We start from the raw sequence: 139475 nt of genomic DNA on the forward strand, positions 1-139475 counted from the left end.
CCTTATGGAACAAACCACTATGGGGAGCGGGGGGGGCAGCAGTTTTATTCCCATCAGCATCAAAATGGGGGGGGATTAAATAAGATCATGGGGACATATAAAATAATATACACAATTGGGGGGGGGATGATTTGGGGGGGCCCAATGGGGGGGTCACAGTGAGGCCCCTCCCCCCCCCCGTGGAGAAAATGGGTAGAAAAAGGCAAGATTTGGGGTTGGAAAGGCGCCATTTATACAAATATAGTGATTTATAAAGGGGGGGGGGTTAAACCCATTGGTTTCCACTAGGAAATAATTTAGGGGGGGGGAGGAGAAAGTGCTGGAAGAGCCTAATTATTAATTAGCATATTATTAATTATTCATTATTATTATTAAGGATTTGGCCCCTAAATGAGGGGCTGGGGGGGGCTCCTGCACCCCCTTATTGCCTTGAATGGTATCGTCCATCCCCCCCCAGGGATATGAGGGGGGGCAAAAGGGATGTATGGGGGTAGGGGTGAGCCCTATAGGGAAGGCTCAGCCCTATGGGGAAAGCTTGAAGCCCATAGGGAAGGCTCAGCCCCATAGGGGAAGCCTGAAGCCCATAGGGAAGGCTCAGCCCTATGGGGAAGGCTCAGCCCCATAAGAAAGCCTCAACCCTATAGGGAGGCCTCAGCCCCATAGGGATAGCCTGAACCCCATAGAGATGGATGTCCTCAGTCCCCTATGGAGGTTTCTGGCCCCATAAGGGCTGGTCCTCAGCCCCACAGGGAGGCTCCCAGCCCCATAGAGATGCTCTCAGCCCCATAGGGATGCCCTCTGCCCTAGAGGGAAGGGCCTCAGTGCCATATGGGTCCCATAGAGTTGCATTTGGTCCCATAGAGGCCCCTGGTTATATACGGAAGCCCATGGCCCCATATGGAGGCCCTTGGTCCTATATGGAGGTCCTCAGTCTCGTATAGAGGCCCATAGCTACATAGGGAGGCCCTCAGCCCTAGAGGGATGCTTGTGGTCCTGTATGGAGGTCCCATGTTGTATATGGATGCTCCTAGCCCCATATGGATGGCCTCAATCCCATATGGATGCCCTTGGTCCCATATTGTATAGGGATGCTGCTCATAGGCCCATATAGAGCCCCTCAACCCTAGATGGATGCTGGTGGTCCCGTATGGAAGCCCCATGGCCTATATGGATACTCCCAACTCCATAAGGGTGCTCCAAACCCCATAAGGATGCTCCTAACCCCATATAGATACCCTTGGTCCCATATAGACGCCCTCAGCCCCATATGGTGCTCCATAGGACACAGCATCCCCCATAGGAATCCCATGAGGCATCTCCCATGGCTCCATCCACGGATGCCAAGTGTCCCTTATGGAATCCCAGTGTTTCCCTATGGAATCCCAGTGCTCCCTATGGAATCCCAGTGTCCAAGGGGGGTCCCCAGTGTCCTATGGGGGGGGCACAGCTCCTCTTTGTCCACAGTACCGGAGTAGATCCAAGATCCTCAGAGTTCCCATATGGAATCCCAGCATTCCCTATGGAATCACGGCATTCCCTATGGAATCCCGGCATCCCAATGGTGGTCACAGCTCTTTGTCCATGGTGCCGGAGAAGACGCAAGATCCTCAGTGTCCCATATGGAATCGCAGTGTCTCCCTATGGAATGGCAGCATTCCCTATGGAATGGCAGCATTCCCTATGGAATCCCGGCATTCCAATGGTGGTCACAGCTCTTTGTCCATGGTGCCGGAGAAGACACAAGATCCTCAGTGTCCCATATGGAACTGCGGCGTCTCCCTATGGAATCCCAGTGTCTCTCCCTATGGAATCCCAGCATTCCAATGGGGGTCACAGCCCCTCCTCGTGCATGGCACTGGAGAAGATGTGAGATCCTCAGTGTCCCTTATGGAAGTGCAGCATTTCCCTATGGAATGGCAGCATTCCCTATGGAATGGCAGTGTTCCCTATGGAATAACACTGTTCCCTATGGAATGATGCTGTTTCCTACGGAATGACGCTGTTCCTTATGGAATGATGCTGTTCCCTATGGAACGCCGCTGTTCTTTATGGAATGATGCTGTTCCCTATGGAATGATGCTGTTCCCTATGGAATGCCGCTGTTCCCTATGGAACACCGCTGTTCTTTATGGAATGCCGCTGTTCCCTATGGAATGATGCTGTTCTCTATGGAACGCCGCTGTTCCTTATGAAACGCTGTTGTTCCCTATGGAACGCTGCTGTTCCCTATGGAATGCCGCTGTTCCCTATGGAATGATGCTGTTCTCTATGGAATGCCGCTGTTCCCTATGGAATGATGCTGTTCCCTATGGAATGCCGCTGTTCTTTATGGAACACCGTTGTTCCCTATGGAATGCTGCTGTTCCCTATGGAATGCCGCTGTTCTTTATGGAATGCCGCTGTTCCCTATGGAACACCATTGTTCCCTATGGAATGCCGCTCTTCTCTATGGAATGCCGCTGTTCCCTATGGAATGCCGCTGTTCCCTACGGAATGCCGCAGTTCCCTATGGAACACCATTGTTCCCTATGGAATGCCATAGTCCCAAGGGGGTCACAGCTCCTCCTTGTCCACGGTGCCGGAGAAGATGCGGGCAAAGCGCCGGAGCTGCCGCGCGGCCGAGTGTGATTCCTGCTGCAGGCGCCGGTTGTTGTGCCGCAGGTTGGCCACTTCCGCCTGGAGAACCACCTTGTCCTGCTTCTCCTATGGGATATAGGGACAGAGCATCAAAACAGACACAAAATGGGCCAAAACGGGTAAAAATACCCCAAAAACCACCCCAAAACCACCTTGTCCTGCTTCTCCTATGGGATATAGGGACAGAGCATCAAAACGGGCCCAAAATGGGCCAAAACGGGTAAAAATACCCCAAAAACCACCCCAAAACCATCTTGTCCTGCTTCTCCTACGGGATAAAGGGTCAGAGCATCAAAACGGGGCCAAAATGGGACAAAACGGGTCAAAAATACCCCAAAAACCACCCCAAAACCACCTTGTCCTGCTTCTCCTATGGGATGCGGCATCAGAGCATCAAAATGGGCCCAAAATGGGCCAAAACAGGCCAAAAATACCCCAAAAACCACCCCAAAAACACCTTGTCCTGCTTCTCCAATGGGATACAGGGACAGAGCATCAAAATGGGACAAAACTAGGCCAAAACAGGCCGAAAATACCCCAAAAACCACCCCAAAACCACCTTGTCCTGCTTCTCCAATGGGATACAGGGACAGAGCATCAAAATGGGACAAAACTAGGCCAAAACAGGCCGAAAATACCCCAAAAACCACCCCAAAACCACCTTGTCCTGCTTCTCCTATGGGATACAGGGACAGAGCATCAAAACGGGCACAAAATGGGCCAAAACAGGCCAAAAATACCCCAAAACCACCTTGTCCTGCTTCTCCTATGGGATATAGGGTCAGAGCATCAAAACGGGGCCAAAATGGGCCAAAACAGGCCAAAAATACCCCAAAAACCACCCCAAAACCACCTTGTCCTGCTTCTCCTATGGGATAAAGGGGTAGGGCATCAAAATGGGCCCAAAATGGGCCAAAACGGGCCAAAAATACCCCAAAAACCACCCCAAAACCACCTTGTCCTGCTTCTCCTATAGAATACAGGGTGAGAGCCCCAAAACCCACCCAAAACCACCCCAAATCCCCCTTGTGCTGCTTCTCCTATGGGGGGCACCCAGTGAGGACCCAAACCAGCCCCAATTCACCCCAAACTGGTACCTTCTGGAGGTCGCTGTGGAGCTGCTTTAACATGGCCTCGAGCTGCGACACCTTCTCAGGGAGGTCCAAGGGTGTGGGGGGGCTGTGGGAGGGGTAAAGGGTAATGGGGGGGGGGGTCCCAGCCCCATATATGGGGGTTGCAGACCCACATATGGAGGTCTCAGCCCCACATATGGGGGCTCCAGACTCATATATGGGGGTTCCAGACCCACATATGGAGGTCCCAGCCACATATATGGGGGGTCCAGACCCACATATGGGGGTTCCAGACCCATATATGGGGGTTCCAGACTCATATATGGGGGTTCCAGACCCATATATGAGGGTCCCAGCCCCACATATGGGGGTTCCCCATGTAGGGGGGGTCCCTGTACCTGATGGGGGGGGCACCCCCCCGTGGCCTCTCCGGGGGTTGGGGGGGGTCAGGGCTCAGCACAGGCTCCGTGAGGGAGAACAGGGACACGGCTCTTTGCACTGGGGGGGGGGGATGTGGCACATCAGCACCCCAAAACCAGCCCAAAATAGCCCCAAACCAGCCCAAATACCCCAAAACCAGCCCCAAAATAGCCCAAAATACCCCCAAATCAGCCCAAAATAGGCCAAAACCAGCCCAGAATACATGAAAACCAGCCCAAAATACCCCAAACCCAGCCCAAAATAGCCAAAAACCAGCCCAAAATCATCCTAAAATAGCCCCAAACCAGCCCAAAATACCCCCAAATGAGCCTAAAATAGCCCAAAACCAGCCGAAATCAGCTTAAAATAACCCAAAACAGCCACAAAATACCCTAAAAACAGCCAAAACCCCCAAACCAGCCTCACAACATCCCCAAACCAACCTAAAACACCCCAAAACCAGCCTAAACCAGCCCAAACCAGCTCCAAAACACCCCCAAAACCAGCCCGAAACACCCCAAAACACCCCAAAATACCCCAAAACCAACCTATTTACCCCCAAAACCAGCCCAAAACCAACCTATTTACCCCCAAAACCAGCCCAAAACCAACCCATTTACCCCCAAAACCAGCCCAAACCAGCCCCAAACCAGCCCCAACTGGGGTGGGGGGGGGGGGGGGGGTCTGATACCTTCATAGGCCTTGGCTGCATTGACCAGACTGGCCCATTCCAGCCCCGTGGCCGTGTCCGGCAGTGGCATCATCCCGGGATCCACACGGCGCAGGGAGAGCTCCGAGGCGGAGATGGGGCCTGCAGGGACATGGGGACCATTGGCACCAAAAACCATCCCAAAAACACCCCAAAAACAGGCAAAACCATCCCAAAAACATCCTAAAACCACCCCAAAAACAGCCAAAACCATCCCAAAAACAGCCAAAACCATCCCAAAAACATCCTAAAACCACCCCAAAAAACAGCCAAAACCATCCCAAAAACAGCCAAAACCATCCCAAAACCACAACAAAACCACCCCAAAACACCCTAAAACCACCCCAAAACCATCCCCAAACCACCCCAAAACCATCCCCAAACCACCCCAAACCATCCCAAAACCACACTAAAACCACCCCAAAACACCCTAAAACCACCCAAAACCATCCCAAAACCACCCAAAACCACCCCAAAACCACCCCAAAACCATTCCAAAACCACCCAAAACCACCCCAAACCATCCCAAAACCACCCCAAAACCATCCCAAAACACCCTAAAACCACCCAAAACCATCCCAAAGCCATACCAAAACCACCCAAAACCATCCCAAAACACCCTAAAACCACTCAAAGCCATCCCAAAACACAGTAAAACCACCCAAAACTGCCCCTAAACACCCTAAAACCACCTAAAACCATCCCAAAACCGATCCCAGAACCCTAAATCCACCCAAAATCACCCCAAACCCAACCTCAGCATCCCAAACCCAGCAGTTTCCTGCTTCCATGGGCAGTTTTTGCTCCCAGTTCCCACATTATCCCATTAGGAAAACTGAACCATAGACAAGGTGATAACACTGGGAAAGGGAACAGGACTTAGGGATTCCAGCCCTTTGGATACAGTAAGAGCAACAGGGACCCTTGGGATAATCCTTAGGGATAATGATTGGAATGTGGGGGGTGTGACAGCAACTTTGGGATCACTCTTGGGAAGCTGAGGCCATCCCATAGCACCTGGAGACAAGGAGATTCCGGCTCCAGGAGTGAATCCAAAGCCCAAATTCCAAGGCCAAGGAGAAGGGATGGAGCAGCCCCGAGGAGAGGGATTTGGGATGATGGGTGAGGAGAAGCTCAATGGGAGCCACCAACAGCCCATTGTATCCTATGGGATTTCCCCATTGCATCCTATGGGAGCTCCTTGTTGTGTCCTATGGGAACTTCCCACTGTGTTCTATGGGACCTTCCCATTGTGTCCTATGGGAACCTCCCACTGTGTCCTATGGGATCTCCCCATTGTATCCTAAGGGACCTCCTTGTTGTGTCCTATGGGAGCACCACATTGTGTCCTATGGGAGCTCCTTGTTGTGTCCTATGGGAGCTTCCCATTGTGTCCTATGGGAGATTCCCACTGTGTCCTATGGGAGATTCCCACTGTGTCCTATAGGATCTCCCCATTGAATCCCATGGGAGCTCCTTGATGTGTCCTATGGGATCTCCCCGTTGTATCCTATGGGAGCTCTTTGTGTCCTATGGGAGCTCCACACTGTGTCCTATGGGAGCTCTCCATTGTGTCCTATGGGAGCACTGGAACCAGTTTTGGTCTTCCCAACATCAGGAAACCTGGAGCGGGGCTTTGGCCACTGGATGGATGGGATGGGATGAGGAGATGATGGAAGAGCTGGATGGGATCTTGGGATGAAGCTCTTCCCATGAGGACACTGGGCTGAATGGAGCAGGTTGGGATGCTCCATCCCCAGTGGTACCCAAGGAGCAGCCTGCCCTATGGAAGGTGTCCCTGTGGGTCGGATCCGGATGATCCCATCCCATCCCATCCTATCCCATCCCATAATCCCAGCACTCACCCTTCTTGTCATGGAGCCCCCCATTGGTGGTGGCTGGGTGCTGGCGCCGGTTGGGCAGGGTGCTGGAGGGGTACGTGCTGCCAAAGCTCCCCTCGGCATCCAGTACTGGGCTCCCACTGGGATAACTGGGGTCCCGGCGCCCACCACAGAGGCTCTCATCTGATAGGGTCCTCTGGAGCCCCTTGGGGGGGGTCTGGGGGGGAAAGATGGGGGTGAGCACCTGGTTGTGGGGGAACCCCCATTGGTTGCGGTTGGACCCCATTAGTCGTGGTTGGACCTCCCCATTGGTCATGGCTGGACCCCCCCACTGGTCATGGTTGGATCCCATTGGTCATGGTTGGACCCCACTGGTCACATTTGGACCCCACTGGTCATGGTTGAACCCCATTGGTCATGGTTGGACCCCATTGGTTGTGGTTGAACCATCCCTGGTAATGGTTGGATCCCATTGGTCATGGTCGGACCCCACGGGTCACGGTTGAACCCCATTGGTCACAGTTGAACCCCATTGGTCACGGTTGAACCCCACTGGTCACGGTTGGACCCCACTGGTCATCGTTGGACCCCCATTGGTCATGGTTGGACCCCACTGGTCACGGTTGGACCCCACTGGTCATGGTTGAACCCCATTGATCATGGTTGGTCCCCATTGGTCATAGTTGGCCCCCATTGGTCACGGTTGAACCCCATTGGTCACGGTTGAAACCCATTGATCACAGTTGAACCCCATTGGTCATGGCTGGACCCCACTGGTCATGGTCGGACCCCATTGGTCACGGTTGGCCCCCATTGGTCACGGTTGAACCCCATTGGTCATGGTCAGACCCCACTGGTCACGGTTGAACCCCACTGGTCATGGTTGGACCCCATTGGTCACGGTTGAACCCCATTGGTCACAGTTGAACCCCATTGGCCCCAGTTGAACCCCACTGGTCACAGTCCCCCCCCCGTTGTGTTTGGAGGCCCCTTGGCCGCGGCATTCCCGGCTCACCGGCGCCCGCTCCGGCTCCGGGCTGGTGCTGTCCATGATGATGAGCTTCTTGAGGTCATCCTCTATGGTGGACTTGTAGGTCCGGCGGGGGGAGCGCAGGTCCCGCAGCGATGCCCGGAGCCGGGGCTGCCCAAAGACGTTCTTGGGGGTGGCCTCCACCTGCCTGGGGGGGGATGTGGAGATGGGACCCCCCCTGGACACCATCATCACCCCATCGTCATCATCACCCCATCATCATCACCCCATCATCATCATCCCAACATCATCAACCCATCATCATCATCATCCCAACATCATCACCCCATCATCATCCCAACATCACCTCAACATCAACCCTACATCACCCTATCATCACCCCAATATCATCCCAACATCATCACCCCATCATCACCCCCAAAATCACCCATCATCATCACCCCAACATCATCAACCCAACATCACTGCATCATCATCCCAATATCATCATCATCATCCCAACATCATCATCCCCATCCTCTTCATCATCATCATCCCAACATCACCTCAACATTACTCCTACATCACCCTATCATCACCCCAATATCGTCCCCATCACCCCCAAAATCATACAGCATCATCACCCCATCATCATCCCCATCCCCATCATCATCATCATCCCAACATCACCTCAACATCAACCCTACATCACCCCAATAGCATCCCCAACATCATCATCCCCATCATCACCCCCAAAATCACCCATCACCCCAACATCATCAACCCAACATCACCCCATCATCATCCCAACATCATCATCATCCCCCCCAAAATCACCCATCATCATCATCCCAACATCACCCCAATATCATCTCCATCATCATCATCCCCATCATCACCCCCAAAATCACCCATCACCCCAGCATCATCACCCCAACATCATCAACCCAATATCACCCCATCATCATCCCAATATCATCATCATCATCCCAACATCATCATCCCCCCAAAATCACCCATCATCATCATCCCAACATCACCCCAATATCATCCCCATCACCATCACCCCATCACCTCCTTTTGTGGTCCTACCCCCCCCAGCACCTCCTATTGGATCCTGCTCCCCCCATCACCCCCTTTTATGGGTCCTACCCCCCCCCAGCACCCACTTTTGGGGCTCAGGCTTCTCCTCAGCCCTTTTCCAGCCTGTGGCTTGTTTATTCCTGACCGGCTGCTTGGAAAAGAAGGATTTGGGGATGGAAGCTGAGAGCTGGGGCCCCCCCCGGGGGGCTTCAGTTGTGGGGGTGCCATAACCAGGATACCCCATCCGTGGGTTGGAGCTGTGAGGAAGAGGATGGAAGCTCATGGTTAGGATGGGGATGTGGGTACCCCCCTGCCCCATAGATATGGGGTGGCCCAATATGGGGGGGACACCCCTATTTGGGGGGGGGGCTCACCTGGGTTGTGGGGGGGGTCCCAGCTTTGTGCCTGTAGCTGGTGCTGGGGGGTGATGGATCCCCCTTGGTGGTGGTGGCATCATCCCCTGGAGCCACTATGGCTTTGGGGCCCTTATCCCTTTGGGATAAGGGGCGGGGGGGTTTGGGGGTGTCAATGCCGCTGTCGTTGGAGCTGCCTTTGGGGAAAGGATCTGGGAATTCGGTGCCATCATTGGGATCGGGAATGTCGAACCAGCGCTCGTCACTGGAAGCGGTGCTGGAGAGGGTGGTGGTGCTGGAATGGCTGGAATACGGCGCTTCACCCTATGGGATACCCCCACAGCATCACCTTGGTGTTCCCTAAACACCCCCCCCCCTTTTGGGATGCACTGGGATCACCTTGGAATGCCGCTTGGGAGAATCCATCCCGGCCGGCTCCTGTTTGCTGCTCCTCCTGCCTGTTGGCAAGCGGGGCTGAGCTGGGACGTGCCAAAGGGGCTCTGCAATGGGTCCCCATTGTGTTGGTGTCACCATAGGGCCCACGGTGGCCATGGGGGGGGGCAATGGGGGGGTCACCATACCCGGGTTGTGCCGCTCCATGGTGCTCTCGTGGCTGCTGACCCCCCCTGATGAGGAGTCCCCATCGGGTGGCTCTGATGCTGCCATAAACCTGCAATGGGAATGGGGTGAAATCAACCCAAAACGGTGCCAAACCCCCCCCATGGTGCCCCCCATCCCTATGGGATAAAGGGGGGGTCCCCATGGTGGTACCCACCTCTCTGGGGATGGTTTATAGCGGGTGAAGGTGCTGCCTGGGGCTGAGAAGCTTCCCGATGGCTGCCGGTAGGGCTGCGGCCGCTCCGATGGGGATGAGGAAGAGGAGGGATGTGGTGTCTCTGGGAAGCTCAGCGGCCTGGATCCATGGATCCATGGGGAAAAGGCAGGGAAGCAGGGAATGGGTTGGGGTGGGAAGGACTTGGAGGTGTTCCCAATTCCAAGCCCTCGGCATGGGCATGGGCACATCCTTGTGGGGAGGACACTGGATGCAGCATCCAAGTGGGATCCCAGTAAAGGGGCAGGATGCAGCCCAAGATCTCCATTCGGATGCTGCTTCCAGTGCTGTTGCCATGAGGAGGAGCAGCCATGAGGACCATCACCAACCTAACTGGGAGCCATGGGCTCCATGGAGGACCATCACCAACCTAACTGGGAGCCATGGGCTCCATGGAGGACCATCACCAACCCAACTGGGAGCCATGGGCTCCATTGATGACCATCAACAACCCAACTGGGAGCCATGGGCTCCATTGATGACCATCATCAACCTAACTGGGAGCCATGGGCTCCATTGATGACCATCAACAACCCAACTGGGAGCCATGGGCTCCATGGAGGACCATCAACAACCCAACTGGGGGGCATGGGCTCCATTGATGACCATCACCAACCCAACTGGGAGACATAGGCTCCATTGATGACCATCACCAACCCAACTGGGAGCCATGGGCTCCATTGATGACCATCAACAACCCAACTGGGAGCCATGGGCTCCATTGATGACCATCAACAACCTAACTGGGGGCCATGGGCTCCATTGATGACCATCACCAACCTAACTGGGAGCCATGGGCTCCATGGAGGACCATCATCAACCCAACTGGGAGCCATGGGCTCCATTGATGACCATCAACAACCTAACTGGGGGCCATGGGCTCCATTGATGACCATCACCAACCTAACTGGGAGCCATGGGCTCCATGGAGGACCATCATCAACCCAACTGGGAGCCATGGGCTCCATGGAGGACCATCACCAACACAACTGGGAGCCAATGGGCTCCATGGAGGACCATCACCATCCTAACTGGGAGTGATTGTGCCATAGTGATGGTGCCATGGCGATGGTGACACGGTCATTGTGCCATGGTGATGGTGTCATAGTGATGGTGTCATGGCGATGGTGACACGGTCATTGTGCCATGGTGATGGTGTCATGGTGATGGTGCCATGGCGATGGTGTCATAATGATGGTGCCATGGTGATGGTGTCATGGCAATGGTATCATGGCAATGGTGCCATGGTGATGGTGCCACGGCAATGGTGCCACGGTCATTGTTTCATGGCAATTGTGCCACGGTCATTGTGCCATGGTGATGGTGCCATGGTGATGGTGTCACGGTCACTGTGTCATGGCGATGGTGCCACGGTCATTGTGCCATGGTGATGGTGTCATGGTGATGATGTCATGGTGATGGTGCCATGGTGATGGTGCCATGGTGATGGTGCCATGGTGATGATGTCATGGTGATAGTGCCATGGCGATGGTGTCATAATGATGCTGCCATGGTGACGGTGCCATGGCAGGGGTGCCGCGGTCACTCACCTCTTGCCGTGGGGCGGCAGCACTGCCTGCTTGCCGGGGCGGCCGTGGGGCGCTGTGGGGCCGAGGCTGGTGCTGTGGGAGGCTGAGGAGCTCCATTGCCAGGCGGCACTGCTGCGGTAGGGGGGGCGTGGGGGGCAGCCCCCCCGCTCCGGCTCCTCCCTGGGCTCCGTGCTGCCCAGGGCCACACACTCCGACCAGCCCCTGCCAAGCAAAGGGAGTGGTGCTTATGGGGCACAGAGCCATGGGGATTGGTGCTTATGGGGCACGGAGACATAGGCATTGGTGCTTATGGGGCACAGAGACATAGGGATTGGTGCTTATGGGGCACGGAGACATAGGGATCAGCACTTATGGGGCTCCATGGAGGACCATGCCAACCCAACTGGAAGCTATGTTCTCCATGCTAGACCATCCCCAACCCAACTGGAAGACATGGGTCCAATTGATGACCATCCCTAAACCAACTGGAAGACATGTTCTCCATGAAAGCCCATCCCCAACCCAACTGGGAACCATGTGTTCCATTGATGACCATCCCCAACCCAACTGGAGGCCATGTCCTCCATTGATGACCATCCCCAACCCAACTGGGAGCCATGTCCTCCATGAAAGCCCATCCCCAACCCAACTGGGAGCCATGTTGTCCATGGAGAACCGTCACCAACCCAACTGGAAGCTATGTTCTCCATGAAAGCCCATCCCCAACCCAACTGGGAGCCATGTTCTCCATGCTAGACCATCCCCAACCCAACTGGAAGCCATAGATCCCATTGATGACCATCCCCAACCCAACTGGGAGCCATGTGCTCCATGGAGGCCCATCCCCAACCCAACTGGAAGACATGTTTTCCATTGATGACCATCCCCAACCCAACTGGAAGCCATGGGTCCCATTGATGACCATCCACAAGCCAACTGGGAACCATGTTCTCCATGCTAGACCATCACCAACCCAACTAGAAGACATGGGTTCCAATGATGACCATCCCTAACCCAACTGGGAGCCATGTCCTCCATGGAGGCCCATCCCCAACCCAACTGGAATACACGGGTCCTATTGATGACCATCCCCAACCCGACTGGAAGACATAGGTCCCATTGATGACCATCCCCAACCCAACTGGGAGCTATGTCCTCCATTGATGACCATCCCCAACCCAACTGGGAGCCATGGATCCCATTGATGACCATCCCTAAACCAACTGGGAGCCATGTTCTCCATGCTAGACCATCCCCCAACTGGAAGACATAGGTCCCATTGATGACCATCCCTAAACCAACTGGAAGACATGGGCTCCATTGATGACCATCCCCAACCCAACTGGAAGACATAGATCCCATTGATGACCATCCCCAACCCAACTGGGAGCCATGTGCTCCATGCTAGACCATCCCCAACCCAACTGGAAGACATGGGTCCCACTGATGACCATCCCCAACCCAACTGGGATCCATGGGTCCCATCGATGACCACCCCCAACCCAACTGGGAGCCATGTTCTCCATGCTAGACCATCCCCAACCCAACTGGAAGACATAGGTCCCATTGATGACCATCCCTAAACCAACTGGAAGACATGTCCTCCATTGATGACCATCACCAACCCAACTGGAAGACATAGGTCCCATTGATGACCATCCCCAACCCAACTGGAAGACATGGGTCCCATTGATGACCATCCCTAAACCAACTGGAAGACATGTTCTCCATGAAGAACCATCCCCAACCCAACTGGGAGCCATGTCCTCCATGGAGCCCCATCCCCAACCCAACTGTGATCCACAGTTCCCATCAGTGCCCACCCATGCCCCTACCTCCTCGGAGCACCATCCTCATGGGGCGGCACGATGACCACCTTGACAGTGACCGAGGTCCGGAGCAGGTCGATCATCTGCTCGTGGCTGAGGGTCACCACAGCCACCTTGCAGATCTCCACCAGGCGGCTGCCCTGCCGCAGCCCTGCCTGCCAGGCGAAGCCATAGTCCTCCACCTCGGCCACGGTGCCGTCGTACTTGACGTGGAAGCCCAGCTGGCCCAGGCCGTTCCTCCGTAGGGTCATGTCCACAGTGTCGCATCCGTCTGTCATCACCTTAGGACACAGGGAATGGGGGTGTTGGTGGGGATAGAGCTGGATCCCAGCATCCAGGGTTAGGGGTGTAGATGAGGTACTTCCATAGGGGTATTCCATAGGGATTGGGATTGTAGGGGTTGGGTAGGGGCAGGCATGGAGAAGGGAAATGGGATGTGTTCAAGATGTGCCCAATCCCAACACTCTCACAGGGAAGAGCTTCCTTAGGAGAGGGATGGGAAGTTGAGGTTGGATATAAGGAATTCCTTCTTTATGAGGGTAATGGGAACTTGAGATTGGATATAAGGAAGTTCTTAGCAGAGGGATGGGAAGTTGAGGTTGGAGATAAGGATGTTCTTCCTTATATCCAACCTGATTTTCCCCTCTTCAGGGTCCCACCATGCTCACAAGGAAGAACTTCCTTAATCCAACCTCAGCTTCCCATCACCCTCCTAAGGAAGAACTTCCTTATATCCAACCTCAACTTCCCATCACTCTCCTAAGGAAAACTTCCTTATATCCAACCCCAACTTCCCATCAGTCATAAGGAAGAACTTCCTTATATGCAACCTGAACTTCCCATCACTCTCCTAAGGAAAACTTCCTTATATCCAACCTCAACTTCCCATCACTCTCCTAATGCCAACCTTCCTCATACCCAACCCCAACCTCCTCTCTTCCATCTCCAGCAGCCCTTCCACAGCCTCTTCCCATGGTTTTCCCACCTGGAAACCCACCTTCAACCTCTGCACGATCTCCTTGATGTCCTCAGCACCCCCCTCCCCAGCCCGGATGAAGATGTGGTCCCCTCGGCCATAGAAGATCTTAATGGTGGCAGCCTCTGCAGTCCATCCAATGACATCCCCACAGAAGCAGTTGAAGACCACCTCTTTGGCCCCCAAATCCAAGAGGACCACGAACTCATTGGAGATTCCCAATGCACAAGAGATCTCAGCTCCACGGGCGAAATCCAAGGCGGAAACACGCCAGGAGATGGCCCCAGCACTGTGCTGCTCGGCCCCAATCCGGGCTTTGGTCTTCTCCTTCTTCTTGGAAGCCAAGGAGATGAGGTTGAACTTCCCACTGGAATCAATGGGAGTGTTGGTGACCCAGTTCTCGGCCAGGTCCTTCAGGTATTCCCGGCGTGTCCTGGTGGCCATGGTGTGGAACTTGTCTGATTTGTGGGCTGCGTTCTCTGCATTGATCACCTTGGCCAAGAGGAACTCTCGGAAGACGTCGGATTTGCGGAAGGTGACTCCGTTGGGAATGGGGGGACCGAAGGAAGGGACGTCCTTGGATCTGGTGACGGCCACACTTAGGAAGGAATGGACAAGGGAAGGGGGTTAAGGGGGGTTAAAAGCATGGAATACCGCTCAGGATTGGGATTTAGGTCCCTTCTTGTGCCTGCTCCAAAGGGAGAAGCTCCACAAGGAGGGAATTTGGGATGTGGTGGCCGAATCCAGCTGGAAGCTCACCTGTAAGAGACGTTCTCCGTGCAGGGATTGTGGGCTCGGACAATGATGAAGACGTGCTGGAAGTGGGATCGGATGTTCTGTGGGGTGAAGGGCAATGCTCCCGGCTCTTGGAAGATGATGGTGACGATGTCATTCCCAATGTGCCTCTTCCTGAGCAGCTGGAAGAGAGAAGCCAAAGCCAGAGGAGCAAATCCATATGGATGGCAAGGAGGAAGGGGGAGGCCAATGAAGGTGCTGCTGGGGATGGAAGGGGGTTACCTGCTGCCTGTTGTTGGGAGTGTAGGGAAGCATGGTGGATACATGGAACATGATCTCATAGTCCTGGTACGTGGTGTACAGGGAATGGGTCCCGGTGGAATCGGCTACAAGGGAAGCAAAGGGGGACAAGTGAGGGGTGATGGTGGTGGCAGCATTCCCAGTGTTCCCATAGGACCGAGGCCACATTGACTCACTCTTGGTGTCCAGTTGGGCCGCGTACTTGCTGAAGGCCTTGAGGCAAACCTTCTCTCCCAGGAGCATGAGGAATTCCTCAAAGGCGGATCCGGCCTCCTCGTTGTTGTACATCTCCTCCTCCGAGCTCTGCCCGGCTTTGCAGTAGAGAATTCCCACCTTGTGCCTGCGGCAGAGCTGCGGGAAGCCGGGAATGTCGGATGGTGCCGAGCGCTCCCGGCATTCCCATTCCCACCTCCACTCACCCCTTGCTCATCCAGCTTGAGGAGCTGCTCGGTGACCTTGGGGGTGCTGAGGGCCAAGCGTAGGCAATGGATGTTGAGCTCGGGAATGACGTATTCCAGAGCATCCTTCAATGGGAGGCCCCGCACGGTCCCGTGCTTGGTGGTGGTGGGGGTGGCATCTTCCAGGATGGAGCCACGGAGGGTGATGAGCTGGGAAAGGATGGGAAAAGAATGGGATAAGGAGGGATGGATCCGGCTTCCCAATCCCGGCTTTCCCAGTGGGATGCGCTACCTCACTGGTGCGGAAGATGAGCCTGTACTGGTACTGGGGGCCGTGGTCCTTGTGGTCCTCCAGCTTCTCCCGTTTGATGCTGACGGCCACTGGGCCGAGCTTCTCATCCACCCCAAAGTAATTCGAGTGCTCTACCGGGAATAAAATGGGATAAATGGGGATCAGGAGCATTGGGATGAGACGGGAATTGCCTTGACCCCCCCTTTACACCCCACCTTTGCCATGGAAGTGGTCACGGTAGTAGCGAGCGCCCAGGTCCACGTGCTCCACACTGTAGTGCTTGAGCCGGTTGGGGTTCCTCTGCAGCTCCTTGGGCACCTCCAGCACCGAGATGGCAGCGTTGGTGGGCCGGAGATCCAGGACGGGCTCCGGGAAGCTCCCATCGGATACCGGGATCACGGGAGAAGCTCCGGAAGCTTTGGAGAAGCTGACGTTGCGCTCACCAGCACCACCGATCTCATTGCGGAAATGGGGACAGCTGAGGAGCAGCTCATTGCTGGTGTTGTCCCCCAGGTCGTGCTCCAGGTTTTCCTTGGAATTGGGATCCTCGGCACCGGGAAAAGCCGGATCCGAGCCCATTCCCGACGAGGCGGCCGAGGCGCCCGTGGTGGTGTTGCGGCGCTGGGCTACCAGCACCCGGTTGGTGGCCACTGCATTGAGGTCAAACAAGATGCTTTGGACATCGTAATGGGCAAAGCTCTTCTGGCACCACCAGCTCCGGCCTGGCTCCGGCATCCGCGGCTCTTCCGGCTCCGCATCATTCCTGGTGCTCCGGAGCTTCCGGAAGATGGATTCGGTGCTGGCATCACCTTTAGGGCATCTCCGGCGTGGTTTCTCCTTGCATTGGGGCAATGCTTCCTCACGGGCTCCGTTCCTGTTATCCGCTTTGATCCCGGTGGATGATCCCATAGGAAAAGCAGCCTCTCCGAGGCGTTCCGGGCTGGCCGCTCGTCGTTCCGGCTTCTTGGTGCGGAACTCATTGAGCATCTCAAAGAAGCTTTGCTCCGAGATTCCCTGGATGTCAATGGAGGAGGTGCTGCCGTATTCCCGGAATATCCCACCTCCTGCTCCCAGTTTGGCTCCGCGAGGCTCCGTCGCTTCCTCGGGATCACACTCGCTCAATGTCACCTCACTGCTGCTCCGGTGCCGCAGTGGGGCCCAACCTTTCCCTTTGCTTCCAAACCATCCCTCTTGGAATTCCACATCCTTGGAACGCCGCCGTGCCAGGCGCTGTAGGGCCTTAAAGCCCGTGACACCCACCAAGGGCGGCTGCTGCTGCCCAATGGGAGCCGCATTCCGGACACATGGAGCATCCCTGCATCCCGCTGCTTCCCGAAGAGGCTCCTTGGGGGGGTCCCTCTTGGGGGGGCCACTCGGCAATACGGGCCCGAACCCCCATTTTGGGCATAGGGAGCATCCGGGGGGGATCCCCCCCTGGATGTGGGGGGGCCGGTGCTGGGCCCACGGTGCCATTGGGTACCCAAAAGGGTGCTGGGGAGCCATCGGTGTCCTCATGGCGTGGCGGGCGATGGGAGCTCATGGTCCGGTGATGGGGATGAAGGAGCTCATTGCCAGGCCGGGAATGCCGTTGGGATGGTGCCGTTGGGAATGCTGGCAGGGTTGGGAATGCCGTGGGGCATGGTGGTGGTGCTCAGAGGTGATGGGACATCCTGGGGGGGGGAGAGAGAGAACAAGGGGAAGGGTTGGAAGGGGAAAGGTGGGAATGGTCCCTGTGATCCAGTTGGAATTGGAATCTTGGGATGGGAAGGAGCTGGGATCATCCGGATGCAACCCACAGGGATGCCTTCCATAGGGCAGGATGCTCCTTGGGTACCACTGGGGATGGAGCATCCCAACCTGCTCCATTCATCCCAGTGTCCTCATGGGAAGAGCTTCATCCCAAGATCCCATCCAGCTCTTCCATCATCTCCTCATCCCATCCATCCCATGTCCAAAGCCCCGATCCAGGTCTCCCATAGGCACTGGGAGCTGCTCTGAGGTCCTATGGACCCACGTGGATATGGAATTCCTGGGATGCTCTTCCCAAAACAAAGGATGTGGGAGCAGGAACGTGCAGCTGGGGATGATGGGATCCCCCTTCCCATATGGGATGATCCCAAAGGGAAGGATTCAGGGCAACTTTTTGCTTCCCTATGGAAGAACTTGCCATTCCCCTGCTCTTTTCATGGATTTGGAGCTACTTTTGATGGAAAACCAGGAATGGTTTCGCATTTCCCAGAATCATATCCATGTTTTGGGAATACCACCCCCTTTTCCATCCTGGAATCTCCCCCAGCTTGGCATTTCCAGCCTCCAGTATTAAGTTTGGGAAGACCAAAAGCATTGGAACACCTCAATTATCCAGCAGGAATCCATCCAAGTGGGAATCTCATTCCATTGCCTAGGAAATGTGGGAAGAGCCTTCCCCATTCCAGGCTCTATGTGCCAAAGGGAAGCAGAAGGAGCCATAAGGATTCATTGCAGGGATTTAATGGGAATCCTGGTGGCTCCGACACTGGCACCAATGGATCCCAAAGCATTCCAAGGGATCCCAGTGGAGGGATGAGCTCCACTCCTGCTGCTCCATCATTCCCTTGGGATGTCCTTTGGGATAAGAAACAAGGGAAAAGGCTTCAAACCCCCCCTATCCCGGATGGATCCTGCTCCTGCAGCTGATCCCACTCCTCCAGTTGATCCCAAAGTTGGGAATGTTGAGGCCAATCCTGCTGCATTTGCAAGAGCAGGGCCCAACCCTTTCCCTGCTAATGAATAACCAGATTGGTTTTAATGGTTAACCACAGGCTTTGCTTTGGGATGTGGGATGGGATTTAACCCCTTCCCAGCTTTATCCCGCCCCATTCCCACTAAAACACGGGATTTCACCCCCTTCCGCTGCCAGCTTGATCCCAACTCATTCCCAAATCCTTCTCCTCCCTTCCTCAGTGCTTCCCACAGGGAATATGGCACCATCCCAGGCTCCTTTTGGGATGAAACAGCCCCAGAAAGACTCTTTGGGATGGGGGGGGTGTTTCCCGGTATTCCCAATGCTCATCCAAAGGGAATAGCAAAGGCAATTAGGGAAGCAATTAAAGGAAAAGGTTGGGAATTCTGGGCTTAATTACGGGGTGGTTAAAGCCCAATAATCATTAGTGGGCAATGGGGACACCATTCATTATCCCAAAGGGAAAATGGGAATACAAGAAGGGATCTATCCCAACCTGGACCTTGATCCCGGTATTATCTGATGACGACGGGATAATAAACACTATTCCAATACAAACACAGGTGGGAATAGGAACTGATTCCTCCTTGCCTGGATTCCTGAGGCCGGGATCTCTGGGATAGCAGCTCCTATGGATGAGGTCGGCGAATTCCAAAGGAATTATGATCCCGAAGGAAGGAGAGTGTCACATCCCTCAGTGTATCCTTCTCCTTGGGATAAATCCCTTCCTGTTGATGTCCCAACAAGGCCTGGATATCGGGATGAAGAACAGGGATGGGAAGGAGGAAGAGGAGGCTCCTATGGCATTCCCAGCTCCGAGCTTGGGGAGGAATCCTGGGAGAAGGAAGAGTTGAAAGCGTTGGGATCGCCTTGTTCCCAATGGAATGCCAACAGATCCGAGGCCACCATTGGGATTCGGGATGGGGTCGGGATTGCTGCTCCATGAAATCCAATGGGAAAAGGCCATGGAGGTGGTTGGAAGTTGTTAAAGAGCCCCTCAAATCCCATTGAATAACCCAAGAGCCAAGGAAAACCGGGATAAAAGGGAATGAAAAGGCAAGTCCCAGCGTGCAGGAAGCAGTGGGAAGCGTGGCTGGCTCCATACCTGTCCCATGGATACCCCCCCCCCCCCAAAACAAGCTCTTTCCCATGCCCAAAAAGCCCCATTTTGAGCCCAAAATGAGGCCAAAGAATTCCGACCTTTGGGAATTTGGGTATTCCCACAGCCCTGGGGGTGAAATGGGCTTTTTGGGGGGAAAATGGGGCTTTTTGGGGGGGAAATGAGGGATTTGAGGGGGGGAAAGGGTTTTTTTGGGGTGGAAATAAGGGGTTTTGATGGGGAAATGGGGCTTTTTTGGGGAGAAAATGAGGGATTTGGGGGAAAATGGGTTTTTTTGGAGAAAAATGGGGCTTTTGGGGGAAAATTGGGGTTTTGGGGGAGAAAATGAAGGATTTTTGGGGGAAAAGGGTGTTTTTGGGAAAAAATTAGTTTTTTTGGGAGAAAATGAGGAATTTGGGGGGGAAATGGGTATTTTTGGGGGGAAATGGGATTTTTTGAGGGTAAATTGGAATTTTTGGGAGAGAAATGCAGATTTTAAGTTGGAAATTGGTGTTTTGGGGGGAAAATGAGGTTTTTGGGGGGAGAAAATGAGGGATTTTGGGGGGAAAACAGGTGATTTGGGGGGAAATTGGAGTTTTTTGGTGGGAAAAGGGTTTTTTGGGGGGAAATGGTGGATTTGGGGAGAAATGGGGAGAAATTTGGGGATCCTGGGGGGGTAAAGGGTTTTTTTGGGGGGGTAAATTGGAGTTTGGGGGGGTTCTTTGGGGTCTGAAATGAGGTTTTGGGCCAGTTCCGGGGGTATTTGGGTCAGTTCCGGGTGTTTTCAAGGCCCGAATTCCAGTGGGATGCTTTGGAAAGGGGGATTCGGGATCCACAACCCCAGATTCACCTCAACAAAGGGTTCAATCCATGATTCCCATTGAACCCAAACCCCCCCCCCTCCAACCCCCATATCCCTATGGATTTACCTGCCGCAGCCCCTCCTGGTCCAGTGCTGAGGGTGGAAAACAGGGAATAGATCCATAAACAGCAAAAAAGTTGGGAATCAGCCTCATTTTGGGGGGGGGGAAGGGGCACACACCGAATACCCCCCCATAGGCCCAAACCTTCCCCTCAGCGCAAAGCCTGCTGGGACTTGTAGTCCCCCTCTCCCCACGGCCTAGGCCTCAGGCCGTACCCCGCACTACAACTCCCGGCAGCCCCATCAAGAGGACCCGGAGGTTGATCGGGGGACCCGGAGATTGAACCGGGGACACCTCCCGTTACCCTCGCAGGCCCCCCCGGAACAGAGCCGAGGCCCTGGTGCGAGCCCAGGCCCCGATCGGAGCCCGGCAGCGGCAGAGCCCCGTTCCCCGTCCGTCCCCCCCGAGCCTCAGGGGGGGACTGAGGGGGTAAAGGGGGGGGGGGGGTCTCTTACCCGGCGGCGCGAGCGCACGGACCAATCGGAGGCCTCGCGCGAGGCCAGCGCGCGGCGGCGGCGGCGGCGGCGGCGGAGGAGGGAGGGGCCTGGTGGGCGGGGCTTGTGCCCGCCCCGCGTAGCCAATCAGAGAGGGGAACGGGGAGGGTATTTGCATGCGGGAGGGGAGCGGCGCGGCAGAGGGTGAGGTGGGCGGGGCTCCGCCCACGCCGGGGTCTGATTGGGTGGGTATTTGCATATAGGGCGCGGACCGGAGAGGGTCCCGCGGGTAAAGGGTGTGATGAGTGCGTGGGGGCTCAGCTCTATGGGGGCTCCTTTTAGCCCCATTGGACCCTATGATGGGTTGGGGGGTCTATAGGGGTTACTGGGATGCCCTCTACAACCTTCCCAGGTAGGTACTGGGAACACTGGGAGCTGCTGTGGATCCATTGGGAAAGGCTGGGACCATTTGGCAGCAACTGGGAATTCCTGAAGGGGAACTGGGAATATGCTAGAGCCTTGGTGGGGGGAACTGGGGGCTACTGGGGAGCCCTGAGAGTGGCCCATAACCTTTGGGGGTTAACTGGGAACCCATGGAAAGGCATTGGGAGTCCCTGGGGGCTACTGGGAATAACTGGGAAGCCCTAAAGGACACTGGGACCTCATCGAGAGCCTTTGGGACTCCCTGGGAGCTACTGGGAATAACTGGGAAGCCCTAAAAGCAACTGGGAAGTGCTTGAGGTTCTTATTCCCTTCTTCCCTATTCCTTAACCAGATCCTGATGCTCTTCCAGCTCCAGCAGCGAAGAACAGCGGCGTTGGGAGAGCGTAAATGGTCCAACCCCCCCCGTATCCATAGGGAATGTTGGCGATCCCAATCCAGCCAATCCCAGCCTATCAACAAAGCCCCAAGCCCAGCCCCTCGCCTTGGAATTCGCTGCTCAGCCCTATGGAACGCGCCCAATGGGAGCGCTCGGCCCTGCCCGTTCCTGCCTGTTCCTCGCCAATCCCAAGCGGAGCCTCCTCCCCGGCTCAACCAGTTTGGAACTGGGATGGGAAGGACCCTGGGCTGGGCCGGGCCTTGGGCTGCCCCGTGGCGCCGGTGCCGCTTTGGGCTTCACGGAAGGCAAAAACCGGCCTAAATCGGGCAAATTTGGGTGGTTTTGGGGTGTTTTCTTCCCGTTTTGGTGCAATCCTGGAGCTTATTAAATAGGATTTTCCCTTTTCCAAGGAAATCTGTGTTAAATCAGTGGGAATCCTGGGAATTTGATCTCTGGGTGCCTTAAGCTCGCTGCGGGATAGAAAACGGGGGGAGGGGGGGGGGGGCATTCCTTCCATCCTGGGGTTTATCCCAACTTTATCCCTTTGGTGATCATGGGGAGTCGGGAATTAATGGGAGGAAATGACCCCTTGGTACCTAAAGGATGGATTTGGGGGGGGTGCAGGGACCCTTCAATAGGGATGATGGGGTTCAGGCCTCGGGGGGAGTGGTCAATGCAAATGAGGCGTGGTGTATGCTAATAAAGGCGGTGTGAATGCCGCTCTATTGGTAAGTGGGTGTGGTGTATGCTAATGAGGGGGTGGTGCTAAGCAATTGGCATAGACACAGCCTCTGGCCATATATAGGGAGAGGGCGTGGTTTATGCTAATTAAGCGACATGCTAATATATGATGGAGGCGTGGTCTAAGCTAATAGGGGCGTGGCTTACACAATACATTGCTATGGGGCTGTGTTGTGTGTCAAAATAAACTTAGGGGCGTGGCCAATGTTAATATATGATCAGGTAGGTGTGGCTTATGCTAATATGCAGTCACAGGGTGTGTTTTATGCTAATAGATGCATATAACGGTGTGGTTTATGCCAATACGTTGCTATGGGTTCGTGGTGTGTGCTCAAATGCACTTAGGAGGCGCGGTGTATGCTAATATAGCCGCGGAGAGGCGTGGCTTATGCTAATATAGACACTGAGAGGCTTAGCACATGCTTATAAGGGTCGAGAGGGGTGTGGTGTATGCTAATACAAACGCGGAGGGGCGTGGCTTATGCTAATATCGGCACTGAGGGGCTTGACACATGCTTATAAGGGTAGGGAGGGGCGTGGCGTATGCTAATATAGCCACGGAGGGGCGTGGCTTATGCTAATATCGGCGCTGAGGGGCTTGGCTCACGCTTATAGGGTCGGGGAGGGGCGTGACATATGCTAATGTAGTCGCGTAGGGGCGTGGCTTATGCTAATATCGGCGCTGAGGGGCTTGGCGCGCTTATCAGGGTCGGGAGAGGCGCGGCGTATGCTAATATGGCCACCGAGGGGCGTGGTTTATGCTAATATAGCCGAAGGAGGCGTGGCTTATGCTAATATGACCACGGAGGGCCGTGGCGTAGCCTAACTTAGGCGCGCAGGGGCGTGGCCTTCATTATACGGCCCTTGGGCGTGTCCTTTACCATATATGGCCCGTGGGCGTGGCCTCCTCTAACCCCGCCCACTGCGCGGGGGGGGGCGGTGTTTGTGTGTGTACTCCTCACCCCCCCCCCCCATCCCCATTCCCCCCTCCCCTCCCTTTCCCCATCCCCAGGGCTGCCCTGCCGCTCGCCTGCCTCCCCCTCCCCCGCCTCTCTCAGCGTCGCTGCCATCAGGCACCGCACCGAACCCCTAAGCGCCGCTGCCCGGCGGGGTCCTTGCGTGCGCCGCCCGTGCGGGGATGTCCGGGAGACCCCGCGCCGGGCGCTGCTCAGACACCACGGTGAGTCCCTCACAATGCAGCCCCATTTCGCCTTAAATCGCGTTACCGGCGGCGGACGACACCGGAGCCGCTGCCCCCCGGCCCGGACAACGCCAACGCCGCCGCCGCTCCCCGCTTCCCGGCCCCTCGGAGCCCTCCGAGCCCTCCGTGCCTCAGCGCTTGAGGCCCGGCCCCGCCGCTTCACCACCACCCCCCCCCCCCCCCCCCCCCCCCCGGCCGCTGGTGCTGCTTCATTACCGGTCCTGCTTCATCCCACAACCGGACCGGGGTCTTGCTACCGGGTGTGGGGCCGGTTGGTTGCGAGGCCTGAATTGGCTTGGCCTGGCCTAAAATAGCTCCGTTCTGACCTGAAATAGCGCAATTCCGACCCAAAATATCGCTATTCTGACCCAAAATATCGCTATTCCGACCCAAAATATCGCTATTCCGACCCAAAATATCGCTATTCCGACCCAAAATATCGCAGTTCCGACCCAAAATATCGCTATTCTGACCCAAAATATCGCTATTCTGACCCAAAATATCGCCATTCCGACCCAAAATATCGCTATTCCGACCCGAAATCTTCCTATTCCGGCCCAAAATCTACTTGTCCCAACCCAAAATAGCTCCGTTCCAACCCAAAATATCGCAGTTCCAACCCGAAATCCTCCTATTTCGGCCCAAAATCCGCTTGTCCCAACCCAAAATAACTCCGTTGCGACCCTAAATACCGCAATTCTGACCCAAAATATCGCAGTTCCAGCCCAAAATCCCGCTGTTCCGGCCCAAAATTCACTTATCCCAGCCCAAAATCTTTCTATTCCAACCCAAAATATTGCAATTCCAACCCAAAATATCGCTATTCCAACCAGAATTCTTCCTATTCCAGCCCAAAATCTTCCAATTCCAACCCAAAATATTGCAATTCCAACCCAAACTCCCTCACTCTGAACCCAAAATCCTCCAATTCCAACCCAAAATCCCCCTATTCCAACTTAAACTATCTTAATTCAACCCAAAATATTTCAATTCCAACCTAAAATCCCTCACTCCGAACCCAAAATCCTCCAATTCCAACCCAAAGTATCTCAATTCCAACCCAAAATCCCCTTATTCCAACCCAAAATCCCCCAATTCCAACCCAAACTATTTAAATTCCAACCCAAAATCCCTCAATTCCGACCCAAAATATCTCAATTCTAACCCAAAATCCCATTATTCCAAAATCCCTCAATTCCAACCCAAAATCCCTCAATTCCAACCCAAAATCCCCCAATTCCAACCCAAAATCCCCCAATTCCAACCCCAAAATCCCCCTTATTGCCCTCCACACCCCCTCCCAATTCCCACCTGTATCCCACTGGGAAGCACCTTATACTGGAGGAGCATTAGGATAAGGAAAGGGGGGTGTGAACCATTGGATGCCCCTATCCCATTCCTCCTCTTCCCATGGGATACACACAGGTGGGAAGCGGAAGATCGGGATTAACCCCCCCCCATTCCCATTCCTCCTCCTGCACCCCCCATTACTGGGGTATCCCTGGAAAACCGGGAATGCCGCGATCCAGCCTAATGGACCCATTCCCGATCATAGGAATGGGCTGCTCCTGGGTGGGATTTTGGGATCGATGTGGCTTTTGGGATGCTTAACCCCCCCCGAGCTGAATAAAGGACATTGGCTGCTCCTCAAACCCTTCTTCTAGTTGTCATTTCCCTGCTCCGCTTCCAGGAATTCCACCTTTTCCTATGGAGAATCCCAGTATTCCCCCAGTTATCCCTTTGGAATGTCGCCTGGTTCTCTTGTGCCCCTGACTTAGGGTTTCTTGGATCCCAAGGGAAACTGAGGCAGCTCCAGGCTTTGTGATCCCGCTGGGATAGGGAAAGGATCCGCTTTGGTGCCGGCAGTGGGGTTGGAGCATTGAGGGTTGGGCTGATCTTTGGGTTTATTAGCTATTATTAGCTATTATTTGTTAGTTATTAGCTATTAGGAGTTATTATTAGTGTCCTTATCGTGCTCATCATTGTTATTATTGGTGGTATCTGTATTTGCGTCATTATTAGCAGTATTTGCAGCGTTATTAGCAGTATTTTCATCATTATTAGGAGTATTTACATCACTATTAGCAGTATTTGCACCGTTATTAGCAGTATTTTCGTCCTTATTAGGAGTATTTGCACCGTTATTAGGAGTATTTGCACCGTTATTAGCAGTATTTGCAGCGTTATTAGCAGTATTTTCATCATTATTAGCAGTATTTACATCGTTACTATCAATGTTTTAGCATTATTAGATGCATCTACGTCATTATTAGTATTACTTTCATCATTAGTAGTAGTATATCCATAGTTATTAGCAGCATTTTCATCATTATAACCAGTATTTGCATCATTATCGCCAGTATTTGCATTGCTATTAGCAGTATTTCCATCACTATTAGAAGTATTTCCATCCTTATAACCAGTGTTGTTATCACTATTAGGAGTATTTCCATCATTATTAGCAGTATTTCCATCATTATTAGCTGTATTTCCATCATTATTAGCTGTATTTCCATTGTTATAACCAGTGTTGTTATCACTACTAGCAGTGTTTCCATCACTATTAGCAGTATTAGCATCATTATTAGCAGTATTTCCATCATTATTAGCAGTATTTCCATTATTATTAGCTGTATTTCCATCTTTATAACCAGTGTTGTTATCACTATTAGCAGTATTTCTGTCATTATTAGCAGTATTATCATCAGTATTAGCAGTATTTCCATCGTTATTAGCCATATTTCCATCGTTATTAGCAGTGTTCTCATTGTTATCACCACTATTTCCATCACTATTAGCAGTATTATCATTGTTATTTGCTGTATTTCCATCCTTATAACAGTGTTTCTATAATTATTAGCAGTATTTGCATCACTATTTCCTGTATTAGCATCTTTATTAGCAGTATTTCTGTCATTATTAGCCGTATTTCCATCCTTATAACCAGTGTTTTTATCACTATTAGCAGTATTTCCATTGCTATTAGCTGTATTAGTATCATTATTAGCAGTATTTCTATCATTATTAGCAGTATTTCCACCTTTATTAGCAGTGTTTTCATAATTACCACCATTTGCACTGCTATTACCAGTATTTTCATCATTATTAGTAGTATTTTCATCACTATTAGCAGTATTATCAGCATTATTAGCACTGTTTCCATTGTCATTACTGGTATTTCCATCTCTATTAGATGTATTAGTACCATTAGTAGTAGTATTTCTATCATTATTAGTAGTATTTTCATCATTGTCAGTAGTCTTTTCATCATTACTAATGGTATTTCATTGCTAGTAGCAGTATTAGCGTCATTATTAGTACATTAACACCGTTATTCCCACTATTAGCGCTGTGATTCCCACTATTAGCACTATTATTCTATTAGTACTGTTATTCCCACTGTTATCCTCTGAGTAAGTGAATGGATCCCGTAGGAACCTGTTGTATCCATGGAGTAAGTGAATGGATCCCGTAGGAACATGTTGTATCCTTGAAGTAAGTGGATGGATCCCATAGGAATGTGTTGTATCCATGGAGTAAGTGGATGGATCCCATAGGAATGTGTTGTATCCTTGGAATAAGTGAATGGAGCCCATAGGCCTGTGTTGTATCCTTGGAGTAAGTGGATGGATCCCGTAGGAATGTGTTGTATCCTTGGAGTAAGCGGATGGAGCCCATAGGCCTATGTTGTATCCTTGAAGTAAGTGAATGGATCTCATAGGAATGTGTTGTATCCATGGAGTAAGTGAATGGATCCCGTAGAAATGTGTTGTATCCATGGAGTAAGTGGATGGATCCCATAGGAATGTGTTGTATCCATGGAGTAAGTGAATGGATCCCATAGGAATGTGTTGTATCCATGGAGTAAGTGGATGGAGCCCATAGGAATGTGTTGTATCCTTGGAGTAAGTGAATGGATCCCATAGGAACATGTTGTATCCTTGAAGTAAGTGGATGGATCCCATAGGAATGTGTTGTATCCATGGAGTAAGTGGATGGAGCCCATAGGCCTGTGGTGTATCCATGGAGTAAGTGAATGGATCCCGTAGGAATGTGTTGTATCCATGGAGTAAGTGAATGAATCCCGTAGGAATGTGTTGTATCCTTGGAATAAGTGAATGGAGCCCATAGGCCTACGTTGTATCCATGGAGTAAGTGAATGGATCCCATAGGAATGTGTTGTATCCTTGGAGTAAGTGGATGGATCCCATAGGCCTGTGTTGTATCCTTGGAGTAAGTGAATGGATCCCATAGGAACATGTTGTATCCATGGAATAAGTGGATGGAGCCCATGGGAATGTGTTGTATCCTTGGAGTAAGTGAATGGATCCCATAGGAACATGTCATATCCTTGGAGTAAGTGAATGGATTCCATAAACCTCTGTTGTATCTCATCCATATGGATGCGCTCCTGGCAGAATTCCCATCAGGAGAGTGCTTCCTGCTGGAATTCCATAGCAAAAGGGACGTGATTCCCAACCCTTTCCCAGTGCTGGGGTTTTGGCAATGGGATTGACAGTATCCATCCCCTTTCCCGACTGGATTTGAGCACATTCCTCCTTCCTGCCCTTTGCTTTCCCAATCCCACCCCTCCATCAACCTCCGGTTGTATTCCAAGAACTTGGAATTCCATGGTGGGAAAGAGCCTTTTCCCACCTGGCCCATGCAGGATTTCACACAGACTCCGGTTTTCCCTGCTGGAAAACCACTCTTCCCATCCCAAAACAAGGAATTAGGGCTGGAAAACCACCGGGAGCTGCTCCTTGGTGTCCGGCTGAACCGGGAATGGTGTTTCCAGGCCGGGAATAACATTCCTCCTTGGCATTCCCAAGCGTTTTCCACTTGAAATTCCAGCGCTTTGCTTCCCATTGTCTTCCCCTTCCCAAGGGAATGTGAGTCTGGAAGTGATTTTGTGGGAATTGCTGCATCCAAAAGTGTTTTCCTGCAGCATGGAATTGTTGCTCCAGACACATGGAGGAGGAATTCCTAAAGGGAATGGGGGTGGCTTTTGGGTTCTCCAGGAGCAGGGATATGGGGTGTCCATCTTCCCATCCCTATGGATGGGATCCAATGGGCTGGAAGTGCCTTGGAAGCTTCCCAAACCTCAGCTACTCGCTGCTATGAGGGATAAGAAGCTGGGATGATGGTGATGCCAGGATGTGGGAATGCCAATGGGAATGGAGGAGGAGCAGCTGGAGACAGTGTTTTCCTCTAGGAATCCTCCCTGGAACAAAGTGGGGTCGGAATTCCTATATTGCTTTTGTGTTACCAAGCCAGAATTCCTCAGGGCTGGAATGTTCAAGCTGTCAAATGGGTGTAATATTCCCAACATCCAGAGGATTTGGGATCATATTGTTCTAGGAATGGCCCCAACCATTCCCGGGATGCACAATCGGAGCTGGTTTATAGGGAAGTGCCTCTTTGGGAAGCGATTTCCCCCCTTTAGGGCATCTTGATCCCATGGAATTCCCACCTTAAGCCTGGCTCCTTTCCAGTCCTTATGGTTCCAGTTTGTCCAGGAATAGGGAAAATCCCTGCAGCTGGAATAATTCAGGAATGAGAGTCATTGATGGGGAGGAATATCCCAATGGGAAGTGGGGCCTTAAGGAATTCCAGCCTCTGGGAATGCTGGTTCAGGTGCCAGGTTTGAGTGCGGTGATGGATTTGTGCTTCCCTATGGAGCTCTGTCTGGTATTCCAGTATTTATCCCTCTTGCTATTCCCTGTTTATGGATCTCAGGTGATGGGGATGGTTTTCCATGTGCCAGATCCATTCTCTCACCTCCCAGGCCTGGAAAACCAGGATGCTCCATTGGATACAAGCACTTTCCTCTTATCCCATGTCAATGAGGGTGATTCCAAAGAGGAATTCTGATTCCCACTCTGCTGATGTTGTGATGGTGCTAAGAGGATTGATGGAATTGTCGGGATAGAGACATGGAAGTAAATCCCATTGGGAAAAAAGTGGAATGTGGGAGCCTGGATTTGAGCTTGAATGGTTCAAAATAGCCTGGAATTCCCAAATCTGGACTTCCCAAATCTGGAATTCGCAAATGTGGAATCCCCAAATCTGGGAATCCCAAATCCAGCCGGATCCTTTTGGAAGTTCCTGCTGGAAAACGGATCCCACCACTGTTTACCCTCAAATAGATCCCAGTTTCTGGAATTTGGGGGGTATTGTTTCCATAGGAATTGGATGGGTTTCCAGAGGGATCCTTCCCTTCAATCCCTATGGATGAAGCTGAGGATGCAGCATTCCCGCAGCTCCTCCCGCTCCTCCATTCCCAGTGGGATTCCCAGTGGGATTCCTGCTGACTCTGCACATCCCTCAAGGGGGAAATGGGAATTCCCAGTTCCCCTCTGCAGGGCAATGGGAATTCCCAGCTTTTTTCCTGCTGGAAGATGCTGTTGCTATCAGGAGGGTTTGTCCTCATCCTTCTTTCGCATTATCCATCAGGATGGTGGGGAAAAGACGGGAATACCGGGAATTCCCTATTCCCTTGTCCTTGTCATTCCATGCCTGAGTGATGCTGATGCCCTTTGGTACCACCTGGAGCTGTCAAAAAACAGGGAATTCCCATTTTTCCCCCTTTCTGGAATAGAAGCTGCACATCCTTGGACCTGGAATGAGTCTGGATGTTGGGATAATGGGAATGGGAAGAGAAGTGGAGGCTTCTGCCGATGCTCTTGGTCTTTGGTGGCTTCTTGGGTGGTTTTATCCATGGCCTTGGTAAGCCTGAGGAATCTTGGGATGGGTTGGGATGGGAAGGAGCTGGAATCATCCGGATCCGACCCACAGGGACACCTTCCATAGGGCAGGCTGCTCCTTGGGTACCATTGGGATGGAGCATCCCAACCTGCTCCATTCATCCCAGTGTCCTCATGGGAAGAGCTTCATCCCAAGATCCCATCCAGCTCTTCCATCATCTCCTCATCCCATCCCATCCATCCCATGGCCAAAGCCCCGCTCCAGGTTTCCTGATGTTGGGAAGACCACAACTGGTCCCAGTGCTCCCATAGGACACAATGGGGAGCTCCCATAGGACACAATGGAGAGATTCCATAGGACACAATGGGAAGCTCCCATAGGATGCAGTAGGAGGTTCCCATAGGACACAATGGGAAGCTCCCATAGGACGCAGTGGGAGGTTCCCATAGGACACAATGGGGAGCTCCCATAGGATGCAATGGGGAAATCCCATAGTACACAGTGGGAAGTTCCCATAGGATACAATGGGCTGTTGGTGGCTCCCATTGAGCTTCTCCTCACCCAGCATCCCAAATCCTTCTCCTTGGCCTTGGAATTGCCCCAGGAGCCGGAGCTGCTTGAGCTCCATGAGCTGCTCCAGGTGGGATGCATCCCAATGATGTGCTGTGGGTGTCCTGGTTGGCTCTTCCATGATCATGGAATGCTGGATGTTCCCATTGGGTCTCCATGAGCCACGTCTGGCCTTGGAAGCCCCTTTCCAAAGGGGATTTGGGCTTTGGATTCACTCCTGGAGCCGGGAATCTCCTTGTCTCCAGGTGCTATGGGATGGCCTCAGCTTCCCAAGAGTGATCCCAAAGTTGCTGTCACACCCCCCACATTCCAATCATTATCCCTAAGGATTATCCCAAGGGTCCCTGTTGCTCTTACTGCATCCAAAGGGCTGGAATCCCTAAGTCCTGTTCCCTTTCCCAGTGCCGTCACCTTGTCTATGGTTCGGTTTTCCTAATGGGATAATCTGGGAATTAGGAGCAGAATTCTCCAGCCTTGGAGCTTTCATCATTCCCATTATCCATGGAATTCCATAGCTTATCCTGAACATAATAACAATGGAAGTTGGAGTGTCCAAAGGCAGGAATTCCATCCAAGTGGAGCTTCAATGAGGTTCTCCACTTCCTTGGCTTGCATTGATGGATCCAGCTCTCAGCTTATGGAATTCCACCTCCAATCCCACCTTCCCAAGGGAAAACGCTTCCCAATGCTTTGGCCATAGGGAAAAACTGAGGGATCCAGCTATAGGATAGGCCTGTGGGTGCTGGGATGTGGTTGGATCCAGATCCCACAGGATTCGGGACCAATGGTGTGTATCCATGTGGGTGAAACCAAGCCCCAAGCATTCCAGTTTGGATTCTCTGGCTGCAACTGGGAGAACTGGTGATGGGATCCAAGTGGCAAGGGGTTGAGTGACCATAGAGGAGGCTGAGGCTTGGCTGGACACTGGGATGGGGTGTTTGGAATGGGAGAATCCCATAGGATGTAACATGTGGTGCCTTTGCTCTTTGCAGTTGACATGGATGATGAAGACGGCCGGTGCCTGCTAGATGTAATCTGGTGAGTAGCTCCTTGGCTTCACATATGGAATGGGATGGGAATTCCACCACCCTTGGTCCATAGGCACATCCCCAGATCCCCAAATCCCTCCTGGATTGATGGGATTTGCTTCCTGGGCTGGAAGTTTTCAAGGTGAAGAGGTTCCGCTCATCCCTTGAGCCACTTCCAACATGGATCAATCCCATTTCTCCACTTTTTTGCCCTAAAATGAGGACTTTTGGGGATCTCTGCCCATTAAGATGATGCCAAAGTGTTGCTCAGAGGATGGTCCAATGGGATTTATGGTGATCCAGGAAGTTGTTGGGAATTGGGGCTGGAAGTGTGGTCCTGTATCCATGTGGTGTCTTGTTTTACAGCGATCCTCAGGCCTTGAATGACTTCCTCCATGGATCTGAAAAGGTGAGAGCTGGAATGTCCATTCCCAACCCCTTCCCAATCCATTCCCAAACCTGGAATTGCCCAAATTCATCCCAAACTATTCCCTAAACCCTTCTCAAGCCATTCCCAACCCTTTTCCCAATCCCTTCCGCAAACCCTTCTCAATCCATTCCCAAACCCAGTCTTCTCCAAACCCATTCCCAAACCCATTCCCAAACCTTTCCCCACCAACCTCCCTTTGTAAAGGGAGTTTTCCTTCTTTAAAACAAGGGGATTTTCCTAAAGTCATTCCCAAATCCAGGATCCTTGGAGTTTTTAGGACCTGGGATGGAGCCCAACCAACGTTCTGGCACCTCTTGGTGGGATTTGGGATCACTTGGATCTGATCCGGAACCGGGAAGCGCTTGGTGCTTCCCAGTTAGCCACATGGAGCCATTTTCCCATAGTTTTCCTCATTTTGGGATCCCTCTTTCCTCCCAGGAGAGTAAATCCCATCTTTTCCCATTGCAGATTGACAGCGATGATCTCCTGGACAACACCGGAGATGCAGCCAGCTCCTTCTTTGAAGGTGCTGGGGTATGTACTTCCATGGACATTCCCTTTGGGAATGTTCCCTTTCATGTGGGGGGGTTTGCTCATATCCTATCTTCATTTTGTTGGGAATGGGATTATTCCTTATGGAAATGATGAGCCTCCAAATCCTCTTTTGTGGGGCGTTTTCCCCCCAAATTTGGGTTATTCTGCATGAAATTCCCGAGTTTTTTGGTTCCCCCTGGAATTTCTTCATTCCCAATTATGAGAAATCTTGGCTTAATTAATCATGAATTAATTATTAATGATAAATTATCATATATTAATAATTACTAATTATTAATAATTACTAATTATTAATATATCATTAAATAATAAAATTTATAAATCAGATATAAGTAAATAATTATTTAAATATTATTTAACTGTTAAGTATTAATATTTAATTAAAATAATTAGAATTAACAAAGCTAATTAATAAAATTAATTACATTAATTGGCATTAATGAAAATTAATTAATCATTATTAATTATTAATTACTTCCTAGTGATTCATTAATGGTTAATGTGGCTCTTCCCTGTATTCCGTGCTGCTTCCAATCCCTTCCCCTTTTGCTCATCACTTGGGCCGGATCCCCACCCATGGCATTCCCAACGGGATCCTAATTCTGCTCCTAATGGGAGCTTTCCCATTCCCTTTGGGGGGGGGTTGTCTTCTTCCATCCCCTCCCTAAGGAAGGGGCTGATTCCTCTTGGATGGGACCTTCCCATCCAAGCCTTGACTAGATGCAGCTTGAAGGCATCTCCCTATGCTTGAGCTCAGCATCTTCTCCTCGCAGCTCCACGTCCAGGAGGCCTCTGGCAACCACCTCAACACGGAGCAGCCCCAACCAGCAGCCAGCGTGGACCTGGACTTCCTAGAGGATGACATTTTGGGGTCCCCATCCAGCACCGGAGCCAACCTGGCCAACTCGGAGCAGCCTTGTGACATCCTCCAGCAGAGCCTCCAGGAGGCCAACATCACGGAGCAGACCTTGGAAGCTGAAGCAGAGCTGGACCTGGGCTCCTTCCAGCTCCCCACACTGCAACCAGTGGTGCAGGCCACGTCTGATGGCACCCCACAGATCTTCTCCAGTGGGGCTGACCTCATTGGGCTGCAGCCCCCCACTGTGCTCGCCCACCAAGCACTGGTGCAGCAGTCGGTAGGGGCAGATGTGGTCAACAAAGCCATCAGTGTCCAACCCTTCCTACAGCAGGTGGGATTGGGGAATGTCACCATCCAACCCATCTCCAACCTTCAAGGCTTGCCCAATGGTAGCCCCAGTGGCACCTTGGGCATCGGCCCCATACAAGTGGTGGGGCAACAAGTGATGGCCATCAACCAGCCGGCACAGCAGATCATTGCCAAGCAGGTCCAACCATCCCAAGTGGCCACCATGCCTGTTGGGAGCTACATCACCCAACCAGCCCCCGAGCAGCAGCAGGTCACCCTGGCCTCAACTGGGGTCTCCCCACAAGGCACTGGTCTGGTCATCCAGAAGAACCTCCCCACAGTGGCCACCACGACGTTGAATGGGAATTCCATGTTCGGAAGCGTCGCTGGTCCTCAAGGATCCCAACCTCTCACTGTCACCTCCAACCTGAGCAGCCCTTTGGTGCAAGCCCAGAACGTCATCATCCACCGGACGCCGACCCCGATCCAACCCAAACCTGCTGGGGTCCTACAGCAGAAGCTCTACCAGATCACCCCCAAACCCTTCGCTTCCAACAACACCACCTTGACCATCCAGAACGAAGCTGCCCTCCAGCAGCAGAAGGCCCAGCAGAACCTCACCTTTATGGCCAGCAAACCAGGCCAGAACGTGGTCCTCTCTGGCTTCCCCCAAGGCCTCCCAGCCAATGTCTTCAAGCAGCCCCAACCCCAACAGCAAGCCCTCAACAAGGCCATGAGCGTCCACTTGTTGAACCAGGGCAGCAGCATCGTTATCCCAGCACAACACGTCCCCCAGGCCATGCTCCAGGGCCAAAACCAGTTCCTCCTTCCCAGTCAGCTCACTGGTGCCTCCACCGTGCAGCTCCCGCAGCAGCTCTCGGCTCTTCAAGCCAATATGGGCGGCCAAATCCTGACCACATCCCATGCTGGTGGCCAAGCGCACATCATCACTAGCCAAGGACCCGGTGGGCAGCTCCTGACCAACCCGGCGTTGCCAGCACAGCTCCTCACCAACCAGAACATCACCAGTCCCTTGAACCTGGGCCAGGTGCTGACATCGCAGAGCGCCCATGGCACAGCTCACATCCTGTCGGCTCCCATCCAGCTCCAAGCTGGCCAGGTTGGCCAACCAGCCCTTTTCCAGATGCCCGTGTCCTTGGCCAGCACCTTGAGCAGCCAAAGCCAACCGGTGATCCAAGGGGTGACACTACCCAACCAAGTGGCCATGCTCAATGCCACCGAGGGCATGGGGCAAGCGGTGAGCATCCAACCTCCTGCTGCCAGCACCAGCCAAAGCCCAGGCCTAGGGCAGGGCCAGGCTAACACTGGCACCGGTCTCATGGCCGGCACGGAGCCGGCACCAATCCTGACCGTGCAGACTTCCCAAGCTGCTCCTCTCCAGCTCAATGTCCCAGCGGCAGCACCGAGCCAAGCACCTGGTGCTTCCCAAGCCAGCCCCACACTGGCTTCCAGCCCGGAGAAGATCATCCTCAACCAGGATTCCATGCAGATGTTCCTGCAGCAGGTAAGGAGCTGCTCCCTTAGGTCCTGGTCCTTAAGGATGGGCTTGGAATTGGGGCTTGGAGGATGCTCAGTGATGGGATGCAGCTCCCACCCCACAGCATTGCCTCTTCCTTATGGATTTCCATCTCCATGAGTGTGTTCCAATGGGGGATGGGGTTGGTCCTGTGCTGTTGGGAAGGGCTTTGGGAACGTCTTGGATCCCGGATTCCATCCCTAAACTCTTTTGGAAGCAGTGAGAGGAAGGAATGGGATGTGAGCAGGAGCATCTCAATGGTGGGAAGCTTTGGCTCCTCCTTTGACCTTGTTGGGATTGCAGGAGCTCATGGATCCCTGGAGATGTTGGGAATCCTGGAACTGGGTTGGGAATCTTGGAATTGGGTTGGGAATATTGGAATTGGATTGGGAATCATGGGATTGGGTTGGGAATCATGGAATTGTGTTGGGAATCATGGCATTGGGTTGGGAGGTGGAGATCATCCAGATCCCACCTACAGGGACACCTTGCTCCAAGCTGGCCTTTGATGGTGATGGAGCATCCAAACCTTCTCCATCCAACCCATCCCAGTATCCCAGCACCCTCATGGGGAAGAGCTTCCCCCAAGAGCCCATCCAGTTCCTCCTCATCCCATCCCTCCATCCCCTGTCCAAACATTCCCGGTCTCCTGAAGCTGGAATTGCCCTTGGAGCTGCTTGAGCTCCATGAGGTTCTCCTGGTGCCACCTTTCCATGTTCCTCTGGATCCCCCTTTTCCATGGATCCCATTGAACAGCCCCAATCCCAACCCGGTGCCACTTTCTCCACGTGGCATTCCCAGTGAGCGGAGTGGGAAGAGCACAAAGCCACACTTGGGCTATTCCTCCAATCCCACTTTTCCCTATGTAGCCAATGGAAGCTCCATGGTTTTGCTGGAATTTGATGGGAATTTTCTGCTCCGTGGCTTGGGTTCACCCCAATTCCCAATGGAATTCGGAATTCCCGGGGGGGGGGGGATGGGAATGGGCGAGCTGCAACCGAAGTGGGGCCAAAATCCTCCCCCTTTCCCATTGTCCATCCCTCATCCATCCCTCCTTCCATGCATCCCAAGCTCCGGCTGCTCCCGCTTGCTTGCCAGACTAACCCTAAAGCTGCCGCTTTCCCTTCTCTTCCCATTCCAAAGCTTTGATCCCTCCTTTCCCCCGCCCAAATCCTTCAGTTTTCCATACAAATCCAGGGATGGGAAGGGGGATAAAGGGGGAGGGGGATGTTTGGAGAGCGCAATTCCTGGTGGGAATCCTGCCGCATCCTTCCCTGCTTCCCCCTCCCAGCAGCTGTAACAGCTCCGGGTGATGCCTGCAGCATTCCGGAGGCTTCCCGGCGTATCCCGGGAGCCGCTTCCAGAGTGGGAATGATCCCGATGGAACCGGAATTCCTTCCTTACGCTTGGACTAACGTCTTCCTCTTTTCCTTCTCTGTTGCAGCCGAAGCTCCCTGGAGCATCCCCGTCCCCTTCGCTACCTCATCCTCCCCTTGGGGACACCCCACAGCTCCCAGCTTCCCACCTCTCCCAGATCCCATCCCGACCCCCATCCCAACCCCAACCCCTTTCCCGACCCCCTTCCCAACCCCAATCCCGGCCCCCTTCGGAGCCGCTCGCCCGGCCCTGCACCCCACAAGCCCCTTTGTACCTCATTCCCAACCAGTTATCCTCATCCTCCTCCTCTTCCTCCCCATTGGGAGGGGGGGGGCAGCACCCGCTGCGGCCCCCATCCCAACCGCAGGCGGCATTCCCGGCGGCACAGCCCGATGCCGAGATCCCCCATTCCCATTCCCCCCACTTCCAGCTGCAATTCCCAACCCAAAGCCAGCTCAAGCCAGCTCTGCACCTAAGCACGGAGCAGCAAAGGAGCTTCCCGATGGTCCCGAGCCAATTCCCAACCCTCCCGGCAATTCCCAATCCCGCTCCTCAACAGAAGCCAATCCTGGACAGGTTCCAGCAGGTAAATAAGCACCAATGAGGGGGATGAGGCTGGAATGTGGCCACGGACTTCCCAAAAGTGGGATTCGGAAGGTTAAATGGGAAGCAAACCCCATCCGGGATGGAGAGCGGAGCCCATGTCCCTTCCTCGGCTCATTCCCACTGTTCTTTGGGATGGTTTCCTTTGGGATAATGCCTGGCCCCATTCCCAGCCTCTGGTTGGGGGTGGCATTCCCTTTGGGATTGCTGCAGATTGAGGGGGGCTGAGGTTTGCCTATGGAACACCAGGAATTAACTGAATCCAGGGGGGTTTATTCGGTATTCCCAAGGTTGGGAATGCCAAGGACAGAACCGGAGCTGCTTTTCCCGACTGGAATTTGATCCCACCCCCACCTTGGATGTGGTTTTGGGGGCTCAGTGGCAGCTTTGTGGCTGCTCCCATTGGGAAGAGCATCGGATTCCACAGGCTTGGGCTGGTTTTCCAGTGCCAGGGGTGGATTTGGGAATGGTTTAGGATGGATGAGGGTGTTTATGGTGGATAATGGGGTGGTTTATGGTGGTTTATAGTGGATTTTGGGGTGGTTTATGGTGGATTTAGGGATGGTTTATGGTGTTTATGGTGCAGTTTGGGATGGTTTATGGTGTTTTATGGTGCATTTTGGGGTGGTTTATGGTGGCTTAAGGCATTTTATGGTGGTTTATAGTGTTTCTGGTGTATTTCAGGGTGGTTTATGGTATTTTAAGGTGTTTTATGGTGGTTTATGGTGTTCCTGGTGTATTTTTGGGTGGTTTATGGTGTTTTAAGGTGTTTTATGGTGGTTTATGGTGTTTCTGGTGTGGTTTTGGGTGGTTTATGGTGATTTTTGGGTGGTTTATGGTGTTCTAAGGCATTTTATGATGGCTTCTGGTGTATTTTGGGGTGATTTATGGTAGCTTTGGGGATGATTTATGATGGTTTATGGTGTTTATAGTGGATTTTGGGATGGTTTATGGTGTTTCAGGGTGGGTTTTGATGTCCATGATGGATTTTGTGGTTTATGGTGTTTTGGGGGTGCTTTATTGTGTTTCCATTGGATTTTGGGGTGGTTTATGGTGTTTCTGTTGGATTTTGGGGTGTTTTATGGTGTTTTTGGGGTGCTTTATGGTATTTTGGGGGTGTTTTATAGTGTTTTTGGGGTGCTTTATGGTGTTTTTGGGGTGCTTTATGGTGTTTCTGGCCTCTCCCCACAGGGCATCATCCTGCAGCCGAAGCAGCCCCCGGCCAGCCAGGCCCCCACCGCACTCGCCCCATTTGGCACCTCGGCCCCCTCGGTGCTGGTGAGTGGCCCAGGGCAACCGGTGACGGTGACAACCACGACCACCACGGCCACTGCAGGTATGGGGGGGCACATGGGAGGGGGCCCATTGCATGGGGGTCCTGGACCATGAGCATCCTGGTACATGAGCATCCTGGTGCACAAGGGTCCTGGACTATGAGCATCATGGTACATGATTATCCTGGTACACCAGTATCCTGCACCATGAGCATCCCAGTGCACAAGTGGCCTGGACCACAAGTATTATGGCACACAAGCATCCTGGTGCATGAGCATCCTGATGCACAAGTGTCCTGGACTACAAGCATCATGGTGCACAAGCATCCTGGTACATGAGTATTATGGTACACAAGCATCCTGGTGCATGAGCATCCTGATGCACAAGTATCATGGTGCACAAGCATCCTGGTACATGAGTATTATGGTACACAAGCATCCTGGTACATGAGCATCATGGTACACCAGTATCCTGGACCATGAGCATCCCAGTGCACAAGGGTCCTGGACCACAAGTATCATGGTGCATGATTATCCTGGTACACCAGTATCCTGGACCATGAGCATCCCAGTGCACAAGTGGCCTGGACCACAAGCCCCATGGTGCACAAGCATCCTGGTACATGAGTATTATGGTACACAAGTATCCTGGTGCATGAGCATCCTGATGCACAAGCATCCTGGTACATCAGTATCCTGGACCATGAGCATCCCAGTGCACAAGGGTCCTGGACCACAAGCCCCATGGTACACAAGCATCCTGGTACATGAGTATTATGGTACACAAGCATCCTAGTGCATGAGCATCCTGATGCACAAGTATCATGGTACACCAGTATCCTGGACCATGAGCATCCCAGTGCACAAGGGTCCTGGACCACAAGCATCATGGTGCATGGTTATCCTGGTACACCAGTATCCTGGACCATGAGCATCCCAGTGCACAAGGGTCCTGGACCACAAGCCCCATGGTGCACAAGCATCCTGGTACAGTAGTATTATGGTCCTGGACCATGAGCCTCCTGCACCATCACATCCCCCTTACTTTGGGGCTTGAAGCGATGCAAGCACAGGAGCTGGGCTGGGTCTGTCAGGATGGATCCATCGGGATGGATCCATTGGGATGGGATGCGCTTGGGGATCCAGATCCTTCCTTATCCTGCTGGAATGTGAACCCCTCATCTTGGTTTCCCTGTGGCAGGAATCACGGCCCCGGCTCCTGCTGAGAGCAAAACCTTTGCCAGTGTTTCCACCCCAATTCCTGCTGGGAAAGGGGCTGTGGCCCAGGGAAAGCCGGGAACGCCGCTCGCCATCCAGCAGCCGGTGCAGGTGAGGGATCCATTGCTATGGCTTTTCCCACATTATCCCAAGGTTTTCCCACATTATCCCAGGGGTTTCCCTCATTATTCCAAGGTTTTTCCACATTATCCCAAGGTTATCCCACATTATCATAAGGTTTTCCCATGGGTTTCTCACATTCTCCCAAGGTTTTCCCACATTATTCCAAGGCTTTCCTAAATTATCCCAATGTTTTCCCACATTATCCCAGGGTTTTTCTACATTATCCCAAGGCTTTCCCACATTATCCCAAGGCTTTCCCAGATGATTCCAACGTTTTCCCACATTATCCCAAGGTTTTCCCACATTATCCCAAGGCTTTCCCACATGATTCCAACGTTTTCCCACATTATCCCAAAGTTCTCCCCCATTATCCCAAAGTTTTCCCCCATTATCCCAGGGTTTTCCCCCATTATCCCAAGGTTTTCCCCCATTATCCCAAGCTTTCCCCCTATTTCAATCCCTTCCTCCCTTCCCCGCAGCCAAAGCCTGGAGTCATCAGCTCCGTGTCCGGCCTGAGCCTCGGGAAGGGACCTCTGCAGATCCAGGTGGTTGGAAAGGGAATTCCACAGCTCGTGCCCTCGGTGCCTGCGTCCGGCCAGCAGCTGGTGAGCTCCCAATGGGGATTCCCATCATCCCATCGCGCATCCCATGGGATCCTCCATTGGGATGCTGGGGGGTTGCCAGCCCCTTTGGTCACAGCAAGGCATGGAAGTAGCACAGCATTCCCTATCTCGTGCAGCATTCCTTCATTCCAGACCCTCCTCGAGCTGTATTCTCCATCCCTAAATCCCTTTGCTGCCTCCACAATTCCCCATCCCCCTTCCCCATCCCAATCCCCCTTCCCCATCTCAATCCCTTTTCCCCATCTTTTGGAGCAGTGAACCCCATCCCAGTGCATCCCATCCCGGTGCATCCCATCCCAGTGATTCCCATCCCAGTGAATCCCATCCCAATGAATCCCATCCCAGTGCATCCCATCCCAGTGCATCCCATCCCAGTGCATCCCATCCCAGTGAACCCCATCCCAGTGCACCCCATCCCAGTGCATCCCATCCCAGTGCATCCCATCCCAGTGCATCCCATCCCAGTGCATCCCATCCCAGTGAACCCCATCCCAGTGATCCCATCCCAGTGCATCCCATCCCAGTGAACCCCATCCCGGTGAATCCCATCCCAGTGCATCCCATCCCAGTGAACCCCATCCCAGTGCATCCCATCCCAGTGATTCCCATCCCAGTGCATCTCATCCCAGTGCATCCCATCCCAGTGCATCCCATCCCAGTGATTCCCATCCCAGTGTATCCCATCCCAGTGATCCCATCCCAGTGAATCCCATCCCAGTGCATCCCATCCCAGTGAGCCCCATCCCAGTGAGCCCCATCCCAGTGATTCCCATCCCAGTGCATCCCATCCCAGTGAACCCCATCCCAGTGAACCCCATCCCAGTGAATCCCATCCCAATGAACCCCATTCCAGTGAACCCCATCCCAGTGCATCCCATCCCAGTGAACCCCATCCCAGTGCATCCCATCCCAGTGAACCCCATCCCAGTGATTCCCATCCCAGTGATTCCCATCCCAGTGATTCCCATCCCAGTGCATCCCATCCCAGTGCATCCCATCCCAGTGAATCCCATCCCAGTGAACCCCATCCCAGTGCATCCCATCCCGATGTATCCCATCCGTTCATCCCATCCCAGTGATTCCCATCCCAGTGCATCCCATCCTGATGTATCCCATCCGCTCATCCCATCCCAGTGCATCCCATCCCGATGAATCCCACCCCCTCATCCCATCTTTTCCCCTCCCCACAGTTCGACACCAAACTGGCCCTGAAGAAAACCCCCTCGCTCCAGCCCAGCAAAGAAGCCTGGTGAGTCCATCCTCCTGCCTTCCCAGTGCCCATTCCCACTGGGAACACTGGGAATGGCTCATCTCTTCCCATTCCTCCCAGTTTCCTGGAGCAGCTCCACAAGCACCAGGGCTCTGTGCTGCATCCCGACTACAAGACAGCATTCCGCTCCTTCGATGATGCCCTACAGAGGCTCCTGCCCTACCACGTGTACCAGGGAATGCTGCCCTCGGCCCATGACTACCGCAAGGGTGAGGGGGGAGATCCATGGATAATGGGGTGGAAAAGAGGGATTTGCTCCTCCTCTGCCTTCGGTCATTCCCAATGGGATGTTGGGAAGAGATTCCTGGGGGTTGGGGACCTGGGATGCTTCAAGGGGATGCTTGGAGGGGTGAACCTTGCTCAGGGTGTTCCCTTCTCCTCCTACTCTTCCTCCTTATCCTTATCCTTATCCTTATCCTTATCCTCCTTCCCTTTCCCCTTCCCCTTCCCTTTTCCCTTTCCCTTCTCTTCCTCTTCCTCCTCCTCCTTTTCCTTTCCCTTCCCCTCCTTCCTCTCCTCCTTCTCTTCCTCTTCATCCTCCCCTTTATCCCCCTCTCCTTCCCCCCCATAGCAGCACCATAGGCAGCAGTCGGCAGGCACAGTGCTGAGCACGGTGCTGTGCTCTGTGCTGTGCTTGGTGCTGAGCTCAGTGCTGAGCAGTGCTGAGCTCAGTGCTGAATGGTGCTGTGCTCTGTGCTGTGCTCTATGCTGGATGGTGCTGAGTGTGGTGCTGTGCTCTGTACTGAGTGGTGCTGAGCAGTGCTGAGTGCAGTGCTGTGCTCTATGCTGAATGGTGCTGAGTGTGGTGCTGAGCGGTGCTGTGCTCTGTACTGAATGGTGCTGTGCTCTGTACTGAGCGGTGCTGAGCGGTGCTGTGCTGTGTACTGAATGGTGCTGAGCGGTGCTGAGCGGTGCTGTGCTCTGTCCTGAGCTCAATGCTGTGCGGTGCTGTGCTCTGTGCTGTGTACTGAGCGGTGCTGTGCTGTGTACTGAATGGTGCTGTGCTCAATGCTGTGCTCAGTACTGAATGGTGCTGAGCACGGTGCTGTGCTCTGTGCTGTGCTCTGTACTGAATGGTGCTGAGCACGGTGCTGTGCTCTGTACTGAATGGTGCTGAGCACGGTGCTGTGCTCTGTGCTGTGCTCTGTACTGAATGGTGCTGAGCACGGTGCTGTGCTCTGTACTGAATGGTGCTGAGCACGGTGCTGTGCTGTGTACTGAATGGCGCTGTGCTGTGTACTGAATGGTGCTGAGCGTGGTGCTGAGCTCTGTGCTGTGTATTGAGCTGTGCTGTGTCCTGAGCTCCATGCTGTACGGTGCTGAGCGGTGCTGTGCTGTGTGTTGTGCTGTGTACTGAATGGTGCTGTGCTGTGTGCTGAGCTGTGCTGTGTATTGAGCTGTGCTGTGTTGTGTCCTGAGCTGTGCTGTGTACTGAGCTAAATGCTGTGCGGTGCTGAGCTCTGTGCTGAGCTCTGTGCTGTGTACTGAGCTCTGTGCTGTGTCCCGCAGTGGACGAGGAGTTCGAGGTGGTCTCCACGCAGCTGCTCCGTCGCACCCAGGCCATGCTCAACAAGTACCGGCTGCTGCTGCTGGAGGAGTCCCGGGTGAGTCCAACCCCCCCCGCGGCATTCCCGACCTCGGGAACATCGGGATGAGTGTGAGCACCTGCTCCTCTGCCCCCACCCCCCTCTCCTTTGCCTCCTCTTTATCCTTATCCTCATCCTCATCCATATCCTTATCCTGCTGCTCCATCTCCTCTTTATCCTTATCCACATCCATATCCTTATCCCGCTCCTTATCCTTATCCTGCTTCTCCATCTCCTCTTTCCCCTTATCCTCATCCTTATCCTGCTCCTCCTCTTCCATCTCCTCTTTCTCCTTCTCCTTATCTTATCCTTATCTTTATTGTTCTCCATCTCCTCTTTCTGCTTCTTCTTATCCTCATCCTTATCCTTATCCTTATCCTTATCCTTATCCTTATCCTTATCCTTATCCTCATCCTTATCCTCATCCTTATCCTCATCCTTATCCTCATCCTTATCCTCATCCTTATCCTCATCCTTATCCTCATCCTTATCCTCATCCTTATCCTCATCCTTATCCTCATCCTTATCCTCATCCTTATCCATCTTATCCTAATCTTTATCCTTCTCCTCCTCCATCTCCTCTTTCTCCTTCTTCTCATCCTTATCCTCATCCTTATCCATATCTTTATCCTTATTCTGCTGCTCTACCTCCTCTTTCTCCTTCTTCTCCTTCTCTTTCTCCTTTGCTTCTCCTTATCCTTATCTTTATTGTTTTCCATGTCCTCTTTCTGCTTCTTCTTATCCTCATCCTTATCCTGATCCTTATCCTTATCCTTATCCTTATCCTTATCCTTATCCTTATCCTTATCCTTATCCTTATCCTTATCCTTATCCTTATCCTTATCCATCTTATCCTAATCTTTATCCTTCTCCTCCTCTGTCTCCTTTCTCCTTCTCCTTATCTTCTCCTTATCTTTATTCTTCTCCTTCATCTCTTTCTGCTTATCCTCATCCTTATCCTCATCCTTATCCTCATCCTTATCCTCATCCTTATCCTCATCCTTATCCTCATCCTTATCCTCATCCTTATCCTCATCCTTATCCTTATCCTTATCCATCTTATCCTAATCTTTATCCTTCTCCTTCATCTCCTCTTTCTCCTTCTTCTCCTTCTCTTCTCCTCCTCCATTTCCTACTTCTCCTTCTCCTTATCCCTATCCTTACCTTTATCCTCATCCTTCTCCTTATCCCTATCCCTATCCCTATCCTTATCCCTGTCCTCCTCCACGCAGAGGGTCAGCCCCTCAGCCGAGATGGTGATGATCGACCGCATGTTCATCCAGGAGGAGAAGACCACGTTGGCCCTGGACAAGCAGCTGGCCAAGGAGAAGCCAGGTGGGATACCCGCAATTCCCAATCCTTTCCTTGGGAATGGGGGCTGGGAACACCACGGAGAGCCCCCCATCATTCCCAATGGGAACACTGCTCCTGACTCCCCCTTTTCCCTTGCAGATGAATACGTCTCCTCCTCCTCCCGCGCTCCCGGCATTCCCACATCCTCCTCCTCCTCTTCCTCCTCTTCCTCCTCGGTCTCCAGCACCACTCCAACCCCGGAGAGCCTGAAGGCCCCCCCAGCACCCCCCCCACTGGTGCACCCCACCAAACTGGTCATCAAACACAGCGGGGGGTCCCCATCCGTCACCTGGGCCAAAGCCAGCCCGATCCCATTGGATGGGGACGAGGATGCGCTTCCATCCCGGAGCAAACCCCCCATTAAGACCTATGAGGCCCGGAGCAGGATTGGGCTCAAGCTGAAGATCAAGCAGGAAGCCGGCTTAAGCAAAGTGGTCCATAACACGGCGCTGGATCCCGTGCACCAGCCCCAGAGCGCGTGCCGGGTGATCCGGAGCGCCGGAGCCACCATGAACGGCTCCGTGGATCATGGAATGTCGGGAATGAGCGACCGGAAGCCCATGGTCACCTATTGCCGTTTGCCCCTAAGGAAAACCTATCGGGAGAACGTGGATGCTTTCCCAGGGGATAAAGGCCCCGATCCCGGCACCAAAGGTACCAAAGCGGAGGTGATCCCGACGGGAAGCAGCGGGAAGCAGGAAGAGGGATCCCGGAGCGTCATCACATCCCATAGGAGCCGGGACAAGCCCACGGAGAAGAGCTCCAAGCTGATCCCTCCCAAGCCCCAAGACTCCAGCAGTGGCCTTATGAAGGAGCTGGCGGAGGTGGAAGAGGAATTCTACCATGGAATGATCAAAGCGGAGCCTCCGGATGAGGGCTCCGGGCCGGAACTCCGTTGGGAAGCGGCATTCCCGGCGGCCAAGCGCCGCAAGTCGGAATCCTTGGAAGTGGATAACGCCAGTTTCTCCAGCGACAGCCCCCAGGACGATGCCCTCCATGAGCATCTCCAAAGCGCCATCGACAGCATCCTGAACCTCCAGCAGCATCCCGGCGCTTCCCAAAGCATCCGGACGCCTTCCTCATCCTACAATTCCTCCTCTTCCCCCTTTTCCTCCCCCGTCCATCGCACGGACACCTTGGTGCCGGCTCCCAACCACAACGGAGGCCTTGGAGCCAGGACGTTGACCAGATAACAGAGGGAATTCCCGCTTGGAATTCCATGGGAAAAGGGGGTTGGGAAGGTGGGAATGGGGGTGGGGAATGGGGGGGAGAGGGGGGGAGGGGTGTTGGCAAAACTCCGGGATGGAAACCATGGAAACAAGGGGGGGGAGGGGGGGGTTGGGGGAGTGGAATTCCCGGCGCCGCGTGCTTTGGGTTGAAGCCCCCGATTGGATTCCGCATTCCCAAAAGTGGGAATATTCCCACTTTAATATGGTGTCGTCCCCCCCCCCCCCCCCTTTCCTTCCCCCCCTATAGGAATGAGCCTGGAGTGGGGTTATTCCAAGGTTTGGGATCGTGCGGAAAGGAGGAAGAGCAACAGTTGGATGCTGAGGGGGGGGAGGCAAATCCCGACGGAAAAGGGGTGGGAATAGGGATCCGCTTATCCCTTTGGAAAAGCCAAAGGTTGGAAGTGGGGGAAGCACCAAAACAATGAGGAATTCTCCACCCCTTCCCTAAAAACACCCAATCCGGAAGGATTCGTCATTCCCGGTGCAGGCCTGGCCCTTTTCCCACTGGTTTTCCAAAGGCTTTTCCTCACTTTCCCATACAAAGCACTAAGTTCAGCCTCCCCCATCCTTTATCCATAGATTCCCGATGGGAAACACTGGGAAAACGGGATTTGGGGGGGTTCAAACAGTGCAGATCCCGCTCTGGAATGGGTGGAAAAGTGGCGTTTTCCCAGTGTTTCCTTCCCATTTTCCAGGAGTTTTCCCATTATCCCAAAGCCTCCAAATCCCGGGAATGGGAAAATCGATCCCAAACTTCACGTTTCCAAAGGAAAAGTGGGAATTCTCTGGCTTGAAGAGGCAGTTGAGGCCAAGCAGGAGCCATAAACCCCCTTTTCCGGAGCTTGGGAACGCCGCATTCCGGCATTCCTCACCCATTGCTCACCGCCAGCGCCCAATTCCTCCTCTTTAACCCCCCCATTCCCACTGCCTCCTGCATCCCAATGCTTGGGAATGCCGGGAGCTTCCCAATGCTTCCATCCTGACTTCTTCCCTTCCAAAGGCTTTGGGATGGGGACTTCGGGAATCCCTTTTCCATATGGAAAACGCTCCCAAGCTCCTGGTCTCTCCCCAGCCCCATTCCCGGATCCGGGCAGCAATAAGGGGCAATTCCCGTTTTCCCACTGGCGCTTCCCGGTTGGATCTCTCCCTTATCCCTATATATCCACATGTATTAAATCCTGGTTTCCAGGGGGGCTCCTTAGCTTGGGAATTCTGCTTTATTCCAGCCATCGGGATCCTGAAATCCACCTTTTCCCTCGGAAAATGGGAAAACCGGGAATTTTTCCCTATTCCCCCCCAAAATAGGGGTGCAGGATGGGGCTTCCCCTTTAATTTACATAGGGACCCCCCCTTTATCCCATGGGATGCGGCGCCGATGGGGGGGGGAGGTTCAGCCTTATCCCAATCCATGGAATTGCGGGGGGGGGGGGGGAGGGGTTTGGTGCCGGGACTGGGGTTAATCCTGGTTTTAATGGGATTTTGGGATGGGGGAAGGTCAGAATCATTCCAAACCCCCCCCCCCCCTCCCCCCCCCCCATTCCCGGTATCCCGAATGATCCATCCTATAAATAGTTTTGTACTTGTATTTATTGTGGATAACGGCGTTTTTTTATCGGGAATTCTGTACATTTAGGACTTTGTAAATTAAAATGGTTTTTGCTTTCTATAAACTCGGCCCCTCCCCCCCCTCCGGATCCATTGGGAATGGGGGAAATCCAAGGAAAATGGGTTTAAATCCATGGAAAATGGGTTCAAATCACCTGGAAATGATGGAATGTGGTTGAAATGCAGGGAAAATGGTGAAAATCCAGGGAAAATGGTGAAATTTCATGGAAAATGGTGAAAATGGGGTTGAAATTACATGGAAATGGTGAAAATTGGTTGAAATGCAGGGAAAATTGGTGAAAATCCATGGAAAATGGTGAAAATCCAGGGAAAATGGTAAAAAAACATGGAAAATGGTGAAAATGGGGTTTAAATCACCTGGAAATGGTGAAAATTGGTTGAAATCCAGGGGGAAATGGTGAAAATCCAAGGAAAATGGTGAAAATCCATGGAAAATGGTGAAAATGGGGTAGAAATCACCTGGAAATGGTGAAAATTGGTTGAAATGCAGGGAAAATGGTGAAAATCCATGGAAAATGGTAAAAGTTGGGTTGAAATCACCTGGAAATGGTGAAAAATGGTTGAAATGCAGGGAAAATGGTGAAAATCCATGGAAAATGATGAAAATGGGGTTAAAATTGCCTGGAAATGATGCAAATCTGTTGCAATGCAGGGAAAATGGTGAAAATCCAGGGAAAATGGTGAAAATGGGGTTAAAATCACCTGGAAATGATGCAGTTTGGTTGAAATGCAGGGAAAATGGTGAAAATCCAGGAAAAAGGTTGGAAATGGGGGTAAAATCCATGGAAAATGGTGAAAATCCAGGGAAAATGGTGAAAATTGGGTTAAAATCCATGGAAAATGGTGAGAATGGGGTTAAAATCACCAGGAAATGGTGAAAACTGGTTGAAATCCAGGGGAAAATGGTGAAAATCCAGGAAAAGGCTGGAAAATGGGGGAAAATCCAGGGAAAATGGTAAAACTCAGGTAAAGTTGTGGAAATTGGGTTAAAATCGAGGGGAAATGGTGAAAACTGGGTTAAAATCCAAGGAAATTTGTTCACATTCAGGGAAATGGTGAAAAGTGGTTGAAATCCTGGGAAAATGGTGAAAATTGGGGGGAAATGGTGAAAATTGGGGGAAAATCCAGGTAAACCGGTAAAAATCAGGTAAAATGGTGAAAATTGGGTTGAGAACTCGGGAAAATGGTGAAAAATGGGGAAAAAAAGCAGGAAAAAGGGAGAAAATCGGGTAAAAAAAGGTTAAAATCCCATCCAAACCAAGAGGGAAATGGTGAAAATGGGGTTAAAAGCAGCAGGATCCTGGTGAAAATTGGGGTAAAATGATGCAAAAAGGGTTAAAATCCATGGAAAATGGCTAAAATCCAGGGAAAATTGCGGAAATCCAGGGAAAAGGGTGACGATCCTGTTAAAATCAAGGGGAAACGGCAAAAAATCGGGTTAAAAACACCGGAAAACGGTTAAAATCCCATCAAAATCCTGAGGGATGGGTGAAAATGGGGTGAAATCCAAGGAAAACGGTAAAAATCCAAGGAAAAGCCTTAAAATCGGGATTAAAAGGGTTAAAATGAAGCCCCAATGGGGGGGGGGGGCAGGGAGGGGCCTTGCTCCCATGGGGCAGCTCCCACCCACAAGTGGGGGGGGGGGGGGGGGGTGGTCAGGAGCCAATCAGAGCCTCGCATCGTGCCCCAAAGTGAGGCTGGGGGGGGGGTCAGGAGCCAATCAGAGCCTCGCATCGTGCCCCCAAAGTGAGGCTGGGGGGGGTCAGGAGCCAATCAGAGCCTGCCCCACACTGGGGCCGTGGCCAGGAAATTCCAAGGGGGGGGAATTCGGGCGGATCCCACAATCCCAGGAAATCCCATTGGGGGGGGGGGGGGGGGAAGGACCTGATCCCATTGGGATGAGCCCCACATAGGGACCCCCCCCCCACCCCCATTCCCATAGGGATCCCTCGGGATTCCCAGGAATCCCGGAGCCGTTATCCCTGGATCGTGTTCCGTTGGGATGACTCCGCCCCCGATGATTAATACATGCTAATTTGGTCTAATTTATGCTAATTAAGCCCAATTTATGCCCCCCCCCATCCGACAGCCCCATCCCTTTCCTGCGGCCGCTTCCCTGTTCCCACTCAGAACTTGGGAACGCCACAACAGGCTCGTCCCTTCCTTAACATCCCTCAATCCAAGCTCCCAAATCCCACTTTTCCCAGCGCTAAACCCCCCAAATCCCATTTCCCAACCCCAAAACCTTGGGAATAACTTGGAATCCCGCAGGAAAACCCCATTGGATCACACAGGAGGGGGTCCCCCCCCCATCGCCCCAATGTTAAGCCGTTGAGCCACCATCCGCAGCATTCCCAACACGATCCCATCATTCCCAAAGGCCGGAATGTTCAGCTGGATGAAGAAGCAGGCCAAGAAGGGCCCGGAGGCAGCGGGGACGGTTCGGGCCGGGCTGAAGAAGCTCTACAAGAAGAAGTTATTCCCATTGGAAGAAGCAAGTCGATTCCATGATTTCCATTCCCCGGCCTTGGAAGAGGCGGATTTCGACACCAAGCCCATGGTCCTGGTCATGGGCCAGTATTCCACAGGGAAAACCACCTTCATCCGGTACCTGTTGGAGCAGGATATCCCCGGGAGCCGCATCGGACCCGAGCCCACCACCGACTCCTTCGTGGCCATCATGCACGGGGACACCGAGGGCATCATTCCCGGGAATGCGCTGGTCGTGGATCCCAACAAACCCTTCCGGAAGCTGCATCCGTTCGGGAATGCTTTCCTCAACCGGTGAGAGGCAATGGGGGGGTCACATTCCCCCTCCCCCCCCTCCCTTCCCACCCAATCCAATGGGAATGGGGGGAATTGACTGACCCCTACCTGAAGTCCTGAGGGTGATTCCAGGTTTTCCCATGGGAATGGGAATTCTGACCCCACCCCCCCCAAAGCCTCAAATTGAGACCCAAAATAAGCTCAAAGAAGCCCAAAAATGGCCCAAATTTGACCAAAGTCACCCCAAAAGTGCTCTAATTCCCATCTATGTGCCCACAACCCCCCCATTATCCCATAACCCCCCTATAGCTGCCCCAAACCCCCCTATAACGGCCCCAACCCCCCCCATATTACCCCATATCTCCCCCATAACCCTCTATATCTCCCCATAACCCCCCTATATCTGCCCCAACCCCCCCATATTACCCCATATCTCCCCCATAACCCTCTATATCTCCCCATAACCCCCCATATCTGCCCCAAAACCCCCATAGAACCTCATATCCCCCATAAACCCCTCTATATTGCCCCATAGCCCCCCTAAACCCCTCTGTATCTCCCCATAAGATCCCTATATCAACCCCAACCCCCCCTATATCCCCCCTATACCCCTTTATATCACCCCATACCCCCCTAAACCCCCCTATATTGCCCCATAACCCCCCATATCCCCCCTAAACCCCTGTATATTTCCCCATAACCCCCATATATCCTCCCCAAACCCCTCTATATCACCCCATATTCCCTCTATGCCCTCTATATTGCCCCATAACCCCCCTATACGGCCCCCAAACCCCCCTGTATCCCCCCCTAAACCCCTCTATATCGCCCCATTACCCCCTATATTGCTCCCAAACTTCTCTATATCCCCCCTAAACCTCTCTGTACCTCCCCATAACCCCCCTATATTATCCCATAACCCCCCCATATCACCCCATATGCCCCATAACCCCACTATATCACCCCATAACCCCCCAAACCCCTTCATATCACCCCATTACCCCCCATATCCTCCCCAAACCCCCCCATATATAACCTCATATCCCCCATAGCCCCCCTATATCTCTCCATAACCCCCTATATCACCCCATAACCCCTCATATATCACCCCATAACCCCCCAAGCTCCCCCATATCACCCCATAACCCCCCTATATGACCCCATAACCTCCCTATATCCTCCCCAAACTCCTCTATATCACCCCATAACCCCCAAACCCCCCCCATATCACCCCATAGCCCCGCTATCTCACCCCATACCCCCCCATATCACCCCATAATCTCCCATATCTTCCCCAAACTCCCCATATATAACCTCATATCCCCCCTTATATCACCCCATAACCCCCCAAACTCTACCTATATCACCCCATAACCCCCATCTCACCCCATAACCCCCCAAACCCCCCCATATATCACCCCATAACCCCCCTATCTCACCCCATATCCCCTCTCTACCCCCCCCACCGACCCCCCCCGGTGATGTTGGGGGTGGGGAGGGGTCTGTAACCTCCCCCCCCCCATTTCCCAGGTTCCATTGCGCGCAGCTCCCGAACCAGGTCCTGGAGAGCATCAGTATCATTGACACCCCCGGGATCCTCTCGGGGGCCAAACAACGCGTGAGCAGAGGTGAGGGGGGGCGGGGCCAAGGCCGAGGGGGCGGGGCTAATGCAAATGAGACGGGCCAATAGAGAGAGGGCGGGGGCCAAGCCAGAGGGGGGCGGGGCTAAGACAGAGGGGGCGGGGCCAAGGGGAATGGGGCGTGGTCAAGAGGGAGGGGGCGGGGTCAGAGGCGCTGAGAGGGGAATAGGGAGGGGAGGGGGTTATGGGGAGGGGGCGTGGCTATGGAGGGGGCGGGGTTGAGGAGGGGGGTGGGCAAGGGGAGGGGGTGGGGAATGGGGTTTAAGGGGGGTGAGGGGATGGGGGGTTAAAGGGGGCAGGGAATAGGGGAAAAATGGGGGGAAATGGGGGAAATTGGGGGTAATGGGGTGAAAATGGCGATAAATGGGGGGAATGGGGATAAATAGGGGGAAATGGGGTGAAAATGGGGATAAATGGGGTGGAAATGGGGGGAAATGGGGAAATGAGGTAAAAATGGGGGAATGGAATGAAAATGGGGGGAATGGGGGGAAAATGGGGGAAATGAGGATAAATGAGGTGAAAATGGAGATAAATAGGGTGAACAAGGGGCAAAAATGGGGATAAATGGGGTGAAAATGGTAAAAATGGGGTGAAAATTGAGATAAATGGGGGTAAATGGGGTGAAAATGGAGATAAATGGGGGAAGATGGAGATAAATGGGGAAAATGGGGGTAAATGGGGGAAAATTAGGATAAATGGGGTGAACAAGGGGCAAAAATGGGGATAAATGGGGTAAAAATGGGGGTGAATGGGGTGCAATTGGGTGTAAATGGGGTGCAGAAGGGGTTAAAGGGCGTTGGGGGGGGGTCAGGATGGGGGTGGGGCCAGGGCACCTTTGCCAAGGGTGGGGAGCAGCGGGGGGGGGGGGGGGGGGGGCCCGGTGCCAAGGGTGACTCAATGGGCGCTGCCAGCGGGGGGGGAAATGAGCCAAAACACCCGGAAATAGCCCCAAAACTGATCCAAAACAGGCCTAAAACACCCCAAAAGAGCCCCCAAAAACCACTAAAACACCCTAAAACAGCTCTAAAACACCCCAAAACAGCCCTCAAAACACTAAAACAGCTCCAAAACAGCCCAAAACAACCCCAAAACCACCCCAAAACAGCCCTAAACCACCCTAAAACAGATGCAAAACAGCCCTAACCCCTTCAAAAGCCTAAAACCAGCCCTAAAACACCATAAAACAGCTCCAAAACCACTAAAACAGGCTTTAAAAGGCCCTAAAACACCCTAAACCACCCCAAAACAGCCCTAAAACCACTAACCCACCCCAAAACAGCCCCAAAACCACTAAAACAGTCCTAAAATGGCCCTAAACCACCCCAAAACAGCCCTAAACCACCCTAAAACAGATGCAAAACAGCCCTAACCCCTTCAAAAGCCTAAAACCAGCCCTAAAACACCCTGAAACAGCCCTAAAACAGCCCAAAATACCCCAAAATAGCCCTAAACCATCCTAAAACACCTAAAACACCTAAAACTAGCCCAAAATACCCTAAACCCAGCCCAACCCAGCCCCAACCCCCCATTCCAGGCTGGAAGTCCGTGGGAAAGGGGGGGGATCATTGGGTCAGGGCTCGGGAATCACAGCATTCCCTATTTTGGTGCTTTTCCCAGGCTCTCTGGCTGCGGGGGGGGGGGGATGGGATGGGAATGGGGAGGGAGGGAATGGGGTGGGAATAAGGGAGAGGGGAGGGAATGAGGGCACAATGGGCTGGGAATGGGGAGGGAAAGAGGTGGGAATAGGGAGGGAATGGGATGGGAATGGGGGGGGAATAGGGAAGGAACTGAAGGGAATGGGAAAGGGAATGGGGAGGGAATGGGGGGGGAATTGGGATGGATTAAAAAGGGAATGGGAATGGGAAGGGAAAGAGGCAGGAATAGGAAGGGAATGGGGAGGGAATGGAGAAGGAATAAGGGAGAGGGGAGGGAATGAGGACAGAATGGGCTGGGAATGGGGACGGAATAGGGAGGGAATGGAGAGGGAAGGAGGGAAAATGGGGCAGGAATAGGGGGAAATGTGGGGGGAATGGGGCTGGAATGGGGAGGGAATGAGGGGGGAATGGGGAGAGAATGTCCCATGCTCATCCCTTTCCTTCCCACCTGCACACATCCCATTTCCCTTCCCATTCCTCTTCCCATCCCTTTCCCCTTCACCTTCCTATTCCCCTTCCCTTTCTTTTCCCTTTCTTTTCCCTTCCCATTCTCCATCCCCATCCCATCCCCATCCCCATTCCCACCCCATTCCTACCCCATTCCTATCCCCATCCCATCCCATCCCCATCCCCATCCCCATCCCCATCCTGTCCCATCCCCATCCCCTCCCCTCCCCATCCCACCCCCATCCCATCCCTATCCCCTTTCCTTCCCCTTCCCTTTCTTTTCCCCTTCCCTTCCCATCCCCATCCCCATCCCCTCCCCATTCCCACCCCATCCCATCCCCATCCCCATCCCATCCCCATCCCCTCCCCATTGCCATTCCCATCCCATCCCCATCCCCATCCCCATCCCATCCCCATTCCCATCCCATCCCCATCCCATCCCATCCCCATCCCCTTCCCTTCCCCTTCCCTTTCCTTCCCCTTCCCTTTCTTTTCCCCTTCCCTTCCCATTCCCATCCCCATCCCCATCCCCATCCCCATCCCATCCCATCCCATCCCCATCCCATCCCATCCCCATCCCCATCCCCATCCCCTCCCCATCCCCATCCCCATCCCCTCCCCCTCCCCATCCCCATCCCATCCCCATCCCATCCCCATCCCATCCCCATCCCATCCCCATCCCATCCCCATCCCCATCCCATCCCCATCCCACCCCATTCCCCATCCCATCCCCATCCCATCCCCATCCCATCCCCATCCCCATCCCCATCCCCTCCCCATCCCATCCCCATCCCATCCCATCCCCATCCCATCCCCATCCCATTCCCATCCCATCCCATCCCCATCCCATCCCCATCCCATCCCCATCCCATCCCATCCCCATCCCATCCCCATCCCATCCCATCCCCATCCCATCCCCATCCCATTCCCATCCCATCCCATCCCCATCCCATCCCCATCCCATCCCCATCCCATCCCATTCCCACCCCATTCCCACCCCATTCCCACCCCAGGCTATGACTTCCCAGCCGTCCTTCAGTGGTTCGCGGAACGCGTTGACCTCATCATCCTCCTCTTCGATTCCCACAAGCTGGAAATCTCGGATGAGTTCTCGGAAGCCATCAGGGCCCTCAAGGGCCACGAGGACAAGATCCGGGTGCTCCTCAACAAGGCCGACGCTGTGGAGACCCAGCAGCTCATGCGGGTCTATGGGGCCCTGCTCTGGTCCTTAGGGAAGGTGTTTGACACCCCGGAAGTGCTGCGGGTGTTCCTGGGGTCCTTCTGGTCGGAGCCGCTGGTGATTCCCGACAACCGGAGCCTGTTTGAGCTGGAGGAGCAGGATCTGTTCCAGGAGATCCAGAGCCTGCCCCGGCACGCGGCTCTGCGCAAGCTCAATGACCTGGTCAAGAGAGCGAGGCTGCTGAGGGTCAGGGGACATGGGGTGATGGGGGGAGATGGGGGGCAATGGGGGTAATGGGGGCAATGGGGTAATGGGGGGTAATGGGGTAATGGGGGTAATGGGGTAATGGGGGTAATGGGGTAATGGGGGCAATGGGATGGGGGTGGATATGAGGCAAGGGGGGCAATGGGGTAATGGGGGTAATGGGGTAATGGGGGTAATGGGGATAATGGGGCAATGGGATCAATGGGATGGGGTAATGGGGGCAGTGGGATGGGGATGGAGATGGGGCAATGGAGGCAATGGGGATGGGGTAATGGGTATGGATATGGAGCAATGGGATGAGGATGGAGATGGGGCAATGGGATGGGGATGGATATGGGGTAATGGGGGCAGTGTGAGGGGGAATAGGGGGCAATAGCATGGGGATGGCGCAGTGGGGGCAATGGGATGGGGATGGGTATGGGCAATAGGATGGGTTGGGTATGGATGTGGGTCAGTGGGGTCAATGGGATGGGGTAATGGGATGGGGAAATGGGGTCAATGGGATGGGGATGGAGATGGGGCAATGGGGTCAATGGGATGGGATGAATATATGGCAATGGGGGGCAATGGGATGGAATGGATATGGGGCAATGGGGGCAAAAGGATGGGGATGGGTATGAGACAATAGGATGGGTTGGGTATGGATATGGCTCAGTGGGGTCAATGGGATGGATATGGGGCAATGGGGTCAGTGGGACCCCTCGGCCATGGCCGTGAGTGGAATGGGCTCAACGCTATCTCTTGTATATGGACCTGTATCCAACGGCATCAAGGAGTCATTGGGATGCAGACAGGACGGGAACAGAAACAGGGCTGGGAATGGGACGAGCCCAAGGACAGGATGGATCCTGACCCCCCCCCCTTTGCTCCCACCCATCCCATGGGATGCTCCTGCCATTCCCAGGTCCATGTCCATATCCTGGCTCGGCTGCGCAAGGAGATGCCCTCAGTGTTCGGGAAGGAGGCCAAGAAGAAGCAGCTCATTTCCCAGCTCCCAATGCTCTTCAGCCGCATCCAACTGGAGCAGCACATCCCGGCCGGAGACTTCCCTGACTGCGCCCGCATGCAGGTGTGGGACCGGGATTGGGATTGGGGTATCCATTGGGATGCTCATCCCTCTGCTGGGGGTATCCATTGGGATGCTGAGCCTGTACGGGCCAGGGTGTTGTGCTTTCAAGCACGGTTCCCTGCTCTCCATTGGGATCCTGACCCCAATTCCTTGCTCTATCGCAATATTCCCTGCTCTCTATTGCGATATTTCCTGCTCTATCATGATATTCCCACTCTCCACCAGGATCCCGACCCCAATTTCCCACTCTCTATTGTGATATTCCTCTCTCCCCATTGTGACCTCGACCCCAATTCCCTGCTCTATCGCAATATTCCCTGCTCTCTATCACAATATTCCCTGCTCTCTATCAAGATATTCCCAGTCTCCATCGGGATCCTGACCCCAATTCCCTGCTCTATCGTGATATCCCCCGCTCTCTATCACGATATTCCCTGCTCTATCGCGGTATTCCCACTCTCCATCGGAATCCCAACCCCAACTCCCCACTCTATCGCCCTATCCCTGATCTGTCACAATATTCCCTCCCCTATCACAATATCTCCTCCCCTATCGCTCTCTCCCCTCCCTTATCGCGATATTCCCTCCCCTATCATGATATTCCCTTCCTATCGCAATATTCCCTTCCCTATCCCGATATCCCCTTCCCTATCGCAATATCTCCTTCCCTATCACGATATCCCCTCCCCTATCACAATATTCCCTTCCCTATCGTGATATCCCCTCCCCTATCACGATATCCTCTCCCCTATCACAATATCCCCTCCCATATCCTGATACCCCCTCCCCATCACCCTCCTGCCCCTGTTCCCCCTCAGGAGCTGCTCCTGGTCCAGGACTTCTCCCGCCTGCCTGTGTTGAAGCCTCGGGTGCTGGAGGCCCTGGACGAGCTCCTGACCTCGGACATCGCGGCCCTGATGCCTCTGCTCCGTCGGGAAGAGCTGGAGGCTCCGGAAGGTTCCGTGCAGGGGGGGGCGTTCGAAGGCACCCGGCAGGGCCCATTCCACGCGGAGGAGGAGGAGGAGGAAGAGGAAGGCGAATGGGCAGTGATGAAGGACAAAGCCAAGTACGATGAGATCTTCTATGGGTTGGCCCCAATGGGGGGCAAGCTGAGCGGGCGACGCGCGAAGGGATGGATGGTGAGCAGCAACCTGCCCAGTTCCGTACTGGGGCGGATCTGGAAGCTGAGTGATGTGGATCGGGATGGGATGTTGGATGCTGAGGAGTTCGCGTTGGCCGGACACCTGATCGGGGCCAAGCTGGAGGGCAGGGGGCTCCCCACGGATCTGCCCCCCCGCCTGGTGCCGCCGTCCAAGAGGAGGCAGAAGGGGTCGGCGGAGTGAAGGGGGAAATAGTGAGAAAATAGAGGAAATGGAACCAAAAATAGCGTGAAATGGAACCAAAAGCAGCGCAAAATAAGCACAGAATAGCCCGAAAAGCAGCACTGAAAATAGCACGAAAATAGCGCAAAATGGACCCAAAAGCAGTGTGAAAAATGCACAAAAATAGCGTGAAATTGAACCAAAAATAGTGCAAAAATTGCCTGAAATGGACCCCAAAGGAACGCTAAAGTAACCCCAAAAGCAGCATGAAAATAGCACGAAAATAGCGCAAAATGGACCCAAAAGCAGCGTGAAAATAGCATGAAAGTAGCAGGAAATGGAACCAAAACCAGCACAAAAATAGCGCAAAATGGACCCCAAAGCAGTGCTAAACTAACCCCCAAAGCAGCGTGAATATAGTGCGAAAATAGCATGAAATGAACCAAAAATAGCGCAAAAATAGTGCGAAATGGACCCAAAAGCAGCGCAAAATAAGCACAGAATAGCCTGAAAAGCAGCACTGAAAATAGCACGAAAATAGCGTGAAATGGAACCAAAAGTAGCAGAAAATTGCATGAAATGGATCCCAAAGCAGCGCTAAACTAACCCCAAAAGCAGCGTGAAAATAGCACAAAAATAGTGGAAAATGGAACCAAAAATAGCACAAAAATAGCATGAAATGAACCAAAAATAGCGCAAAAATAAAGGATAGCACGAAAATAGCACGAAATGGACCCAAAAGCAGCGCAAAATAAGCACAGAATAGGCCGAAAAGCAGCACTGAAAATAGCACAAAAATAGCTTGAAATGGAACCAAAAATAGCATGAAAATTGCGTGAAATGGACCAAAAATAGCGTGAAAATTGCATGAAATGGACCCCAAAGCAGCGCTAAACTAACCCCAAAAGCAGCATGAAAATAGCAGGAAATGGACCAAAAATAGCACGAAAATAGCGCAAAATGGACCCAAAACCAGCTGAAAATAGCAGGAAAATAGCGGTAAATGGAGCCAAAACCAGCGGTAAAATAACCCCCAAAGCAGCATGAAAATAGCGCAAAAATAGCAAGAAATGGCCCCAAAACCAGCATGAAAATAGCGCGAAACGGACCCAAAAGCAGCGCGAGAAGACCACGAAAATAGCGCAAAATAGCCCTAAAACCAGCAGGAAATGGACCTGAAATAGCGCAAAATAGCCCCAAAAGAACACAGAATAGCCCCAAAAGCAGCGTGAGAATAGCCCCGAAAGAGGCCAAAATAGCCCCAAAAGGAGCATGAAAATAGCACTAAACCAGCCCAGAACAGCCCCAAAACAGCCCGAAAACCGGCAAAAAATAGCCCCTAAAATACCCCAAAATAGCCCAAAACGATCTCTACACCCCCCCCAAACCCAGCCCCAAACCCAGCCCAAAACCACCCCAAAAACACCCAAATCACCCCAAAATATCCCCCCCGCAATAAAGGATGATGATGATGATGGTGACTGGAGGCTGTGCTCTGGGGGGGACCAATGGGGGTAAAGGAGGGGGGCATCGGTGGGGGGGGGGGGCACATCTGGAGGCCCCCCCAAAAGTCAACATGGTCCTTCCCAAGATGGCGGCCCCCTTCGCCTCACCCTTCCCAAGATGGCGGCCCCCTACACGGCAACCGGAAGTGTCCCCTCATCCCTTCCGTGATGATCCTTCCCAAGATGGCTCTCCCTTACACACAGCAACCGGAAGTTCCCTCATCACTTCCGGCGCACTCTCTTTACCCAGCTGAATCCTTCCCAAGATGGCGGCCTCCATCTCCTCACCCTTTCCAAGATGGCAGCCCCCAGCACACATGAACCGGAAGTGCCCCCTCTTCTCTTCCGTGATGATTCCTTCCCAAGATGGCGGCCCTCTACACACAGGAACCGGAAGTTCCCCCTCATCTCTTCCGGCGCCCACCGTGCTGAATCCTTCCCAAGATGGCGGCCCCCTTCTCCTCACCCTTTCCAAGATGGCAGCCCCCTTGTCGTCACCCTTCCCAAGATGGCGGCCCCCACCACATATGAACCGGAAGTGTCTCTCTTCTCTTCCGGCGCGCTCCTCACGCGCTTCTCCCTTTCCAAGATGGCGGCGGCCGAGGCCTCCGCTTCGTTCCTGGGCCTGGGCCCCGGTTCCCGTGACCCCAGTTCCGGTTCCCGGCGCCGGTCCCGGGGGCCCCGGAACCGGAAGAAGGGTTGGAAGCGGCTGTCGGGCCCCGAGGCCCAACTGGGCCGCGAGGTCAGCGACTTCCTGGAGGAGGTGGCCTCGGAGCAGCGGATCACGGGGTGAGGGGGCAAAAACGGGGTTTTGGGGTGAAAAACGGGGTTTTTGGGATCAAAAAGAGGCTTCGGGGTCAAGAACGGGATTTTTGGGTCAAAAAGGGGATTTTTGGGGTCAAAACCGGGATTTTTGGGATCAAAAAGGGGATTTTTTTGTGTCAAAACCGGGATTTTGGCGGTCAAAACTGGGATTTTTGGGGTTAAAAAGGGGATTTGTGAGGTAAAAATCGGGATTTTTGGGGTCAAACCCGGGATTTTGGGGTCAAAACCAGTATTTTTGGGTAAAAAAGGGGATTTTTGGGGTCTAAAAGGGGGTTTTGGGGTGATTTTGGGTACATTTGGGTCCCGTCTCCCCTTTAGAGGCCTCATCTCAGAGCAACCGGACGAAGGCCTCTTCTTCCTGGACACTGGGAACGCCACCAAGGACAAGGGTGAGGGTTTGGGGGGGGACCCCCATTTTGGGTTCAATCCCCCCCATTTTGGGTTCCCCCCCTCCCATTTTGGACCCCAACCCCCCCAATTTGGGTTCAATCCCCCCCATTTTGGGTCCCCCCCCTATTTTGGGCTCTCCCCCTCCCATTTTGGGCCAAATCCTCCACATTTTGGGCCCCATCCCTTATATTTTGGGCTCAATCCCCCCCATTTTGGGCCCCGTTTCCCCTATTTTGGGCTCCCTCCCCCCCCCCCCCATTTTGGGCCCCGTTTCCCCTATTTTGGGCTCCCTCCCCCCCCCCCCCCCATTTTGGGGTCAATCCCCCCCATTTCGGTTGCCCCTCCCCCATCTTGACTCCCCTCCCCCCTCATTTTAGGCCCCATCCCCCCCCTTTTGGGCTCTATCCCCCCCATTTTGACCCCCCCATTTTGCCCCCCCCCATCCCCCCCTTCACCTTCCCCCTCCCCCCCAGGCCGCCCCTCCCCCCCCCAGAAGCCTCTCCACGTGGATCTGGTTCTGCAGCCGCTTTCCAAGGTGCCGGCACCCAAAGAGTAAGGAGGGGGGAGGGGAAGGGGGAGGGGTGGGGATGGGGGGGGGAGGGGAGGGGAGGGGGGGGAGGGGTGATCCCTGTTCCCTGCCCCCATCCTTGTTCCTTTATCCCCATCCCTGCTTCCTGTTCTTTTCCCTTTATCCCTATTCCCTATCCCTATTTCCTGTCCCCATCCTGGTTTCCTCTCCCTTATTCCCATCCCTGTTCCCCTTTCCTCTCTCTTTATCCCTGTTTTTCCTATCCCCATTTCCTGTTCTTTTCCCTTTATCCCTATTCCCATCCCTCTTCCCTGTGCTTTTCCCTCTATCCCCATTCCCCATTTCCATCCCTGCTTCCCATTCCCTGCCTGTGTCCATTTCCTCTTCCCTTCCTTTATCCCTGTTCCCTATTCCCTATCCCTGTTTCCTGCCCCCATCCCTGTTTCCCATTCCCTATCTCTATCCTTGTTTTCCCCACTTCCATCCATTTCCTATTCCCTATCTCGATCCCTGTTTTCCTCTTCCCTACCTTTATCCCTGTTCCCTTTCCCCTATCTCCACCCCTGTTTTTTGCTCTTTTCCTTCTATTCCTATTCCCTATTTCTATCTCTATTCCCTATCCCAATGCTTGTTTCCTCATCCCTATTCCCATTTGTTTCCTATTCCCTATCTTTATCCCTGTTCCCTTTTCCCTATCCCTGTTTCCCGTGTTTTCACCTTTATCCCTATTCTTTATTCCTCTTTCCTGCCCCTATCCCTGTTTTCCCTATTCCCATCCCTATATCCTGGTCTTTTATCTCTATTCTTCTTCTTTCTATTCCTGTTCCCTTTTCCCTGTTCCCATCCCTGTTTATCCCTATTCCCTGTTTCTATTTGCTGTTCCCATCCTGGTTTATCCTTATTCCGTGTTCCTATTCCCTGTTTCTGTCCCTATTTCCTTTTCCCTATTCCCATCCCTGTTTATTTGTATTCCCTGTTTCTATTCCCTGTTCCCTGTTTCTATCCCTGTTTCCTTTTTCCTATTCCCATCCGTGTTTATCCCTATTCCATCTTTCTATTCCTATTCCCTGTTTTTATTCATATTCCTTGTTTCTATTCCCTGTTTTTATCCCTATTCCCATCCCTATTTATCCCTATTTTTTGTTTCTATCCCTGTTCCCTATTCCCTATATCCCTTTTCCCTCTCTCCCCCCTTCCTCTTCCCTACTTCCATCCCCATTCCTTATCCCCATTCTCTATCCCCATTCCCTATCTCCATCCCCATCCCCTCTCCCCATCCCCCCCTTTAACCCCCCATCTCTCCCCATTCCCTACCTCCATCCCTATTCCCCATCCCCATTCCCTCTCCCCATCCCTCCCCTTTAACCCCCATTCCCTATCCCCATTCCCTCCCCCCATCCCCTCTCCCCATCCCCCCCTTTACCCCCCCCTCTCTCCCCATTCCCTATCCCCATCCCCTCTCCCCCTCCCCCATTTAACCCCCATCTCTCCCCATTCCCTACCTCCATCCCTATTCCCTATCCCCATCCCCATTCCCTATCCCCATCCCCTCTCCCCATCCCCCCCTTAACCCCCCATCTCTCCCCATTCCCTACCTCCATCCCTATTCCCTATCTCCATCCCCATTCCCTATCCCCATTCCCATTCCCTCTCCCCATTCCCTCTCCCCATTCCCTCTCCCCATTCCCTCTCCCCATTCCCTCTCCCCATTCCCTATCCCCATTCCCTCTCCCCATTCCCTATCCCCATTCCCTCTCCCCATCCCCTCCCCCCATCCCCTCTCCCCCCCCTTCTAACCCCCCCTCCCCATTCCCAGCATCCTCGCCCACCAGATTCCCAACGCCCGGAAGCTTCGGCACCATCGGGAATTCTGGGCCAAGCAGGCGGCAAAGGGACGATTCCCACGGGAAGAGCGGCGCCTCCGGAGCCGCCTCCGGAGGGATAAACCCCCCCCCGCCCCCCCCCACCGGGAAAAGGGGCGCTCGGACCCACAGAGGGACTTCTATGACCTGTGGGGGGCCCATAGTAAGTGATGGGGGGTAATGGGGGGGGCAATGGGGGGGGGCAATGGGGGGGGTTGGGGGCAATAAGGGGGGTTGGGGGGCAATGGGGGGGGAAATAGGGGGGTTGTGGGGCAATAAGGGGGGTTCGGGGGGGCAATAGGGGGGTGGGGGGGCAATAGGGGGGTTGGGGGGGCAATAAGGTGGGGTTGGGGGGGCAATAAGGGGGGTTTGGGGGGCAATAAGGGGGGTTTGGGGGGCAATAAGGGGGGGTTGTGGGGGGGCAATAGGGGGGTTGTGGGGCAATAAGGGGGGTTGGGGGGGCAATAAGGGGGGTTTGGGGGGGCAACAGGGGGGTTTGGGGTGGGCAATAAGGGGGGGTTGTGGGGGGCAATAAGGGGGGGTTGGGGGGGGAAATAAGGGGGGTTGTGGGGGGCAATAAGGGGGTTGGGGGGCAATAAGGGGGGTTTGGAGGGCAATGGGGGGGGTTGGGGGGCAATAAGGGGGGTTTGGGGGGGGCAGTAAGGGGGGGTTGTGGGGGGCAATAGGGGGGTTGTGGGGCAATAAGGGGGGTGTTGTGGGGGGCAATAGGGGAGGGCTGGAGGGGCAATAAGGGGGGTTGTGGGGGGCAATAAGGGGGGGATGGGGGGTCAAACCATGCTGTGCCCCCCACCCAGACCCTCTGGACCAGGCACTGGTGGGGCAGGACCCATGGTTCCTGCAGCAGACCAAGAAGGCCAAGATCAAGGTAAGGGGGGGTCAATGGGGGTTAAAGGGGGGGTGCAAGGGGGGGTTTGGGGGTTTAATGGGGTTTAAATGGAGGTTCAATGGAGGTTAAAGTGTGGGTTCGGGGGGGGGTTAAGGGGGTTCAATGGGGTTTAAAGGGGGGAGTCCAAGGGGGGGTTGGGGGGTTTAAGGGGTTCCAAGAGGGGGTTCAATGGGAGTTAAAGGGGGGGGTTCAGGGGGTTTTAAAGGGGTCTCAGTGGGGTTTAAGGGGGGTTAAAGGAGGGGTTCAAGGGGGTTGGAGGGGGTTTGGGGGTGTTAAAGGGGGTTTTGGGGCGGCTCAAGGGGGCTTTTAAGGGAATCCAATGGGGCTTTTAAGGTGTTAAAGGGGGGGTTTTAAAAGGGGTTCAATGGGGGTTAAAGGGGTTTAAAAGGGGGTTCAGGGGTGTTTAAGGGGGTTTAATGGGGGTTAAATGGGTTCAAGGGGGGTTGGGACCTTGACCCCCCCCCTAACCCCCCCCCCCCCCAAAATCCCAGCGTCCCACGCGGCTGCAGCCGCTTCCGGAGGTGCCGGCTCTGGAGGTCATCGATGGCGGCGGCTCCTATAACCCTGCCTTTGGGGAGCACCAGGTGGGGGCACCGGGAACACCCCATAGGGGTGAATGGGAACCCCCCTGTAGGGGTGAATGGGAGCTCCCTCCCACAGGGGTGAATGGGAGCTCCCTCCCACAGGGGTGAATGGGAGCTCCCTCCCCATAGGGGTGAATGGGAACCCCCATTGGGGTGAATGGGAACACCCCCATTGGGGTGAATGGGAACCCTTCACATTGGGATGAATGGGAGCTCCCCCCCATAGGGGTGAATGGGAGCTTCCCCCCATTGCGATGAATGGGACCTCCTCCCCCCAGTGGGGTGAATGGGAACCCCTCACATTGGGGTGAATGGACCTCCCTCCCCATAGGGGTGAATTGGAAACCCCATAAGGGTGAATGGGACCCCCCCCCAATAGGGGTGAATGGGACCTCCCTCTCCATTGGGGTGAATGGGATCCCCTCCATTGGGGTGAATGGGACCTCCCAACCCATAGGGGTGAATGGGACCTCCCTCCCCATTGGCGTGAATGGGAGCTCCCCCCTATTGGGGTGAATGGGAGCTCCGCCCCATGGGGTGAATAGAAATCCCCATTGGGGTGAAAGGGAACTCCCCCCCCACTGGGGTGAATGGGAGCCCCCCACATGGGGGTGAAGGGGACCAACCCTGTTGGGGTGAATGGGACCTTCCCTCCCCATAGGGATGAATGGGAACCTCCCCCATTGTGGCGAATGGGAGCCTCTATAGGGGTGAATGGAACCTCCCCATAGGGGTGAATTGGACCACCCCCATCGGGTGAATGGGACCAAACCCCATTGGTGTGAATGGGAACCCCCATATGGGTGAATGGGACCAAACCCCATAGGGGTGAATGGGACCAAACCCCATATGGGTGAATGGGATCCCCCATAGAGATGAATGGGACCCCCCATTGGATTAAATGCCCCCCCCCCCAGGCACTGCTGTTACGGGCACACGAGGAGGAGCTGAAGAAGCAACGGGAAGAGCAGAAACTGGAGCGGAGGCTGAAGATCCCGGACGGAATTCCGCTTCCCACCCCTGTGAGACCCCCCCCCCCCCCCCCCATCCCATCCCACTTCCATCCCCATCCCATTTCCAGCCCCATCCCATAGCCATGATCTGATCCCACTTCCCATGGGATTTCCTGCAGGAGACAGTGCTCCAGGAGCAGTGCGAGGGGCTCCTGGAGGAGGAGGAGGAGGAGGAGGAGGAAGAGCAGGATAAGGAAGTGGAGCCTCGGGAAGCTCCAAAGGGATCCAAGGGGAAGAAGACGGAGCAGCAGAGGCGCAGGGAGAAGGAAGCGCGAGCGCTGGTGAGGAGGGGTTGGGATGGGGGGATGGTGGGAATAGGGGTGGGGGTGGGAGATATGGGGTCAATGGGATATGGGGATGGCAATGGGACACATGGATGTCAATGGGACATATGGATGTCAATGGGATACAGGGATGTCAATGGGATACGGGGATGTCAATGGGATACGGGGATGTCAATGGGATACAGCGGTGTCAATGGGATACGGCTGGATGTCAATGGGATATGGGGGATCCCAGTGGGACACATAGATGTCAGTGGGATACGGGGACGTCAATGGGACGCCAATAGGATATGGGGATGTCAATGGGACACGGGGATGCCAATAGGATATGGGGATGTCAATGGGACACGGGGATGTTAATGGGAGACGGGGATGCCAGTGGGATACATGGGTGCCAGTGGGACACAGGGATGTCAATGGGATACATGGATATCAATGGGATACAGGGATATCAATGGCACACATGGATGTTAATGGGACACATAGATATCAATGGGATACATGGATATCAATGGGATACATTGATGTCAATGGGACACATGGATGCCAATGGGATACATGGATATCAATGGGATACAGGGATGGCAATGGGATACATGGATATCAATGGGATACAGGGATATCAATGGGATACATGGATGTCAATGGGATACATGGATATCAATGGGATACATGGATATCAGTGGGACACATGGATGTCAATGGGACACATGGATGTCAATGGGATACATGGATATCAATGGGATACATGGATGCCAATGGGATACATGGATATCAATGGGATACATGGATGCCAATGGGATACATGGATATCAATGGGATACATGGATGTCAATGGCACACATGGATATCAATGGGACACAGGGATATCAATGGGACACAGGGATATCAATGGCACACATGGATGTCAATGGCACACATGGATATCAATGGGATACATGGATATCAATGGGATACAGGGATATCAATAGGACACATGGATGCCAATGGGATACATGGATATCAATGGGATACATGGATGTCAATGGGACACATGGATGTCAATGGGACACATGGATGTCAATGGGATACATGGATATCAATGGGACACATGGATATCAATGGGACACATGGATGTCAATGGCACACATGGATGTCAATGGGATACATGGATGCCAATGGGATACATGGATATTGATGGGATACATGGATATCAATGGGATACAGGGATATCAATGGGACACATGGGTATCAATGTTATACAGGGATGTCAGTGGGACACATGGATGTCAATGGGATACATGGATATCAATAGGATACATGGATATCAATGGGATACAGTGATATCAATGGCACACATGGATATCAATGGCACACATGGATATCAATGGGATACAGGGATGTCAATGGGATACATGGATGTCAATGGCACACATGGATATCAATGGGATACATGGATGTCAATGGCACACATGGATATCAATGGGATGCAGGGATGTCAATGGGATACATGGATGTCAATGGCACACATGGATATCAATGGGATACAGGGTTATCAATGGGACACATGGATGTCAATGGGATACATGGATATCAATGGGACACATGGATGTCAATGGGATACATGGATATCAATGGGACACATGGATGTCAATGGGATACATGGATATCAATGGGACACATGGATGTCAATGGCACACATGGATGTCAATGGGACACATGGATGTCAATGGGACACTAACGGCTGTTCCTCCCTCCCCCCCCCGCGCAGGCGCAGCAGCAGCGGAGGGAGGCGGCCGCGCGGCGCGCGCGCCAGGAGCTGTTCCGGTTGCGCGCCCTCCGCCGTCACGTGACGCGCGCGGAGGCGGAGCTCCGGCGGCGGCGCGCGCTCAGGGCGGCCGCGCGCGCCGCCGAGAGGTCACGACCCCGACGCGTGGGGAGGCTGCGGTGAGAGAGGGGGCGGGGCCAGAGGGGGAGGGGGCGTGGTCAAAGAGGGAGGGGGTGGAGTCAAAGCCGACGGGGGGGTAATGGGGGTTTAAGGAGGGGGGGATTTGGGGTACTCTGGGGGGCATTGGGGTACATTGGGGTACATGGGTTCATTAGGGGTGCATTGGGATGCACTGAGGATACATTGGGGTGCATTGGGATGTATTGGGGTGCATTAGGGTTTCATTGGGGTGGATGTGGGGTGCATTGGGATGCACTGGGGTGTATTAGGGGTGCATTGGGATGCACTGGGAGTCCATTGGTATACATGGGGGTGCATTGGGATGTGCTGGGGTACATTGGGGTTCGTTGCAGTACATTGGGGTTCATTAGTGGTACATTGGGGTGCATTGGGATGCACTGGGGGTACATTGGGATGCATTGGGATGTATTTAGGGTACATTGAGATACACTGGGATCCATTGGGATGCAGTGGGATGCATTGTGACACACTGGGGTACATTGGGATGCACTGGGGGTACATTAGGATACATTGGGATGTATTGAGACGTATTGGGACACACTGGGGGTTCATTGGGATACATTGGGATGCATTGGGATGTATTTAGGGTACATTGGGATGCACTGAGATGCATTGGGATGTATTTAGGGTACATTGAGATACACTGGGATCCATTGGGATGCAGTGGGATGCATTGTGACACACTGGGGTACATTGGGATGCACTGGGGGTACATTGGGATGTATTGAGACGCATTGGGACACTCTGGGGGTTCAGTGGGATACATTGGGATGCATTGGGATGTATTTAGGGTCCATTGGGATGCACTGAGATGCATTGGGATGCACTGGGATCTATTGGGATGCATTGGGATCCATTGGGCTCCATTGTTGCTCCACAGGTACCAGGCGCCAGCTCTGGACGTGCAGCTGAGCCACGAGATCCCCGAGTGCCTGCGGGGGCTGAAGGTGGGGGAGGGGATGGGATGGGGGGGGGGGGTGGGGGAGGGGGCACCCGGGGTGGGGGAGGGGCAGCACCCAGTGATGAGCCCCATCCTTGCGCTGTGAGGATTCCCGATGGGAGCATCGTGTTCCCATGGGAATGTGAAGGCTTCCGGGGGCCCAAGGCCTTGCCGAGGGGGTGAGGCCTTGGGTGCTGAGGGTGCAGAGGGGGGGCCCGGGGGGGGGTTCCCACATTCCCATCTCTTTTCCTTCCCATTCCCACCCTGTTCCCAACTCTTTCCCCCCCATTCCAACCCTATTCCCATCTCTTCCTCTCCTCCCATTCCCATCTCTCCCCCCCACCCATTCTCATCTCTTCCCCCCCCCATTCCCATCCTATTCCCATCTCTCCCCCCATTCCCATCTCTTTTCCCCCCCACGTTCCCACCCTATTCCCATCTCTCCTCTCCCCCATTCCCATCTCTTTCCCACCCCCATTCCCATTTAATTTCCTTCCCCATTCCCATCTCTTTTCCCCCCCATTCCAACCCCATTCCCATCTCTTTTCCCCCCTATTCCCATCTTTCCCCACCCCATTCCCATCTCTTTCCTATCGCCATTCCCACCCCATTCCCATCTCTTTCCCCCCCATTCCTATTTCTTTTCCCCCCCATTCCCATCTCTTTCCCCCCCATTCCCATTTCTTTTCCCCCCCATTCCCATCTCTTTCCCCCCCATTCCCATCTCTTTTCCCCCTCATTCCCATCTCTTTCCCCACCCCATTCCCATCTCTTTCCTATCGCCATTCCCACCCTATTCCCATCTCTTCCCCCCCATTCCTATCTCTTTCCCACCCAATTCCCATCTCTCTTTCCCATTCCCAGCCGGAAGGCAGCATCCTCCGGGATCGCTTCAAGAGCTTCCAGAAGCGGAACATGATTGAGCCAAGGGAAAGAGCCAAGTAAGGGGTCGGGGTCTGGGGGGGGGGATATGTGGGTCCTGCCCCACACATGGGGGGCAATGGGGCTGATGCTGGACCCCCCCCTGTGGCCAGGTTCAAGCGCAGGTATCGCCTCAAGTATGTGGAGAAGAGGGCGTTCAGGGCCGTGACGTGAGTGTGACCCCCCCCTGCCCCATAAGTGTGGGTCTGGACCCGTAAGTGTGGGTCTGAGCCCCCCAAGTGTGGGTCTGAGCCCCATAAGTGTGGGTCTGGACCCATAAACATGGGTCTGGACCCCCCAGGTGTGGGTCTGGACCCATAAGTGTGGGTCTGAGCCCCATAAGTGTGGGTCTGGACCCATAAACATGGGTCTGGACCCCCCAAGTGTGGGTCTGGACCCATAAGTGTGGGTCTGAGCCCCCCAGGTGTGGGTCTGGACCCATAAGTGTGGGTCTGAGCCCCCCAAATATGGGTCTGGACCCATAAGTGTGGGTCTGAGCCCCCCAAGTGTGGGTCTGGACCCATAAGTGTGGGTCTGAGCCCTCCCCAACCCCCTGTTATCTCTTCCAGGCTGTGACGTGGATCCCATTGGATTCGTTATCCCAATAAACTCTTTGGCACAATGGCTGATCCCATTGGATTCTATGGGGGGAGCACTGGGACACAGGGGGGGAATGGGGGGGAAGTGCAGATGGGTCCGGATCAGTCACTGGTTATACTGGGATTCATCACTGGTTATAATGGGATCAATCACTGGTTATACTGGGATCAATCACTGGTTATAATGGGATCAATCACTGGTTATACTGGGATCAATCACTGGTTACACTGGGATCAATCACTGGTTACACTGGGACCAATCACTGGTTATAATGGGATCAATCACTGGTTATATTGGGATCAATCACTGGGTATAATGAGATCAATCACTGGTTACACTGGGATCAATCACTGGTTATAATGGGATCAATCACTGGTTACACTGGGATCAATCACTGGTTACACTGGGATCAATCACTGGTTATACTGGGATCAGTCACTGGTTATACTGGGATCAGTCACTGGTTATATTGGGATCAATCACTGGTTATAATGGAATCAATCACTGGTTACACTGGGATTAGTCACTGGTTATAATGGGATTATATAATGGGAGGGGGCGGAGCTTAGGGGCAGCCTGGGGGCGGGGCCAGCCCCGCGCATGCGCAGTCACAGCCGCAGCCATGGCTCCTAAGCTCCGCGTCTCCGTTGTCTACTGGTACCGGGGGGGGGGGGCGTGGGGGTCCCATTGTTCCCTATGGGGTCATTGGGGGGGTCCCATTGTTCCCTATGGGGTCATTGGGGGGTCCCATTGTTCCCTATGGGGGTCACTGGGGGGGTCCCATTGTTCCCTATGGGGGTCATTGGGGGGGTCCCTTTGTTCCCTATGGGGTCATTGGGGGATCCCTTTGTTCCCTATGGGGTCATTGGGGGGGTCGCTTTGTTCCCTATAGGGTTCGTTGGGGGGGGTCCCATTGTTCCCTATGGGGGTCATTGGGGGGGTCCCCTTGTTCCCTATGGGGGTCATGGGGGGGGTCCCTTTGTTTCCTATGGGGGCCATAGGGGGATCCCTTTGTTCCCTATGGGGTCATTGGGGGGTCCCTTTGTTCCCTATGGGGTCATTGGGGGGGTCCCTTTGCTCCCTATGGGGTCACTTGAGGGGGTCCCTTTGTTCCCTGTGGGGGTCATTGGGGGGGGGGGGCCTTTGTTCCCTATGGGGTCACTGGGGGGGTCCATTTGTTCCCTATGGGGTTATTGTGGGGGTGTCCCTTTGTTTCCTATGGGAGCCATAGGGGGATCCCTTTGTTCCCTATGGGGGTCATTGGGGGGGTCCCCATTTTGGGGGGGGGGTTCCCTTTTCAGCCCCCCCTCTGACTCTCTCCCCATAGCGGAGCCTGAGGCTACAAACCCAAGGTGAGCCCCAAGTGCCCCTCCCCCATTGCCCCCCCCCCCCCTCCCCCCCCCATTCCAACACTGGGGTGACCCCTCCCCCCCCATTCCAACACTGGGGTGACCCCTCCCCCCCCTCCCCCCTCCATCATTCCCAGTTCCAGGCACTGAAGCAGGAACTGGAGCGGCGCTTCCCGGGAGCGCTGGAAGTGGTGAGGGGGGGTCACGTGATGATGGGGAGGGTCACGTGGGGGTGATGGGGGGGGTCACATGAGGGTGATGGGGTCACATGGGGGTGATGATGGAGGAATCACGTGGAGGGTGATGGGGGTCACGTGAGGGTCACATTGGGTTGATGGGGGGTCTCATTGGGGTGATGATGGGGGTCATGGGGTGATGGTGGGGGGTCTCATGGGGGTAATGGGGTCACGTGGGGTGACGAGAGGGTCATGTGGGGGTGATGGGATCACATGGGGGTGATGATGGGGGGGTCACATGGTGATGGGGGGTCATACTGGGGTGATGAGGTGGTCACATGGGGGTAATGGCAGGGTCACATTGGGGTAATGAGGGGGTCACATGGGGGTGATGGGGGCATCTCAGTGGGGCAATAGGGGGGTCAAATTGGGGTGATAGGTCACGTGGGGGTGGTGATGGGGTCACATTGGGGTGATGATGGGGGTGGTCACATGGGAGTGATGATAATGGGGTCACATGATGATGACAGGATCACATGGGGGTGATGGGGAGGTCATGTGGGGGTGGTGATGGGGTCACATGGCTGTGGTGATGGGGGGGTCACATGGGGGTGATGGGGGGTCAAATGGGGGTGATAGGATCATGTGGAGGTGATGATAAAGGGGTCACATGATGATGACATGATCACATGGGGGTGATGGGAGGGTCTCATTGATGCTGGGGGTGTCTCACACCCATTGGGGTTCCCCCCCCCCATCCCCCCCCCAGCAGGGGCAGGGCACACCGGAAGTGACCGGATGGTTCGAGGTGACCGTGGGGGGGCGGCTCGTGCACTCTAAGAAGGTTGGGGCCCCTCCCCCCCCTTCACCCCCCCCATCCCCCCCAATTCCCATTCCCATCCCCCCCAATTCCCATTCCCATCCCCCCCAATTCCCATTCCCATCCCCCCAATTCCCATCCCCCCCAATTCCCCTTCCCATTCCCTGCTTTTCCCACCCCTTCCTTCCCATCCCCCCCCCCATTTCCTTCCCATTCCCACTCTTTTCCTGCCATATTCCCCCTTTTCCTTCCCATTTCCCGTTTTCCCATCCCAATCCTTCCCTATCCCATTCCTCTTCCTTCCATCCCCATCTCTTTCCCCCTTCCCTGTTCCCTTTCCTTGCCATATCCCTTCCTTTTCCCTATCCTATTCCCCTCTTCCCATATCTTCCGCCTTATTCCCACCCCCTTTTCCTTCCACTTCCTTCTCTTCCCACCTTTTCCCTTCCATTCCCCCTATTCCCATCATTTCCCTTCCATTTCCCACCTTTTCCCTTTCATTATCCCACTTCCCCCCCCATTCCCACCTTTTCCTTCCATTTTCTCCCTATTCCCACTTTTTCCCTTCCAATTTCCCCTATTCCCCCCCTTTTCCTTCCATATCCCCCATTCCCACCCCCTTTCCCCTCCCATCCCCCCCCATTCCCAATCCCATTCCCATTCCAGGCCGGCGACGGCTTCGTGGACTCGGAGGCCAAGCTCCAGCGCATCCTCAGCTCCATCAGTGCCCTCCTGCCCCCCATGTAACCCCGGTATTCCCAACCCCATTCCCGGCATTCCCAATGCCATTCCCGACCCCATTCCCAGTATTCCCGACCCCATTCCCACCCCCGCAGCGCTCCATGACGGGAACAGCCAAAAGTAATGGGTTGAGCCCCGATACCCACGCGGCGCCGGTGGGATCCATGCCCCATTCCCAGCCCTTTTCCCTATGGATGATCCCAGTTTTCCCTATGGATGATCCCTGTTTTCCCTATGGTTGATCCCTGTTTTCCCTATGGATGATCCTGTTTTCCCTATGGATGATCCCTGTTTTCCCTATGGATGATCCCATTTTCCCTATGGATGATCCCTGTTTTCCCTGTGGATGATCCCATTGGGATTTAACCCTCCCCCCCCCTCCCCCCATTCCATGTTTATGGAATTGAATAAATTCATGGAAAACTGACCGGGAATGGGATGGAGGCATCGGGGGGGGGGGGGGGGGGGGGGGGGGGGTTGGGCTGACCGGAGCCATTGAACCGGAACCGGAAGCACTCAACCGGTACCGGAGCCATTGAACCGGATGTATTAAACCCGGAACCGGAGCCATTAAACAGGTACCGGAAGCATTAAACCGGAAGCGGAAGCACTCAACCGGTACCGGATGCATTAAACCGGTACCGGAAGCACCCAACCGGTACCGGAAGCATTAAGCCGGTACCGGAAGCATTAAAACCGGTACCGGAAACATTAAAACCTGTACCGGAAGCATTAAACCGGTACCGGAGCCATTAAACCGGATGCATTAAACCCGATACCGGAAGCATTAAACCGGTACCGGATGAATTAAACCCGGAACCGGAAGCATTAAACCGGTACCGGCAGCATTAACACGGTACCGGAAGCCCTCACCCACCGCAGCCTCCACCTGAGTCTCCTCCCCCTTAGCCCCTCCTCCCTCTTACCTCTGACCTCCCATTGGCTGCCTCCCAGCTCCCTGATTGGCTCATCCCCTCATCCCTCACCCCATTGGCCACAAGGCACCGCGGAGCATTCTGGGACTTGTAGTCCGAGTGCAGCAGCGCGGCCTACACCTCCTCGGTGCCCCGTTCCCGTCGGGCCCGGTCCCGGTTCACCCCCCCCGGTCCTGAGGCTCCGTTATGGCCCGAACGAAGCAAACAGAGCGGAAGTCAACGGGGGGAAGGCCCCGAGGAAGCAATTGGCGACCGAAGAGCGCCCCGTCTACCGGTGCGGGCCTAGGCCGCGGTGAAGCCTCGGGCTCGCGTAGTGAGGTGTAACCGGTCGGTGCCCCCCACAGACCCGGGACCGTGGCCCTAAGGGAGATCCGGAGGTACCGGAAGTCAACGGAGCTGCTGATCCGGAAGCTGCCGTTCCAGAGGCAGCTTCAAGACCGACCTGAGCTTCCAGAGCGCGGCCATTGGGGCCCTGCAGGTGCGGGGGGGGGCACAGACAGACGGGGTCCGGGTAACGGCACACGGGCAGGGCCCCTTTAACAGCCCCCCCCCCCCCATTGCCCCCCCATTATCCCTTTAACTCCCCCTATTGCCCTTTTAACAGCCCCCCATTGCCACTTTAACAGCCCCCATTGCCACTTTAACAGCCCCCATTGCCCCTTTAACCCCCTCCCCATTGCCCCTTTAACTGCCCCCCCATTGCCCTTTTAACAGCCCCCCCTTTGTGCCATTAACTCCCCTCTTGTGCCTTTAACTCCCCCCATAGCCCCTTTAACACCCCCTCATTGCCACTTAACAGCCCCCCCATTGCCCCTTTGGCTCCCTCCCATTTCCCCTTTAACTCCCCCCAATTGCCCCTTTAACAGCCCCCCATTGCCTCTTTAAGAACCCCCGCGCATTTCCCCTTTAACCCTCCCCATTACCCCTTCAACCCCCTCCCCATTGCCCCTTTATCAACCCCCCATTGCCCCTTTAAAACTCCCCCTATTGCCCCTTTAACAGCCCCCCATTGTGCCTTTAACAGCCCCCATTGCCCTTTTAACACCCCCATAGACCCTTTAAGACCCCCCCACATTTCCCTTTTAACCCTTCCCATTGCCCCTTTTAAATCCCCCCAATTACCCATTTAACCCTTCCTGTTGCCCCTTTAACCCCCCCATTGTGCCTTTAACACCCCATTACCCCCTTAACACTCCCCCAGTGCCCCTTTAACTCCCCTGCATTACCCCTTTAACAATCCCCTCACTACCCATTTAGCATACCCCCCATTTCCCCTTTAACAGCCCCCTACTTTGCCCCCTTAACATCCCCCATTGCCCCTTTAACCCTCTCCCCATTGCCCCTTTAACTCCCCCATTGCCCCTTTAACAGCCCCCATTGTCCCCTTAATCACCCTCTCATTGCCCCCTTAACACCCCCCATTGCCCCTTTAACACCCCCAATTGCCCCTTTAACACCCCCCCATTACCCCTTTAACCCCCCCATCCCCATCCCCATTATCCCACCACCCCATTCCCATCAGGAAGCCAGTGAATCCTACCTGGTTGGGCTGTTCGAGGACACCAACCTCTGTGCCATCCACGCCAAGAGGGTCACCATCATGCCCAAGGACATCCAGCTGGCGCTTAAGGCAGGAGACAATTCCAACTGGGATATGGGGGGGAAACAATGGGATTTGGGATGGATTTGGGCTCATTTCCCCTTTGGTTTGGACACTTCTGGGTTGGAATTCCCATGTTTTCTACATGATCCCGATGGATTTGGGGGGTTGGGTATGGAATTGGGAGGTGATTCCTGCTTCTTATCCCGGTGCTCTTCCCGGCTCTGGAATAAAGGGAACCCATCCATATTCCCTGGGTGAATGGGATCACCGTGATATTCCTTATGGGATTATGGGGGGGGGTGTTTGGCTCGATGGGAAGTGGTTCCCAAGGTGGAAATGGAGCCATTGGGATAGAAATAGAGGGGGTTAAGCCATAAAGAGAGGGGGGTGTCCATAATAGAAGGGGTTTATGCATAAATATAGGGATTTAACCCATAAATAGAGGGGGATATCCATAATATAAGGGTTTTATCCATAAATATAGGGATTTAATCAATGAATATAGGGGGATATCCATAATAGAAGGGGTTTATCCATAAATATATGGATTTTATCCATAAATATAGGGGGATATCCATAATAGAAGGGGTTTATCCATAATATAGGGCTTCAATCCATAAATAAAGGGGGTTTAGCCAGGATATAAAGTTTTAATCCATAAATATAGGTTTTAATCCATAAATATAGGGGATTATCCATAATAAATGACTTAATTCCATAAACACAAGGGGTTTATCCATAATAAAGGCTTTAATCCATAAATCCAGGGGGTTTATCCATACTATAGGATATTCATCCATAACCATAAAGGGTTATCCATAATACAGAGGGATGCACAAGGGGGTATTCCTGGATGGATATGGGGTAATCCGGATTTAAGGCACTAATAAAGGGATAAGGGGGGAATGGAGTGGGATGGAGCCTGGAATGTGTGTGGGGAGCACAATTCCAGTGCATCCCAGTGCATTCCAATGCATCCCAGTGCATCCCAATACATCCTAGTGCATCCCAATGCATTCCAATACATCCCAATGCATCCTAATGCATCCCAATGCATTCCAATGCATTCCAATGCATCCCAATGCATCCCAATACATCCCAATACATTCCAATGCATTCCAATACATCCCAATGCATCCCAATGCATCCCAGTGCATCCCAATACATCCTAATGCATCCCAATACATCCCAGTACGTCCCAGTACATCCCAATACATCCCAATGCCCTCTTCACCCCCCCCCCCCCAACGCGGACTTGGCCACGCCCCCAGTGGGCGTGCCTTCCCCGCCGGCCTCTACCCCGCACCACGTGGCTGATCACATGGCACACCCAACATGGCGGCGCCCACTGCGGTGAGTCCCGGCCGTACCCTTGGGGACGCCCTCTTTAACCCCCTCCCGTTATTTCCGGGTCACGACCCCGTTATTTCCGGGTCACGACCCCGTTGTTTCCGGGTCATAGGGCCCAGTGCGCAGGCTCCTGCAGGGCCTCAGTCGCTGGTTCTATGACGCGGAGGCTGCGCTGGATTGGGCCGAGCGCGTGCGGCGGGTGCGGCTGCACCGGAAGAACGCGTGCGTGAGGGGCGGGGCCATGCGTGGGGGGCGTGGTCACGCACGGGGGGCGGGGCCTGGACTTGGGGGGCTGGACCCATACTTAGGGGGTGGGAGCCATACTTGGGGGGTGGGATCCATACTTAGGGGGCTGGACCTATACTTAGGGGGTGGGATCCATACTTAGGGGTGGGACCCACACTTGGGGGGTGGGATCCATACTTAGGGGGTGGGATCCATACTTAGGGGGTGGGATCTATACTTAGGGGTGGGATCCATACTTAGGGGGTGGGACCCATACTTGGGGGTGGGATCCATACTTGGGGGGTGGGATCCATACTTAGGGGGTGGGATCCATACTTAGGGGGTGGGATTCATACTTAGGGGTGGGATCCATACTTGGGGGGTGGGACCCATACTTAGGGGTGGGATCCATACTTAGGGGGTGGGATCCATACTTGGGGGGTGGGATCCATACTTGTGGGGCTGGACCCACACGTAGGGGATGGGATCCATACTTAGGGGTGGGACCCATGCTTGGGGGGTGGGATCCATATTTAGGTGGTGGGATCCATGCTTGGGGGTTGGGAGCCATACTTGGGGGGCTGGACCCCTACTTATGGGGTGGGACCCACATTTAGGTGGTGGGATCCATACTTAGGGGGCAGGGTGGGGTGTTCACTTATGGGGAAGGATCCCCCCACTTATGGGGGGCAGGGGGAGCAGTGGGATTGGAAAGCACCAATGGGGGATTGCATCCATGTATGTGGGGCAGAGCCACAGGGATAGCATCCAGCCCCATACATATGGGGCAGCCCCATAGGGTTTGCATCCAGCCCATACATATGGGGCAGAGTCATAAGGGTTGGATGCAGCCCCATACATGTGGGGCAGACCTATAGGGATTGCACCCGGCCCCATACATGTGGGGCAGAGCCACAGGTGTTGCATCCACCCCCATACATATGGGGCAGCCCCATAGGGGTTGCATCCAACCCCATACATATGGGGCAGCCCCATAGGGTTTGCATCCAGCCCCATACATATGGGGCAGCCCCATAGGGGTTGCATCCAGCCCCATACATATGGGGCAGCCCCATAGGGGTTGCATCCAGCCCCATACATATGGGGCAGCCCAGCCCCACATTCCCCCCCCTAGGACCCACATGCACCTGAAGGACATCTACGGACCCAACGTGGCCGCCGCTGCCTTCACCCTGTCCTTGGGGGGGTCGGTCAGGTGAGGCCCTGCCCCACATGTTTGGGGTGTGGGGGTCCCTGTGCCCCATAAGTGTGGGGCCGGCCCTGACGCTGCTGCTGCCCCATAGATATGAGGGGCAGGAGCAGTGGCTGCGGCCCCATGGGCCCTGGCAGGAGCGGGTCCTGCAGCTCCGCAGTGTTCCTGTGTGGGGCCTGGACCTCAGCGCATGTCCTGTGACCTACAGCGGCCTCGGGAGCCTGGGTGAGAGCATGGGGAGCCCTATAGAACCCTATGGGAGCCTATGGAACCTTATGGGAGCCCTATGGGAACCCTACAGAACCCTATGGGAGCCCTATTGAACCCTATGGGACCTGTATAGAAAGCCTATAACCCTCTAAAGAACCCCTATCCCCCCATAGAACCCCTATAGCCCCCCACAGGACCCCAGTAATCCCCTATAGGGCCCCCATATCTCCCTACAGAAACCCTATAACCCCCTAAAGACCCCCATATCATCCTATGGGACCCTTATAGCACCCCATAGCCCCCTATAGGACCCCATATTCCCATACAGAAACCCTATAGACCCCTATAGAACCCCCATATTCTCCCTATAGGATCCCATATTCCCATATAGAAACCCTATAGCCCCCTACAGACCCCCATATCCTCCTATGGATCCCTATAGGACCCCATAGCCCCCTATAGGACCCCTATATCCCCCACAGCCCCCTATAGGACCCCATATTCCCTTTATAGAACCCCCATATAACCCCTATATACCCCCATAGCCCCACATGTAAACCCTATAGGATCCCTATAGAACCCCCATAGCCCCCTATATCCCCCATAGCCCCCTGTAGAACCCCCATAGCACCCTATAGGACCCTATATCCCCCTATAGAACCCTCATATCCCCCCATAGGACCCCCATATAACCCCCATAGCCCCCTATAGGACCCTATATCCCCCTATAGAATCCCCATAGCCCCCCTATAGGACCCTATAGAACCCCTATAACCCCCCATAGAACCCTATAGGACCCCCCATATCCCCTCCCCCCCCAGAGCCCCTCCCCCACCTCGCGCACCTTGACCTCAGCGCCTGCCCCCACGTGGACGACTGGACCGTGGCGCGCATGCGCGCTCTGGCCCCCTCCCTGCGCTCGCTGTCGCTCTCGCGATGCCCCCGCGTGACCGAGCGGGGCTTGGCCACGTTGCATCACTTCCGGTACGTACCAATAGCTCCGGGTGGGGGGGGGGGGAATGGGATTATCCCTATGGGAATGATGCCCATTCCATGCCCGTTATCCCATAGGGAATTGCGGCACCTGGATGTGAGCGGCCTCAACGTGCCCAGCCCGGGGCTGGTGCGGATCCTGCTGGAGGAGATGCTCCCGGGATGCCGCATTGTGGGAATGGAGCTGGACACCCCCCCCAAGGGGACGACATAAACGGGTCCAGGACCCCCCTGTTGAATGCATGGAGTTGGGGGCGTCCATTGATGGGATTTGGGGTTATTCCCTATGGGAAGTGATGGGATTGATGGGGGGGGGGGATGGAATTCCCTCTTCCCACCATATTCCAGCCCCCAGGGGTTATTCCCACCTTTTTTGGCCTCATTTCCCCCCTTTTTGCCATTAATTCCCCATTTTCCAGTGGGAATTCCCACTTTTTGGGCATCAATTTCTGCTTTTTGGTGTCAATTCCAACGTTTTTTAGTGTGAATTCCCTTTGTTTTGGTAAATTTCCTCCTTTTCCGGTATAAATCCCCCTTTTTTCACTTCATTTCCCCCTGTTTTGGTGTAAATCCCCCTTTTTGGGGTAAAATTCCTCCTTTTTGGGTAGAAATCCCCCATTTTTTAGGGTTAATTCCACCCTTTTTGGCCTCATTCCCCCCTTTTTGCTGTTAATTCCCCCTTTTTGGGGTTAAAACTCCTATTTTTGGTATAAATCCCATATTCTCGACCTCATTCCTTCTTTTCTGCTGTTCATTCCCCCTTTCTTGGGTAAAATACCTCCATTTTTGGTAAAAATCCCCCCTTTTTGCTGTTTCATTCCCCCCTTCTTGGGTAAAATCCCTCTATTTTTGGTATAAATCCCACATTTTCGGCCTCATTCCCCCTTTTTTGGGTAAAATCCCCCCTTTTTTGGTGTTCATCCCCTTTTTACCGCATCAATCCCATTTTTCCACCATTATCCCACCCTTTATTAATCCCTTTTCCCTTCCCAAATTCCCAATCCTATTAGCAGCAGGCGGGGGGGGGGGGAACCCTTCTTATCCATCCATACCATTGAGATCCCCCCTTTGGGCTACACTTGGTTTATCCCAACCCCCTCCATTGGGCAGCGCTGGGCTCTGTTGCATCGGGTTCCCCTATTGGGCGAGCCCATTGTAGCTCTATGGGGGGGGGGTTTAGGGCAGTGTTTCATTGGGTTCCCCTATTGGACGAGCCCATTATGGCTCTACGGCGGGGGGTTAGGGCCCTGTTCATTGGGTTCCCCTATTGGACGAGCCCATTATGGCTCAATGGGGGGGGGCTTAGGGCAGCGTTTCATGGGGTTACCCCTATTGGACGAGCCTATTATGGCTCTATGGGGGGGGGGGGGTTAGGATCCTGTTTCATTGGATTCCCTCTTAGGCAGCGCTGGGCGAGCCCATTGCAGCTCCATGGGGGGGGGGGGGGGGGTTAAGGCCCTTTTTCATTGCTTTAGCACTGGACAAGCCCATTGTGGCTCTATAGTGGGGGGTTTTAGAACCCTGTTTCATTGGGTTCCCCTATAGGACAAGCCCATTATGGCTCTATGGGGGGGGCTTAGGGCAGTGTTTCATTGGGTTCCCCTATAGGACAAGCCCATTACGGCTCAATGGGGGGGGGTGTTTAGGGCTGTACTTGTGGGTCCTTGGTTTCCTCTATGGGGGGTTCCCCTATTGGACAAGCCCATTACGGCTCTATGGGGGGGGGTGTTCAGGGCTGTACTTGTGGCTCCTCTGTTTCCTCTATGGGGGGTTCCCCTATTGGACAAGCCCATTACGGCTCTATGGAGGGAGGGGGTGTGTTTAGTGTTCTGTTTCATTGGGTTCCCCTATTGGACGAGCCTATTATGGCTCCATAGGGGGGGGATTTAAGGCAGTGTTTCATTGGGTTCCCCTATTGGACAAGCCCATTACGGCTCAATGGGGGGGGGGTGTTTAGGGCTGTACTTGAGGCTCCTCCGTTTCTTCCATGGGGGGCTCCCCTATTGGACAAGCCCATTACGGCTCTATGGGGGGAGGTTTAGGGCAGTGTTTCATTGGGTCCCCCTATTGGACAAGCCCATTATGGCTCTATGGGGGGGGTGATTTAGGACCTTGTTTCATTGGGTCCCCCTATTGTACGAGCCCATTGTAGCTCTATGAGGGGGGGGTTTAGGATCCTGTTTCATTGGATTCCCCCTATTGGGTAGCACTGGGTGAGCCCATTGTAGCTCTATGGGGGGGGGGGGTTTAGGACCCTGTTTCATTGGGTCCCCCTATTGGACAAGCCCATTACGGCTCAATGGGGGGGGGGTGTTCAGGGCTGTACTTGTGTCTCCTCCGCTTCCTCCATGGGGGGCTCCCCTATTGGACGAGCCCATTATGGCTCAATGGGGGGGGGGGGGGTTAGGACCCTGTTTCATTGAGTCCCCCTATTGGACGAGCCCATTGTGGCTCTATGGGGGGGGGGGGTGTTTAGGGCTGTACTTGTGGCTCCTCCGTTTCCTCTATGGGGGGTTCCCCTATAGGACGAGCCCATTATGGCTCTATGGGGGGGGGGTGTTTAGGGCAGTGTTTCATTGGGTACCCCTATAGGACAAGCCCATTACGGCTCCATGGGGGGGGGTTAGGACCATGTTTCATTGGGTTCCCCTATAGGACAAGCCCATTATGGCTCTATGGGGGGGTATTAGGGCAGTGTCTCATTGGGTCCCCCTATAGGACAAGCCCATTATGGCTCTATGGGGGGGGGTGTGTGTTTAGCGCTCTGTTTCATTGGGTCCCCCTATTGGATGAGCCCATTATGGCTCTATGGGGGGGGGTGTTTAGGGCTGTACTTGTGTCTCCTCCGCTTCCTCCATGGGGGGCTCCCCCCCGCTCTCGAACAGCTCCATAGGGTAGTGCTGCCGGTAGCGCCGCAGGTGCTGCAGGAGCGCCCCCTGCTGGCGCCGCAGGTGCAGCGGCAGCTCCCGGTACACGTCGGTGAACAGCAGGTGGGGGGAGGGCTTGGGGAGGCGCTCGGCGGCCGTGAAGGATTCCAGGACCTGGGGGGGGGGGAATGGGGGGGGGGGGGGGATATGGAATGGGTCAGGAAGGGGGGGGGGGGTGAGAGGGGGGGGGGGGAGGGGATAGGGGAAGGGGGGGAGGGGATAGGGAAGGGTCAGGAAAGGGGGGGGAGGGGAAAGGGAAAGGGGGGGGAGGGGATGGGGAAAGGTTGGGAAGTATAGGGAAGGATTGGAAAAGGGGGAGGGGTCAGAAAGGATCCCATTTCCATCCCATTCCCTCCTCATTCCCATCCCTTTCCCACCCTATTCCCACTCCATTCCATTCCTATCCCATTCCCACCCCATTCCCATCCTTTCCCATCCCGTTCCCAGCTTTTCCAACCCTATTCCCTCCTAATACCTATCCCATTCCCATCCCTTTCTCATCCCATTTCCCATCCCATTCACACCTTTTCCAACGCTATTCCCACCCTTTCCCATCCTATTAACACCCTATTCCCACCCCATTCCCATCCTTTCCCATCCCATTCCCACCTTTTCCCACCCATTCCATCCTCATTCCCTATTCCATTCCCAACCCTTACCCATCCCATTCCCACCCCATTCCCATCTCATTCCCATCCCCATTCCCACCGTATTCCATTCCCACCACTTCACCATCCCATTCCCACCTTATTCCATTACCATCTCATTCCCATCCCCATTCCCACCCTATTCCCACCCATTCCCATCCTTTCCCATCCTATTCCATCCTCATTCCCATTCCTACCCCATTCCATTCCCATCCCACTCCCACCCCATCCCCATTCCCACTCCATTCCCACCCTATTCCCACCCATTCCCATCCTTTCCCATCCCATTCAATCCCCATCTCCATTCCCATCCCATTCCTGCCCCATCCCCATTCCCACCCCATTCCCATCCCATTCCCACTTTATTCCCACCCATTCTCATCCTTTCCCATCCCATTCCATCCTCATTCCCATTCCCACCTCATCCCCATTCCCATCCCTTACCCACCCCATCCCCATTCCCACCCCATTCCCATCCCCATCCCATTCCCATCCCTTACCCATCCCATCCCACCCCATCCCCATCCCATTCCCATCCCTATCCCCATCCCCATCCCCATTCCCCCCTCACCATCTTGCGGGAGCTCTTCCTCCATCCCTTCTCCTGCTCCTCATCCCACCATCCCTTGCGGAGCAGGAAGTGCCGCAGTCGGGATATGGGATGATCCCGTTTATCCCAGTAATCCACCTCGTCCACGGAGCGGTAGGCGGAGCTGTCGTCACTGGTGCTGTGGTGCCCGATCCTGATGGTGGGAATGCCGGGAATGGGGTTAGGGAAGGGGGATTTGGGACTGAGGAACTGGATTTGGGATGGGAAAAGTGGGATTTGGGATGGGAAGAGTGGGATTTGAGGCAGGAAGAGTGGGATTTGGGTTGGGAAAAGTGGGATTTGGGGTTAGAAAAGTGGGATTTGGGACAGAAGAACTGGATTTAGGATGGGAAAGAGGGATTTGGGTTGGGAAGAGTGGGATTTGGGGGAGAAGAGTGGGATTTGAGGCAGGAAGAGTGGGATTTGAGGCAGGAAGAGTGGGATTTGGGTGGGGAAGAGTGGGATTTAGGGTTAGAAAAGTGGGATTTGGGACAGAAGAACTGGATCTGGGATGGGAAAGCGGGAATTGGGGTGGGAAAAGTGGGATTTGGGTTGGGGAGAGTGGGATTTAGGGTTAGAAAAGTGGGATTTGGGACAGAAGAACTGGATTTGGGATGGGAAAGCAGGATTTGGGTTGGAAAGAATGGGATTTAGGGGGGGAAGAGTGGGATTTAGGGTTAGAAAAGTGGGATTTGGAACAGAAGAACTGGATCTGGGATGGGAAAGTGGGATTTGGGTTGGGAAAAGTGGGATTTAGGGGGGGAAGAGTGGGATTTAGGGTTAGAAAAGTGGGATTTGGGACAGAAGAACCGGATCTGGGATGGGAAAGCTGGATTTGGGTTGGGAAAAGTGGCATTTAGGGGGGGAAGAATGAGATTTGGGTTGGGAAGAGTGGGATTTATGGGGGGAAGAGTGGGATTTGGGTTGGGGAGAGTGGGATTTAGGGTTAGAAAAGTGGGATTTGGGACAGAAGAACTGGATTTGGGATGGAAAAGCGGGATTTGGGTTAGGAAGAGTGGGATTTGGGTTGGGAAGAATGGGATTTAGGGTTAGAAAAGTGGGATTTGGGACAGAAGAACCGGATTTGGGGCAGGAAGACCAGGATTTGGGACAGGAAGAGTGGGATTTGGGTCTAAAAGACCTGGATTTGGGTCTGGAATAGTGGTATTTTGGGTGAAAGAACCAGATTTAGGGCTAGAAGAAACAGATTTGGGTCACAAATAGCAGGATTTGGGTTAGGAAGAGCCAGATTTGGGTCAGGAATACCAGGATTTGGAGCAGGAAGAGCTGGATTTAGGTCAAGAATAGCAGGATTTAGGGCAGGAAGACCTGGATTTGGGTTAGGAATACCGAGATTTGAGTGGGGAAGAGCCGGATTTGGGTCGGGAATAGCAGAATTTGGGTCAGGAATACCGGGATTTGGGTCAGAAATACTGGGATTTGGGTCAGGAATAGCAGGATTTGGAGCATAAAGAGCCAGATTTAGGTCAAGAATAGCAGGATTTGGGTCAGGAATAGCAGGATTTGAGTCGGGAAGAGCCGGATACAGCTTGGGAATGCCTGGGAATGCCATCCCATGGGATACCTGTAGGTCATGGCCTCGATGAGCACAGGCCTGTTCTCAGCCACAGCTCTTCGCCGAGCTTCCCTCGTCGCCTTGTACACGGCAAAGACATCGTTGCCATCCACACGGATGGAGAGCAGCCCATAGCCAGGGCCCCTTGCGGCTGCAGGACACCGGGAATGGGGCTTGGATACGGATACAGGCACGGAGCAGGTACCACATCCATCCCTATGCCATGGTCTGGGTACCACATCCATCCCTATGCTATGGTCTGGGTACCGCATCCATCCCTACACCATGGCCTGGGTACCACATCCATCCCTATGCCATGGTCTGGGTACCACATCCATCCCTATGCTATGGTCTGGGTACCACATCCATCCCCATGCTATGGTCTGGGTACTGCATCCATCCCTACACCATGGTCTGGGTACCACATCCATCCCTATGCCATGGTCTGGGTACCACATCCATCCCCATGCCATGGTCTGGGTACCGCATCCATCCCTATGCTATGGTCTGGGTACCACATCCATCCCTATGCCATGGTCTGGGTACCGCATCCATCCCTATGCCATGGTCTGGGTACCGCATCCATCCCCATGCCATGGTCTGGGTACTGCATCCATCCCTATGCTATGGTCTGGGTACTGCATCCATCCCTATGCTATGGTCTGGGTACCACATCCCTCTCTTTGGCACATCCTTGCTACTCCATCCTTCCCTTTCCCATCTTCTGGGTACCACATCCCTCTCATTCCCGTATTTTGGGTCCCCCATCCCTTCCTGTCCCATATTATGGGTACCACATCCCTCTCATTCCCACATTGTGGGTACCCCATCCCTCCCTTTCCCCTGCATCCCTTTCCCCTGCATCCCTTTCCCCCCATCCCTTTCCCCCATCCCTTTCCCCCCATCCCTTTCCCCCCATCCCTTTCCCCCCATCCCTTTCCCCCATCCCTTTCCCCCCATCCCTTTCCCCCATCCCTTTCCCCCATCCCTTTCCCCACATCCCTTTCCCCCCATCCCTTCCCCCCATCCCTTTCCCCTGCATCCCTTTCCCCTGCATCCCTTTGCCCACATCCTTTGCCTGCATCCTTTGCCTGCATCCCTTTCCCCCCATCCCTTCCCCCCATCCCTTCCCCTATCCCTTTCCCCCCATCCCTTCCCATCCCTTCCCCCATTCCTTCCCATCCCTTTCCCCTGCATCCCTTTGTCCGCATCCTTTGCCTGCATCCCATTCCCCCCATCCCTTTCCCCCATCCCTTTCCCCACGTCCCATTCCCCATATCCCATTCCCCTGCATCCCTTGTCCACATCCTTCCCTTGCATCCCTTTGCCCACATCCTTCGCCCCCATCCCTTTTCCCCCATCCCTTGCCCCTCATCCCTTTCCTCTGCATCCTTCACCCGCATTCTTTGCCTCCGTCCCTTTCCCCCCATCCCTTCCCCCCATCCCATTCCTCCCATCCCATTTCCCCCCATCCCTTTCCCCCATCCTTCCCCCATCCCTTCCCTCATCCCTTTCCCCCCATCCCTTTGCCCACATCCTTTGCCTGCATCCCTTTCCCCCCATCCCTTTGCCCACATCCTTTGCCTGCATCCCTTCCCCCTCATCCCTTTGCCCGCATCCTTTGCCCCCATCCCTTTGCCTGCATCCCATTCCCCCCATCCCGTTCCTCCCATCCTTTTCCCCCATCCTTTTCCCCTGCATCCCTTGCTCTGCATCCTTCCCTTGCATCCCATTCCTCCCATCCCGTTCCCCCCATCCCTTTGCCTGCATCCTTTGCCTGCATCCTTTGCCTGCATCCCATTCCCCCCATTCCATTCCCTACATCCCTTTCCCCCCATCCCTTTATCCCCATCCCTTTCCCCACATCCCATTCCCCACATCCCTTCCCCTGCATCCCTTTGCCCACATCCTTCGCCTGCATCCTTTGCCTGCATCCCTTTCCCCCCATCCCCTTCCCCACATCCCATTCTCCACATCCCTTTTCCCCCATCCCTTCCCTCTCATCCCTTTCCCCCCATCCCTTTGCCCACATCCTTTGCCTGCATCCCTTGCCCCGCATCCCTTTGCCTGCATCCCATTCCCCCCATCCCATTCCCCCCATAACATTCCTCACATGCATTTCTCCCCATCCCTTTCCCCTGCATCCCTTTGCCCACATCCTTTGCCCCCATCCCTTTGCCTGCATCCTTTGCCTGCATCCCATTCCCATCCCTTTCCCCACGTCCCATTCCCCATATCCCTTTCCCCTGCATCCCTTGCCCTGCATCCCTTTGCCCACATCCCTTCCCTTGCATCCCTTTGCCCACATCCTTCGCCCCCATCCCTTCCCGTGCATCCCTTGCTCTGCATCCTTCCCTTGCATCCCTTTCCCCCCATCCCTTGCCCACATCCTTTGCCCCCATCCCATTCCCCATATCCCGTCCCCCCATCCCTTTCCCCCATCCCTTCCCCTGCATCTCTTGCTCTGCATCCTTCCCTCGCATCCCTTTGCCCGCATCCTTTGCCTGCATCCCTTTCCCCCCATCCCTTTCCCCCATCCCCTTCCCCCCATCCCTTTCCCCTGCATCCCTTGCTCTGCATCCTTCCCTTGCATCCCTTTGCCCGCATCCCTTGCCTGCATCCTTTGCCCGCATCCGTCACCTGCATCCTTTGCCTGCATCCCTTGCCCTGCATCCTTTGCCCGCATCCTTCGCCCACATCCCATTCCCCCCATCCCATTCCCCCCATCCCTTTCCCCATGTCCCATTCCCTATATCCCATTCCCCTGCATCCCTTGCCCTGCATCCCTTTGCCCACATCCCTTTCCTTGCATCCCTTTGCCCGCATCCTTCGCCCCCATCCCTTCGCCTGCATCCTTTGCCCACATCCCTTTCCCCCATCCCTTCCCCTGCATCCCTTGCCCTGTATCCCTTTCCCATGCATCCTTCGCCCACATCCTTTGCCCCCATCCCATTCCCCCCATCCCTTTCCCCCCATCCCTTTCCCCTGCATCCCTTGCTCTGCATCCTTCCCTTGCATCCCTTTGCCCGCATTCTTCACCCCCATCCCTTTGCCTGCATCCTTCGCCCCCATCCCATTCCCCCCATCCCTTTCCCCATCCCATTCCCCCCATCCCTTTCCCCTGCATCCCTTGCTCTGCATCCTTCCCTTGCATCCCTTTGCCCCCATCCCTTTCCCCCATCCCTTCCCCTGCATCCTTTGCCCCCATCCCCTTCCCCCATCCCTGTCCCCCCATCCCTTGCCCCGCATCCTTCGCCCCCATCCCTCCGCCCCCCTCCCCATGCGGTGTGCGGGTGTGCGGTGTGCCGGTGTGTGGTGTGCCGGTGTGCGGTGTGGCGGTGTTACCGATGCCGTCCCCGCGGTACTGCTCAGCGGTGGGGGTGGAGATGGCATATCCGTTGTTGCGGCAGAAGAACAGGATGGGACACTCGAGCGTGGCCGCGAAGTTGAACCCGGCGTGAGCATCCCCCTCGCTGGCGGCCCCCTCACCGAAGTAACAGATGACAGCGCGGTTGGCGTCGGCGCGCTTGATGGCGTACGCGGCACCCACGGCTGCGCAGCGGGGAGAACATAGGGTAACGTGGGATAACATGGGGTAACGTGGGGTAACAACATGGGATAACGTGGGGTAAGATGGGGTAATGTGAGATAATGTGGGAGAACATGCGATAACATGCAGTAAGATGGGATAAGATGGGATAACATGGGATAACATGGGGGAACATGGGATAACATGGGATAACGTGGGGGAATATGGGGTAATATGGGATAACATGGAAGAACATAGGATAACGTGGGATAACATGGGGTAACATGGGAGAACGTGGGATAACAACGTGGGATAACGTGGGGTAATGTGGGATAACGTGGGGTAATGTGGGGTAATGTGGGATAACATGGGAGAACGTGGGATAACAATGTGGGATAACATGGGATAAGGTGGGATAAGGTGGGATAATGTGGGGTAATGTGGGGTAATGTGGGGTAAGGTGGGATAACAACATGGGATAACGTGGGAGAACGTGGGATAACAATGTGGGATAATGTGGGGTATTGTGGGGTAATGTGGGGTAACATGGGGTAAGGTGGGATAATATGGAATAATGTGATAAGATGGGGGAACATGGGAAAACATGGGATAACATAGGGGAACATGTGATAACATGGGGTAATGTGGGGTAATGTGGGATAAGGTGGGATAATGTGGGGTAATGTGGGATAAGGTGGGGTAATGTGGGATAACAATGTGGGATAACATGAGATAATGTGGGATAATGTGGGGTAATGTGGGGTAATGTGGGGTAATATGAGATAATGTGGGATAAGGTGGGATAATGTGGGATAACAATGTGGGATAACATGAGATAATGTGGGATAATGTGGGGTAATGTGGGGTAATATGAGATAATGTGGGATAAGGTGGGATAATGTGGGATAATGTGGGTAATGTGGGGTAAGGTGGGGTAATGTGGGATAATGTGGGATAAGGTGGGATAACATGGGATAACATGGGGTAAGGTGGGGTAATGTGGGATAATGTGGGATAACGTGGGTATTGTGGGGTAATGTAGGATAACAACATGGGAGAACATGGGAGAACATGGGAGAACGTGGGGTATAAGCATGAGATGGGATAAGTTGGGATAATGTGGGATAATGTAGGATAATGTGGGATAACGTGGGATAATGTGGGGTAAGGTGGGATAAGGTGGGGTATTGGGGGGTAATGTGGGATAACAACATGGGATAACATGGGATAATGTGGGGATAATGTGGGGCAATGTGGGAAAAGGTGGGATAATGTGGGATAACATGGGGGAACATGGGGTAACATGCAATAAGATGGGATAATGCGGGGTAACATGGGAAAACATGGGATAACATGAGTAACATGGGGTAACACTGGGTAACATGGGATAACATAGAACAACATGGGGTAACTTGGATAAAAGAAGAGGTAAAGGAAGAGATAACCCCGGGAATTGGGATAAAAGAAAGGATAAAGGAAGGGATACAGGCAGGGATAACCCAGGACCAGGGATAAAGGCAGGGATAACCCAGGACCAGGGATACAGGCAGGGATAACCCAGGACCAGGGATAAAGGCAGGGATAACCCAGGACCAGGGATACAGGCAGGGATAACCCATGACCAGGGATACAGGCAGGGATAACCCCAGGACCAGGGATACAGGCAGGGATAACCCTGGGATCAGGGATACAGGCAGGGATAACCCAGGACCAGGATAACCTTGGATCAGGGATAACCAGGATCAATGTTGGCATCACCTTGTGGGATCTGCGTGGCCAGGGGTGAGGATATGGTCACAAAGTGGCGCTGGCTGCAGCCATAGTGAACCGGCATCTGCCGGCCCTTGCCGGGGTCCCGGCTGTTGCCATAGCACTGAGCCATGAACAGCTCCAGGGGGTACCCGCGGTACATGAGCACCCCTGCAATGGGAATGGGGGGAGGGGGACACCCACATATTGGGGTCAATGGGGGGGAACCATCCCCATTGACATCACCATCACCTTCCCTTTGCCATCACCATCACCATTGCCATCCCCATTGCCATCATCCCCATTCCCATCCCCATCCCCATCCCATCCCATCCCCATCCCATCTCCATCCCCATCCCATCCCATCCCCATCCCATCCCCATCTCCATCCCCATCCCATCCCATCCCCATCCCCATCCCATCCCCATCCCCATCCCATCCCATCCCCATCCCATCCCATCCCATCCCCATCCCCATCCCATCCCCATCCCCATCCCCATCCCATCCCCATCCCCATCCCCATCCCATTCCCATCCCCATCCCCATCCCATCCCATCCCCATCCCCATCCCATCCCCATCCCATCCCCATCCCATCCCCATCCCATTCCCATCCCATCCCCATCCCATCCCCATCCCATCCCCATCCCATCCCCATCCCATTCCCATCCCATCCCCATCCCATCCCCATCCCATCCACATCCCATCCCATCCCCATCCCATCCCCATCCCATCCCCATCCCCATCCCCATCCCATTCCCATCCCCATCCCCATCCCATCCCCATCCCATCCCCATCCCATTCCCATCATCACCATGTACCTGCCTCTCGGTACTGGCCAAAGACCAGGTCGTTGTCATCGAGTGCAGCTGCACTGCCCACATGGGTTCCTTCCTCACCATAGTTGGTCATATAGAAGGAGATGCGGCCCTGGGGGGGGTATTATGGGATGGAGAGGGGGGATTTGGGGGGAAAAGGGGGTTTTTGGGGTGGAAAAGGGAGATTTGGGGGGAAAAGTGGGGATTTTGGGGTGGAAAAGGGAGATTTTGGGGGGGAAACATTTTGGGGTGAAAAAGGGGGATTTGGGGTCTCCCCTTGGGCTCCTCTGCGTGGGCCCCACCTGGCGCTGGGACTCATACAGGATGCGGTCCATGGTGTTGAGCAGGGTCATGGTCTTGTAGAGCTTCAGCACCAGCTCCTTGGGCAGCTGGGGGGGGTCATACATGTTAATGGTGGATAACATCCCTATGGATAACGTCCCTATGGATAACACCCTATGGATAACACCCTATGGAAACACCCTATGGAAACACTCTATGGATAACGTTCCTATGGATAACAGCCTGTGGATCACATCCCTATGGATAACACCCTATGGAAGACATGCCTATGGATAATACCCTATGGATAACATCCCTATGGATAACACCCTATGGATCACACCCCTATGGATAACAATCCTATGGATCACACCCTATGGATAACACCCTATGGATAACACTTTATGGATAACACCCTATGGATAACATCCCTATGGATCACACCCTATGGATACATCCCTATAGATAACATCCCTATGGATACCACCCTATGGATCACACCCTATGGATCACACCCTATGGATCACACCCTATGGATCACATCCCTATGGATCACACCCTATGGATCACACCCTATGGATAACACCCTATGGATAACGTCCCTATGGATCACACCCTATGTATAACACCCTATGGATCACACCCTATGGATCACACCCTATGGATCACACCCTATGGATCACACCCTATGGATAACACCCTATGGACCACACCCTATGGATCACACCCTATGGATAACACCCTATAGATAACACCCTATGGATCACACCCTATGGATAACACCCTATGGATCACACCCTATGGATCACACCCTCTGGACACACCAGCCCTGACCTGTGGGTCCTCGCTCTGCTGCAGGATCTGGCCCTGCCTGTCCATGACCCTATAGACGGGGATGCCGGAGAGGACATTGGGCTGGATGAACTCCAGGCGCTCCACGAACTCTGCTGAGGCCCCCGGGAACTGCGGCTTCTCCTGCGGGAATTCCTATGGGAACAACGGGGGGGGGAAGCCTCAGACCTCCTCATGGACGGCATCAGAACACACCCCCCACACTATGGCAGTGGCTATGGGGCTATTGCGATATGGGGCTATGGGGCTATGAGGCTTTCGTGATATGGGACTATAGGGCTATGGGGCTATAGGGCTATCTCCATATGGGCTATAGGGCTCTGGGGCTATCGCCATATGGGGCTATAGGGCTATCGTGATATGGGGCTATCACGATATGTGGCTATGGGACTAAGGGGCTATCGCAATATGGGGCTATGGGGCTATGGCCATATGGGGCTATGGGACTATGGGGCTATCGCGATATGGGGCTATGGAGCTATGGCGATATGCGGCTATAGGGCTATCGTGATATGGGGCTATAGCGCTATGGGGCTCTGGGGCTATCGTGATATGGGGCTATAGGGCTATCGCCATATGGGGCTATGGGTCTATGGAGCTATGGGGCTATAGGACTATCGCGATATGGGGCTATAGGGCTATCGCCATATGGGGCTATGGGTCTATAGGGCTATGGGGCTATAGGGTTATGGGGCTATGTAGCTATGGAGCTATGGGGCTATAGGGCTATGGGGCTATTGCGATATGGGGCTATGGGGCTAGGGAGCTATGGGGCTATCGCGATATGGGGCTATGGCGATATGGGGCTATAGGGCTATCGCCATATGGGGCTATGGGTCTATGGAGCTATGGGGCTATAGGGCTATGGGACTATCGCGATATGGGGCTATGGGGCCATCGCGATATGGGGCTATAGGGCTATCGCGATATGGGGCTATGGGGCTATAGGGCTATGGGGCCATCGCGATATGGGGCTATAGGGCTATGGAGCCATCGCGATATGGGGCTATGGGGCTATAGGGCTATGGGGCTATCGCGATATGGGGCTATAGGGCTATCGCCGTATGGGGCTATGGGTCTATAGAGCTATGGGGCTATTGCGATATGGGGCTATGGGGCTATAGGGTTATGTAGCTATGGGGCTATGGTGCCATCGCGATATGGGGCTATAGGGCTCTGGGGCTATCGCCATATGGGGCTATAGCGCTATAGGGCTATGGGGCTATCGCGATATGGACCTATGGAGCTATGGGAGTATCGCGATATGGGTCTCTGTGCCTCGCTCACCGCTGTGCCATAGCCGCGCACCGTCGCCCTCAGCACCCTCGCCCGCATCGCCCTCAGCGCCGCCATGGCCGCCATCTTCCCCCCCCTCCCACCTCCCTCCCCTTCGTGGGCGTGTCCTCCGTACGCACGCCGTGCCCAATAGGATCGCGCGTCGCTACGCCCTTAACCAATCAGAAGCCGCCTTGCCTGAGGCAGACCAAGATGGCGGCCGACAGCGGCAGCTGCTTGCGGCCGTTCTCCTGCGAGCTGGGCCCGTTATCGAGGCCCGACGGCTCCGCCGCCTTCCTGCAGGGTCCGAGCCCCTTCCCCGGTGCCTGCCCCCGGTCCCTGCCGCTGCTCCGGCCCTCACGGCCTCGCTCCGTCCGGTAGGAGACACCTCCGTGCTGGCCGCGCTGTACGGCCCCGCTGAGGCCAAGGGGAACCGGGAGCTACCGGAGCGGGCGGCGCTGGAGGTGCTTCTACGGCCCAAAACGGGGCTCCCCGGTACGTTCCGAGCCCCATAGAGGGGTTGGGTATGGGGGGGTCGGGGCCGGGTCCGGTGACTGAGCCCCGGTGCAGGCGTCGGGGAGCGGAGCCGGGAGCAGCTGCTGAGGAGGACGTGTGAGGCGGTGGTGCTGGGGCGGCTGCACCCGAGGTGTGCGGTCAGTGTCGTGCTGCAGGTGGTGGCGGATGGAGGATCTGTATCCTGGGGGGATGGGGGATTGGGGGGAATGGGGGTTTTGGGTAAGAAAGGGGGTTTTGGGGTGGAAAAGGAGGGATTTTGAGGTAAGAAGGGGTTTTGGAATGGAAGAGGGTTTGTTTTGGGGGGGAAAGGGTTTGTTTTGAGGGGGAAAGAGGGGTTTTGGGGTGGAAAAGGGGGTTTTGGGGTAAGAAAGGTTTTGGGTGGAAAAGGGGGGATTTTGGGTAAGAAAGGTGGTTTGGGGTGGAAAAGGGTTTGTTTAGGGTGGAAAAGGGGGTTTTGGGGTATGAAAGGGGGTTTTGCGGTAAGCGGGTTTTGGGATGGAAAGGGGTTTGTTTTGGGTGGAAAAGGGAGGTATTGGGGTGGAAAGCGGGGTTTGGGAGTGAAAGAAGGGAGATTTGGGGTAAGAAGGGGGGATTTGGGATGAAAATAAGGAGGTTTTGGGTGAGAAAATGAGGTTTTGGGGTGAGAAGTTGAAGTTTTGGGGTGGAAAAGGGTTTTGTTTTGTGTGGAAAAGGGGGGCTTGGGGTAAGAAATGGGTGGTTGGGATAAGAAAAGGGGGATTTGAGGTGGAAAAAGGGGGATTTGGGATAAGAAAATGAGGTCTTAGGGGTGCAAAGGGGGGTTTAGGTTGAGAGGGGGTCTTTGGTGTGAAAAAGGGGGATTTGGGGTAAGAAAAGGGGGGGTTTGGGTGAGAAAAGGGGGGTTTGGGGTTGGAAAACTGATATTTGTGGTGGGAAAACTGGGGATTTTAGGCTAGAAAATAGTTTTGAGAGGAAAAATGGAGCTTGGGGAATAGAAAAGAGGGTTTTGGGGTAAAAAAAGGGCATTTGGGATAGGAAAAGGTGGTTTTCTTGGTTGTATTCTCCTCTTGGGGGGGGTTTGGCTCCTTAACCCCCCCCAAGCTGCTCTCGTGCTGCCTGAACGCTGCCTGCATGGGGCTGCTGGACGCAGGCCTGCCCTTGGCCTCCCTCTTCTGCGGGGTCACCTGCGCCCTGCACCCCGATGGATCCCTCATACTGGACCCCACCACCCGGCAGGAGCAGGTGGGTGCTTATGGGGGGGGTCCCCCTTTAATCCCATTGGATCCCCCCCCTTATATCCCCCCCCATTGCAGGAGGCTCGTGCTGTCCTCACCTTCGCCATTGACAGCGCTGAGAAGAAGGTGCTCATGGCTAGCACCAAAGGGGCCTGCTCCATGGAGGAGGTGAGGGGGGGCCCTAAGCACACATAGAAGGGGGCTATGGGTGCTATGGGGCCCGAAGCACCCATAGAAGGGGGCTATGGGTGCTATGGGGCCTGAAGCACCCATAGAAGGGGGGCTATGGGTGCTATGGGGCCCGAAGCACACATAGAAGAGAGCTATGGGTGCTATGGGGCCCGAAGCACACATAGAAGGGGACTATGGGTGCTATGGGCCCCGAAGCACCCATAGAAGGGGACTATGGGTGCTATGGGGCCTGAAGCACACATAGAAGGGGACTATGGGGCCCGAAGCACACATAGAAGGGGGTTATGGGTGCTATGGGGCCCGAAGCACACGTAGAAGGGGGCTCTGGGTGCTATGGGGCCCGAAGCACACATAGGAGGGGGTTATGGGTGCTATGGGGCCCGAAGCACCTATAGAAGGGGGATATGGGTGCTATGGGGCCCGAAGCACACGTAGAAGGGGGCTCTGGGTGCTATGGGGCCCGAAGCACACATAGGAGGGGGTTATGGGTGCTATGGGGCCCGAAGCACCTATAGAAGGGGGATATGTGTGCTATGGGGCCTGAAGCACACATAGAAGGGGACTATGGGTGCTGTGGGGCCTGAAGCACACATAGGAGGGGGCTATGGGTGCTATGGACCCCGAAGCACACATAGAAGGGGACTATGGGTGCTATGGGGCCCGAAGCACCTATAGAAGGGGGTTTTGGGTGCTACGGGGACCTAAGCACACATAGAAGAGGGCTATGGGTGCTATGGGGCCTGAAGCACCCATAGAAGGGGGCTATGGGTGCTATGGGGCCCAAAGCACACATAGAAGGGGGCTATGGGTAGTATGGGGCCCAGAGCAAACATAGGAGGGGGTTATGGGTGTTATGGGGCCCGAAGCACCTATAGAAGGGGGTTATGGGTGCTATGGGGCCTGAAGCACACATAGAAGGGGGATATGGGTGCTATGGGGCCTGAAGCACCTATAGAAGGGGGTTTTGGGTGCTATGGAGCCCGAAGCACACATAGGAGGGGGTTATGGGTGCTATGGGTGGGGAGCACCCATCACAGCCCCCCCTTTCCTTGCCTCCCCCCCCCAGATGCAGCAGTGCATTGCTGCAGCCCAAAGCGCTGCCGACACCATCTTCCAGTTCTATCGCGATTCCATACGGAGGAGGTATTCCAAGTCGTGACATGGAATCATCCCAACCCCCCCCATCCTCGGGGGCAGCTGGACTGGCCCCATGGAGCCTGTGTCCCCCCCCCCAGTAAAGGACCCCCCCTTGCCCCACACCGTGGGTCTGAGTGCGTCCATTGATGGGTAGGGGGGGTTTGCACGTCCTGGTGGGGCACCCAAGATGGCGGCGCCCATGTGCCGTACACAAAGATGGCGGTCAAGGGGCAGAGCAGGACTGCTTAGATATGGAGGCATCCAAGATGGCGGCGCCCAAGGAGCCGGACAGTACTGCTTGGATACTGGTGTATCCAAGATGGCGTCGCCCATCTGCCGTACAAAAAGATGGCGGCGGTCAGGGGGACGGGTAGCACTACTTGGATACAGGTGCATCCAAGATGGCGACGCCCTTGATGCCATACGGCACTCGATATAGTTGTGACGTTCAAGATGGCGACACCCATGTGCCGTACACGAATATGGCGGCGACCAAGGAAGCGTAGAGCACTTCGTGGGGCAACCAAGATGGCGGCGCCCACATTCCGTACACAAAGATGGCGGCGCTCAAGGTGGCGTCACCACTGCCTAGGTTTCCGTCCACCCATGATGGCGTCACCCTCCCCGGCCGGGACTTCCGGTGGTACCAGCCAATGGGGTGGCGGCGTTACCACGGAGCGCGCGTTGCCGTGGTAACGCGAACCGGAAGTGCGTGGGCCCAGAGGCCGGTGGTGGTCTGTAGCGCCGGGCGCTGGAGGTGGGTGCAGTGGGGGGCAATGGGGGTCAATGGGGCTGTAATGGGGTTGTAATGGGGAGCAATGGGGGGCAATAGGGCTGTAATGGGGGCTATGGGGTTTTAATGGGGGTCAATGGAGTTTTAATGGGAAGCAATGGGGTTGCAATGGGGGGCAATGCAGCTGTAATGAGCAATGTGGCAGCAATGGGGCTTTAATGGGGAGCAATGGGAGGCAATGTGGCTGCAGTGGGGGCTATGGGGGTGGAATGGGAGGCAATGGGACTAATGGGGTCAATGGGAGGCAATGGGGCTGCAATGGAGTTACAATGGGGGTGCAGTGGGGGGGCACTGAGTGTGTCATCCCCCATTGTCCCCCATAGCCCCCCCCATGGCGGAGCTGCACCTCCTGGGACAGATCGTGGGGGGCAGCGGCTTCCCCCAGCGCCGCCTCTTCTGCAAGTGGGGGCTGCAGGCGGGTGAGTGCGGCCCTATAGAGACACATAGAGACCCAGAGACCCCATAGGGACCCCATAGAGACCAACAGAGATCCCATAGAGACCAATAGAGGTCCTATAGAAACTCATAGAGCCCCATAGAGGCTCCATAGAAACCAATAGGGACCCCAGGGAGACTCATAGGGACCCACAGACACCTATAGGGACCCCATAGAGACCCAAAGGGACACATAGAGACCCCATAGAGCCTCATAGAAACCATTAGAGACCCGATAGGGACCCATAAAAGCCCCATAAAGACCCATAGGGACCCATAGAGATGCCATGGAGACCAACAGAAAACATAGAGACCGCACAGAGCCCCAAAGAGACATCATAGAGCCCTATGGAGCCCCATAGTGACCTTATTGAGCCCCATAGAGACCCCATAGACCCCTATAGAGCCCCATAAAGACTCCATAGACCCCTATAGAGCACCATAGAGACCCCATAGACCCTTATAGAGCCCCATACAGACCCCATAGACCCCTATAGAGCAACATAGAGACCCTATGGAGCCCCATAGAGCCACCATAGCGATCCCATAGAGCGCCCATGTCCCACAGGCGCCGCCTGGCGGCCGCTCTCAGGCCTCACCTCGGGCCAGACGCACGTTGATGACCCGCAGGCTGATGACGTCACTTACTGGAGCCACCCCATCGACGTCCACTACGCCACCAGAGGCCTGCAGGGTGCGTGCCCCCCCCAACACGCGTCATTAGCATATCATTAGCATGCAATTAGCATCTCATTAGCATGTGTCCACGTGCGCAGGGTGGCCGCGGCTCCACGTGCAGGTCTGGCACCAGGACGGCCTCGGCCGCTGTGACGTCGTGGGCTACGGCTGCTGTCACGTGCCCGCGGCGCCGGGCCTCCATTGGCTGCGCTGCGTCACGTGGCGCCCCCTGGCGGGCTGGCGGGAGCGCGCGCGCCGGAGCCTGGTCGGGGGCGGGGCCCGGCTCGCGCAGGCGCAGGAGGTGGTGGCCGCGGGGGGGGGGGGGAGGGGAGCGCTTCCGGTTGAGGAGCGAGGCGGCCGGAAGTGTCCATCTGCAGCTGGGGGTGGTGCTGAGGCACTTCCGGCGCTATGGGGTGCGCTGCGCATGAGCAGTAGGGGGGGGGGACTCAGAGCCCCCCCCCCCCTCCCGGGGCAGTTGGTACGGTCCGGGCTGGCGCTGCAATGGAGCCCTATGGGGGGTTCTATAGGGGCTAGATGGGGCAATTGGGGTCTATGGGGGGTAATTGGGGTTCTATAGGGGGCAATGGGGGTCTATGGGGGGGGGTAAGGGGGGTCTATGGGGACAATGGGGGTCTATGGGGGGCTCTATAGGGGCTGGAGGGGCAATGGGGTCTATGGGGGTATTATTGGGGTCTATGGGGGGGTAATGGGGGTATATGGGGGCAATGGGGTTCTATAGGGATGCATTGGGATATTGGAGTCCTATAGGGATGCAATGGGGGTCTATGGGGGTCAATGGGGTTCTATAGGGGGCATTGGGGTCCTATAGGGACGCATTGGGATATTGGGGTTCTATAGGGATGCAATGGGGGTCTATGGGGGAGTAATGGGGTCTATAGGGGCAATGGGGTTGTATAGGGGGCAGTGGGAGTCTCTAGGGGGCAATGGGGTTCTATAGGGGTGGGAGAGGGCATTAGGGTCCTATAGGGATGCATTGGGACATTAGAGTCCTGTAGGGATGCAATGGGATATTGGGGATCTATAGGGATGCATTGGGTGGTCTATAGGGGTGCAGTGGACATTGGGGTCCTATAGGGATGCAGTGGGACATTGGGGATGTACTGGGATGCAATGGGGGTCTATACGGATGCACTGGGGCATTGGGGTCCTATAGGGGTGCAATGGGACAATGGGGGTCTATAGGGATACAATGGGGTTCTATAGGGATGCAATGGACATTGGGGGTCTATAGAGGTGCAGTGGGCCATTGGGGTCCTATCGGGATACAGTTGGGTCCTATAGGGGTGCAGTGGGGCATTGGGGTCCTATAGGGATGCACTGGGGTCTTATAGGGATACTATGGGGTTCCATAGGGATGCACTGGTTTCCTATAGGGTTCCTATGACCCCCCTGTACCCACCCCCCTTGTACCCCATAAAGCTCCTCCCCCCCCTCTGTCCTGCGTTGGTTTCATCCGGGGGGGGGGGGGGGGGGGCGGAAACGTCCCAGACGGGGGGGGGGGGGGGTTGGGGGGGGTCCCGTTTCCCCTCCCCCCCAACAGAGCGGAAAGGGGGGGGGGGAGGGGCGGGGGGGCCTGACCCCCCCTCCCCCCCCCCCCGTTTCCTGGGTGGGGCCGTCCCGGGTGCGTTTGAACGGGGGGGGGGGGAGGGGGAAGGGAAACGGGAACTGAGCGAGGGGGAGGGGCTGCGAACGCTGGAGGGGGGGGGAGGGGAGCGTTTGGAGGCGTTCGGGAGCGTTCGGATGCGGTTGGGACCGTTATAACCGGTCGGAAGCGTTTGGGAGCGTTTGGAACGGGGAGGGACCCCTTGGAACCGGTTGGGAGCGTTTGGAACCGTTTGGGACCGTTCGGAAACGTTTGGGACCGTTCGGGAATGTTTTGAGAACGTTTGGGACCGTTTGCAAGCGTTTGGGACCTCTTGGGACCGTTTGGAACTGATTGGAACAGTTTGTAACCGTTAGGAGGCGTTTGAGAGTGTTTGCAACCGTTTGGGACCGTTTGGAAGAGTTTGGGACCGTCTGGAACTGTTTGTGAGCATTTGGGAGCGTTTGGAACCGTTTGCAAGCGTTTGGGACAGTTTTGAAGTGTTTTCAAGCGTTTGGGACCGTTTGGGACCGTTTGGAACCGTTTGGAGGCGTTTGAGAGCATTTACAACCAATTGGAACCGTTTGGGACCGTCTGGAACCGTTTGCAAGCGTTTGGGACAATTTCTGAGTGCCTTGTAGCGACTGGAACCGTTTGTAACCGTTTGGAAGCCTTTGAGACCGTCTGGAAGTGTTTGCAAGCACTTGGAACCGTTTGGGACCCTTTGCAACCGTTTCCGAGCGTTTGCCACCGTTTGGAAGCGCTTGGGACCATTGGAACCGTCTAAAACCGTTTGGACCCGTTTGAAACCGTCTGGACCCGTTCAGACCCGTTCATTCCCGTCCGTTCACCGGATGGAGCTCCCCCTCCCCCTCCCTCTGCTCCTGGCCCTGGCCCTGGCCGCCGCTCGCGCCCTGTCCACGTGCCGCACGCTCGACCTCGAGGCCGCGCGCCGGAAGCGGATCGAGGCCGTCCGGGGTCAGATCCTGAGCAAGCTCCGCCTCCAATCCCCTCCCCCCCCTCCCCCATCCCCCTCCCCCCCCTCCTCCGCCCCTCCCCCCCCCCCGGAGCTGCCCGACGACGTGCGCGCGCTCTACAACAGCACGTGGGAGCTGCTGGAGCAGGAGCGCGCGCGCGCGGCGCCCCCCGCCGGACCGGAGGAGTACTATGCCAAGGAGCTGCACAGGTTCCCGATGGAGCCGCCGGGAGACGGTGAGAGGGGGGGGCAATGGGGGGGGCATCCTATGGGGGTCCTATGGGTAGCACTATGGGGGACCCTATGGGGGTCCTAATGGGCATCCTATGGGCATCACTATGGGGGTTTCTATGGGCATCACTATGGGCATCCCTATGGGGGTCCTATGGGTACCACTATGGGCATCACTATGGGGGTTCCAATGGGCACCACTATGGGCATCACTATGGGGGTTCCAATGGGCATCCTATGGGTACCACTATGGGTGTTCCAATGGGCATCACTGTGGGGGTTTCTATGGGCATCACTATGGGCATCCTATGGGTACTGCTATGGATGTTCCAATGGGCATCACTATGGGCATCTTATGGGTACCACTATAAGCATCCGTATGGGTACTGCTATGGGTGTTCCAATGGGCATCACTATGGGGGTCCTATGGGTACCACTATGGACATCACTATGGGTGTTGCAATGGGGGCCCTAATGGGCATCCTATTGGTACCATTATGGGCATCCCTATGGGCATCACTATGGGTGTCCTGTGGGTACCGCTATGGACATCACTATGGGGGTCCTAATGGGCATCCCTATGGGTGTCGCTTTGGGCATCTTATGGGCATCACTATGGGGGTCCTGTGTGTACCCCTATGGGCATCCCTATGGGGGTCCTGTGGGTACCGCTATGGGCATCCTATGGGTGTTCAATGGGCATCACTATGGGGTTCCTATGGGTACCACTGTGGGCATCCCTATGGGCATCACTATGGGTGTGCTGTGGGTACCACTATGTGCATCCCTATGAGCATTCCTATAGGGGTCCTATGGGTACCACTATGGGCATCACTATGGAGGTCCTAATGGGCATCCCTATGGGTGTCGCTATGGGCATCCTATGAGCATCACTATGGGGGTCCTGTGTGTACCACTATGGACATCCCTATAGGGGTCCTAATGGGCATCCTATGGGTATCACTATGGGGGTCCTGTGGGTACCACTATAGGCATCACTATGGGGGTTCTATGGGTACCGCTATGGGCATCACTATGGGTGTTCCAATGGGCGTCCTGTGGGGGTCCTAATGAGGGTCCCTATGGGCATCGCTATGGGGGTCCTGATGGGTATCCTATGGGTACCACTATGGGCATCCCTATGGGTGTTCCAATGGGCATCCTGTGGGGGTCCTAATGGGGGTCCCTATGGGTGTCCCAATGGGCATCACTATGGGTGTTCCAATGGGTGTCCTTATGGGCATCCTATGGGTACCATTATGGGCACCCCAATGGGTATCCCTATGGGCATCCCTATGGACACCCCTATGGGTACTCTAATGGGTGTCCCTATGAGCATCCCTATGGACACCCCAATGTATTGGGGCACCCATGGGAGTGCTGCAGGGGTTTATGGGTGCTCAGTGGGGGGGGGGGGGGGGGGGGGGAGCACATCCCGGGTCCCTTCCCCTCCCCCCCATTGGGTCCCCTCCCCCCCCCCCCAGTTCCTCCTATCCCAGAGCATCCGGATGTTGTGGTTTTGTTGAGTAATTCCCTTCCTTGGGCTGCAGGGGCCGGAAAGGGGGAGGGCAGATATGGGGCTCTATGGGGATCTATGGGGCTCCTATAGGGTGCTATGGGGATCTATGGGGATCTATAGGGTCTCTATGGGTCCCTATGGGGATCTATGGGGTTCTATGGGGATCTATGGGGATCTATGGGCTTTATGGTTCGCTATGGGTCTCTGTGGGTCCCAATGGGTCTCCATGAGTTTCTATGGGTTCTATGGGTCCCTACAGTCTCTATGGTTCCCTGTGTGGTCCCTATGGGGTCTCTATGGGTCTCTGTGGGGTTTGTATAGGGTCTCTGTGGGTCTCTATAGGGTCTTTATTGGGTCCCTATGGATCACTATGGGTCTCTATAGGGTCTTTATGGGTTCTTATGGACCTCTATGAGTCTCTATAGTCTCTCTATGGGTCTCTATGGGTCCCTATGAGTCTCTATGGGGCTTCTATGGGGTCTCTATGGGTATCTGAGTCTCTATGGTTTCTCTCTATGGGTCTCTATGAGGTCTCTATGGGTCCTTATGGGTCTCTAGGGGTCCCTATGGGCCTCTATAGGTCCCTATGGGGTCTCTATGAGTCTCTATGGGTCTCTATGTGTCCCAATGACCCCCAATGACCCCTCCCCCCCCCCCCCTCAGCCCCTCCCCCCGGTCACGCGCTCCTGCTCCGCTTCAACGCCTCGCGCGTGCGCGCTGAGCTGGGCCGGGGGGCGCTGCTGCACCGCGCGGAACTGCGCATGCTCCGACAGAGGGCGCCCGAGGGCGGCGACCAGCAGCGCCTGGAGCTGTACCAGGTACCGACCCCCCCATTGAGGGCAATGGAACAGTCCTGGGTACGGGAACCCCCCATTGTGGGCAATGGAATGGGGAAACCCCCCCCCATTGTGGGTAATGGAACAGTCCTGGGGATGGGAACACCCCCATTGTGGGCAATGGAACAGTCCTGGGGATGGGAACCCCCCCATTGTGGGTAATGGAATGGGGAACCCCCCCATTGTGGGCAATGGAACAGTCCTGGGTACGGGAACCCCCCCATTGTGGGCAATGGAACAGTCCTGGGTACGGGAACCCCCCCATTGTGGGCAATGGAACAGTCCTGGGTACGGGAACCCCCCCATTGTGGGTAATGGAACAGTCCTGGGTACAGGAACTCCCCCATTGTGGGCAATGGAACGGTCCTGGGTACGGGAACCCCCCCATTGTGGGTAATGGAACAGTCCTGGGTACGGGAACCCCCCATTGTGGGTAATGGAACAGTCCTCCGTATGGGAACCCCCCCATTGTCGGCAATGGAACAGTCCTGGGGATGGGAACCCCCCATTGTGGGCAATGGAACAGTCCTGGGTACGGGAACCCCCCCATTGTGGGCAATGGAACAGTCCTGGGGATGGGAACCCCCCATTATGGGCAATGGAATGGGTTTTTGGGGTCCCTGAATGGGTTTTTGGGGTCCACAGATCCATTTCTGGGGTCTCTGAATGTGTTTTGGGCGTCCCTGGATCCATTTTTGGGGTCTCTGAATGGGTTTTGGGGTCCCCAGATGGGTTTTTGGGGTCCCTGAATCAATTTTTGGGGTCTCTGAATCCATTTTTGGGGTCTCTGAATGGGTTTTGGGGTCTCTGGATCCATATTTGGGGTCTCTGAATGGGTTTTTGGGTCCCCAGATGTGTTTTTGGGGTCCCTGGATCCATTTTTGGGGTCCCTGAATGGGTTTTGTGTCCCCTCTCCCCCCAGGGCTATGGCAACTCCTCCTGGCGGTACCTGCAGGGCCGCTGGGTACAGGCAGGACCTGAGGACGAGTGGCTCTGGTTCGACGTCACTGAGGCCGTGCAGCAGTGGCTGAGGGGCAATGGTAAGGGGGACCCAATGGGCACCCAATGGGACCTCTATGGGGACCTCAATGAGCATCTCAATGGGCATCCAATGGGTACCTCAATGGAGACCTCAATGGGCACCCAATGGTACCTCTATGGGCACCCAATGGGGACCTCAGTGGGGACCTCAATGAGCATCTTAATGGGCAACCAGTTGGCACCTCAGTGGGTACCTTAATGGGCATCTCAATGGGCACCCAATGGGTGCCTCAATGAGCATCTCAATGGGCATCCAATGGGTACCTCAATGGAGACCTCAATGGGCACCCAATGGTACCTCTATGGGCACCCAATGGGGACCTCTATGAGCATCTCAATGGGTACCTTAATGGGCACCCAATGGGTACCTTAATAGACACCTAGTGGGCACCCAATGAGCATGTCAATGGGCACTTCAATGGGTACCTCAATGGACATAATGGGCACTCAATGGGTACCTTAATGGGTGGGTACCTCAATGAGTGTCTCAATGGAGACCCCAATGGGTACCTCAGTGGGCATCTTAATGGGCACCCAATGAGCATCCAATGAGCATCTCATTGGGTACCTGAATGGGCATCTTAATAGGCACCCAATGGGTACTTCAGTGGGTACCCAATGGGCACCTCAATAGGCAACTCAGTGGGTACCTCAGTGGGCATCTTAATGGGTACCTTGATGGGCACCCAATGAGCACCCAATGGGTACCTCAATGGGCACCTCAGTGGACATCTTAATGGGTACCCAATGGGTGCCTTAATGGGTACATCAATGGGCACCTTAATGGGCACCCAATGGGCACCCCAATAGCACTCAATGGGTACAGGAATGGGCACCCAATGGGCACCTTAATGGGCACCTCAGTGGGGACCTCAATGGGCACCCAATGAGTGCCTTAGTGGGTACATCAATGGGCACCTCAATGGGTACCTCAATGGCACCCAATAGCACCCAATGGGCACCCAATAGCACCCAATGGGCACCCAATAGCACCCAATGGCACCCAATTGGTACCCCAATAGCACCCAATGGCACCCCCAGGTCCCCCCCCTCACCCCTCTCTCCCCATAGACCCCATTGGCACCTTCAAGCTGAGCGTCCATTGCCCCTGTGATGAGCCAGGCCCACCCCCCCCACTGCGCATCACCTTCGAAGGTACCACTGTGGGCCCGGGGGGGGGGCACATACACAAGGGGGTGTTTTGGGTTAAAATCAGGGGATTTTGGGTTAAATCGGGGTGATTTGGGGTTAAATTGGGAGGATTTTGGGTTAAATTCATGTGATTTTGGGTTAAGTTGGGGTGATTTTGGGTGTGGGAAGGGGGGGTTCCCATCAGTGACCCCCTTGGGGGGATGCAGGGGAGGGATGGAACACAAGGGGGGTTGTTTTGGATTCAATTGGGGTGGTTTTGGGTTATGTTCGGGTGATTTTGGGTTAAATTTGGGTTTTGGGTTAAAATTGGGTGATTTTGGGATCAATAGGGGTGATTTGGGTGAAGTTCGGGTGATTCTGGGTTAAATTTGGGTTATTTTGGGTTAAAATCGGGGACTTTGGGTTCAATTGGGGTGATTTGGGTTAAAATTGGGTGGTTTGAAGTTAAAATCAGGTGATTTCGGGTTCAATTGGGGTGATTTTGGGGTCAATTTGGGTGATTTTGGGTTAAAATTGGGACGATTTTGGATTCAATTGGGGTGATTTTGGGTTAAATTTGTGTGTTTTGGGTTAAATTGGGATGATTTTGGGTTCAATTTGGATGATTCTGGGGTTCAATTGGGGTGATTTTGCGTTCAATTTGGATGATTTTGGGTTAAATTTGGGTGAGTTTGGGTTAAATTGGGTGATTTGGGGTTAAATTCGGGTGTTTTGGGGTTAAATTTGGATGATTTTGGGTTAAATTGGGATGATTTTGAGTTAAATTCGGGTGAATTTGGGTTAAACTCGGGTTATTTTGGGTTAAATTGGTTGATTTTGGGTTGAATCCGTGTGTTTCCGGGTGCCCTCTGACCCTTGACCCCATGTGGGGGTGGGGCAGGGTTCGAGCAGCCCCGCGGTGACCTCGAGGGCCTCGCGCGCCGCCAGCGCCGCCCCCCCCACGTGACCGCGATGGTTCTGCCCGAGGAGCGCGGGAGTGACATGCGCAGTACGCGCCGGCGCCGCGGGACCGGAAGTGACGCAGCCTTCTGCTTCGGGTGAGGGCGCCTGCGCACTGCGCGGCCGGAAGTGGGCGGTGCGGGGCCGGAAGTAGGTGCGGGGGAGCGGAAATGGCAACGGACAGGAAATGGGCACAGAGGGACCGGAAGTGGGGACAGGGGGACCGGAAACGGGTACGGACCGGGAATGGGAACAGGGGGACCGGAAGTGGGCGCAGAAATAGACCGGAAATGGGAACAAAGGGGCCGGAAATGGGCACAGAGAGACCGGAAGTGGGTACAGAGGGAGTGGAAACGGGAACGGACCGGAAATGGGAACGGGGGACCGGAAATTGGAGTAGAGGGACCGGAAGTGGACGCGGAAATAGACCGGAAATGGGGGCGGGGGACCGGAAATGGGAACGGAGGGACCGGAAATGGGGACAGTGGGACCGGAAATGAGAACGGACCGTGAATGGGCAGTGAGGGACCGGAAATGGGAACAAAGGGACAGGAAATGGGCAGAAATAGACCCAAATTGACCCAAAATGGCCCCAAATTGACCTGAAATAGACCCAAATTGACCTAAATGGACCGAAACTGACCCAAAATGGCCCCAAATTGACCCGAAATGGCCCCAAATTGAGCTAAAAAGTCCCAAAATAGCCTCAATTTGACCCAAACTGACCAAAATAGACCCAAAACCAGCCTCAAACTGCCCCAAAAGTGCCTGAAATCAGCCCAAAATCCCCCTTGGGCCCCACGTTTGCCTTCGGGGGTGACCCCCTTGACCCCTATTGACCCCTCATTGACCCCAATTGACCCCCCATTGACCCCAATTGACCCCATCACCCCTCCCCCCGGAGCAGACCGGAAGAGCAGAGCTGTTGTCTCCGCCCCCTTTACATTGACTTCCGGCGGGACCTCCAATGGCGCTGGATCCATGAGCCCCGCGGGTACATGGCCAATTTCTGCGGGGGGGGATGTCCCTTCCTGTGGAGCTCCGACAGCCAACACGCCAAGGTGGGGGAGGGGACGGGGGGGGCGGGGCCCATAAGTGTGGGGTGGGAGCTATAAGTGTGGGGTGGGATCCATGAGTGTGGGGTGGGAGCTATAGATGGGGTGAGACCCATAGATGGGTTTGGGACCCATAAGTGTGGGGCTGGACCCATAGATGGAGGTGGGAGCCATAAGTGTGGGGCTGGACCCATAGATGGGGGTGGGACCCATAAGTGTGGGATGGGACCCATAGATGGGGGTGGGACCTATAAGTGTGGGATGGGACCCATAAGTGTGGGGTGGGACCCATAGATGGGGGTGGGAGCTATAGATGGAGGTGGGACCTATAAGTGGGGGGTGGGAGCCATAGATGGGGCTGGGACCCATAAGTGTGGGGCAGGACCTATAAGTGTGGGATGGGACCCATAGATGGGGGTGGGACCCATAAGTGTGGGACTGGGATCGATAGATGGGGTGAGACCCATAGATGGGGGTGGGACCCATAAGTGTGGGTGAGAGCTATAGATGGGGGTGGGACCCATAAGTGTGGGGCAGGACCCATAAGTGTGGGATGGGACCTATAAGTGTGGGATGGGACCCATAGATGGGGGTGGGACCCGTAAGTGTGGGGTGGGAGCCATAAGTGTGGGGTGGGACACATAGATGGGCGTGAGAGCTATAGATGGGGGTGGGAGCTGTAAGTGTGGGTCTGGGACCTATGGATGGGGGTGGGACCCGTAAGTGTGGGACTGGACCTATAGATGGGGGTGGGAGCTATAAGTGTGGGAGGGACCCATAAGAGTAGGGCTGGACCTATAGATGGGGTGAAACCCATAGATGGAGGTGGGACCCATAAGTGTGGGGTGGGACCCATAAGTGTGGGGTGGGAGCTATAGTTGGGAGTGGGACCTTTAGATCGGGGGTGGGAGCCATAAGTGTGGGTCTGGACCTACAGATGGGGGTGGGAGCTGTAAATGGGGCTGGACCCATAAGTGTGGGGCTGGACCTATAGATGGGGGTTGGAGCCTTAAGTGTGGGGTTGGATGTGGCTCTTCCCCATAGATGTGGGTCCAGCCCCATAAGTGTAGCTCCAACCCCATAAGTGTGGCTCCTGCCCCATAAGTGTGGGTCCAGCCCCATAAGTGCAGCTGCAGCCCCATAAGTGTAGCTCCAGCCCCATAAGTGTGGCTCTGCCCCATAGATATGGGTCTGCCCCATAAGTGCAGCTCCAGCCCCATAAGTGCAGCTCCAGCCCCATAAGTGTAGCTCCAACCCCATAAGTGAGGCTCCAGCCCCATAAGTGCAGCTCCAGCCCCACAAGTGTGGGTCCAGCCCCATAGATGTGGCTCTGCCCCACAAGTGTGGGTCCAGCCCCACTGACGCTGCCCCCCCACAGGTGCTGGCCCTCTACAACCAGCACCACCCGGGGGCCTCGGGCGCCCCCTGCTGTGTGCCCCAGACCCTGGCCCCACTCCCCATAGTTTACTATGTGGGGCGCAAGGCGCGAGTGGAGCAGCTGTCGGACATGGTGGTGCAGGCCTGTAAGTGCAGCTGAGACCGGAACAGACTGAACCGAAATGGCCCAAAATAGACCCAAAATGGACACAAATGGACCCAAAATGGACAGAAATGGACCCAAAATGGACAGAAATGGACCCAAAATGGACACAAATGGACACAAAATGGATACAAATGGACCCAAAATGGACCAAAAATGGACACAAATGGACCCAAAATGGACACAGATGGACCCAAAATGGACCAAAAATGGACACAAATGGACACAAAATGGACACAAATGGACCCAAAATGGTCAAAAATGGACTCAAAATGGACACAAATGGACCCAAAATGGACACAGATGGACCCAAAATGGACCAAAAATGGACACAAATGGACACAAAATGGACACAAATGGACCCAAAATGGTCAAAAATGGACCAAAAATGGACACAAAATGGACCAAAAATGGACACAAATGGACCCAAAATGGCCCAAAATAGACCCAAAATGGACACAAATGGACCCAAAATGGACCAAAAATGGACACAAATGGACACAAATGGACCCAAAATGGACACAAATGGACCCAAAATAGACCCAAAATGGACCCAAAATGGACACAAATGGACCTAAATGGCCCAAAATAGACCCAAAATGGACCCAAAATGGACACAAATGGACACAAATGGACCCAAAATGGCCCCAAAATGGGCCAAAATAGACCCAAAACGGATGGAAATGGACCCAAAAGTGCCTTCAAGTGACCCGAAAGTGCCTGAAATTGACCCAAAACAGACGCAAAATTGCCCAAAACCAGCCCAAAATGGCCCAAACCCACCTGAAACCAGCCCAAAGAGACCCAATCCCAGCCTTTTTCACCCCAAAAGCAGCGCTTTGGACCCAAAACAAGGCTTTTCTACCCCAAAAACCCCAACCCAGAGACCCCCCCCACCCATTTTGTACCCCCAAAATTGCCCTTTTTTACCCCAAAACCAACCCTTCCCCCCCCAAACCCCCATTTGCACCCAAAATCTGCCTTTTTTACCCCAAAATCCCCCCCCCAATAAAGCCTTATTTAATTTCTCTCCATTTCCTCTCTTTTTTGGGCTCAATTTCTGCGATTTTGGGGCTGGAAAAGCTAAAAACACCCATCCAGGGGGGAGGGGCAGGAAATGGGGCCGCTACACACCCAAAATCACCCTTTTTCACCCCAAAGCCCTTCTTTTTACCCCAAACCCCCCTCTTTTTACCTCAAAACTGCCTTTTTTTACCCCAAAACCCTCTTTTTAACCCCAAACCCCTCTTTTTACCCTAAAAACCCCTTTTTACCCCAAATCCACTTTTTTCACCCCAAAACCCCTTCCCCCCTTTTTATCCCAAATCCACCTTTTTCACCTCAAAACCCTTTTTTCCCAAAAACACCATTTTTCACCCCAAAACCCCTTTTTTAACCCAAAACCTGTGTTTTACCCCCAAAAGAATCCTTTTTACCCCAAAATCTCTCTTTTTACCCTAAAACCCCCTTTTTGCTCCAAAATCCCCTCTTTTTACCCCAAAACCCTTTTTTGACCCAAAACCTCTCTTTTTACCCCTAAAACCCCCATTTTGCCCCAAACCCCCTTTTTATCCCAAAACTCCCTTTTTTTACCCCAAAACCCCTTTTACCCCCAAAAAAACCATTTTGCCCAAAACCCCCTCTTCTTACCCCAAAAAACCATTCTCCCCAAAACCACCCTCTTTTAACCACCAAACCCCCATTTTGGCTAAAATCCCCTTTTTTTACCCCAAAACCCCCTTTTTACCCACCAAAAAACCATTTTGCCCAAAACCCCCTTTTTTTACCCCAAAATCCCATTTTCCCCAAATCCCTCTTTTTACCCCCAAAATTTTCCCCATATCCCCCTTTTTACCCCAAAAAACCCATTTTGCCCAAAATCCCCTCTTTTTACCCCCAAAAACCCATTTTGCCCAAAATCCCCTTTTTTTACCCCAAAAAAACCATTTTGCCCAAAATCCCCTCTTTTTACCCCAAAAAAAAATTTTGCCCAAAATCCCTTCTTTTTACCCCAAATCCCCTCTTTTTATCCCAAACCCTCTTTTTTTACCCCAAAATCCCCTCTTTTTACCCCAAAATCCCCTCTTTTTACCCCAAACCCTCTTTTTTTACCCCAAAATCCCCTCTTTTTACCCCAAAATCCCCTCTTTTTACCCCAAACCCTCTTTTTTTACCCCAAAATCCCTTCTTTTTACCCCAAACCCCCTTTCTCACCCCAATCCCACAGCAATGGGGGGGATTTGGGGGGGGTCCCCCCTTTATTGCAGGGGGGGGGCAGCGCTGGGCTCCTCTGCATCGAAGTAACGCTCCTCAGCATCCCGCTCAGCAATGATCCCGAGATCCAGGTCAGCATTCCCGTCCACCTGGCTGGGAATGGGGGGGTGGGATAAGGAATGGGATGGGATGAAGAAGGGAATGGGATAAGGAAGGAATGGGATGGGATAAGGAAATAATGGGGTGGGATAAAGAAGGAATGGGGATAAGGAGGGGAATGAGATGGGATAAGGAATGAATGGGATGAGACAAGGAGGGAATGGGATGGGATAAGGAGAGAATGGGATGGGATAAGGAAGGAATGGGGTGGGATAAAGCAGGAATGGGATGGGATAAGAAAGAAATGGGATGGGATAAGGGGAATGGGATGGGATAAGGAAAGAATGGGATGGGATAAGGAAGGAATGGAATGGGATAAGGCAGGAATGGGATGAGTGAATGGGATGGGATAAGGGCGGAATGGGATGGGATAAGGAGGGAATGGGATAAGATAAGGAAGGAAAGGGATGGGATAAGGAGAGAATGGGATGGGATAAGGAAGGAATAGGATAAGGAGGGAATGGGATGGGATAAGGCAGGAACGGGATGGGATAAGGAGGGAATGGGATGGGATAAGGAAGGAATGGGATGGGATAAGGTGGGAATGGGATGGGATAAGGAAGGAATGGGCATAAGGAGGGGAATGGGATGGGATAAGGCAGGAATGGGATGAGACAAGGAGGGAATGGGATGGGATAAGGAATGGGATGGGATAAGGCAGGAATGGGGTGGGATAATGGGAATGGGATGGGATAAGGCAGGAATGGGATGAGTGAATGGGATGGGATAAGGAACGAATGGGATGGGATAAGAAGGGAATGGGATAAGGAAGGAATGGGATGGGATAAGGAGGGAATGGGATGGGATAAGGCAGGAATGGGATGGGATAAGGAAGGAATGGGATGGGATAAGGCAGGAATGGGATGGGATAAGGAAGGAATGAGATGGGATAAGGGGAATGGGATGGGATAAAGCAGGAATGGGATAAAGAGGGAATGGGATGGGATATGGGATGGGGGATGGGGGTTACCTGTAGTCGAACTCCCGGTCCTGCCCCTCCAGGAAGCTCTGCTCCATGCGGGACAGGAACTCAGCTCGGAGCAGTTCCCGTTCGGATGCGTCCGGGATGTGGGGGGGGGAGGGGTCCCCGTCCTCATCTGGGGAAGATGGGGACATAGAGGTGGGATCCGTATCCATAGGGAGCCCCTAAATCCATTGGGATCCCAATGTTTCCATGGGGACCCCATTGCCCATAGGGACCCCATTACCCATCAGGACCCCATTACCCACAGGGACCCCCTTACCGATAGGGACCCTATTATCCATAAGAACCCCATTACCCATAGGGACCCCATTACCCATAAGGACCCCATTACCCATCAGAACCCCATTCCCCAGAGGGACCCCATTACCCATACAGACCCCATTCCCCATAGGGTCCCCATTCCCCATAGGGACCCCATTCCCCATAGGGACCCCATTGCCCATAGGAACCCCATTCCCCACAAGGACCCCATTCCCCATAGGGACCCCATTGCCCATAAGGACCCCATTACCAATCAGGACCCCATTCCCCATCTCGACCCCATTACCCATAGGGACCCCATTCCCCATAGGGACCCCATTCCCCATAGGGACCCCATTCCCCATCAGGACCCCATTCCCCATAGGGACCCCATTACCCATAAGGACCCCATTCCCCATAGGGACCCCATTCCACATAAGGACCCCATTCCCCATAGGGACCCCATTACCCATAGGAACCCCATTACCCCTAAGGACCCCATTACCCATAGGAACCCACTACCCATAAGGACCCCATTACCCATAAGGACCCCATTGCCCATAGGGACCCCATTACCCATAAGGACCCCATTACCCATAGGGACCCCATTACCCATAAGGACCCCATTCCCCATAGAGACCCCATTACCCATAAGGACCCCATTCCCCACAATGACCCCATTCCCCATAGGGTCCCCATTACCCATAAGGACCCCATTGCCCATAGGGACCCCATTCCCCATAGGGACCCCATTCCCCATAGGGTCCCCATTACCCATAAGGACCCCATTGCCCATAGGGACCCCATTCCCCATAGGGACCCCATTCCCCATAGGGACCCCATTCCCCATAAGGACCCCATTCCCCACAAGGATCCCATTCCCCATAGGGACCCCATTCCCCATAAGGACCCCATTCCCCATAGGGTCCCCATTCCCTATAGGGACCCTATAACCCTACCCCCATCCCGCAGGCGCTGTAGGCTCAGCCGCTGCTGTAGGGCCTCCTCCTCCATGGAGCGCAGCAGTAGGGCCGAGAGGGAGGGGGGGGCGCCCCCAAAGTGGGGGTCCGGGGGGGGGTCCGTCCCCCCCCCCCTCTTGGTACTGCCCAATGTAGTGCTGGTAGAGGAGGGGCTCACGGGCGCGCATCTCCTGCTCGCTGAAGTACTGACCCCCTGTGGGGTAATGGGGGCAATGGGGTCAATGGGGTAATGGGGGTAATGGGAGTAATGGGGGCAATGGGGGGAATGGGGGTAATGGGGTAATGGGGGGAATAGGGATAATGGGGTCAATGGGGTAATGGGGGGAATAGGGCAATGGGGGGAATGGGGTAATGGGGGGAATGGGGTAATGGGGTTAATGGGGGGAATGGGGGAATGGGGTAATGGGGGGAATGGGGGCAATAGGGGGACAATGGGGTAATGGGGGAATGGGGGTAATGAAGTAATGGGGGCAATGGGGGGAATGGGTTAATGGGGGTAATGGGGTAATGGGGAAATGGGGTTAACAAAGATAAAGGGGACAATGGGGAACTCCCCCCCCCAGTGTAATGGGAGCACCCAATGGATAGGGGAGCCCCCAATTGTATTGCCCCCATTGCCCCCCATTACCCCCATTGCCCCATTACCCCCATACCCCCATTCCCCCCCCATAGACCCCCATTACCCCCATAGCCAACCATAGCCCCCCATTACCCCCTATTACACCCATTACCCCCATATCCCATTACCCCCATTCCCCCCATTACCTCATTACCCCCTTTGCCCCCTATAGCCCATTACCCCCATTCCCCCATTCCCCCCATTAACCCCCATTACCCCATAGCCCCCATTACCCCCCATTGACCCCCATTCCCCTCCATTACCCCATACCCCCCCATTCCCCCTATTCCCCCCATTACCCCATTGACCCCCATTGCCCCCATTACCCCCATACCCCCTATTCCCATACCCCCCATTAACCCCCATTACCCCACAGCCCCCATTACCCCCCATACCCCCCATAGATCCCCATTATCCCCATAGCCCCCATTCCCCCCATTATCCCCATTACCCCATCACCCCATAGATCCCTATAGCCCCCATTGACCCTATAGCCCCCATAGCCCCCATTACCCTCCATCACCCCATAGATCCCCATTGTCCCCATACCCCATACCCCCATTACCCCCTTACCCCATTGACCCCCATAGCCCCCATTACCCCATAGCCCCCAATCACCCCCATAGCCCCATAGCCCCCATTACCCCCCATAGCCCCCATTGGCCCTATAACCCACATAGCCCCCCATTACCCTCATTCCCCTATATCCCCCCATTATCCCCATACCCCCATTCCCCCCATCACCCCATAGCCCCCCATTACCCCCATACCCCCTATTCCCATACCCCCCATTAACCCCCATTACCCCACAACCCCCATTACCCCCCATACCCCCCATAGATCCCCATTACCCCATTACCCCCATAGCCCCCCCATTCCCCTCCATCACCCCATAGATCCCTATAGCCCCCATTACCCCATAGATCCCCATTGTCCCCATATCCCATTGACCCCCATAGCCCCCATTACCCCATAGCCCCCATTCACCCCCATAGCCCCATTGCCCCCATTACCCCCCATAGCCCCCATTGACCCTATAGCCCCCATAGCCCCCATCACCCCCATAGCCCCATAGCCCCCATTCACCCCCATATCCCCCCATCACCCCATTGACCCTATAGCCCCCATTGCCCCCATTACCCCCCATAGCCCCCATTGACCCTATAGCCCCCATTACCCCCCATAGCCCCCATAGCCCCCATTACCCCCCATAGCCCCCATTGACCCTATAGCCCCCATAGCCCCCATTGACCCTATAGCCCCCATTACCCCCCATTGACCCTATAGCCCCCATAGCCCCCATTGACCCTATAGCCCCCATTACCCCCCATTGACCCTATAGCCCCCATTGACCCTATAGCCCCCATTACCCCCCATTGACCCTATAGCCCCCATAGCCCCCATTGACCCTATAGCCCCCATTACCCCCCATTGACCCTATAGCCCCCTATATCCCCCCCTTACCCCTCCTCAGCTCCTGCAGGGCCGCAAACCTCCTGTTCCTCACCACGGTCCGGGCCTGAGGCCGCCGGGGCCGGGGGAGGCCTCGTCCGTCGCCCATTGGGGTCCCCCCCGGCTCTATGGGGTCCGCTTTGGGGTCCCCCTCGGCCATGCCCTAAAGGGGAGGGGGGTTAAGGGGGGGGACACCCCAAATTCCATAGGGAAAAGGGGGGGGGGACACAGGGATTACCTCAAGGACCCCCCCCGGCAGCCCGGACCCGTTTGAGTGCGGCACAGCCCGCATTGAGGCTCAGAGGTCCGCGCTGCGTCACTTCCGGGGCGGAGCGGTGCGCGCAAGGAAGGTTCCGGGGGTGTTTGGTTCCTACCCCGTTGGTTAAACTATGGGATAGAGCCCAAAAGTGGGAATTTCACCCCCAAAAGTGGGAATTTCACCACTAAAATCGGGAATTCCAGCACTAAAATCGGGAATTCCACCCCTAAAGTGGGAATTCTGCCCCCACATTGGGAATTCCACCATGGAAATTGGGAATTCTATGCCTAAAAGTGGGAATTCCACCACTAGAAGTGGGAATTTGACCCTAAAGAAGGAATTCCACCCCCGAAATTGGGAATGTCACCCCCGAAATTGGGAATTCCACCCCTGAAATCGGAATTCCATCCCTAAAATTGGGAATTTCACCCCCAAAATTGAGAATTCAACCCCTAAAATTGGGAATTCTACCCCAAAAATTGGGAATTCCACCCCAAATTTGGGAATTCCATACCTAAAAGTGGGAATTCCATGCCCGAAATCGGAATTCCACCCCGAAAATTGGGATTTCCACTCCTGAAATCGGAATTCCAGCCCTAAAACTGGGAATTCTACCCCCAGAATTGGGAATTTCACCCCCAAAATTGGGAATTCCATCCCTAAAATTGGGAATTCCATGCCTAAAAATGGGAATTCCATGCCTAAAAGTGGGAATGTATTGGCCTGGGAGCGGCGAGCGCCCTGCTCCCATTGGCTGACGGGCGGGGAGCGCCCTGCTCCCATTGGCTGACGAGCGGGGAGCGCCCTGCTCCCATTGGCTGACGGGCGGGGAGCGCCCTGCTCCCATTGGCTGGCGGGCAGGGAGCGCCCTGCTCCCATTGGCCGGCGGGCAGGAGCGCCCTGCTCCCATTGGCTGACGGTCGCGGTGGGCGTGGCTCAGCCCAGGGTTATTCCCCTCCCCATAAATAAGCAGAGGCTGGCGCAGGTCACGTGGCTTTATTGGGGGGGGGTCGCTGCGGGGGGGCAATGGGGGGGGCCTGGGGCACCCCAGTACCATGGGGGGGTCCCCATTGGGGGGGGCCCTTTGGGGGGTACCATTGTGGGGGGGGGTCCCATCCCTATGGGGGTCCCCATCAGTTGGGGGGGGTCCGGACCCTTTTGGGGGGGGCCCAGGGCTCCCCAGTACAGGAGGGGGGGGTCCCATCATTTGGGGGGGTCCTGGGGTACCCCAGTACCTGGGGGGGTCCCATTTGTGGGGGGTCCCATTCTATGGGGGGGTCCCATTGTGGGCTGCAGGGGGGGTTCCCATTAGGGGGGGATCCCATTGATGGGGTCCCATTGGGATGTCCCATTCCATTGAGGGGGGGGTCCTGGTTCACCCCTGTACCTGGAGGGTCCCATTGGGGGGGTCCCATTAGGAGGGGCCCACTGGGAGGGTCCCATTGGGGGGTCCCATTGTGGGGGGTGGGGGGGTTCCATTGATGGGTTCTCATTGGGATGTCTCATTCCGTTGAGGGGGGGTCCCACTGGGGGGTCCCATTCTATGGGGGGGTCCCATTGTGGGCTGCAGGGGAGGGTTGCCATTGCAGAGGGGTCCCATTCTATGTGGGGGTCCCATTAATGGGGTCCCATTGGGATGTCCCATTCCATTGGAGGGGGGGTCCTGGTTCACCCCAGTACCTGGAGGGTCCCATTGGGGGGTTCCCATTCTATGGGGGTTCCCATTGATGGGGTCCCATTGGGGGGGGGTGCAATTGAGGTCTGCAGGGGGGTCCCATTCTATGGGGGGGTCCCATTGGGGGCTGCAGGGGGGGTTCCCATTGGGGGGGGATCCCATTGATGGGGTCCTATTGGGATGTCCCATTCCAATGAGGGGGGTCCTGGTTCACCCCAGTACCTGGAGAGTCCCACTGGGGGGGTCCCATTCTATGGGGGGAGGTACCATTAGGAGAGGCCCATTGGGGGGGTCCCACTGGGGGGTCCCATTGTGGGGTGCGGGGGGGGGGTTCCATTGATGGGGTCCCATTGGGATGTCCCATTCCATTGGGGGGGGGGGGGCCTGGTTCACCCCTGTACCTGGAGGGTCCCATTGGGGGGGTCCCATTCTATGGAGGGGTACCATTGGGGGCTGCAGGGGGGAGGCCCATTAGGGGATCCCATTGGGGGTCCCATTGTGGGGTGAAGGGGGGGGTCCCATTGATGGGGTCCCATTGGGGGGGTCCCCACTTTACCCCCCCCCTTCATGCACATCCCAATGGGGGGGGGTCTCCTCGGGGGGTTCCCCATTGGGGGGGGGCGGACAAACCACATAGCGCCCGGGCCCCCCTCCCCCATCGCTGTGAGGGGGGGGCGGGGGGGGCTCGGGGGGGGATACCCCCTCCACCTCCTTGCCCCCCCCCTCCCCTCCCCCCCCCGCCGCCCCCCCCTCCCCCATGTTGACGTAGAGGGGGGCGGGGGGGGGCAGGGCTCTCAGCGCCCCCCCCAGCTCCGTGAAGCTTGGTCTGGCCCGAGGGTCTGCGGCCCAGCAGCGGAGCATGAGCGAGTACCTGCGGGCAATGGGGCGCTATGGGGTCTATGGGGCACTATGGGGGTCTATGGCGGCAATGGGGAGTAATGGGGTCTATGGGGATCTACGGGGGTCTATGGAGGTCTACGGGGCACTACATGGGTCTATGGGGGTCTATGGGGCACTATGGGGGTCTGTGGGGATCTATGGGGTCTATGGGGGTCTATGGGGTCTATGGGGGCCTATGGGGGTCTATAAGGGTCTATGGGGTCTATGGGGGTATATGGGTTCTATGGGGCTATGGGGCGCTATGGGGGGCTATGGGGTCTATGGGGGGCTATGGGGTCTATGGGGGTCTACGGGGCTATGGGGGCATATGGGGGTATATGGGGGTCTATGGGGATCTACGGGGTTCTATGGGGCACTATGGGAGTCTATGGGGGCAATGGGGGGTAATGGGGGTCTATGGGATATATGGGGTGTATGGGGGTCTATGGGGTTCTGTGGGGCACTATGGGGGTCTATGGGGTCTATGGGGTTCTATGGGGTCTATGGGATATATGGGGTGTATGGGGGTCTATGGGGTTCTGTGGGGCACTACGGGGGTCTATGGGGTCTATGGGGTTCTATGGGGTCTATGGGGTCTATGGGGGTCTATGGGTGTCTATGGGGTATATGCGGCTATTGGGGTCTATGGGGGTCTGTGGGGCACTATGGGGGTCTATGGGGTCTATGGGGGTCTATGGGGGTCTGTGGTGGGCAATGGGGCTATGGGGGTCTATGGGGGTTTTTGGGGTCTATGGGGGTCTATGGGGCACTAGGGGGCTATGGGGGTCTATGGGGTCTATGGGGGCAATGGGGAGTAATGGGGGTCTATGGGGATCTATGGGGGTATATGGGGGTTTATGTGCTCTATGGGGATCTATGGGGGTATATGGGGTCTATGGGGTGTATGGGGGTCTATGGGAGTCTATGGGCTATGGGGGTCTATGGGGTTCTATGGGGTCTATGGGGGTCTATGGGGCTATGGGTATCTATGGGAGTATATGCGGCTATTGGGGTCTATGGGGGTCTATGGGGGTAATGGGTGTCTATGGGGATCTATGGGGGTCTATGTGTCCCTATGGCTCCCTATGTGTCTCTATGTGTCCCCATGTGTCTCTATGCATCTCTATGTGCCTCTATATGTCTCTATGTGTCCCCATGTGTCCCTATGTATCTCTATAGGGTCTCTATGGGTCCCCCTGTGTCACTCACAGCTCCGGGGGGCAGTCCGGGGGTGCTCTCAGCCGCTGCCCCCCCCTCAGGTACTCGTACACGTCCCCGTTCTCCAGCCCCGGGTAGGGGGTTCGGCCGCGCGCCAGGACCTCCCACATCGTCACCCCGAACGACCACTAGGGGGCAGTACAACACTGGGCTGCGCTCCTATTGGCTGCCATCATCCCCCGCTGCCATCCCATTGGCTGCCATCACCCGCCGCTGCCATCCCATTGGCTGCCATCACCCCCCGCTGCCATCCCATTGGCTGCCATCACCCCCCGCTGCCCTCCCATTGGCTGCCATCACCTCCCGCTGCCCTCCCATTGGCTGACATCACTCCTCCCTGCCATCCCATTGGCTGCGGCTCCCCTCACTGCCCTCCCATTGGCTGCGGCGCCCCTCGCTGCCCTCCCATTGGCTGCCATCACCCCCCGCTGCCCTCCCATTGGCTGCCGTCACCTCCCGCTGCCCTCCCATTGGCTGCCGTCACCTCCCGCTGCCCTCCCATTGGCTGCCGTCACCTCCCGCTGCCCTCCCATTGGCTGCCATCACCCCCCGCTGCCCTCCCATTGGCTGCCATCACCCGCTGCTGCACTCCCATTGGCTGCCAGCACCCCCCGCTGCCCTCCCATTGGCTGCCATCACCCCCCGCTGCCCTCCCATTGGCTGCCATCACCCCCCGCTGCCCTCCCATTGGCTGCCAGCACCCCCCGCTGCCCTCCCATTGGCTGCGGCGCCCCTCGCTGCCCTCCCATTGGCTGCCATCACCGCCCGCTGCCCTCCTATTGGCTGCCATCACCTCCCGCTGCCATCCCATTGGCTGCCATCACCTCCCGCTGCCATCCCATTGGCTGCCATCACCCCCTGCTGCCCTCCCATTGGCTGCCGTCACCCCCCGCTGCGCTCCCATTGGCTGCCGTCACCCCTCGCTGCCATCCCATTGGCTGCCAGCACCCCCCGCTGCCATCCCATTGGCTGCCATCACCTCCCGCTGCCCTCCCATTGGCTGCCGTCACCCCCCGCTGCCCTCCCATTGGCTGCCATCACCCCTCGCTGCCCTCCCATTGGCTGCCATCACCCCTCGCTGCCATCCCATTGGCTGCCATCACCCCTCGCTGCCCTCCCATTGGCTGCCATCACCCCCCGCTGCCATCCCATTGGCTGACGTCACCCACCGCTGCCCTCCCATTGGCTGCCGTCACCTGCCGCTGCACTCCCATTGGCTGACATAACTCCCCACTGCCCTCCCATTGGCTGCCGTCACCCACTGCTGCCCTCCCATTGGCTGCCATCACCTCCCGCTGCCCTCCCATTGGCTGCGGCTCCCCCCGCTGCCCTCCCATTGGCTGCCATCACCTCCCGCTGCCCTCCCATTGGCTGCCATCACCTCCCGCTGCCCTCCCATTGGCTGCCATCTCCCACCGCTGCCCTCCCATTGGCTGGAAGAGGGTGGGGGGGTGTTGGGAGGGGTTCAAGGGGTGTTTTGGGGGGATTTGGGGTGGTTTTGGGGTATTTTAGGGTGTTTTAGGGGTTTTTAGGGTGTTTAGGGGTGTTTTAAGGTGTTTTTTGATGTTTTGGGGTGGTTTGGAGTAGTTTGGGGTGGTTTGGGGCTGTTGTGGGCTGAATTTGGGCTGTTTTGGGGTGTTTCATGCTGTTTTGGGGTTGTTTTGGGCTGTTTTGGGCTGTTTTGTTCTGGTTTTGTGCTGTTCTATGCTCTTTAGGAGCTGTTTTTGGGCTGGTTTGGGCTGGTTTTGGAGCTGTTTTGGGGCTATTTAGGGTTGTTTCGGGCTGTGTTGGGGCTGATTTGGGTCTGTTTTGGGGCTATTTTGGGCTGGTTTGGGGTACTTTGATCTATTTTGGGCTGTTTCAGACTGTTTTGGCCTGTTTTGTGTGTTTTAGGGCCGTTTTGGGGCTATTTTGGGCTCTTTTTGGGCAGTTCTGGGGTATTTTGGGCTGTTTTGGGGTATTTTGGGCTCATTTTGGGCTCATTTTGGGCTATTTTGGGGCTATTTCACGCAGTTTTGGGTCTATCCCAGCTCTCACCACATCACTCTTGGTGCTGTAGACCCGGCTCTCCAGGCTCTCCAGTGCCACCCACTTGACGGGTACTGGAGCCACGCGGCCCTGGCGGTAATACTGCCCCTCCCCCAGGCGCTTGGCCAGCCCGAAGTCTGCCACCAGCACCCGCAGCCGCGCGTCCAGCCTGGGGGGGAACAGGCACTGACATGGGCACCTCAGTGGGGACCTCAGTGGGGGCCTCAGTGGGGGCCTCAATGGGAGCTCAATGGCGGCTTCAATGGGAGCTCAATGGGAGCTCAATGGGGACTTCAATGGGGATCTCAATGGGGACCTCAACAGGCACCGCAATGGGCACCTCAGTGGGGCCTCAATGGGGCCTCAATGGGAGCTCAATGGGGAGCTCAATGGGAGCTCAATGGGAGCTCAATGGGATCTCAATGGGGATCCCAATGGGAGCCCAATGGGGACCTCAATGGGGACCTCAATGGGGACCTCAATGGGGCCTCAATGGGGACCTCAATGGGAGCTCAATGGGGCCTCAATGGGGATCCCAATGGGGACCTCAACAGGCACCGCAATGGGCACCACAGTGGGGCCTCAATGGGAGCTCAATGGGGACCTCAATGGGAGCTCAATGGGGGCTCAATGGGACCTCAATGGGGGCTCAATGGGACCTCAATGGGGCCTCAATGGGGATCCCAATGGGGACTCAATGGGGCCTCAATGGGGCTTCAATGGGAGCTCAATGGGGGCTCAGTGGGGACCTCAATGGGGATCCCATTGGGCATCCTATATCCCCATGTTGTCCCCATGTCCCATTGCCCCCATTCCTCCAATTCCCCCCATTACCCCCATAACCCCATTGCCCCATTGACCCCATTTCCCCCATAGCCCCCATTACCCCCATTACCCCATTGACACCATTCCTCCCATTCCCCCCCTTACCCCACTGCCCCCATACCCCCATGACCCCACAGCCCCTCCCCCCGCCGTGCCCCACATGCAGTTCCTCGCCGCCAGGTCCCTATGGATGAAGTTCCTCAGGCTCAGATATTCCATCCCAGCAGCAATGTCCCGTAGGAAGCACAGCAGCATCCCTGGAGACAGAGCCTGAACCCACAACACACGGACACATGGGGACACATGGGGACACATAGAGACACATAGAGACCGTTGAGACCCATAGAGGCCATAGAGACACATAGGCACACATAGAGACCCATAGAGACCATAGAGACCCATAGAGACCATAGACCCCATAGACAAATAGACCCCATAAACCCCATAGAGCCCCATAGAGCCATAGAGCCCATAGAGCCCCATAGACCCCATAGAACCCACAGACCCCACAGACCCCATAGTCCCCATAGACCCCATAGCCCCAACAGACCCCATAGAGCCCATAGACCGCATAGACCACATAGACCCCACAGACCCCATAAACCCCATAGCGCCCATAGAGCCCATAGACCCAACACACCCCATAGACCCATAGACCCCATAGAGCCCCATAGACCCCACAGACCCCATAGAGCCCCATAGCCCCCACAGACCCCACAGACCCCATAGACCCCACAGACCCCACAGACCCCATAGACCCCATAGCCCCATAGACCCCATAGACCCCATAGCCCCATAGACCCCATAGCCCCCATAGACCCCACAGGCCCCACAGAGCCCATAGCCCCCACAGACCCCACAGACCCCATAGCCCCCATAGCCCCCATAGCCCCCACAGACCCCATAGAGCCCCATAGACCACATAGACCCCACAGACCCCATAGCCCCCACAGACCCCACAGACCCCATAGACCCCCTAACCCCAATAGACCCCATAGCCCCCATAGCCCCTCACCCTCGGGGGCTGCCCCAGCCGTGCCTGCAGCAGGAAGCTGTGCAGGTCCCCATGAGCCATGAACGGGAGCACAACGATGGGGGCGGGGAGAGACCCCTCCCCCCAGGGCTGCAGGCACACACCTGGGGGAGGGGAGACACAAAGAGACCCATAGGGATCCATAGGGACCCATAGAGACCCATAGAGACCCATAGGGACCCATAGGGACCCATAGGGACACATAGAGACCCATAGCACCCATAGCACCCGTAGCACCCATAGCACCCATAGCATCCATAGCACCCATAGCACCCATAGCATCCATAGCATCCATAGCACCCATAGCACCCATAGTACCCATAGCACCCATAGCACCCATAGCATCCATAGCACCCATAGCACCCATAGTACCTATAGCACCCATAGCATCCATAGCACCCATAGCACCCATAGCACCCATAGCCCCCATAGCATCCATAGCACCCATAGCACCCATAGCCCCCATAGCATCCATAGCACCCATAGCACCCATAGCACCCATAGCATCCATAGCATCCATAGCACCCATAGCACCTATAGCACCCATAGCATCCATAGCAACCATAGCACCCATAGCACCCATTGCACCCATAGCACCCATTGCACCCATAGGCCCCCATAGCCCCATAACCCCCCAAAACCCCCATAGCTCCCCATAGCCCTATAGCCCCCATAGCCCCATAGCGCCCCATAGCCCCCATAGCCCCATACCCCCCATAGCCCCATAGCCCCCATACCCCCCATAGCCCCATAGCCCCCATAGCCCCCATAGCCCCATAGCCCCTCCCCCACCGATCAGCCCCATCACGTTTGGGTGCTCGAACTCCTTCATGCAGGCGGCTTCACTCAGGAACTGCTCCAGCTGCGCCCGGCTGCACATGGGAACTGGGGGGGGGATTTTGGGTGATTTTGGGTCATTTTGGGTGATTTTGGGTCATTTTGGGTGATTTTGGGTCATTTTGGGGCATTTTGGGTCATTCTGGGTTATTTTGTGTGGTTTTGGGGAATTTTGGGGCATTTTGGAGGGTTTTGGTTGGTTTTGGGTTATTTTGGGTGATTTTGGATCATTTTGGTTGGTTTTGGGTCATTTTGGGAGATTTCAAGTGGTTTTGGGTCATTTTGGGTCATTTGGGTTCATTTTAGGAGATTTCAAGTGGTTTTGGGTCATTTTGGGGTGTTTTAAGGTGGTTTTGGGATGGTTTTTGGTGATTTGGGGTCATTTTGGGACATTTTGGGTGATTTTGAGGCATTTTGGTGATTTTGGGGCATTTTGGGTCTTTCGGGTCATTTTAGGGCCATTTGGGGTTGATCTTGTGTCATTTTGGGGTGGTTTCGGGTCATTTTGGGGTGTTTTGGGGTGATTTTGGGTCATTTTGGGGTGATTTTGGGGTATTTCGGGTCCCACTCACCCTTCATGCTCTTCACGGCCACCCTAAGGACTCCGCTCTCCTGCTGCAGCTGCCCCTCCACGACGGAGCCAAACTCACCTGGGGGGAACAGCCCCATAGGGATCAATGGGGAACAAACCCCATAGGGTCAATGGGAACAACCCCCATAGGGATCAATGGGATCACCCCATAGGGATCAATGGGGAACAGCCCCATAGGGATCAATGGGGAACAGCCCCATAGGGGTCAATGGGGAACAGCCCCATAGGGATCAATGGGATCACCCCATAGGGGTCAATGGGGAACAGCCCCATAGAGATCAATGGGGAATGACCCCATAGGGATCAATGGGGAACAACCCCATAGGGATCAATGGGGAACAGCCCCATAGGGATCAATGGGAACAACCCCATAGGGGTCAATGGGAACAGCCCCATAGGGGTCAATGGGAACAGCCCCATAGGGATCAATGGGATCACCCCCATAGGGGTCAATGGGGAACAACCCCATAGGGATCAATGGGAACAACCCCATAGGGGTCAATGGGAACAACCCCATAGGGATCAATGGGAACAGCCCCATAGGGGTCAATGGGAACAACCCCATAGGGGTCAATGGGGAACAACCCCATAGGATCAATGGGAACAGCCCCATAGGGATCAATGGGAACAGCCCCATAGGGATCAATGGGAACAGCCCCATAGGGATCAATGGGAACAACCCCATAGGGATCAATGGGAACAGCCCCATAGGGATCAATGGGAACAACCCCATCGAGATCAATGGGGAACAACCCCATAGGGATCAATGGGAACAACCCCATAGAGATCAATGGGGAACAACCCCATAGGGATCAATGGGAACAACCCCATAGGGATCAATGGGAACAGCCCCATAGGGATCAATGGGAAACAAACCCCATAGGGTCAATGGGAACAACCCTATAGGTGTCAATGGGGAACAACCCCATAGGGATCAATGGGGAACAACCCCTATGGGGTCAATGGTATCACCCCCATAGGATCAATGGGATCAACCCCATAGGGATCAATGGTATCACCCCCATAGGATCAATGAGATCAACCCCATAGGGATCAATGGGATCACCCCATAGGATCAATGGGGAACAACCCCATAGGGATCAATGGGAACAACCCCATAGGGATCAATGGGAACAACCCCATAGGGATCAATGGGGAACAACCCCATAGGGGTCAATGGGGATCAACCCCATAGGGATCAATGGGAACAACCCCATAGGGATCAATGGGGAACAACCCCATAGGGGTCAATGGGGATCAACCCCATAGGGATCAATGGGGAACAACCCCATAGGGATCAATGGGAACAACCCCATAGAGGTCAATGGGAACAACCCCATAGGAGTCAAAGGAGGACAACCCCATAGGGATCAATGGGATCACCCCTATAGGATCAATGGGATCACCCCCATAGGATCAATGGGGAACAACCCCTATAGTATCAATGGGGAACAACCCCTATAGGATCAATGGGGAACAACCCCATAGGGATCAATGGGAACAATCCCATAGGGATCAATGGGGAACAGCCCCATAGTGATCAATGGAGAACAACCCCATAGGGTCAATGGGATCACCCCCATAGGATCAATGGGATCACCCCTATGGGATCAATGGGATCACCCCATAGGATCAATGGAATCACCCCCACAGGGATCAATGGGATCACCCCCATAGTATCAATGGGATCACCCCCATAGGGTCAATGTGATCACCCCCATAGGATCAATGGGATCACCCCCATAGTATCAATGGGATCACCCCCATAGGGTCAATGTGATCACCCCCATAGGATCAATGGGATCACCCCCATAGGATCAATGGGATCACCCCATAGGATCAATGGGATCACCCCCCATATGGATCACCCCATAGGATCAATGGGATCACCCCCATAAGGATCAATGGGATCACCCCATAGGGATCAATGGGATCACCCCCATAAGGATCAATGGGATGACCCCATAGGATCAATGGGGCCCCTGCACCCACCTTCTCCCAGGGTCTTGCCCAGCGCCAGGCGGTGCCGATCCAAGGTCACATCCCGAAGCTTCTCCTGCAGCTCCTCACTGATGCCCAGGCGGGACACTGGGAAACCCCATGGATCCCAATGGAGACCCCAATGGAGACCCCATGGATCCCAATGGAGATCCCAATGGAGACCCAATGGATCCCAATGGAGACCCCATGGAGACCCCACAGATCCCAAATGGAGACCCCATGGAGACCAATGGAACCATGGAGACCCCATTGATACCCCATGGATCCCAATGGAGACCCCACGGATCCCAATGGACACCATGGAGACCAATGGAGACCAATGGATTCCAATGGACACCATGGACCCCATGGACACCATGGACACCAATGGATCCCAATGGGCACCATGGACACCAATGGACCCCATGGACACCATTGGATGCCAATGGATTCCAATGGACACCATGGACACCAATGGATCCCAACGAACACCATGGACACCAATGGACACCAATGGATCCCAATGGACACCAATGGATCCCAATGGACCCCAATGGATCCCAATGGACCCCAATGGACACCAATGGACCCCAATGGACACCATGGACACCAATGGACCCCAATGGATCCCAATGTATCCCAATGCATCCCACCATCCACCGGGATCACGGGACACTCACACAAGGCATTGGTTGATCGGCGGCTGTAGGAGCTGCGCACCCGGAACTGCAGCCCACAGGCTCCCCATGGGGGGCAAAGGCCACACTGGGGGACATGGGGACACCATGGGTCACCATAGGGTCCTATGGGGTCACCATAGGGTCCTATAGGGAGCTATAGGGTGCTATAGGGTGCTATAGGGTGCTATGGGGCTGCTGCTCACCCATAATGGGGCTTCTTCCTCCTCCATGCTCGGGCTCCCAGCAGCCCCAGGGCCAGCAGAGCCACCAGTGCCAGCACAGCCACTGCGGCCACTGCTGGTGGCCAATGGGCAGCGGGAAGGGACACTGTGGGGGAGGGTTGTGGGTGTCATCACTGACGTCATCACTGATGTCATCAGTGACGTCATTGACATCATCATGGACGTCATCATTGACATCATCATTATCATCCATCATCATCATTGACATCATCATCATCATCCATCATCATTGACGTCATTGACATTGTCATCATCATCCATCATCATCATCATCATTGACATCATCATGGATGTCATCATTGACATCATCATCATCATCCATCATCATCATTGACATCATCATCATCATCCATCATCATCATTGACATCATCATCACATCATTGACATCATCATGGACGTCATCATTGACATCATCATCATCATCATCATCCATCATCATCATCATTGTCATCATTGACATCGTCATCAACATCATTGACTTTGTCATCATCATCCATCATCGTCATCATCATCATCATCATTGACATCATCATCATCATCATCATCATCATTGACATCATCATCATCATCATCATCATCTTGACATCATCATCAACATCATTGACATCATCATCATCATCCATCATCATCATCATCACCTCATGCCCTCACCAGGCTGTGTCTCCAGCGGTGTCTCTCCAACTGTGGAGACAGTGGGACAATCGTTGGGGATATGGGATATGGGGTATGGGATATGGGATACATGGGATATGGGATATATGGGATATGGGATATGGGATATAGGATATAGGATATGGGGTATGGGGCATGGGATATGGGATATGGGATATATGGGATATGGGATATATGGGATATGGGATATGGGATATAGGATATAGGATATGGGGTATGGGGCATGGGATATGGGATATATGGGATATGGGATATGGGATATAGGATATAGGATATGGGGTATGGGGCATGGGATATGGGATATATGGGATATGGGATATGGGGGAATGGGGTATGGGATATGAGGTATGGGGTATGTGATATGGGATATATGGGATATGGGATATGGGGTATGGGGTATGGGATATGGGGTATGGGGTATGTGATATGGGATATATGGGATATGGGATATGGGATATAGGATATAGGATATGGGATATATGGGATATGGGATGTAGGATATGGGATGTATAGGATGTATGGGATGTATGGGATATAGGATATAGAATATGGGATATATGGGATATGGGATATAGGATATATGGGATATGGAATATGGCATATAGGATATGGGATATATGGGATATGGGGTATGGGATATGGATATAGGATATGGGATATGGGATATATGGGATATAGAATATGGGATATATGGGATATGGGATGCAGAGTTTATGGGATGCCCGCGCTCAGAGGCTCTCACCTGGCGGCAGCCACACTGTGGGGCTCCAGGGCCCTTCACCCCCCCCCGTGTATGGGGCCACCCGGACCCATAGATTCTGCTGCAGCTCCAGGCTCTGCTCCTGCGCCAGCCCCACATCCAGCTCCACCTGCCATGGGGGGGGTCCCTATAGATCCCTATAGGTCCCTATGGATCCCTATGGGTCCCTATGGGTCACTATAGGTTCCTATAGGTCTCTATAGGTCTCTATGGGTCTCACCTGTGGGTCCCGGTCCCCCCCATAGCGCAGTCGGTAGCCCCGGAGCGCACCATTGAGGGCGCCGCTAGGGGGCGCCCAGCGCGCGCGCGCGCGCCCCCCCGCGCGCTCCAGCGTCACGTTGGAGGGGGGGGAGCCTGGGGCTGGAAACGGGGGGGGGGGGGGTCAAATGGGGGTCAAGGGGGGGGGCTGGAGCTGTGGGAGTCACAGGGCCAGCCCCATAGAGATACATAGAGAACCATAGACACCCCATAGAGACCCCATAGAGATACATAGAGACACATAGAGACCCCATAGAGACCTATAGAGACCCATAGAGACACATAGAGACCCATAGGGACACATAAGGACCCATAGAGAACCCACAGAAACCCCATAGAGACACACAGAGACCCCATAGAGAGCCATAGACACCCCATAAAGACCCATAGGGACGCCATAGAGACCTATAGAGACAAATAGAGACCATCACAGAGACACATAGAGGCCCCATAGAGACCCCATTGAGACCCATAGGGACCCATAGAGACCCATAGAGACCCCATAGAGACCCATAGAGACCCATGGAGACCTATAGAGACCTCATAGAGACACATAGAGACCCCATAGAGACCCCATAGAGACCCCATAGGGACACATAGAGAACCATAGAGATCCATAGAGACCCCATAGAGACCCCATAGACCCTCCCACATCCACCCCACAGACCCCCCCCCCCCCATAGCCCCTCCCCCTCACCCCCCTCCAGGGTCTCGGCGCTCTCCCATTGGCTCCAGGGGGAGGGGCCACAGCGCACGCGCACCCGGTAGCGCGTGAAGGGGCGGAGCCCCCCGAGCCGCAGGGCGGGGGGGGGGCAGCGGGGCCGCGCGCTCGTGCACGCGCCCGCCGGCCTCCGCCTGCAGGGGGCGACACAGAGACCATAGAGAGAGAGCATAGAGAGGGCATAGAGACACCATAGAGAGACCATAGAGACCATAGAGAGGGCATAGAGAGACCATAGAGACACCATAGAGAGGACATAGAGAGAGCATAGACAGGGCATAGAGAGGGCATAGAGAGAGCATAGAGAGAGAGACCATAGAGAGGGCATAGAGAGACCAGAAGAGAGATCATAGAGAGACCATAGAGAGGGCATAGAGAGGGCATAGAGAGACCATAGAGAGGGCATAGAGAGACCATAGAGAGGGCATAGAGAGGGCATAGAGAGAGCATAGAGAGGGCATAGAGAGAACATAGAGAGTGACCATAGAGAGGGCATAGAGAGAACATAGAGAGTGACCATAGAGAGGGCATAGAGAGACCATAGAGAGACCATAGAGTGTCCATAGAGAGAGCATAGAGAGACCATAGAGAGGGCATAGAGAGAGCATAGAGAGGGCATAGAGAGACCATAGAGAGGGCATAGAGAGAGCATAGAGAGACCATAGAGAGGGCATAGAGAGACCATAGAGAGGACATAGAGAGGGCATAGAGAGGGCATAGAGAGAGCATAGAGAGACCATAGAGAGAGCATAGAGAGAGCATAGAGAGACCATAGAGAGGGCATAGAGAGACCATAGAGAGTGACCATAGAGAGAGGGCATAGAGAGACCATAGAGAGAGCATAGAGAGAGCATAGAGAGGGCATAGAGAGGGCATAGAGAGACCATAGAGAGACCATAGAGAAGGCATAGAGAGAGCATAGAGAGAGACCATAGAGATACCATAGAGAGATCATAGAGAGGGCATAGAGAGACACATAGAGTGACCACAGATACCCCACAGATGACCCATAACCCCCCATAGACCTCCATAACCCCTCCATAACCCATCAATAGACCCCCCCATAGCCTCATAGCCTCCTATAGCCTCATAAACCCCATACCCCCTATAGCCCCATACCCCCCATAGCCCCCTAAAGCCCTATAGCCCCCATACCACCCATAGCCCCTATAGACCCATAGACCACTATATTCCCCTATAGCCCCATATCCCCCTTACCCCTATATCCCACATAGCCCCCATAGCCCCATAGCCCCCCGAGTAGCCCCCAGAGCCTCCATAGCCCGATAGCCCCCCCATAGCCCCGATACCCCCATAGCCCCTATAGACCCATAGCCCTCACAGCCCCCATATCCCCCATACCCCCCATAGTCCCATAGCGCCCCATAGCCCCATAGCCCCCATAGCACCCATAACCCCCCACAGCCCCCATAGCCCCATAGACACCCCATACCCCCATAGCCCCATACCCCCCATACCCCCTATAGCCCCATAGACACCCCATATCCCCCATATCCCCCATAGCCCCATAGCGCCCCATAGCCCCCATACCCCCCATAGCCCCATATCCCCCATAACCCCATAGCCCCCATAGCCCCATACCCCCCATAGCCCCCACAGCTGCTCCATAGCCCCCATACCCCCCATATCCCCCATACCCCCCATAACCGCCCCATACCCCCCATAGAGCCACATACCCCCCATAACCCCCCATAGCCCCATACCCCCCATAGCCCCATAGCCCCCCCATAGCCCCCATACCCCCCATACCCCCCCATAGCCCCATAGAGTCCCATAGCCCCATAGTCACCCCATATGCCCCATAGCCCCCATAGCCCCATACCCCCTATAGCCCCATAGCCGCCCCTTACCCCCCCCTTGCCCCCTAGCGCCCCCTACCTGCACCCTGCACGTGCTCACAGGGCTCTCCCCCTCCCCCGGCTCCCAGCCCAGCTCCAGCCAATCAGAGCCTCGCCCCAACAGAGTCACGTGCCGGGGGGGCTGCGGCACCACTTCCGGTGGGGGGGGGGGGGAGAAACCAGGTGTCAATGGGACCCCCAAAAGGGGGGGGGGTACCCCAATATGTGACCCCCCCCCCATTAACTGTAATGGGGGCAATGGGGGGCAATGGATACCCCAAAAGGGGGGGGTAAGGATGGGGGGGGGTCTGTGCCCCCCCCCCCATTAACTGTAATGGGGGCAGATGGGGGGCAATGGGGGGCAATGGGATAACCCCAAATGGGGGGTTTAAGGATGGGGGGGGTCCCGTTCCCACCCCCATTACCTGTAATGGGGGGCAATGGGGGGCAATGGGATAACCCCAAATGGGGGGGGGTTTAAGGATGGGGGGGGTGAAGGATGGGGGGGTCCCGTCCCCCCCCCATTAACTGTAATGGGGGCAATGGGGGGTAATGGGATAACCCCAAATTGGGGGGGGGGGTAAGGATGGGGGGGGTCTGTGCCCCCCCCCCATTAACTGTAATGGGGGCAATGGGGGGCAATGGGGGGCAATGGGATAACCCCAAATGGGGGGTTAAGAAATGGGGGGGTCCGTGCCCCCCCCATTAACTGTAATGGGGGCAATGGGGGGCAATGGGATAACCCCAAATGGGGGGGGGGTAAGGATGGGGGGGTCTGTGCCCCCCCCCCCATTAACTGTAATGGGGGCAATGGGGGCAATGGGATAACCCCAAATGGGGGGGGTAAGGATGGGGGGGTCTGTGCCCCCCCCCATTAACTGTAATGGGGGCAATGGGGGGCAAATGGGGGGCAATGGGATAACCCCAAATGGGGGGGGGTAAGGATGGGGGGTCTGTGCCCCCCCCATTAACTGTAATGGGGGCAATGGGGGGTAATGGGGGGTAATGGGATAACCCCAAATGGGGGGGGGGGTAAGGATGGGGGGGGTTAAGGATGGGTGGGTCCCCGTCCCCCCCCCCCCATTACCTGTATGGTCGCGGCCCTCGATGTCCGCCACCCACGGCGTTGTGGGCCTCGCAGGTGATGGTGGTGCTGCGGAGTGAGGTCTGGCAATGGGGGTAATGGGGTTAATGGGGTCAATGGGGTTCAATTGGGGGTCAATGGGGGTAATGGGGGGTAAGTGGGGGCATGGGGTAATGGGGACAATGGGGGAATGGGACAATGGGGGAATGGGGGTCAATGGGGTAATGGGGACAATGGGGGAATGGGGGCAACGGGGGTCAATGGGGGACAATGGGGGTCAATGGGGGTAATGGGATAATGGAGGGAATGGGGGTCAAGGGGGGGATGGGGTAATGGGGGCAATGGGGGTCAATGGGGCAATGGGGGGAATGGGAGGATGGGGTAATGGGGGGAATGGGGGTAATGGGACTAATGGGGGCAATGGGGAGGATGGGGGGATGGGGTTAATGGGGATCAATGGGGTCAATGGGGTAAATGGGGTAAAGGGGTAATGGGGATAATGGGGTTAATGGGGAAATGGGGTAATGGGGACAATGGGGGTAATGGGGGTCAATGGGGGTAATGGGGGGGAATGGGGTAATGGGTGTTTGTCAGGGGCTATGGGGTCTATTGAGTACCTCCAGGTGTCTATAGGGCTCTGTGGGGTACTATGGGTGTCCATGGGGGCTCTATGGTCTCTGTGGGGTCCCTATAGGGTTACTATGGGGTCTCTATGGGTTTCTATGGGTCTAAACATAGGCATAGGGTCTATATAGGTCTCTATGGCATCTCTATGGGGTCTCTATGGGGTCTCTATGGGTCTCTATTCTTCCCTATGGGTCTCTATGGGATCTCTATGGGTTTCTATGGGATCTCTATGCGTCTCTATGGTTCTCTATGGGGTCTCTATGGGTCTCTATTCTTCCCTGTAGGTCTCTATGTCTCTATGGGGTATCTATAGGTATCTATGGGTCTCTATAGGTCTCTATTGTTCCCTATAGGTCCCTGCGTGCCCCTCCCCCCCGCACCGCGCATGCGCAGTGTGCCGCTCCCGTTGGCCGCCGGCCCCTCCAGGGGGCGCCCGTCCCGCAGCCAGCGGATGCTGACGGGCTCGGGGGGTCCTCGTGCCCCACAGCGGAGGGTGAGAGCGCCACCTAGCGGCACCTGCGCGTCCTGCGGCTCCTCATGGAACTGCGGCAGACCTGGGGGGGGGGGGAGGGACAGTTATGGGGATGGACACACAGATATGGGGCACAAACAGAGCTATGGGGCTGGACCCATAGCAGTGGGACAGAGACACAGCTATGGGGCTGGACACACACTTATGGGGCAAAGACAGAGCTATGGGGCAGAGACAGACACAGCTATGGGGCAGAGACAGACACAGCTATGGGGGCAGAGACAGAGCTATGGGGCAGAGACAGACACAGCTATGGGCAGAGACAGACACAGCTATGGGGCTGGAGACACAGCTATGGGGATGGAGCCACAGTTATGGGGATGGAGCCACAGCTAACGGGGGAGAGACACAGCTATGGGGCTGGAGACACAGCATGGGGCAGAGACAGAGCTATGGGCTGGACACACACTTATGGGGCTGGACCCACACTTATGGGGCAGAGACACAGCTATGGGGCTGGAGCCACACTTATGGGGCTGGACCCACACTTATGGGGCAGAGACAGACACAGCTATGGGGCTGGACCCACATCTATGGGGCAGAGACACAGCTATGGGGGAGAGACACAGTTTATGGGGGGAGAGATACAGCTATGGGGCACAGACACAACAATGGGGCTGCACCCACATCTATGGGGCAGGATCCACAGCTATGGGGGAGAGATAGAGCTATGGGGCAGAGACAGACACAGCTATGGGGCTGGACCCACAGCTATGGGCAGAGGCACAGTTATGGGGCAGAGGACAGACACAGCAATGGGGCAGAACCCACACTTATGGGGCTGGAGCCACAGCTGTGGGGCAGAGAAACATCTATGGGGCAGAGACACAGCTATGGGGCTGGACCCACACTTATGGATGGAGCCACAGCAATGGGGCAGAGACACAGTTATGGGGCAGAGACAGACACAGCAATGGGGCTGGATCCACATCTATGGGGCAGAGAAACAGCTATGGGGGAAGAGACACAGTTTTGGGGGAGAGATACAACTATGGGGCAGAGAACAGCTATGGAATGGACCCACACTTATGGGGCAGGACCCACATCTATGGGGCAGGACCCACACTTATGGGGGCTCACTCACCGGCCAGCTCCAGATGTGCCTCCGGTGACAGCAGCTGCTGCCCCCCAGCGCGGGCCCAGCACCGGTACCGGCCTGAGTGGGAGCTCAGCACTGGTGTCAGCCTGGGGGAGAGCCGGGATCCCAGTGTGACCCCAGTGCATCCCAGTGCATCCCAGTGTGCTCCCAGTACATCCCAGTGTGCTCCCAGTGCATCCCAGTACATCCCAGTGCATCCCAGTGTGCTCCCAGTGCATCCCAGTACATCCCAGTGCATCCTAATGCATCCCAATGTATCCCAGTGCATCCCAGTGTATCCCAGTGTGTCCCAGTGCATCCCAATGCATCCCAATGTATCCCAGTGCATCCCAATGCATCCCAATACATCCCAGTGCATCTCACTGCATCCCAATGCATCCATGTCCCCCAGTGTATCCCAGTGTCTCCCACTGTATCCCAGTGTACCCCAGTGTATCCCATATCCCAGTGTATCCCAGTGTGTCCCAGTACATCCCAGTACCCACCTGAGCTGGGTGACCCCCATCCACGCCCCCTCCCCGCTCTGCACCAGGACCACGTCGGTATCCAGTGTATCCCATATCCCAGTTTATCCCAGTATATCCCAGTACATCCCAGTACATCCCAGTATATCCCAGTATATCCCAGTACATCCCAGTACATCCCAGTACATCCCAGTACATCCCAGTGTCTCCCAGTTCATCCCAGTACATCCCAGTACCCACCTGAGCTGGGTGACCCCCATCCACGCCCCCTCCCCGCTCTGCACCAGGACCACATCAGTGTCCCCAGTACATCCCAGTACATCCCAGTTCATCCCAGTATATCCCAGTAGATCCAGTACATCCCAGTACATCCCAGTTCATCCCAGTGTCCCCCAGTACATCCCAGTTCATCCCAGTACATCCCAGTGCATCCCAGTACATCCCAGTACATCCCAGTACCCACCTGAGCTGGGTGACCCCCGTCCACGCCCCCTCCCCGCTCTGCACCAGGACCACATCAGTGTCCCCCAGTACCCCCAGTACATCCCAGTTCATCCCAGTATATCCCAGTATATCCCAGTACATCCCAGTACCCACCTGAGCTGGGTGACCCCCATCCACGCCCCCTCCCCGCTCTGCACCAGGACCACGTCGGTATCCAGTATATCCCAGTATATCCCAGTACAACCCAGTACATCCCAGTACATCCCAGTATACCCCAGTACATCCCAGTACATCCCAGTACATCCCAGTACATCCCAGTACCCACCTGAGCTGGGTGACCCCCTCCACAGCCCCCTCCCCGCTCTGCACCAGGAACCAGTCGTATCCGAGTATATCCCAGTAATATCCCAGTACAACCCAGTACATCCCAGTACATCCCAGTATCCCCCAGTACATCCCAGTACATCCCAGTACATCCCAGTACCCCACCTGAGCTGGGTGACCCCCATCCACGCCCCCTCCCCACTCTGCACCAGGACCACATCAGTGTCCCCAGTACCATTCCCAGTACATCCCAGTACATCCCAGTACATCCCAGTATATCCCAGTACATCCCAGTACATCCCAGTATATCCCCAGTACATCCCAGTACATCCCAGTACATCCCAGTATAACCCAGTATATCCCAGTACATCCCAGTACATCCCAGTATATCCCCAGTACATCCCAGTACATCCCAGTACATCCCAGTACATCCCAGTATATCCCAGTTCATCCCAGTACATCCCAGTACCCACCTGAGCTGGGTGACCCCCATCCAGGCCCCCTCCCCGCTCTGCACCAGGACCACGTCAGTGTCCCCCAGTATATCCCAGTACATCCCAGTACATCCCAGTACATCCCAGTATATCCCAGTATATCCCAGTACATCCCAGTATATCCCAGTATATCCCAGTACATCCCAGTTCATCCCAGTATATCCCAGTGTCCCCAGTATATCCCAGTGTATCCCATTCCCCATATCCCAGTACATCCCAGTTCATCCCAGTACATCCCAGTACATCCCAGTACCCACCTGAGCTGGGTGACCCCCATCCAGGCCCCCTCCCCGCTCTGCACCAGGACCACGTCAGTGTCCCCAGTAACATCCCAGTACATCCCAGTACATCCCAGTACATCCAGTATAACCCAGTATATCCCAGTACAATCCCAGTACATCCCAGTACCCACCTGAGCTGGGTGACCCCATCCAGGCCCCCTCCCCGCTCTGCACCAGGACCACATCAGTGTCCCCCAGTACATCCCAGTACATCCCAGTATATCCCAGTACATCCCAGTACATCCCAGTACATCCCAGTATATCCCAGTACATCCAGTACATCCCAGTATATCCCAGTACATCCCAGTTCATCCCAGTACCCACCTGAGCTGGGTGACCCCCCATCCACGCCCCCTCCCCGATCTGCACCAGGACCACATCAATGTCCCCCAGTATATCCCAGTGTCTCCCAGTACATC

At 54.9% G+C, this 139475-nt stretch overlaps 13 protein-coding genes and 1 pseudogene across 20 annotated transcripts in view; 9 read left to right on the forward strand and 5 right to left on the reverse strand.

Annotated features, from left to right (window-relative positions):
• Positions 1-2462: 2462 nt before the first annotated feature.
• SIPA1L3 (signal induced proliferation associated 1 like 3) lies at positions 2463-21236 on the reverse strand. The gene is given in 23 exon segments (XM_034072158.1): positions 2463-2703; positions 3735-3816; positions 4109-4208; positions 4822-4941; positions 6705-6897; positions 7696-7858; positions 8820-8990; positions 9108-9178; positions 9180-9410; positions 9486-9586; positions 9668-9756; positions 9862-9999; positions 11469-11669; positions 13283-13557; positions 14274-14850; positions 15012-15169; positions 15270-15373; positions 15464-15638; positions 15707-15895; positions 15978-16108; positions 16193-17647; positions 20728-20753; positions 21177-21236. Coding segments are annotated over 21 exon segments (4719 nt in total). The 5' UTR covers positions 17493-17647; positions 20728-20753; positions 21177-21236; the 3' UTR covers positions 2463-2553.
• Positions 21237-23777: 2541 nt separating this feature from the next.
• On the forward strand, positions 23778-46546 carry BICRA (BRD4 interacting chromatin remodeling complex associated protein). Its single transcript, XM_034072196.1, has 13 exons — positions 23778-23896; positions 32188-32233; positions 32590-32632; positions 33122-33187; positions 33982-35880; positions 39064-39208; positions 40348-40475; positions 40967-41092; positions 42301-42359; positions 42441-42589; positions 43890-43984; positions 45199-45301; positions 45419-46546. The coding sequence occupies exons 2-13, from the start codon at positions 32193-32195 to the stop codon at positions 46510-46512; spliced, it is 3948 nt and encodes a 1315-aa protein (XP_033928087.1). The 5' UTR covers positions 23778-23896; positions 32188-32192; the 3' UTR covers positions 46513-46546.
• Positions 46547-50243: 3697 nt separating this feature from the next.
• On the forward strand, positions 50244-58839 carry EHD2 (EH domain containing 2). Its single transcript, XM_034072188.1, has 5 exons — positions 50244-50958; positions 52471-52568; positions 55696-56108; positions 57031-57195; positions 58014-58839. The coding sequence occupies exons 1-5, from the start codon at positions 50561-50563 to the stop codon at positions 58536-58538; spliced, it is 1599 nt and encodes a 532-aa protein (XP_033928079.1). The 5' UTR covers positions 50244-50560; the 3' UTR covers positions 58539-58839.
• A 1758-nt stretch (positions 58840-60597) lies between these two features.
• NOP53 (NOP53 ribosome biogenesis factor) lies at positions 60598-70399 on the forward strand. Its single transcript, XM_034072139.1, has 12 exons — positions 60598-60811; positions 61166-61236; positions 61711-61789; positions 63583-63791; positions 64444-64514; positions 65027-65119; positions 66037-66141; positions 66252-66413; positions 68167-68342; positions 69245-69311; positions 70169-70245; positions 70339-70399. Exons 1-12 carry the CDS (start codon positions 60612-60614, stop codon positions 70397-70399), a joined length of 1371 nt encoding a protein of 456 aa, XP_033928030.1. The 5' UTR covers positions 60598-60611.
• Positions 70400-71409: 1010 nt separating this feature from the next.
• Positions 71410-74283, forward strand: SELENOW (selenoprotein W). The gene is made up of 5 exons (XM_034072156.1): positions 71410-71482; positions 72153-72177; positions 72312-72365; positions 73120-73194; positions 73837-74283. Exons 1-5 carry the CDS (start codon positions 71448-71450, stop codon positions 73915-73917), a joined length of 270 nt encoding a protein of 89 aa, XP_033928047.1. The 5' UTR covers positions 71410-71447; the 3' UTR covers positions 73918-74283.
• A 583-nt stretch (positions 74284-74866) lies between these two features.
• Positions 74867-76709, forward strand: LOC117437649 (histone H3.3-like; annotated as a pseudogene).
• Positions 76710-77703: 994 nt separating this feature from the next.
• Positions 77704-80679, forward strand: DMAC2 (distal membrane arm assembly component 2). The gene is made up of 6 exons (XM_034072187.1): positions 77704-77802; positions 77912-78021; positions 79160-79240; positions 79329-79462; positions 80269-80431; positions 80519-80679. Exons 1-6 carry the CDS (start codon positions 77785-77787, stop codon positions 80652-80654), a joined length of 642 nt encoding a protein of 213 aa, XP_033928078.1. The 5' UTR covers positions 77704-77784; the 3' UTR covers positions 80655-80679.
• A 2046-nt stretch (positions 80680-82725) lies between these two features.
• Positions 82726-94773, reverse strand: BCKDHA (branched chain keto acid dehydrogenase E1 subunit alpha). 2 transcript variants are annotated; one of them, XM_034072199.1, is made up of 10 exons: positions 94695-94773; positions 93390-93542; positions 92576-92662; positions 92277-92385; positions 91467-91628; positions 89525-89731; positions 86189-86330; positions 84586-84757; positions 83293-83481; positions 82726-82784 (listed from the first exon to the last, which is right to left on the reverse strand). In XM_034072199.1, the coding sequence occupies exons 1-10, from the start codon at positions 94767-94769 to the stop codon at positions 82755-82757; spliced, it is 1326 nt and encodes a 441-aa protein (XP_033928090.1). In that variant the 5' UTR covers positions 94770-94773; the 3' UTR covers positions 82726-82754. The 2 variants fall into 2 exon arrangements, with proteins under 2 accessions (XP_033928090.1, XP_033928089.1); XM_034072198.1 differs by lacking the exon at positions 82726-82784 and having other exon boundaries at positions 83195-83481.
• An 86-nt stretch (positions 94774-94859) lies between these two features.
• Positions 94860-97853, forward strand: EXOSC5 (exosome component 5). Its single transcript, XM_034072200.1, has 6 exons — positions 94860-94986; positions 95064-95177; positions 95253-95374; positions 96279-96419; positions 96491-96580; positions 97671-97853. The coding sequence occupies exons 1-6, from the start codon at positions 94896-94898 to the stop codon at positions 97761-97763; spliced, it is 651 nt and encodes a 216-aa protein (XP_033928091.1). The 5' UTR covers positions 94860-94895; the 3' UTR covers positions 97764-97853.
• A 1008-nt stretch (positions 97854-98861) lies between these two features.
• Positions 98862-100083, forward strand: B9D2 (B9 domain containing 2). Its single transcript, XM_034072186.1, is given in 4 exon segments — positions 98862-98953; positions 99538-99663; positions 99746-99957; positions 99959-100083. Coding segments are annotated over 4 exon segments (543 nt in total). The 5' UTR covers positions 98862-98865; the 3' UTR covers positions 100076-100083.
• Positions 100084-102089: 2006 nt separating this feature from the next.
• On the forward strand, positions 102090-110628 carry TGFB1 (transforming growth factor beta 1). The gene is made up of 7 exons (XM_034072154.1): positions 102090-102462; positions 104640-104794; positions 105735-105852; positions 106925-107008; positions 107886-108042; positions 108852-109005; positions 110378-110628. The coding sequence occupies exons 1-7, from the start codon at positions 102105-102107 to the stop codon at positions 110534-110536; spliced, it is 1185 nt and encodes a 394-aa protein (XP_033928045.1). The 5' UTR covers positions 102090-102104; the 3' UTR covers positions 110537-110628.
• A 2101-nt stretch (positions 110629-112729) lies between these two features.
• On the reverse strand, positions 112730-117516 carry CCDC97 (coiled-coil domain containing 97). 4 transcript variants are annotated; one of them, XM_034072182.1, is made up of 5 exons: positions 117427-117516; positions 117201-117351; positions 115097-115310; positions 113883-114058; positions 112730-112906 (listed from the first exon to the last, which is right to left on the reverse strand). In XM_034072182.1, the coding sequence occupies exons 1-5, from the start codon at positions 117478-117480 to the stop codon at positions 112731-112733; spliced, it is 771 nt and encodes a 256-aa protein (XP_033928073.1). In that variant the 5' UTR covers positions 117481-117516; the 3' UTR covers position 112730. The 4 variants fall into 4 exon arrangements, 3 of the variants coding, with proteins under 3 accessions (XP_033928073.1, XP_033928074.1, XP_033928075.1); XR_004550483.1 differs by having other exon boundaries at positions 112774-112906; positions 113883-114009; XM_034072183.1 differs by lacking the exons at positions 117201-117351; positions 117427-117516 and having other exon boundaries at positions 112774-112906; positions 113883-114009; positions 115097-115225.
• A 1306-nt stretch (positions 117517-118822) lies between these two features.
• LOC117437602 (tyrosine-protein kinase receptor UFO-like) lies at positions 118823-133862 on the reverse strand. The gene is made up of 16 exons (XM_034072113.1): positions 133748-133862; positions 131825-131982; positions 131090-131229; positions 130852-130978; positions 130089-130118; positions 129398-129521; positions 129195-129279; positions 128527-128622; positions 126515-126592; positions 125898-125990; positions 125088-125209; positions 124233-124342; positions 123257-123416; positions 121211-121347; positions 119822-119993; positions 118823-118834 (listed from the first exon to the last, which is right to left on the reverse strand). The coding sequence occupies exons 6-16, from the start codon at positions 129422-129424 to the stop codon at positions 118823-118825; spliced, it is 1092 nt and encodes a 363-aa protein (XP_033928004.1). The 5' UTR covers positions 129425-129521; positions 130089-130118; positions 130852-130978; positions 131090-131229; positions 131825-131982; positions 133748-133862.
• A 1837-nt stretch (positions 133863-135699) lies between these two features.
• Positions 135700-139475, reverse strand: part of LOC117437658 (tyrosine-protein kinase receptor UFO-like) — a 12370-nt gene continuing 8594 nt past the window's right edge. The window contains exons 1-3 of one of the 4 annotated variants that reach the window (XM_034072204.1): positions 137754-137814; positions 137035-137135; positions 135700-135972 (exon numbers count right to left, since the gene is read on the reverse strand). In XM_034072204.1, the coding sequence (XP_033928095.1) occupies positions 135746-135972; positions 137035-137135; positions 137754-137773 (348 nt within the window). In that variant the 5' untranslated portion in view covers positions 137774-137814 and the 3' untranslated portion in view covers positions 135700-135745. Of the gene's footprint in view, positions 135973-137034; positions 137136-137534; positions 137585-137753; positions 137815-138754; positions 138812-139475 lie in introns of those variants that run through there. The other 3 variants (XM_034072203.1, XM_034072202.1, XM_034072201.1) reach the window with 3 other exon arrangements.

This window comes from Melopsittacus undulatus, chromosome 24 (assembly GCF_012275295.1).
Source record: "Melopsittacus undulatus isolate bMelUnd1 chromosome 24, bMelUnd1.mat.Z, whole genome shotgun sequence".
NCBI classification, from domain to species: Eukaryota; Metazoa; Chordata; class Aves; order Psittaciformes; family Psittaculidae; genus Melopsittacus; species Melopsittacus undulatus.

Coding starts and splice junctions, on each gene's coding strand:
- CCDC97 (XM_034072182.1), bottom strand. CDS start 117,480: ATGCGGGCTGTGCCGCACTCAAACGGGTCCGGGCTGCCGGGGGGGGTC. Junction 114,059..115,096: donor ACAGCGCCTGCGGGATGGGG/GTAGGGTTATAG, acceptor CAATGGATTTAG/GGGCTCCCTATGGATACGGA. Junction 112,907..113,882: donor GACCGGGAGTTCGACTACAG/GTAACCCCCATC, acceptor CCCCATTCCCAG/CCAGGTGGACGGGAATGCTG.
- BICRA (XM_034072196.1), top strand. CDS start 32,193: ATGGATGATGAAGACGGCCGGTGCCTGCTAGATGTAATCTG. Junction 32,234..32,589: donor TGCCTGCTAGATGTAATCTG/GTGAGTAGCTCC, acceptor CTTGTTTTACAG/CGATCCTCAGGCCTTGAATG. Junction 32,633..33,121: donor TCCTCCATGGATCTGAAAAG/GTGAGAGCTGGA, acceptor TTCCCATTGCAG/ATTGACAGCGATGATCTCCT.
- EHD2 (XM_034072188.1), top strand. CDS start 50,561: ATGTTCAGCTGGATGAAGAAGCAGGCCAAGAAGGGCCCGGAGGCAGCG. Junction 56,109..57,030: donor AGAGAGCGAGGCTGCTGAGG/GTCAGGGGACAT, acceptor TGCCATTCCCAG/GTCCATGTCCATATCCTGGC. Junction 57,196..58,013: donor CTGACTGCGCCCGCATGCAG/GTGTGGGACCGG, acceptor GTTCCCCCTCAG/GAGCTGCTCCTGGTCCAGGA.
- TGFB1 (XM_034072154.1), top strand. CDS start 102,105: ATGGAGCTCCCCCTCCCCCTCCCTCTGCTCCTGGCCCTGGCCCTGGCC. Junction 105,853..106,924: donor GCAGTGGCTGAGGGGCAATG/GTAAGGGGGACC, acceptor CTCTCCCCATAG/ACCCCATTGGCACCTTCAAG. Junction 109,006..110,377: donor CCGACAGCCAACACGCCAAG/GTGGGGGAGGGG, acceptor GCCCCCCCACAG/GTGCTGGCCCTCTACAACCA.
- NOP53 (XM_034072139.1), top strand. CDS start 60,612: ATGGCGGCGGCCGAGGCCTCCGCTTCGTTCCTGGGCCTGGGCCCCGGT. Junction 65,120..66,036: donor CTGCCTTTGGGGAGCACCAG/GTGGGGGCACCG, acceptor CCCCCCCCCCAG/GCACTGCTGTTACGGGCACA. Junction 70,246..70,338: donor GAGCCAAGGGAAAGAGCCAA/GTAAGGGGTCGG, acceptor CCCTGTGGCCAG/GTTCAAGCGCAGGTATCGCC.
- BCKDHA (XM_034072199.1), bottom strand. CDS start 94,769: ATGGCGGCCATGGCGGCGCTGAGGGCGATGCGGGCGAGGGTGCTGAGG. Junction 92,663..93,389: donor AGCAGAGCGAGGACCCACAG/GTCAGGGCTGGT, acceptor GACCCCCCCCAG/CTGCCCAAGGAGCTGGTGCT. Junction 86,331..89,524: donor GTACCGCGGGGACGGCATCG/GTAACACCGCCA, acceptor GGTGTCCTGCAG/CCGCAAGGGGCCCTGGCTAT.
- LOC117437602 (XM_034072113.1), bottom strand. CDS start 129,424: ATGGAGGAGGAAGAAGCCCCATTATGG. Junction 125,991..126,514: donor GGCCGTGAAGAGCATGAAGG/GTGAGTGGGACC, acceptor TCCCCCCCCCAG/TTCCCATGTGCAGCCGGGCG. Junction 124,343..125,087: donor GGCTGGGGCAGCCCCCGAGG/GTGAGGGGCTAT, acceptor TTGTGGGTTCAG/GCTCTGTCTCCAGGGATGCT.
- DMAC2 (XM_034072187.1), top strand. Junction 78,022..79,159: donor CGGCTGCACCGGAAGAACGC/GTGCGTGAGGGG, acceptor TCCCCCCCCTAG/GACCCACATGCACCTGAAGG. Junction 80,432..80,518: donor GCCACGTTGCATCACTTCCG/GTACGTACCAAT, acceptor GTTATCCCATAG/GGAATTGCGGCACCTGGATG.
- EXOSC5 (XM_034072200.1), top strand. CDS start 94,896: ATGGCGGCCGACAGCGGCAGCTGCTTGCGGCCGTTCTCCTGCGAGCTG. Junction 95,178..95,252: donor GCCCAAAACGGGGCTCCCCG/GTACGTTCCGAG, acceptor GCCCCGGTGCAG/GCGTCGGGGAGCGGAGCCGG. Junction 96,420..96,490: donor CCACCACCCGGCAGGAGCAG/GTGGGTGCTTAT, acceptor CCCCCATTGCAG/GAGGCTCGTGCTGTCCTCAC.